Source organism: Enhydra lutris, unplaced genomic scaffold, assembly GCF_002288905.1.
Source record: "Enhydra lutris kenyoni isolate GAN:26980312 unplaced genomic scaffold, ASM228890v2 scaffoldscaffold37, whole genome shotgun sequence".
NCBI classification, from domain to species: domain Eukaryota; kingdom Metazoa; phylum Chordata; class Mammalia; order Carnivora; family Mustelidae; genus Enhydra; species Enhydra lutris.
In genome coordinates, this window is record NW_019154121.1 from 26,854,243 (window position 1) to 26,979,137 (window position 124,895).

The 124,895-nt window shown below is 52.7% G+C and overlaps 4 protein-coding genes across 10 annotated transcripts in view; 2 read left to right on the forward strand and 2 right to left on the reverse strand.

Moving 5' to 3' along the window:
* Positions 1-421, forward strand: part of LOC111154423 (chondroitin polymerizing factor 2) — a 5,850-nt gene extending 5,429 nt beyond the window's left edge. For both annotated transcript variants that reach the window (XM_022514014.1, XM_022514015.1), the window contains exon 5: positions 1-421. This exon is cut by the window's left edge and continues 1,266 nt beyond it. In XM_022514014.1, the coding sequence (XP_022369722.1) occupies positions 1-42 (42 nt within the window). In that variant the 3' untranslated portion in view covers positions 43-421.
* Positions 317-9,565, reverse strand: LOC111154424 (SWI/SNF related, matrix associated, actin dependent regulator of chromatin, subfamily d, member 3). Of its 3 annotated transcripts, XM_022514016.1 has the most exons (13): positions 9,489-9,565; positions 6,384-6,596; positions 4,636-4,678; positions 3,701-3,823; positions 3,456-3,578; positions 3,109-3,204; positions 2,854-2,955; positions 2,470-2,631; positions 1,621-1,718; positions 1,369-1,504; positions 957-1,079; positions 727-828; positions 317-486 (listed from the first exon to the last, which is right to left on the reverse strand). In XM_022514016.1, exons 1-13 carry the CDS (start codon positions 9,563-9,565, stop codon positions 433-435), a joined length of 1,452 nt encoding a protein of 483 aa, XP_022369724.1. In that variant the 3' UTR covers positions 317-432. The 3 variants fall into 3 exon arrangements, with proteins under 3 accessions (XP_022369724.1, XP_022369725.1, XP_022369726.1); XM_022514017.1 differs by lacking the exon at positions 9,489-9,565 and having other exon boundaries at positions 3,109-3,199; positions 3,430-3,578; positions 6,384-6,592; XM_022514018.1 differs by lacking the exons at positions 957-1,079; positions 9,489-9,565 and having other exon boundaries at positions 429-486; positions 3,109-3,199; positions 3,430-3,578; positions 6,384-6,592.
* A 59,246-nt stretch (positions 9,566-68,811) lies between these two features.
* On the forward strand, positions 68,812-96,215 carry LOC111154330 (negative regulator of ubiquitin like proteins 1). 4 transcript variants are annotated; one of them, XM_022513867.1, is made up of 16 exons: positions 68,812-68,882; positions 69,430-69,435; positions 72,204-72,321; positions 74,780-74,947; positions 77,071-77,129; positions 78,145-78,215; positions 80,872-81,054; positions 81,237-81,328; positions 83,311-83,417; positions 88,580-88,766; positions 89,467-89,574; positions 90,514-90,666; positions 92,608-92,754; positions 94,220-94,315; positions 94,971-95,148; positions 95,313-96,215. In XM_022513867.1, the coding sequence occupies exons 1-16, from the start codon at positions 68,812-68,814 to the stop codon at positions 95,489-95,491; spliced, it is 1,923 nt and encodes a 640-aa protein (XP_022369575.1). In that variant the 3' UTR covers positions 95,492-96,215. The 4 variants fall into 4 exon arrangements, with proteins under 4 accessions (XP_022369575.1, XP_022369578.1, XP_022369576.1 ...); XM_022513870.1 differs by having other exon boundaries at positions 92,608-92,712; positions 95,313-95,491; XM_022513868.1 differs by lacking the exon at positions 69,430-69,435 and having other exon boundaries at positions 68,849-68,882.
* Positions 96,216-99,659: 3,444 nt separating this feature from the next.
* LOC111154483 (WD repeat domain 86) lies at positions 99,660-117,807 on the reverse strand. Its single transcript, XM_022514096.1, has 6 exons — positions 117,585-117,807; positions 108,234-108,375; positions 106,116-106,530; positions 103,108-103,243; positions 100,097-100,200; positions 99,660-99,883 (listed from the first exon to the last, which is right to left on the reverse strand). Exons 1-6 carry the CDS (start codon positions 117,805-117,807, stop codon positions 99,713-99,715), a joined length of 1,191 nt encoding a protein of 396 aa, XP_022369804.1. The 3' UTR covers positions 99,660-99,712.
* Between the last annotated feature and the right edge of the window lie 7,088 nt (positions 117,808-124,895).

Genomic DNA, 124,895 nt, shown 5'->3' on the forward strand with positions numbered 1-124,895 from the left:
GCCATGGCGCTGTTCGAGCCGGAGCAGGCCAACAGCACCTAGGGCGGCCCGGGCCTGCCCCTCCGCGCTTCCCCCTCCCGCCTCAGCCCCGGGAAGGGCGAGGCCAAACGGATGGACAGATGGAGAGCTTGTTGCTGTATTGTTTTTAATAAGAAAAAACGTTATTAAAAGTGTCTTCTGCCAAACTGTTTTTAGGTCTAGGAAAAACGGAGGAAAGAGAAGCATCGGAGGGAGGGGGTGGGGGATTTTCCCCGAGGGACCCACCGCCTTCCCCTGGTCCTTCCTCCCCAGTTGTCAATGACACACAAGGCCGCTCTCAGATGCATGACCTTTAATCGTTCCCCGCCTCACCCGGAGGGTGTCATGGGAGTGACAGCAGAGCCCCCCGGGGGCCGGGCCTGAGGCCCACAGTGGCGCTTGTTCACAGGGCTCCTAGGTGTTGCGTACAACCAGCGACTGCTCCAGCTCCTGCCTGCGCTGCTGGATCTTTAGAGAAATGAGAGCAGTAGCAGGGTCACACTGTTGCTGGTGAGTGCCAGGACAGTCCCCACCGCCCAGCCACCCTGGAAGAGCGTCTGGGAGCAGGGCTCCCAGGGAGGGCTCCGTGGTGAGGGGGTTGGTGGAGTGTCAAGGGCCACTGGCCCAGGCTAGGAAGGGAGGCTTCTCTTGGAGGGAGTGGTGGGGGGCGGGGGGCGGGGGTCTGAGGTCCAGGGGCCCCCTCCGCACCTTGCAGTAGAAATAGCGGCTGACGGCTTCCTGGGACCAGGGCTGGTGGTAAAACTCAGCCCGGCGCTCCTCCTCGGGGTTACCTGCCACATCTGTCATCACCTGGGAGGGAGCAGCGGGGTCAGCCTCGAGCCTGGACCACCCACCCCCACCCCCACCCTCATATAACAACATTTACTGTCTTCCCAATATGCTTCTCTTCCATCCAGTGCTCCCTGAGTCCCCTTCACCTTGAGGTCCCGGCTCTGGGAGCGGAGCAGGTCTTGGATGTAGCCTTTGGGGTCTCTGGAGAAGCTTAGCATGAAGTCCCTCTGGATCTTGAGCTGGTTTATGGACTCAATCGTCTCATGGATCTACAGGTAGAAAGACAGACGCTTTCGCCTGGCCATGGTGATGTGGGAGAGGAGGGGCAGGAGGACGGGGGCCCGTGGGGGAGAGGGATTTGCTGCTGTTCCTTTGAAGGGCAGTCCCTTAGGTCCCTGATGTGGCTTCAGTCCCCGGGAAGGGGGAAGGGCAGAGCTCCAAGGAGCGAGGGAAAGGCCACCTGCCCCCTTCTCTCCACAGGCCTGTACTCTCATCTCTTGTCTGCATTTTGCCATTTCTGGGTTAATGTCCCACTCCAGCTCTGGGCTCTGGCCCCACCTTACTGTCCAGAGCGCTGATCTCCTGCTGGTTGGCCGTGGACAGGAGAAAGCTGCTCATCTGTCCCTTCAGTGGCTCCTCCACCTCCACGTCAATGTCGTAGCACGCCGTCTTCTTCTGGTCGGATGGGTCCACGCTGCCAGGGAAGTCCAGCCCTTGGTACCCGTGGCAGTTGCAGGGTTGGGGGGTGGTGGGAAGAGGGAGGGCAGGACTGCCCTGACTCCTGGTCTCGGGAGAAAGCCGGGGCCTCACCTGATGACGTGGTTGATGACAATGGGGTCGGGGGGCAACAGCAGAGCTGTGAGGCGCTGGGGAATCTCTGAAAACTTGAGCCGCGGGCAATCAAAAATCTGAAGTAGGAGAGAAAGAGAGACCAGTCTCATCTGCTTGAGAAGAGTGTAACTACATCCCTGATCCCTCCGTTCTGGGATGGCCACAGGAGGCCAGGAGCAAGTCTAAGTCCTCATTGCTGCTGGAGTAGGGCTGAAGGTGTCTGCAGGTGGTGGAGCGTGGAGAAGGACGTGGGCTGGTGTGGTGCTGCGGTGAAAGCGCCAGCCTGGGGTCTATGGCCACCGAGGTGCAAATCCTGCCTCTTCCATTAACCTGGCAACCTCGAGCCAATCCCCTAAGCTCTCGGGCCTCGGATTCTTCGTGTCCAGAGTGGGGATGGTAATGACCAGGGAGGCTGGGAAAACTAAGTGGATGAGCCCACACTGCCTGCAACAGAGCCCGGCACACGGCAAGCACTCAATAAACATCGACTTATTTTACACCTCAAGCTTATCTGCCGTGTTTATTTAAAAAGCTTTACAAATAATCTCTACTTTGGTAGAGTCTGGATCCAGGACTGGAACCCAGGGATCCCAGCTCCCAAGTGCCAAGAATATTATGTTCCCCAAACTGTTGGCCTTTTAAGGTTCCAGAACTTTCTAAACTGGCTTGGCTAAAAGGAACAGGCTGCGGTGTGGAGCAGTAGAGTAGGGTGTGCGCTAGCACCCAGGAATCTAGAAGTGGGGGTGGGGGAGTTGCCTTCATTGAGGCACTTCCCCTATTGGAACCTCTGCCCGCCCCCCACATCCCTGAGATCACGAGAGAGGGTACCTGCTGGAAGTATTTGTCCCCATTGATGTATTCCTTGTCGTGTGAGTCCTGCAGCCTGTTCGTCTTCACGTACTGCCACAGGGCCTGCACGATGGCCGAGCGGCTCTGCGTGTGCAAGCCCAGCAGCCGAGCCAGGCGGGGGTCCAGTTTGAATTGGGGAGGCTGGGAAAAGACGGCCGCGAAGATAAAAGAGAGGGGAGTGGGAAGAACTAGGGCCAGGCAGCTGGGGACTGGGGGGAACGTGATAATCGGGCTCCTGGGAAACATGCTTCTAGAGAAGGTGAGGTAAGGAAGAGAATGGGGTCTCCTAGGTATGCGCCCTTGAAGCCGAGGTCTACCCTAAGAGAAGGGGTGTGGGACAGCATCTGGGGGAGGGGCACGGACCTGGTAGTCCAGCATGAGGAGCAGTGTGCAGCGGACGCTCAGGTCCCCCGGCCTCTTCACCTGGAACCCATCTGTCTCCTGGGTGGTGGGTGTCCGGTGCCACTGCCCAGGGGAGGAGAGCTGGGTCACCTCACAGGCCCATCATGGCTGCTGGGGCCAGGGGCTCTCAGGTGGTCCCTGATCCAGATCCGTGCGGTTGAGGGAACAGTGGTCTGTGGCAGAGTGGCCGTTGCCCGGGCAGAAGTTGGGTCTTACCTCAACGAGGTGGTTGTCGGGGCCATAAAGGTCTTTGTCCAGCTCAATGACCAAACTCTTGAAGAAGGAAGAGAACTTCCGCTTCTGCTTGCTGGGCTGTGGGAGAGGTACAGGGACCATGGGGGCAGGACAGGGACCGTGGGGGCAGGACGAGCCGGGGGTGGGTGGGGCTGGTCGGGTAGGGCAGCATGGTTAGAAGCAGGCCTCTGCACCCGGACTGTCTCTTCAGGCCGCCCACCCCTCGCCGAGGCTGACTCCCTAACACCTGGTGCAAACATCTCTTTCTGTCCTCAGCTCAGCCCCATACCCACCCCAGGACACCTGGAGAGACCTGGGCCAGGACGTACGTCATCCAGAAGCTTCCCCTCCACCCGCAGCTCCCAGGAGGCAATGCTGCCATCAGAATCTTCAGCATCAGGCTTCGCAGGGTTAAAAGTATTGGAGATATAAAGACGCAGCTTCCGCTTTTGCTGTAGAAATAAAGAGCGTAGTATAGAGCCCATGTGGCATGCTCCCGTTCCACAGGCCGATCCCACTGCTCCGTTCTCGGAACACGACCTAGAGCCCTCTTCCTGCCCCCAAATCAAGACACCTTCATTGGCCTCTTCAGAGCCTCCTGGATGTCCACCCGCTTCCGCATGATGGTTTGATCCAGCTTCCTCTCAAACGCCAGGAGGTCCATATAAGCCTGGGACTCCGGGACCAGCTCCCGGATCTGGAAGGGCAGGAGGAAGGCAGGGAACGAGGGGCTCAGCCGGTCTTGTAGGTGGAACGCGCATGTCAGGTGGTCCCAGGGTACAAAGAGCGTAGAGGGGTGCCGGCCGGGCTCCGGGCACGGAACTTTGAGTGCAAACGGGGACTCCTCCCCAGGACTGCATATCCAGCAGAAAGGACCTCAGCATATAGGGATAAAAAGCTGCTTGTCCCTCGAGAGAGAAGCATTTCATCACTAGGGGAGGCTGCAGCCACGGAGCCCAGCAAGTGGGACTTCACCTCATCTCGTCCTTGCCCTTGTCACATGGCCTCTGGACCTTCCTGGAGTGCCTGAGACAGAGGATGTTGCTGCTTCCCTCTCCACTGGCACCCACCTTGTCGCTCCACTGACATCTCAGCCGTGCTACCCCCCACGCCTCGGTGCGCCTGGGTTCACTGATGTCCAGGCCTTCTGGCAGGCCTCAGTTCCCTTCACTCCCCTGCCAGCCTTTGGTCCCCTAGCTCTTGTGACCTCTTTGTCCCACACCTTTCTTTATGTCTGTGGACTGCGGGAGCTCAGTCCACTGCACCCCGGGCCCAGGACCCTACCTCTTACGGCAGCTCCGCTCCTTCCCTCCGCCCCACCCCCTCCCTCTGGCCAGGGAGCCCCACTTCTTAATTAGCTTTTTAAACAAAAAGTGAAAGTGGCTGTGACGCTGAAGCTCTGCTCCTGAGGGGGGAGGGGAAGCGGCCCAGGGCGGTGGGGTGGGGGGAGAGGAGGCAGAGCAGCACAGGGTGGGGGGAGGGCCGGGGGCTGCTGTGAAAGGCACTCACCCTTTGAGGGAGGATTTTGTCAGCCATCTTCCTCCTCTTGGCACTGTACATTTTTTAAAGAAAAAACCAGGTTACCATGGCGACAGATCTGGGAGTAACGAGGCCACCTGCTAAATTATCCCGACATCTCCACCCGCCTGGCTGGGGTTCCCACAGCCCGCTCGTCTGCCCGCCCAAGGGGCTACGGCAGTGGTGTCTGGCATGGCGCTATGTCCTCTTGTGGGCAGCAGACGTGGCCCCGTCCTTTTCTCTAGCCCGGGTGCCCCTTTCCACCCCACCACATCCTCAGGCCAGAGAAATTTAGACTTAGGAAGGGTTGGGGGAGAAGCTGCAAAAGTGTTTGAGAAAAGCTAGGGAGGGGGAAGACAGAGGAGAGGGAGGAGGGATTCTGAGGAGTCTCCCTTTCTGTTAAGCTGAGGTACACAGTCCAAGGTGGCTTAAGTTCAGAGGCAGAGGAGCAGACGCCCTCTCCCATCCCTGGACCAGGAGGTGATGGGTGAAGCTGGGGAGGTCTTGCAACCCTGGCACCATGGGCTTGGAAGAGGAGGCTGGCAGGCCCTCGGATCACCCTGCCAACAGGGTCCAGAAACACACCCAGAGAGGTCCAGAGAGAGGCTTCTCCTGTGGGGTGTGACCGCAGGCTGGATTTGGGGTGACAGCTGGGACTTGGGACTCTTCTTGACCTGCTAGCTGCTTCTGATTCCCAAAAACACCCCCAGAAAATCCATGGCGAGTTGAGATTAAGACCCAGCCTGGAGGATGGCTCTGTACCATCCATGTGTGGTGACAGCCACTGCCCCCTCCTGCCCAAGACCCTATTCTAAGGCCAGGTGAGCCCCTTTCATTAAAGGTCTGATTTGTTTTGAAGAAATTATCTATGTGAAACTCTCCATCTACACAAGACAGATCAGGAACTTGTTTACTGTATGAAAGGATGATTCACTTTGCAAAAGAATTCATCTTGGGAATCCTATAAATGGTGAATTTTCCTTGATGTGTAAAAAAATATTTAATAATGAGGTAAAATCTATATTACTCTTTTTATAGGACTCCATCTGGTGTGCAAAGAGAAGCATGTGTGTTTGGTTAAATAGTGAAACCCAGAGGGGCATCTCTCTTGCCAGACACCAGCAGGGGCTTTCAAGGTGTCACCAGCTGGCTCAGACAGGGGAATGGGCTGGCCTCTCCTGGCTGGGGGGGCAGACCTGGTCCCAAGGACAGATTATGGCAGCTCCCCATCCTCTGCGTGCCTAGGAATCGCCTGAGAGCGGGACTCTGCGGGAGACCACCCACCCACAGGGCAAATCCCCAGGCTCCACCCCCCTGACCAGAGAGTCAGACTGAGACTGTCTGGAGTGGGGCTTTTAAACAGTCAAGCCAGGGAACTGAGGACGGTGCACTGGACAGCCACACTTGGGGAAACCGTCCCCAAAGCTCAGCCCTCAGTCCTACCGCCAGCCCCACCCCCACCCCCACCCCAAAGACAGAAGCGTCTCCTAGAACCTGGGGACAAGGGCTGGAGAGAAGGAGGGGGCAGGTGACAAGGAGAAGGGCGCGACGGCCGCAGCTTCAGTCTCTACGGTGGGCACACAAAGGAACCAGACCGGTGCCCCCTCGGCCCACCTCCCCAGAGGGCATCCCACCCAGGACCGCTCGTTCCTTCTTCCTCGCTCCTTCCAGTCTCGCTCCTCACCCACCCCGTCCCTGGGGTCCCGTGGCCCGCCCCCTCCGCGCTGGGCCCCACTCACCTGCGGCTCCGCGCGGGGGCGGTGGGCACCGGCTGGCCCTGGCTCTGGGCCTGGCTCTGGCCGGGCGGGGGCGCTGCTCGCTTGCGGGCGGGCTCCATGCCCGCGGGGGCCAGGCCGGGTCGCACGGCGGGGCTGCCCATGTACGGGGAGCCCGGGGGGCCCATGGGCGCCCCCTGGTGGGGCATCCGGGCTCCAGACGGCATCCCGGGGCGGGGGGGGGGGGGGGGGGGGGGGACGAGGGCGGGGGCGGAGGTGAAGCAGAAACAGGCGCCCGCCGGTCAGACCAGGGCCCCGGTTCCAGGCGCGGTGAGCCGCGTCTCTCCCACCCCAAGCCCCCCGGCCGGTGACCCCGATGCCGCCAGCGTGAGCGAGGGGTGGGAGGGGCAGGGGCGCGCGGCTCGGCGGAGGGGGCTCTGCGTCTCGCTGCAGGAAGCTAACTGAAGCCAGGCAGCTGCACCGGGCATCGCCAGCCTCGGGTCTGCGGAAGGTACCGCGAAAATGAATATTAATGGCGCCTTTCAAGCTTTTCAAAGGATGTTCACATCCCCAGGTTCCTCCGCAAGACCGACTGAGGGGGTCCTTCCCACCCCACTTGACAGATGAGGCAACCGTGGCTCAAGGAGAAAAGCGACCTAGCCAAGGTCACGCAGCGCCTCCTGGCAGAGGCAGCACTGAACCGCCGTTTCCTGAGGGGCCCGGACTGTCTGCTCTCTGCAGCTTCACCTGGGTTAGAGGCCCCGCTCTCTGCTAGGACTTCTTCCCCTCTTTCCACTCCTGCCTTCTCAAGTCCACTTCCTGGGCTGGCCTGGCCTGCGCTTGCCCTCCCCACCTTAACCTGCCCTTCTCTCTGGGCCCCTGCTTTTGACCCTTCAGCTCCAACCACACCCCCTCTGGCTGATGCCAAGCCTCCACACCCAGGGGTTTTGACGTCTTAGCCCCCCCCGCCCAATATGCCCTTAAGGTGAAGGCTGGAGGCAGCAGGAGCCAGTGAGGTCACACCCTACCAGGATTCCCTGACACGACGGACCAGAGGCAGCTGGGCTGGAGGTGGGCTGCCCAGAGGCTTGGAGAGCTCAGAGGCAGCAGCATTTCCTCCTCCATCCATCTCTCCCTTCCTGTCTGCCTGCATTACCGGAGATGGTTCCATCCTACAGAACTCCTCCACTTCCCTCCCATCCTGCCCCAGCGAGGTAGGAAGTCAGGGCTCAAAGGGGTGCCATGGAGAGCGAGATGAGGCAGGTGTATTCCCTTGCCACCTCAGATGGGATGTAGATGAGATGCAAATTCATTGAGTGAAATGTTTCACAGACTTTCAAAACCCCACTTGTCCAGATCCCAGAAGTGGGATTGGGGAAGGCCCCCGGAGGGGCTGTAAAGTGGAGGGTGGGTGTGAAGGGGACAAAGAGAGCAGGAAGGAGATTAGGGAGCAAGTGCCCCTTTTACCTTTTACAGGCTACCCACTTTGTCTCCCAGAGTGCAGATGGCCCCAGGCACACAGAGGAGCCCTGAGCGGGCGCTGGGTGAATTCCTTCAAACCTCCAACTCTCCCTCCAGTCCTTCTCGCCCTGCGCTAGGTCCCTAACTCCCAGTGGGCCAGCTGTCTCTGTCCATCTCTCCCACAGCAAAAACCGCCCGTCCATGTGTCAGCCTCCCCCACCCCACCTGACCCTGTCACTCATATCTCCAGTGTGGTGGCCCAGCATGGAACCTAGGCCCCATTACAGTACAGATTGGGTATGGGGAGTGAAGCGGTGGGACTCACAACCACCCAAGAACTGGAGCTCTAAGTTGGCTAAATTATAAACCAACCAACCAACCCACATGGATAGCCCCCTTTCTCCCCTGGATGAGCCTTTTTAAAGGGACTTCACCAAGCAGCATGGCTGGGCAGGCAACTTGGCTGACTGACAAGGGCACCCCTGGGAACTTGCCTCAGAAATCTCTGGGACTGGAGGACAAGCTGCCCCAGAGAAGCCCCTTTACCCAGTCAGCTGCTCTCCCATTTTTCAAGGCCATCGATAGTTGCTGATTTGCTGAAGGGGCCCCAAGAGAGAAGTTTCCAGAGCCCCCAGAAGGCTGGGCCAGCTACCCGGACCACCCCAACGAAGGACCAAGATTCTAGGCACTCTGGCCTCCCTCACTGAGAATGTGCCTTCTTTGGGGTCACAACCAAATTTGGCCGTAGTCAACTTGACTGCCTCCTCTGCACCCAGCTCCGAACCCAGTAGCCATTTCAAGTCCCACAGCCCCTGCCTCTCCCATTCCGCTGCCCTCCACGCCTCTCCCGGCCTGGGTCCTGCTGCCTCAGCCTGAGGTCCCATCCCCTCAGGTCACCCTGGGCTCCGTTAGGCTCCCTGTGGGCCTTCCAAGTCTGCTCCTGGCAGGAAGGGGCCACCCTGCCCCTTTGGCTTCTAGGCCTCACGTCCCTGACTCCAGGCCTTCCTTCACACCTTTGAGGATTTAAGGACATCAGCTTCTGGTGGCTGAGTTGGCCAAGGGGATCTTCAGACCCCTTCACTTGGGGCCAGTCCCTAGAGAGGGTCTCTCTCTGACCCTGATGGCAGAGGCCATCAGCAAAGCCCCAGAGCCCTCCTGCCAGGATGCTGAGGCTGTTTAGTCAAAGAGCCTCCCGCTCGCAGGGTCACCTGCTTCTTGCTCCCGGAGACACAATCAGAGACACTGTCCCGGCGGATGAGCAGCTAACCCAGCCCACCCCGTGCCGTGTCCCCCACCCCCACCCCCAGGGCAGGGGAACACCTGGGCCCACGAGGAAGAGAACAGAAGACAACACGTCTGGTACAGAGGGGACCCCCCTACACACACACACTTGGCGTGGGGACAGTCCCCAAGTCCCACCCCCAGCCCCTGACAAGGACCCCTGCAGACGCCTCCCGCTCCCCGCCCGGGCACCCATCCCCGGCCCGCCGCCTGACGACGTGTTCGGGTGCCAGGGCGCCGGCACCGTCCTGGGGCTGGGCCGCGGGCCGTGGCGCCCCTGCCAGAGGGTGGGAGAGCGGGAGCCCCCTCCCGGCCCCTCCCGATCATCCCTCCATTCAGCCCGCGCCAGCTCGCTCACCCTCCCCCGCTAACTTTCCCCCACTCACCACCCCATGGACCAGAAACTCAAAAAGTTTGCTTTTCGTGGCTTTGCGCGCCCCTCCGGCAACTTCGTCCGCGGCCATCGGGGTGGGCTCAGCGGCTCCTCTCACTCTCTCTCTCTCTTCCTCTTTCTTTCCCTTTTCTGCCTTTTTTTTTTCCTCCAACTCTCCCCTCTGAGTCCTGCTGGGCTCTCTCACACTTCTACTCGAGCGGAGTGGGGAGGGGGCCCCTTCAGGGCTGCCCTGACGGCCCACGGCCCACGCCGCCGCCGCCCGCCCGCCGCCGCCGCCGCCGCCGCCGCCGCCGCCGCGGCTGCCGCATTCCTGCACTGATAAGACAGAAATAGTCCGGCGGCCCGGGGTCTGCCTGTTGACTCGGCGGGGACACAAACGCCTGCCTTTCCAGCCCTCGCTGTCCAAACAGCGCAGATAAGCGGCGAGGCTCGCCGGCAAGCCCGGCTCCGGGGCGCTGGGCAGCGGCGCTGCAGCCCGAGGCCGCCGGAGGGCCGCGGGGAGGCGGCGCGGGGAGGGGACGCGAGGGGAGGCGGCGGGGGGCTCGCCGGCCACCCGGGCTCTCGCCACAAATAGTTTCTCGGTTAGGGAATTCGCCGGCAGGGCCAGGCAGGGAACAGTCAGTTCCAACTGTCCCCCAAGTGGCTCCTGCCGCATTTCTGAGGCCCTTTCCCCAGAGACCGGGCAGGCCAAGTAGGGAAACATTCGCTGGAAGGAATCCGGGGGGAGCCGAGCCCGGAGGAGGCCTTCCTCCTGCACCAGGCCGGCCGCGGTGGGTGTGCCTGGGGAGGCGGTGTCCCCTCGGGTCCGCAGATGTGTGCGCCCTTGTCTCGGCCGCCGTGTGTGTTTGCGCCCTTGTGTGGGCACGGCTCGGTGGCCGTGGGTGTGGGTGTTTGTGTGCGTGCACGGACAAACGCCTTCTCTGTGTGCCTCCCTCCACCGGAGCCCCGGTGCGAGTGCGCGCCGGCGAGTGCGTGTGTGGCAGGACACGGCCTGTGTGTGTCTTCCAGCTCCCTGAGTCTATTTCTGGGTATGGGAGTCTTTGTTTGTCTCTATGTGAGAAAGTGAGGGCAAGAGGGGAAGTATTTCGGAAAAGAGGCGTGGACCCGACTCCTGAGAACAGGAAGAGAAAATGTGAGGGAAGGCGAGGGGCTAGGGTGGGTGCCTGGGCGGATGGGCAGAGGCAGTGAGGCGAGCAGAGCCTCATGGCTTTGGAACGGGGCATGGGAGGGGTGCGGTAGGGGACCCAGAGGTGCTGGGGCTGCTGGGTATGGGAGGGCCAGCCTCCAGACTCCAAAGAAATCAGGGTTAAGTGTGGGTTTGTGAGGGAGCCCCAGAAGAGGCAGTGTGGAGGGAGCTGGCAGTCCCTGGGGTGAAGGAGGGACAGGAAACAGGAGGGGCAAATCCTGAGATCCCCAGGCTGGGAACCATAGCGCCACCCAGTCCCCCACCCCCCAAGGCCACACCCCTCTCCTCTCTCCTTCTGGAGGAAGAGCCCAAGGGCTTTGGAAAGAGGAGAGTGGGTCAAGTTTTACATGCCTCCTGGGGCTTCGCTGTCGGCATGAGGGCCGGGCAATGCCTGGGGGAATTTGTTGGAAAACTTATTTGCAGTTACACCTTAAAGACCCAGAATTGCACTGGGGAACCCCTCCAGCATGTCTTCAGAGGGCAGACAAAGAACCAAGGCAGTGTTCTGCCCGGAGAGTCCTTTTGCCTACAGCCTGACTTCCTTGGGCCCTTGCTGTGCTGTCTCCATGCAGGTGGGTGCCCGCTGTCAGTCCTCCGAAAGGCCAGAGTGGCCCAGGATAACCCTCCTTTTCTGCTGGCTTAGCAAGGAACCCAGAGGTCCCCTTTCTACCAGATCTCTACCCAGCTTCCCCCCACATTCCCCCATGCAGAAACTGGGTCCTGGCAGGGTGGGAACGGGTGGGTGGCTGCCATAGGCCATGAAGGTGGCCACTGGTGACCTGGGGGAGGTTACCTCCAGCCTGTCTGCTAACCTCCAAAACCCCTCACTCATTCCCATGTCTAAGCCTTTGCTCCCACTATTCTTGTGCCTGGAATCCCTCTACTACTGCTCATCTGCCTATCCAGATCACATTCATCCTTTAAAGCCTAGTGTGGGCCCCACCGCCTCCAGGAAGCCCTCCCCAATTCCACTCCTGTGCACCAACTTTTTCTCTTCTTTGAATACGCATTGCCATCTACGCCACGAGTTGGCACTTGCCTGACGAGTGTCTGAGATGTTATGTTTGATTTTCTAAATGTGGCCCCCTGACACCAGGAACTGGTCTTTTAAGCCCCACTGTCCTCCCCACCCCACCCCCCATCCTGGGACATGGGGACTTATGATCAAACACCACCACCCAAAGCTCAGTGGGCCAGCGGAGAGAGCTCATACTCTGCCACTTACCTGAAGGCGTGAGTCGCTATGGGCATCCCCACCCACAGTGGGTGCTTCTAGCATGGACATGTGTGAAACCACGAACCTTACAGGTTCTGGGGGGCTGGGGCAGGGGCAGACACGTTTAGGCTTTGTGTAAAGCTCAGAGTTCTCAACTCTCGAAGAGGCCTTTCGGGTAAAGAAGACAGCAAGTTTGAGGAGGTGCGGGGAAGGGCAGTGGGGATCCCGCGCATTCCTGAGGGGCTGGTCCTGGTGGGGAGAAGATTGCAGGAGGTGGTTGGACCAAAGGCTCTGGTGATACCCAGGGAGCTGGTGAGCATCACTCAAGACCACAGCTCACTCCCTCCTGGGCCACCGGAGCCTGAGCCTCGCTCGGAGCCTTGGAGCCTTGGAGCCTGAGCCTGGGGGGCCTCCCCCCACCTCCCAGCCACTTCTCTGGGAGACATCTTTACGGATCCATAATGCACGAATGGCCCTCAGGCACACACACCAGTGCAAAGGCCGGAGGGACAAGGAGCCACAGGGATTTGCATGCACTGGCCCATTCCCACCAGCCCCACACCCCACCCACAAGGTGCGACTGACAAGGCACCAGCAGGCACATCTCCTTGTTGCTTCTAAAGGGGCAACCCGACATGTGCGGACACGGGGCGGGAGGGGGGCCTTCAGACCAGAAAGCAGAGGCGCAGGAGTGGGCACCCCGAGCCGGGACTCCCACCTCACAAAGACCAGGATCCCCAGTGGCTCAGCCCCAGAAGAGCGCCCGGCAGTGCTGCTGCCACAGGCTCCGGCCCGACCCGGGGTGGGGTGGAGGCCCAGGGAAAGCCCCGCTTCCAGCTGGCGGGGGACCCTCCTCCCAGCCCAGCTGGGCCCTTAGCCCCGGCCGACCTGCTCAGGCCGTGCTCCGGGCAGACCGTGCGCGTGTCCGGGCAGAGGGCGGCCGCCCTGCGGCTCGGAGCCGGAGTCCCCCCTGCCGTCCCCCCATCTCTCCTTCCCTCCGAAGCACCACCAGCACCAAATGGCAAAGCGCCTCTCCCCGCTCAGGGAGAGATGCGCCGCGGCCGGCGGGACGGGCTCGGCGTCCCCCCCCCCCATCCCCACCACCGCGCGGGAGCGGAGGGCGGCCGGGCGCGAGGGGCACGTCCCGGCCCGCGGCCGCCCTCCCTCGCCCTCGCCCGCCCGGGGCCGGGGCAGCGGCTGGAGCCGGACGGCACCCGGCCCGGGCATGCGCACTGCGGCCTCCCTCCCGGTGAAGGTCAGCCCTGGGCCTAGCTGCAGGACTCAGTGGCGGCGGGGGAGGCAGAGGAGGGAGGAGGGATGCAGCGGAGAGACTTAACTCCTTCCCTGCGGGAAGATGGCCATCGAGGCTGAGGCCGGAGCCCGCGGTCCCCACCCACCCCCACCTCCCCGCCTTCAGTGGAGGTCCTGTTGCGGGGACCCAGCTCTGGGGGATGGGGGAGGAGGGGCCGGGGAGGGAGAATGGAAGAAGGAGACTAGAGGAGAGGAGGGAAGCTGGGAAGGGGAGAGGGAGGAAGGCGAGAGAGGAACAAAGGAAACCAGACTGAAGGGAGAGACCTCTTTCCGCTGCCCCCTTTTCCGTATACCCCCAGCAATAAAGCTTTCCTTAGCGAAATGAAATTACCCTCACTGATTGGTGTGTCAGCGTGTGTGTGTGTGTGTGTGTGTGTGTGTGTGAGTGAGAGAGAGAGAGAGAGAGAGAAAGACAGACAGAGAAAGAGAGAGACAGAGACACAGAGAGAATAGGGAGACCAGCTGGAGCTCTCCGGCTGAGGACCCCTGATTTCCGCCTTCTGGTCCATCGCTGAACTCAGCGCCCAACTTCTCTGGTCACTAAACCCCAAGGCATGCGTGGCAGGGGGTGGGGGTCCCAGAAGCAGTTCTGACCCAGCCTACCCACCTGGCCTAAATCCCAGGCCCCCAGGGAACCCCAGCTAGACCTTGGGGCCAGGCCCAGTCCCCAGAGGTAGGTGGAAGGGAATCTGCACCTTCACTCTCCCCAACCTCTGGTGAGGGGCTTCCTCCAGGCAGCAGACAGGACACTGGCAGGCCTGGACATCATGGCACAATCCTCCTCCTCCTCCTGGCTCCCCCCACTACTCTTCCCAGGCCAGAGCAGAGCTGGGTGCCTCCCTTTTTGTGGGAGAATGTTTCTGTACCTGGACACCTTCTGCTACTAGCCGGGGGTGGGGGGGATGTCATCTGTCTTTTTGTGTGACTTCACCTTTCTGTGTCAGTTTTGCAAACACACACAAGAAAGACAAATATGATAGAAAGAAGCAAAACACAAAGATAAACTAGGACATCAAAAATAACTGTGTGACCTTGGGCAAGTCACTATATGTCCCCGCCCCTTGGCTTTCTCAGGAGTAATGGGAGGGGAATAGCCGGATGATTCCTAGGGCCTTCCTGCCCTGAAATCCAAGGATTCCATGAGGCAGAGACAGGAACCAAGGCAGGCGAGATGGGAAGAGAGGGAGACAGAGACATAGAGAGATGGGCCCACACTGTTTAAGGGGTGCTGCCAACCGGAAGTGAAGCCTGGTCCTTGTCACTCGAGCTTCCGGTAAGCCTTCACCACTGTGCAGTCAGCCTCCTGGGAGCAGGGCAAGGCCTTGCCTTGGGGTCCCCAGGGTCCTGCTCAATAAGCAATGTACGATAAAGGCTAGTGGAATGAGTTAATCCTTCCTCTCTTGTTCTGTGGGGGGGCTCTCCAGTCTACGGGGGTGCTCTGTACCCCCTCCCTGCCCCTCACCACCGGCTCACACGCCCACGATACCTGCAAATGTCAGCTCACCGGGGGCCTGAGCACCCACCAGCCCAGAGGGGAGGCGCATTTTGGATTGGCAGCAGCTCTGCATTCTCCCCTCATGACCATCATTAATGATGGTTCCTTCTAGCAATCCAAGCCCAACAGCTTACAACAAGCCACCTGCTCCCCAATCTGGCTGGGATGGGGTTGGTCAGTGGGGAGGTGTTTATACGGGATCCTGAGGGGTGCTCTCACTGTCCCAGCTCCTGTCCTGCAGCCTAGGGGATGGGACACGGGGCACGGCTCGGCCTGGTGCAGGGGCAGGGAACCATCTTTGTCCACAGAACCATCTGTCCATAGAACCATCTTTGCTCCCCACCCATCTACCTCTGGACCAACAGTGGCCTGTCTAGCTAGCTGCAGGGGCAAAAACAAGGGCTCCCTGGTCTCAGCCACCACACACTGTCAAGACCAAGGAAAAGCAAACCTCTCCTTCCCACCACCTACCTCCCTCTACCAGCCTCCTAGCTGTTCCCCCCTGCCACCACCCCCAAGCCAGGGCCCAGGAAACCCACCCATCCCACAATGACCTCGGGTCTGGCTGAAGCCATCTCTCCTGCCCCACCTGCACCCCACAGCTCCCAGGCCCCGCCCCTCCTTTCTCTCAGCAGAAAGAAGCCCCATCCCAGCACCTTGGAGGCCCTTCCTCTCCTGTCTCCCCCACAGCTCAGTGCTCCCTCATGGCCAGTGTTGGGACAGTCTCCTGGTGGCTTAATGTCACCCCTGGGAAGCTTCTGAGGCCTCAGCGAGTGCTCTGACTGGGTGGTCAGAGGGATTTCTGCCGACCACTACATTCTGAGGTCTGGGATGTCACCTGAGTGAAGAAAAATGGGCAGGAAAAAAATTCACGTACATCTCCTTGACGAATGTTTCTGGGAAATCAAACCAAATGTCAGCCGGCAGGGGAATGCATAGATAAAGCCTGCCTGGAAGCCCCCCTGGGACCTGTCCTCCAGGTCCCTGCAACTCCGGGTGAGTCAAGGGCCGCCGGCCCCGCCCACAGGGTCTGAGGGTGCTCTTCCGCTGCCTGGGTGGGGGCCAAGAGTGCCCTGCCCCTCCCCTCCTGGCTCGACCCTCCACCGGTATCTCCCGTGGTCAGCCTTGAGTGCACCTCCCTCCCTGAATGTGTCCGGCCCTACAGAAGCCCCGGACTCCCCTTAGCTGCATCCCCAGCTCTGTAAGCCTCTGTGGGGGTCCCCCTTCTTCTCCCATCTCCCAATGCGAACCCTTCTCCTGTGTGGTCTGTCATAAATAAAATTTCCAATCCGCTTGGCCACTTCTGAGAACGGCCCATTGCCCTCTTGTGAGAGAAGCCCCTCCAGAAACCACTGACCCCCGGACTGTCACTGACCGTGGCACTATTTTCCCCAGAGCACCCCTGCCACTGGCCTCGGCACTGATACCCATCTTCTTCTAGCTGCTTTTCGGGATCTTTGTGGATGGCCCTTGCCACACCTCGGGTCTCTTGTTCCTCAGCCACCTCTCCTCTAGACATCCCCCACTTTCCCTCAGCCATTTGCTCCAGGTTACTTCTTGGGCCTTGTCATTCCAGCAGCTGCAGCCCCACACCCCGATATCAGCCTTAAGCACCCCACTCCGACCACCATCTCTTGTCCTTCCAGTACCCTCTGTCCCGTTCCCTGATCCCCAAAGCCTGTGACTCCCCTGGAACCTTCTGGTCCATTTATCTGACTCATAGCCCTCATCACAACTACACCATTACATAGGATTCTTTTTTTTTTTTAATTAGGATAAAACATAACATCAAATTCACCATTTCACCTTCTTTGCATATACTCTTGAGTCTCTTACTCAAGAGTCAAATCCAGCTTCACCAACTCCTGCCCTGTACTTGGCACCTGAATGTGACTGGAGAGACACACATAAGCCCCCTAACGGGGTCTCCCTGTCCAGGAGCACCCAGTTCTACCGGCCTCACCGGCTTCATGCTGCCCAGCTGTCCGGCTGTCCCTCCTCCAAGCACACCCTTTCCCGCTGTGCTCCCTACGTGAGTTTCCACATCTGCTGCCCCTCCCCTCTCCCAGCTGATGCCATTGCTTCTCTCACTGCGCTGAGTTCCAAAGAGCTTACTTAGCCTGGGGAACTCAGAGGACCTGACTTGGCCTAGGAAGGGTAGAGGTGAGCTGAGCCAAAGGCAGAGGGCCCCATCTGTGTGCAGAGGACCGCAGGTTTCTTGGGGGAAACAGGGCCCAAAGTGTGTGGCATCAAGAGGAGATGATCTTCGAGGCTGGTCTGTGATCAAGGATCTCACAGTCAAAGCCGGGCTCAGCCTCTCCCGTGTCCCCACACAGCATACCCTTTACTCCTGGGCTCAAAGAGCTGTGGCAATGGCCGAGAAGCCTCATGAAGACTCGTCGGGGAGGAGGCAGTAGGGAGCAGATGGAAGACATGGTCTCGGGACCTGCTGGGTGCACAGCCCCTGGTTCCACAATCTTTTGTAATTAATGCCAGCTGGTGCCCCCCGGTAATGAGCCCCTCCCAGTAGCCCTTCAGCTAGCCCTGACCCCCTGCCCTTGCTCCCAGATCTGGGCTTCAGCTTTGGCCATTGCAACCTAGTCTGTCTTAGGACAGGGCTGTGACAATGAGGCTTTAATGCCCTATCCATCACTCCAGTTCTTCTGGGGCCCTGTCCTCCCCCAGGTCCTGAACCCTCTGCCCTGGGTAGGGTCTCTACAGGCACCACAGTGTAGTGTAATGATCTGAGCTTAGACTCCAGAACAGGACTTCTCAGCCTTAGCACCACTGACATCTGGGGCTGGATAATTCTTTATTGCGGGGGCTGTCTCATATATCCTGCGATGTTGGTACCATCCCCAGCCTCTACCTAGGAAATTCGACCAGCACACCCCACCCCCCTCCCCCATCCTCCAGTGTGACAAACAAAAATATCTCCCAGCGCTGTCTTTTGTCCCTGGAGGATGCCATTGCCCTGGGTGGAGGACCACTGATCTAGCGTCTGACGGTCCTGGGTTCACACTCAGCTCCTACCTTTGCACAAGTCCCTTCACCAGTCTGAGCGTCGTCTCCCCTGTTCCTAAGACAGGAAGCCCTACACCTGACTCACAGGTAGATGTGAGGCTTAGCGCGCAGTCGTGCACGTGCAGAACTGGAGACAGGGCCTGCCCCAGAGGAGACACTTAGTCCTCACCACGATTAGTAGCTCCTGGATGCTGAGCCCTTCTGACCCTGTGGGTGTGGCTCTCACTGCCCTGCCTTATCTCTGGGTCTGATCCTACTGCCCAACAGTCCCCACCTAGGAGACAGGTGAAAACAGGGAGCCTTCAGAGGCCCACCACTGCGGGACCATCCCAAATACCACGAGGTACCTCTGAGGGCTCCGCTGGGCAGTTATTCACAATGGCTAATTCTGGTGAGTCTGGGAGCCCATGCAGAGCCTGAGTTCTACCCCAACTCCTGGAAGCTTCCTTGAGCTCAGGAAGTGGCATTGATATGCAGGACGGGTCCTACAGGGGAAGCTCATGTGTCGGGCCCAGAAACGTGGTAAGGACTGCAGGAAAGGTGGGCGGGGGACATTCAGAAGCCACCAAAAGCACCAAGGCCCACAGACTCACACCTAAGGATCCATCAGGGCAACCGCCAGGCCAGGAGAAGCTGAGGTTCAGAAGCTGGGGCTGAGGCATCTGGAGGAGAAGCTGGGCCTCCCCCCCCCCCCGCACCTGTCCCCTTCCTCCTCTGCTGTCCTGCCACACGTTTAGTGAGCACCTATTGTGTGACCACTCAGCGCCAAGTGCTGCTGGCTCTGCGCGGCCCCATGTGGGGAAAGCTACAGCCGGGTGAGCGGCTGCTGTTCCAGAGGCCAAGGGAAAGAGAGGACCTCAGTCTTTCCTGCGGTGCACATGAGCCTGGGTCACCTCCTAGACGTTCTAGTTGCCTAGAGCTTATCTTCTTGCTCCTCCATGAGACAGGGCTCAGATCCCAAAGGCCACCATCATCGTCCCCCTGGCACACGTGGAATTGTGTCTCCCCCCACCCCCCACTGAACTCGTTTGGTGAAGTCCCAAACCCCCTCCCTCAGAACGTGTTCTTACTTGGAGATGGGGTCTTTACAAAGGAAATGCAGTTAAAAGGAGGTCAGTAGGGTGACCCTAATCCAATATGACCAGTGTCCTAGGACAGGAGAAATTTAGGACACAGGGACAGAGGGAAGATGTGTGACTGGGGGAAGACAGCCATCAGCAAGTCAAGGAGCAAGGCCCAGGGCAGATCTGCCCTCACAAGGAACCTCCCAAAGAACCCAGCCCTCTGCCGACACCTTATCCTCCAGCAGCCTCCGGAAAATACATTTCCAGGCTTGAAGCCCCCCAGCTGGCTCCTTTGCTATGGAAGCCCTAGAAGACTCACCCACCTCCCAACACTGCCTTCCCTCCTCCTGTGTTGGTCTTCGTGTAACCAGCCTGCCTGTCCCAGGGCCACCCGCCTGTCCCCTCGCATCCCCCGGTCTGCCTGGGACCACCAAAAGCACGGTGCTGACAACAACGTGCTTATGAGCACAAGGCAGGGCCCGGCTGGGGGCCAGACCTCCTGAGCTTGTATCTTTCTGCCACCACCGACTGACAGGAATACAAAAGGGCCATGTTGTATCAACCTCTCTTCGCCTCAGTCTGTTTATCTGTAAAACGGGTACAGCGCCGCTTCCGCTCTCACCAGCTTAATGTGCACAGCAAAACAGTATGGGGGGGGCATGCAGGAGTTCTCGTTAAGTCCTAAGGGCCCAGATGAAGCCATCGCTTAGTTAGCACGTCGCTCCTGGGCGAACACTCACCCTACTTTGGACTTTGACTGAACTCACCGTCAATTAAAACCTCTATTCCCTCTCTACTCTGACTGTGCCGAGACGTGTCTCCCACCCTCTGCCTATCTGGATTCAAGAACAGGTGACGTATAGTTTTACTCCTGTTGATTTTCATCTTGTAGGGATCAGCCCATTATCCCAGCTTGGGATCCTGGGAGTCTCAGTTCGGCGATCTAATACATTTGCCATCCTTTCCAGCTGTGAGTCATTCATAGATCCATGAGCTCAACCTTCTCCCTTCATCCAGGTTCATGCTGACCGTACCGGAAAAGGACAGACAGACAAAGCCCTCTCTCCAGACAATCTACAACCTTTGGGCTGAGTCTTCAATTGGTAGCAAATTCACTCAATGGTAGTAACAGGCAGTGATGAGCTGGAGTGTCACATTGGGAGTTTAAAATCAGCCATGGTAGGAGTATTTATACCAGGGAAATTGGCAAATAATACAAATCAGATTTCAGCTCCCCCTTCCCACCCTGTCAAGAGCCAGTTGTTAAATATTTACCCGCACATTCACCCACGTTCATGTGTCACGCTCAAGATATTGGGAGAGACTTTGTCAAACACCTCCAAATTCACACATACATCTTCACGGAGCTTTCATAGCCTACCAAACAGTGCAGTATGCATTATTTAATTCAGTTCTTTGAACATCCCAGAAGTTAAAGGGCTGAATATCACTATACCCACTATACCCATTTTAAAGATGAGGAACATGAGGTTAATGATCGTCTCAGAGCCAGACAGGGAACTAGTGTCAAAGGCGGGGCTCAGACCACCGTGTTTGGATCTCAACTGTCACTGCTATTTTCGGCTTGACAGTGAACTGTGCCCCTGCCCACTTCCCCCGCACCCACCGCCCAGTCCCCACTGTTGATTGTCACAAGTGCCCTGAATTCCATCACCAGCCACTGTTCTGGGTTTAATACTCAATCTTTGAGGGGGATTCTGCAACTGGGGGTTCTACCTCCAGCCCTTCCTGTTAGTAGCATATCACTGGGATCCCTGTTTCTACCTGGGGGAGGACCCTCAAATTTTTGACAAGACTCTGCGCTCTGTTTAAAGTTCACCGATGACAAGAGACTGCTTAAAGTGACCCCAACTCAATGCAGTCTTTCTCAGCCTGGGCTCCAGTGATACCAGGGACCCTCGAGCTCTCCAGGCTAGCAACGCTGACTTAGGGCTCTGGGCCCTAGGGCTAGAAGAGGAGACCAGTTGGGGGTGACAGCGTGAGAGGAGCCCAAGGAGGAAGCTGCAAAGCCAACAGGTTTGGCGTAGCCCACACAGTGTCTTTCTCAAACATTTTTTTAAAATCCTAAAGTGAGGGGCGCCTGGATGGCTCAGTGGGTTGGGCCTCTGCCTATGGCTCAGGTCACGATCTCAGGGTCCTGGGATTGAGCCCCGAATTGGTCTCTCTGCTCAGCGGGGAGCCTGCTTCCCCCTCTCTGCCTGCCTCTCTGCCTGCTTGTGATCTCTCTCTCTCTGTCAAATAAATAAATAAAATCTTAAAGAAAAAAATCCTAAAGGGGCACCTGGGTGGCTCAGTTGTTAAGCATCTGCCTTTGGCTCAGGTCATGATCCCTGTGGGATCGAGCCCCATAGGGGGAAGCCTGCTTTTCCTCTCCCATTTCCCCTGCTTGTGTTTCCTCTCTCATTGTGTCTCTGTCTGTCAAACAAATAAATAAAATCCTTAAAAAAAAAAAAACCAAAAACTTTAAAATCTTAAGAATTGAGAGATTTCACCTAAAAAGCCAGATTTCCAGAATCTCTTAAAAAAACTGGAAATCTGGCAACAAAAGCCTACTGATATACTTGGAAACAATCAGATGGAATTGGGGAGGGGCTGTCCCTTTTCAAAGTGGCAGGACTTCTCCAATTTACCACCCCCACCCCCCATTTTGGGGTTGCAAACTCTAAAGCCCTAGGCACCCAGCAATGAATGTAAATGTAAATGAGTGGTGTGAGCTTTAAGCACCAGGACAACTAGCCTTTGACCTTAGGTCTAGGTGCTGGGATACCAGGGCTAGCTGCTTTGTCTCTTTGAGGGCCCATCTGGTCTGGGTCGCCGCACACCTCTGGGAGCTGGATGTGGTACACAGACCCCAAATGGGGTCTTGCATTAACCACTGGGAAGTTACTCAACCTCTCTGTGCTTCAGTTGCTCATCTTGAAAATGATGATGCTAATACTAGCATTTCCCTCATCGTCTCCGGGTGAGGATAAATCAGCTAAACCATGACAGGTTCTTAAAACAGTTCCTAAAACTTGCAATGAGCTCAGTCAACACTGGTTGCCATCCTTCCGCCCAGGGCCTGCTTGGCTTGTCTCCATCCCGTGGGAGCTGCTCTGGAGTCTTGGGGGACGGCTGAGGAAGAGAGAGGGCTGGACAGTGGGGGGCTCTACCTAACCACCCAACTCTGCACCTGAGTTCAAGACGTGGGAGCAGGGAGAGTGGGGTTCTCAGCTGAGGGGAGAAACGGCCCAGGAGCTGCTCGCTGACTCCAGGCCTTATGAGCCCACAGTGTAAGGGCGGTGAGAACGGAAGCTGGGCCTGGAATCAGGGAGGACACGGTTACAGGGTCTGCAGATGAGGCATGGACGCCGAGCACCACATTTTAACCCACAGGCCAACGAGGGGCGCTCTGGCATTCACCACATGCTGGGTGTGGAGCTGAGTGCTCAGTATTTAGCATCCCTGTGGATCTTTCCAGAAGGGGCATCAAGACCCACCTTACACGGGGACAATGAGGCTCAGAGAACTACGTGCCTCTTCCCATGTCTGCCTAGCTGTTAAGGGGCACAGCCCACCTTCCAACGGAGCCCGGGGAGCCCCAAAGCCTGTCTGCCAGCACCAGGCAGCCCCACCCCCCTCTGGCTCTCCCAGGGGGCACCAAGGGCGAGAGCAGCCTGCCCAGGCCTCCAGGTGAGGAACGTCTGAGGAAGCCAGACCCAAATGTTCCCGGGAGCAGACCCAGGGAGTGTGGACAACTGCCTCCCAGTGTCTGGAGGCAGTCAGAGGTCATGGAAGCAGAAAAGGGTTTATTCTCTAGAACTCCAACGGGCAAGAGCAGGGTCACAGGAAGTTAGACTCCCCTCACCATAAGAACAACTACGGATGGGGCACCCGGGCGGCTCAGCTGGTAAAGCCTCCCACTCTTGATTTCAGCTCAGGTCACGATCCCAGGGTCAGCGCAGGGAGTAGGGGGGATCGAGCCCCATGTCAGGCTCTGTGCTCGGCGGGGAGTCTGCCTGAGAGTCTCTCTCTCCTGCTGCCCCTCCCACGTCCCCTCCCCCAGGCATGCTCTCTTTTTCTGCTCTCAAAAATAAATAAATCTTTAAAACAAAGCAAAACAAACAACTAAATTTTGTTTAGGAGCGTCTGTGAACAAGGGGAATAGGTCCTTTTGGAAAGGGATTGCTGCCCAGGCATGGGCCAAGGGCAACTCAGGTGTCAGCAGGCCAAGGTGGGTAGGAAAAAAGGCCCACCCTTGGGTTGTGGGGTGTAGAGAGGGCAGGGTCAACTGTACAGAAGGATCTCAGGGTCCTCTTCTTTTTCTTTTCTTTCTTTCTTTCTTTTTTTTTTTGGCAGAGAGAGAAAGCACGCAAGCAAGAGAGTAGGGTAGGAGCAGAGAGAGAGGGAGAGAGAGAATCCTGAGTGGGCTCCACACCCAGCATAGAACCCAACGTGGGGCTCAATCTCGCAACCCTGAGATCATGACCCAAAGCAAAATCAAGCGTCAGACTCTTAACTGACTGACTGAGCCACCCAGGTGCCCCTCAGGGTCCTCTTAAGCTCAACTGTCAGAGGCACCTCCTGCCCGCCCCACCCCTCCCTCCTTCATACACGAAATATTTTTCTGAATTGTGCTGAACAAGACAGATGCTGCCTGTGCCTTTAAGGAGCACTACAACGAAATCTTTACATTTTGGGTACATGCTACAAGCTCTAAGCAGGTGGGACTTCATATCTCATCAGGGTGGGAGAAAGTGTCCCTGGAAGAAGCAGCATTTGAGGGGCGCCTGGGTGGCTCAGTGGGTTAAAGCCTCTGCCTTCAGCTCAGGTCATGATCTCAGGGTCCTGTGATCGAGCCCCTCATCGGGCTCTCTGCTCAGCAGGGAGCCTGCTTCCTCCTCCCTCTCTGCCTGCCTCTCTGCCTACTTGTGATCTCCGTCTGTCAAATAAATAAATAAAAATATTTAAAAAAGAAAAAAAAGAAGCGGCATTTGAGTCGACACTTGAAGGATGGGCAGATTTGGGCAGGTGAAGGGAGCTGGAAGCGTGTTGCAGGCCAAGGGAACAGCATGCGGGAAAGCCCCAAATGAGGACAGGCACTTGAAGCCTGAGAGGAAACGGAAGACAGAAGAGATCAGGTCTGTGTTGCAGGAAGCCTGCTGGGCGGGGGGCGGGGGGCAGTGAGGACGGGCCCAGACTGAGAGCGGGGCACCACTCAGTGGCCACCTCCGTGGTCCAGGCAGGAGACAACAGCGGCATTACTGAGACTTAAGCGGATAGAACTGAGATGTGTCTAGGAAATCGAGTCAAAGCAAAGGAAGAGGGGATCGTTCCAGTGGAGAGACAAGGATCGGGGAGGGTCAAATGGGCTTGAGCTTCTGTGTGTCTGTCGGCACTGTGGCCAGCCCCGGCCCCACCAGGGAGGGGACCCCATGCTCTTGTCATCATGTGTTCACGGGGAGCCCTCTACTCTGTTCCTCTGGAGAGAAACTCTGGACTAATCCTGCCATCTCGCCCACCCCTTGGGAGGGTCTCTCTGCCTGAGGAAGTGGCGCGGGGGGGGGCGGTGGTCTGACATTAATTGGACAAGTTCCTCTCCTAGTTGGGGGGCAGTGTCTTCATGGCTGCCCCCTGCAGCCCGCCCTTCCCTTTGGGTTGCATCTGTTGGCAGGAGGGAGCCCCTCTCTACCTGATCCCATGCCCCAGACAAGCAAACCCAAGTTAGGGTGTAGGGTCACCTGCTGCATCCCAGCCTCATGCTCAAGCTTCTTTCTCCAGCCCGGTGGGCCCCGCAGTGAAGCTGGGATGTCCCTGACACGAGGGCCCGCTTCTCAGCAGGCTCCCCCACTAAGGTATAAGGCGAGTGGCCGGACCCGCCCTCTACCCAGACTCGCTGCTGGGCATGGTGCTGGGCGAGGTCTCTATGTTCCTACGAGGATATTACCCTTCCCCAGGAATGTGACTCTACTTCGTCCCCGATCTTAAACAGACCTTCCTGCTGCCTGATAGTTCTCAAAACTATCGTAATACTAGCTTGTAGGGCTCTTCCTGAGGCAGGCCGTGTCTTCCTCGAGTCCTTCTAACTTACATCTTGGCATTGACCATGATCAGCAACATTGCCATGGCTGCACACTATTGCGTGGATCTTTCCCTTGGCCTAGGAAACCCACGCTTAGCTCTGCCGCCCAGTGTCCCCCTCACGTCATCACACAGGAGACACGTCTCGGGGTCACAGGGCCCGAAATCACAGTGTCTCTGAGCAAACGGTCTGGCGTCCTGGGCAGTGTGAATGACTCGTGCGCCCCGTTTTTCTCACTGCAGAAGGGGTCTTGGGACCTCAGGCTTGTGTTTTGTGCACTAATGTGATTCTCGGCTCCCACATATATTCCGTCCCCTGTATTCCCAGTGCCCTGACTTCCTCACTACAGGTGTCTCTGCAAGTGCCTCTGACCCTTTCTGGAGAGAGCTGGAGCCCAGGCATGTTTTCCTGCATCTTCTTGTCTCTGCCTCCTCCCCTCCCCACAGTACGCTGCTCCTTGCTCCAGGCCCCAGAATGTTCTTCGGTCTGGAAAGAAGGCTGACATGGGAGATGATCCAAGTTTGTAAATTCCAGGAAAGGCATGAGCGGGACACATGCTCCTAAGACACATGCTCAGATTTCCTGGAAGTTTAGGTAACCAAGAAATTGGTTTCATGGCCTGGGAAGCCGGTCAGGAGGTGGGCCAGGCTGAAGTGAGCAACTAGTCTCCCGCAAGGTCTTTGCAAGTGACCAATGCTCTGCGCAGCCCTCGCCAACCGGGACACCGTGGCCACAGCCCCGGCCTCCCCCAGAGTCGCTCAGCTGCATGCCCACCGGCAGCGGGCGGCCACCTCTGGCGCGGTCACCCGCGAGGGCTCAGAATCCAGCGGAACCTGCGGGCCCTTCACTCTTCCCCTGCGTCTGCAACTCAGCCTTCTCTCGTGACACCTCCTGACACCGCCTCCCGGGACCCCCCTCCTGGTGACACCTTCGGCTCATTACCTCCACCACTTAACGCTCCCTAATAACGAGCTCTCACTCGCAATCACACTGGCAGCGCCCGGGCGAAGACAGCCTCCAGCTGCTGCACGCCTGGGCCCGCGCCCACCGCGCTGTCTAGACGCGAGCACGGGGCCCGTCAGCATCCAAATGACAGCACGTGCCCCGGCCGCCAAGCGCCAGAGCCGGCTCCATTCCCGGGGACTGCACGCACTGAATGAAGCCCAATTTCATGTTAATGCGGCTCCAGAACAAAACGCCAGGAGCTTCCTCCAGCACCTTCCCCCTTACTCCCTCACATGGGGAGGCCCCCAGGGGTGTCAGGACCGACCCTCCATTCACCTTGTGACCAGGTGTCATCAGGATGTACCCAAAGCCTTCAGAGCCTCCAACCCCCACCACCCCGCCAAGGCTCCCCACCCCTGCGGCCCGTCCTTTGGGGTGATCACCTCCTTCAGGCATGGTCGGGATCAAACCTGGCCACCGACCTCCTGCTGCTGGGGAGCCGGCTTAGGGCTCAGCTCAATGCACCCCAAATCAGCGGCAACTCACAAGGACTCGCCATGCGGGGGAACCCCGGCTCTAGGGTACCCCCTGGGGACCCCCACTGCTCCGCAAGTCTCCACACTGAGACCCCGGAGGACTTTTGAGAACTTCCGAGTTGCCCAGAAAGTACACCGGCTTCACCTTTTGTTTAGGACTCTGCGTTAAAAACCGACCCCTGCGAGCTGGGGAGCCTGTCCATGCTTAACCTGAGACAGTGGTCAGGTTGTGGGGAAGAGGCAGGACCTTGTTCGCGGCCTTGACTCTGTTCCCCCAGTGGCCAGCATCAGGTGACAGCCCCGGGCTCCCCCAGCTGCCCAGGCAGAAGAGAGTTCCTCTGCTCTTTCTGAGGAAGCAGAAGCTGGGAGAGCCACCGTCATTTCACCCAGCCCCTGCCCCCTGAAAGCCCACTGCAGGCTGCCCCTTTTGGGGCCTTTCCCCTCCTCAGAGCCCTGGGGCCTGAATGGTCCACTGGGGCGCTCCCCACAGGCTTCAGGTCCTGAGGGCAGGGACTAAGTCCCCCCAGCACCCAGCCTGTCACAGGAGACTCCCACTAGTGATGTAGCCAGGATGACACATGGGGCTGGGCAGGCCTCAGACCCGGCTCCTGCCCTTCCCCACAGCCGAACGGGGCTCTGAGGCAGGCAGCCTTTCCACCCAGGTCCTCGGTGCTTCCTTCTGGACCAGGGGCACCAATGTGGTACTAGCCTGGCCACACTCCTTGTACTTTGCCAAGAGGAGGCCCAGGAACATCCAGCTCGCATGTGATGGGCCTGGAGCGCCTCTGAGTCAGAGGCCTGCCTGGGGGCAGCCCCAGGCTGACCCCACCCGAGGCCACGTGACTGGCCGCGGCCACCTCCCCTTCCCACGGAGAACAAACCCCCGTCTGGGTTCTGGAAGGATTTTAGAAGTTTGCCAAAGCAGGTCTGGGGTTAGGTTTCGGGAGCCCAAGTTGTGCTGGGCATCAGCGGGGTCCAGCCAGCAGCGAGCATGTGTGGACACACGCAGGTGAGGATGGGGGAGGTGTGTGTCTGTGTGTCTGCGAATGGGAGGAAATGAAATAACCCAGAGCCCCAGGCCCTTTTCACCTGACCCAAAAACGTATCTGGCCCACCGGGTTCCTGGCTCAGAACAGCTTTGATAGGCAGGACCCAGGGAGCCAGGAGGAGACGGGCCCTCAGGAGAGGCCGTGCAAGGGTGGAAGATGTCAGCAGGGTCTGGGGGGGGTGGCCCCAGTGGTGGGAGGGGATAGGAAGCAGTGTCATAGGTCTGCCTTGGGCAGGGCAGAAATGCCCAGAGGGGGCCTTTGGGTATGACCAGAGGCCAAGAGCCAGCCCCTCTCAGTGGGGTCCCAGGGCTCCTGCTCCTGGATTTGGGGGGGGGCAGCGCCTACCTGTACCACGGCGGGTGGGTGCTGAAGGCCTGGAGTCATAGGTGGCGGGGTCCTGCAGCGGGGGAGTCATCCAGTGCCCCCTCGGTGCCCGGGCCCAGAGCCCACTGCGCCTGCAGCACCAAGGGCCATTGTGAGGAGAATCTGAAAGGAGAGGGCAGTGGGAGGGGAGGGCCAGACCCTGAGGCGCGAAGGCAGAGTCCAAATGGACTTCTGAGGGCTGGGGAGGAAGCCTGAGAGGGTCGGCCGGGTGGACCAAACTCCGTGACAAGGAGGTCTGAGAAAGAAAACAGGAGATGTGTGGAAAGGGACCAGGATGGAGGGGACAGGCAAGGGCCAGAGAGGGCTCCTGGGGAGGTAGGGGCGGGAGCAGTGTGAGAGCAGGAAGCAGTCAGCACAGACCAGGTCTTGAGGGACTGAGCTGGAAGGACAGAGCAGAGAACCCAGGCAAGACCCAGGCCTGGCAGGGGAGGCAAGGTTTGGGGACTTGGCGATACGCGGAGGAAGGGAGGAGCTGGGCCTCAGACGCACTGGGCATGACCGTCAGGCCCAGACGGGACCTGGATGGCTCATGGAGCCCAGAAGGGACATCCGAGGGCATCCCGAGGTGGCAGCCACCTGGAGTAGGCCTGTTCTCAATCCACCCACCATGCTCAGCCCCCCCACCCCCACCCCTCGCTGCCCCTCCCTGCAGTTTCAGCCCTCCTGCAGCAGCCACAAGGCCACAGGCTGGCCTCAGGACCCAATTGTGAACTCAAGTCCTTGAGCAGGTGGAGTGTGGGGGATGAGGTAAAGGCGTTGCTACAGGTATGGGGTGGGGGGTGGCTGAGAGTGGTTCAGGGTCACACATAGGCGTAGGCGTAGGCGGTGTTGGCCAGGAGGCTACTCAGATAAGTGTGAGGGGGCGGGGCCAGCAATGAGAGGAGGAAGACGCTAATGGAGAGAGGTTACCAGCCCACAGGGTGGGGGGTGGGGTGCCCTGCAGGAAGGCTGAGGACAGAGGGACAACCTGAATGGGAGAGAGGTGTCCAGGCAGGGGAGAGGAGGGAAGGTGCCAGGCAGAGGGAAGGAGGGGAGGTGCTAGGCAGGGCAGAGGAGGGGAGGTGCCAGGCAGAGGGAAGGAGGGGAAGTGCCAGGCAGGGGAGTGGGTAGGAGGGAGAGGATGCCAGGCAGGAGCAGGATGGGAACATGCTAGGCAGGGAGGGGTGGCAGGCGAGGGGGAGGAGTAGGTGGAGGCGATCGGGGAGGAGGGAAGGTGCCAGACAGGAGGGAGGAGAGGAAGGTACCAGGCGGAGGAGTGCCAGGCAGAAGGAAGGAGGGGAAATGCAGGTGGAGGGAGGACGGGAAGGTACCAGGTAGGGGAAGGAAGGAAAGAGGCCAGGCAGAGAGGAGAAGGGGGAGGTATCAGAGAGGAGGTAAGATGGGAGTTTGGCAGTCATGGAAGGGGTGCAAGAAAGGGGGTAGGGGGAAGCGAGAACCAGGCTGAGGGTGGGGGAGGTGCCAGGCAGGGGGAGGAAGAGAGTGAGGAGAGGGGGAGAGATCAGGAGAGGAGGAGGGGATGGAGATGCCAGGCGCCGGTGGGGGGGGGGGGGGCGGGGGGGGGGGGGGGGCGGGCAGAGGGGGGGGAGATGCCAGACAGGGGGGAGGAGGATGCCAGGCAGGGAGGAGAAGGGATGCCAGGCAGGCGGGAGCAGAGGAGATACCAGGCAGGGGGGAGGAGGGATGCCAGGCAGGGGAAGGAGGGATGATGCCAACAGAGGCAGGACGGGTACTGCCAGGCAGGGAAGGCGGGGGCGCCGGCGCAGCGCGGCCGGGCGGCGTCTCCGAAAGGGCCTGGGGGCCGCGCAGCGCGGGTCGCTCACCTGCTCCCCCGGGACCCCGGCCCCGGAGCACGGCCGCCCGCTCCCCGCTCGGCGCTCGGCTCGGCCCGGCGCCTGCGCCGCTGCAGCCCAGAGCGGGGGAGGCGCAGGGAGCGTCTGCAAAGAGCGAGGAGCTTAATAATGAGTTAGGGATCAGAGCAGGCAGCGTCGCCCATCCATCCGAATGTGCGATCACCACGTTGGGAGCATTGCCACCCGCCCTGGCCAAGTCCATTGTGATCCTCGGCCCGTGCACATATGATCCTCAGGTCTGTAGGAGCCCCTAGGCGCCCACCGATCCACACAGACCGTCGGAGCATCCTAAGTGACAGCAGACAGTACCTGCCCTCGAGACCACACGCGCACACATGCACATTTGCACATACACGGGGGCGGGGGAGGGGGTGACGGTTCCACTCCAGGTTCAGAACCAGGCACTAACTGATGACCCCTCCTCCTACCTTTACGCACTAGCCCTTGCCCCACATCCAGTCACAGGAGCCAACCCTGGTCACTCCATGGGGTATCCCAGGAGTCACTGTCAAAGCACCAGTAGCAGCTAGCACAGTGCCTGGCATTTGGTAGGGGGTCAGCTCTTACCTGCTGAAAAAGATGAGCCTCAGAGAGCCTTAGGCAAGGTCCAGAGCTAGTGGGAGCCCCCGCAGGGAGGAGCCAGCAGGTGAGGACTTTGGGACAGAGTCCTGGCAGCCCTGAGGTGGAGCTGTGATAGAGACCTGGGTCAGTGGGGTCCTGCCCCCTCAGATTCCGCCTCTGCCCTGGATGCCTAGCCCAGCCCCATCTGGGCCACTCCCTTGCGCTCTGGGCATTTGGGGTTCCTGGGCTCAGGCGCTGTCTGGGCCTCTACTGCGCCCGACATGAGCTGACTTGGAGGTTTTTCCACCTCCACTGGTTTTTTTTTTTCCTGGTCATTATGTTTTACTTAATTTTTTTTTCTAATTGTGTTAAACTACACAGAACACAAAATTCACCATCTTCGCCACTTTTCAGTATACGGGTCAACGCTGTGAAGTGTATTTACCTTGCTGTGCAAACCATCGCCAGAACTCTCTCACCTTGGAAACCTAAAACTCTGCCCATTAAACAATTCTTCTCTACCCCCAGATCTTGGGCACTGTCATTCTACTTTCTGTTTCTATGAATTTGATTACTCTTGGTACCTCATAGGAATATATTCATATGCATTTGCCCTTTTGTGACTGGTTTATCTCACTGGACAGCATGTCCTCTAGGTTCGTGCACGCCGTCCCCGGTGTCAGCACTGCCTTCCTCTTCAGGCGGAAGGAGCTTCCATCGCGTGGGTGGGTACAACCTATGGATGGGTGTCAACCACATTTCGTTCATCCATTCGTTTCTCCATGGGTAATGTTGCTTACACCCCCTTTAAAACAGGTTGCCATTAAACCGGACAGAAACACACTCCCGCGCAGCCAGGGAAGACATACTCGCCTCCCAGCCCCTTTCAGCACCTGTCATCCTATTTTCAGGACCCTTCCGCAGAGGACAGCAGACCTTTGGCTACTCAGCAGACCCACTGTGGCCTTTCTACCCAAATTTGCTTACGTAATGCGCTAGATCAAATGTATTCGTGTATTCTTTCTAGTGAAGGGACCCCGGGGTCCCTGCTAACAGTTCCATGCTGTCTTTCCTAGGAACATTTATCTCCTAACAAGGGACTCTTGGAGATGCAGGGAAAGGACAGGTGCAATGGATATTTTGAGGCGGGGAAGGATCTGCTCAATGACCTGGGGGGCAGGGAACATGGAAAGTGATGTGGATAATGGGGCCTGAAGGGGCTTGAAAGATCTCCCATGACCCAGACCTTGGTGTTGAGGTTAGTGCTGGAACCTTCACTCCTGTGGACAGAGGAGTCTGTTCAGAGGTGGTACACACCCTCCTGTCTCTCCCCCCCACCCCGCCCCAAAAGCCCTCTCCCCTCCCACCACCAGTTATTAACCTGGTGCAACAAGCCCTTCTATGGGACAAGTAGTTCGTTCTGAAAGTGAGGTAACGTGACCGGGTTCCTACACGAGGGTGTGTGTGTTGGGGGGCTGGTCATCAGAGGAGGCCCCCAGAGGGAGAACAGGCGGGCAGGACACAAGGAGAGGCAGCCTCAAGTGGGCAGGCTGAGTGCTAGCCTAGGCCTGGCCAGACTGGACAGTGCAGGCCGCCAGCTGGGCAGTCCTGCCTCTTCTTACGCTGTGCCCACACCCTGCGCCCCCCCCCTTTTTCCTCCTACTCACGGTCTGTCCATCAGTGACAAAGTTATCAAACGTTAAGCCCCTGGCTGTTCTTTACGACTTCCCAGGTAGGTGGGGCTGCATGTTTCTATCTCAGTATTAATACCTTGTTTGTAGGTCACTGATACCTTGTCCTTCTTTCCTTCCGGACTGGGAGCTCCAGGAGGGTGGGACTGGGGGCTGTCGGGCTAGCACAAGCCCGGTGCAGAGGAAGGCCTAGTAAATGTTTGGAGGCAGCTCTGGCCACAGGAGGGCTGGCAGTGGAGGCCTAGGAAGCCAGGGGTGAGGCTGAGCCAGAGGTGGGGTGGGACAGGGCCGGAAATGAGGGGCAAAATTCGGCCATTCCTGAGACCGGCCGCTGTTCCCTGCAGCACTGCTCATAGAGGAAGAACTTAGAAATACCTAAATGTTTGCCAATCAGTGACAGATTAAATAAATTGTGTGACAGGTGTAAACAGGTGATAAGAGACAGGATAAACAGGTGACAAGATAAATACATCCTTCAGTGAATGCTCTCAAACAATGCGGAAGCTCTCTGGTACTGACAGAGCAGGATCTCGAAGATAAGGAGAGTGGAAAAAAACGAGACCTGCGGAACTGTGTAAAGCAGGCTCGTGTGTGTGTGTGTGTGTGTGTGTGTGTGTGTGTGTGTTGGTGTGTTTGTATGTATATGAACACACAGTCCTCTAGAAGGGTACGAAAGGAGAGGGCCTCTGGTGAGTATCTGGAGTGTGGGATGGGTAGAGTGAGGCTTCGTTTCCACTCTGTGTTCCTTTTTACCTTTTTAGTTTAGAAGTAAAAGTTTACAGAAATCACCCATATCATCATTTATACTTTCAAATTACACTGAGCACCCACTATGTAAGATCAGGCCACAGATCTATGTGTCTTTGATCATGAACCTGTATGGGACTCTTCATCAGTTCATTTTTTTTTTCTTTTAAGATTTTATTCATTCGTTTGAGAGAGAGAGATGGCGCATGTGCACAAGCAGGGGGAGAGGCAGGAGGAGATGGAGAAGCAGACTCCCCGCTGAGCATGGAGCCCACAGGGCTCAATCCCAGGACCCCAAGATCATGGCCGGAGCCAAAGGCAGATGCTTAACCATCTGAGCCTCCCAGGCAAGCCACCCTTCTCTTACTTGTTTTGCATTTCTGCCCCCAGCTTGTCTTATGGTATGTCCAGCACTGGACTAGGCTCTGTGGGCAGGGATGAATGAGACACCTCTTGACTGGATGGGAGATTAATGCATGGAAGCAACTCTACCATGCCAGGGAGAAGGGCTGGAGTACAATCACAGAGGCCAGTCCCAATGCTGGAGGGGACAGAAAGTGGAATGGAGCTGGGGCGTGGGGGGATTAGTGCTTCATGGGGACAGAGTTTCTGTCTGGCAAGAAGAGAGGTCTGGAGACGGGTGGTGGAGACGGTTGCACAACAGTGTGAATGTATTTAATGCCACTGAACCTCACACTTACACATGGCTAAGACGGTACATTTTAGGTGGTGTGTCTTTCACTATAATTAAAGCACATAAAAATAGGGGTTATCCTGTTTAAGACATTGACTACAGTTAATAATACTGTATCTCATATTTGAAAGTTGTTAAGAGAGTTGATCTTAAAGGCTCTCATCTCAAGAAAAAAGAAATTGGTAACAATGGGAAGTGATCATTAACTAGACCTCTCCATACCCTCCTCCCATGAGGACAGGGAAAGTGCAAAGATTCCAGAAACTGCTCTGAGATTTAGTCAGATTTATTTCTGATTTGGTGTTTTTCTTCTCTTCAAGAGTCCTCCTGCCCTGCCCACCTCAAGATATCCTGTTTAAGCTTTGGGCCCCACAAGACCTTGGTCTGGTCCTGGCTGAGCCGGGTCCTGAACGGGGAGTGCTTTTTCTTTCTCGGACAACTTTTGTTTTCCCTAAAGTTTAGGATTAGCCTTTTTAAAATAAATGATTTTTTAGAGCAATATTAGTTTCATAGTAAAACTGAGTGGAGAGTACAGAGAATTCCCATATACCCCTGCCCCTCCCCTCACCCTTCCCCACCCCCCCACTACAGAAATGGCACACCACCAGAATGGGACTTTTGTTCCAATCAGGGAACCCACACTGACACATTGTTATCACCCAAAGTTCACAGTTGACATTGGAGTTCACTTTCCTTGTTCATTCTACAGATTTGGACAAATGTATAATGATGTATCCACTACCATGGTATCATACAGAATAATTTCACTGCCCTAACAAACTTCTATGCTCTGTCTATTCCTCCCTCCCTCCCCACAACCCCTATCTCCACAGTTTTGTCTTTTCTAGACTCCCACATAGTTGGAAGCATACAGTATGTACCCCTTCAGAGTGGCTTCTTTCCAGAAGTAATATGCATGTAAGTTTCCTCCATTCATATTCTTCTTGTGGCTTGATAGCTCGTTTCTTTTTAGAATAATATGGCAATGGGGCACCTGGGTGGCTCAGTCGTTAAGCGTCTGCTCTGCCTTCAGCTCAGGTCATGATCCCAGGGTCCTGGGATCCAGCCCGGCATCAGGCTCCCTGCTCAGTGGGATGCCTGCTTTTCCCTCTCCCTCTGCTGCTCCCCGTACTTGTGATCCTTCTCTCGCTTTGTCTCTGTCAAATAAATAAACAAAATCTTTTAAAAATATATAAAAGAGAATATGGCATTGTAACAGTAACAATTATCTCTTTTTGAAAAATTGTTTCCTTAGTTTTCTACATACTTATAAAATCAACCCCAAGTCTCTGCTGACGGACTATCTAAGTCCCCTCAAGGCATTCAGATTCTATAGGCTCTCCTGGAGCCTTCTGACCTATTTCAGTCTGGACTGGTTGCCCACAGCGGTTATCCTGGAATTTCCTTTCAATATAATCTTGGGAATTCCCCTCCCCTCTCTACTGTTCTGTAATCCCCTCATCAGATAGGTACTGAGCGCTTACTGCCCGCCCTCATTTTAGGTACTGGGATACAGCAAAGAACACCACGAAACAAAGGTTTGGCACTTACCTTCAAATGGGAAGAACAAGCAACAGGTAAGAAAAATACGTGGGATGTTCATCCCAGCCCTCTAAGGTTGGTCCGATATTCGATCAATGTAATCTACCATATCAAGAAGCTCTTACAGAAGAAAAATCACATAATCACATCAACTGATGCAGAAAAAGCCTTCCAGAAAATTCAGCAGCAAAAAGGCAATCTGAGGAGTTCCAGGATGATGCAAATGTGCCACACCTTGGTGGTTCCCAAGGATATGTCTGCATCCTAATGCTCGGAACCTGTAAGTGTTAACTTATTTGGAAAAAACGTCTTTGCGGAGGCAATTAGATTAAGGATCTTGAGATGAGGAGATTATCCCGGATTATCCCTGTGGGCTCTAAATGCCATCCCAAGTGGCCTTGTAAGAGAGACGCCAGACGTTGCACACGCACACACGGAAGGTGATGTGAAGGCGGAGCAGAGAAAGATGGCGCCCACCACACACCGCAAGCTGGAAAAAGCAAGGAACGAATTCTCCCCTAGAGCCTCTGAAGAGAGTAGAGCTCTGCCTATGCCTGGATTTAGAAATTCTGGCCTCCAGAAATGTGGGAGAATAAATTACTATTGTTGTAAGCCACCCAGTTGGTGATGATTGTCATAGTACCTGCAGGTACCTAATACACCCCTACAGCGATGTCCTAGTTGCGATATTGTACTATAGTTTTGCGAAATGTTACCACTGGGGAAACCTGGATGAGGGATACACAGGGCCTCTCTGTATAATGGCTTACCACTTCATGTGAATGTAGAATTATCCCAAAATAAAATGTTTAGGGGTTTCTGACTGGCCTAGTTGGAAGAGCATGAGACTCTTGATCTTGGGGTGGTGAGTTCGTGGCTCATGCCGGGCACAGAGCTTACTTAAAAAAAATTTTTTTTTCATTGAAAGAAGCAACCAACAGCTTGGGGAGCCTGGGTGGCTCAGTCGGTTAAGTGCTGCCTTCGTCTCAGGTCATGATCCTGGAGTCCCAGATTGAGCCCCTCATGGGGCTCCCTGCCCAGCGGGAAGCCTGCTTCTCCCTCTCCCATTTCCCCTGTTTGTATTTCCTCTCTTGTGCTGTCAAATAAATAAAATCTTTAAAAAATAAGAAAATAAAGAAATAAAATCTTAAAAAAAAAAACAGCAGCTGAGAAGCAAGATGAGAAGTTTGCCGTGGGGAGCAGGGGGGCCACCAAGGTGCTTAGTCCCTGGATTTATGGGCCTGGTGAGTTAGAGGAGCTGCACTGTAGCGGGAGGCTCCGAGGTCACAGAGGTGATGGCATCTGTGTATATGGGTGGGGGGTGGGGGGCATAAAGGGCCTTGGAGGCTATTTGGGGGACTTTGTGTCTTACTCTGAATGAGATGGGAAACCACTGGAGGATCTGAGCAAAGACGGACACGATGGACCAATATGACTGCCAAGCTGAGCAACCGCTGTATGGGGAGAGCCAAAAGCAGGGGGACCAGCTAAGAGGCTATCTGAGTCATTCAGGTGATGGGCCATGGCAGGTTTGAACAAAAAGTAGTAATCAAGATGGTGAGGAATGGTTGCATTCTGAGTATATTTTGAAAGCAGAGTCAAGGGCATTTGTTCTCAGAATGATCATGGGTAGGAAGGAAGAAAGGAGTCATGATGGGTACAAGAATCGGGCCTGAGCCTGGCTGGAAGGCTGGGAAAGGCTGGGAGGAGTGTTGGAGGAAAAGATCGGGAACCCCATTTTGTACATGACTGATTACGCATTCAAGAGAGATGTCAAGGTAGCATTTGGATGTAGGATTCTGGAGTTTAGGCTGGAAATAGACATTTAGGAGTCACCATTTAGGAAGCATTAATGCCGTGAGACAAGTGCCCTAAGAGGATGAGGAAATCCAAATCCTGAGCCTTGGGTGGGTTCAGTGTTAAGAGCTTGGGTATAATGAGAAGCCAGGAAAAGATGCTGAGATGTATCCATCTCGAATTAGGAGGAAGACAGGAAGAGTGTGGTATCCTGGAAGCCAAGTCAAGAAAGGATTCTAGGGGAGAGAGGAGTGAGTTGTGTTAAATATTGCTGATGGCCACTAAAGTTGAAGACTGGTCATTGGCCATCGACAATAGCAATGAAGAAGCCATTGGTGGACTTCAGGACAACAGCTTTGGCGGGTCTGTGGGGCAAAATCTGGAAAGCAAATGGGAGAAAAGGAATTACAGACACAGGTACGGACAACCCTTTAGAGAATTTTTGCTGTAACAGAGAGAGAAAAGTGGGGCAGTAGTTGGAGGAAGAAATGGGGTTGAAAAGTTTTCCTTAAATTGGGGAAGTTAACAGCATGTTTGTAGCCAGGAGAGGGGAAAAAAATCAATGATGCTGGGAGGGAAAGGACTTCGGGAACACTCTCCTGGAGTAGGTAAAGGGGGAAAGCACGGGCTACTCATCCACAGTAGCAGCTCTCCATGTTGGATGTTATGTAAACATCATCCAGGAAACATTTCAAGACCCTTATGCCTAGGCTGCAACCAGCAGATTACGTTGGGGTCTCTGGGGTGAGCTGGCAGAGAACCACAGAGAAAAGCATGCAGACAGAGGCTGGTAGATGGGACGGGCAGTTGAAGGAACTTATGGGAGCTCCCTGTTGACTGCTGCTATTTCCTCAGTGAAATGAGGGGCATGCTCATCAGCTAATCTTGAGGATGAAGGAGGAGATCCTTGGGGGGACAAGGAGAAGATATGGTGACTCAGGCATGGGAAGGTAATAAGGTCTAGGGGTGAGACCATGAAAATGGTCTGGGGGTGGGGTGGGGTGGAGGACAGAGTCATTTTAGGAGAGGAGTTGAAGCAACCAAGGTCAGCGTACTTGGAAGTATCCTGTATATGGATATTCAAGTCATCAGGAATTAAGATGGGAGTGGTAGTAGGAGGATTCTCTCTTGACTTCAGTCAGTGTAGGTGCGCAGCTGGAGAGGAAAAATCTCTACCATGACCCTCACCTTGCACGTTATGCTTCAGCAAACCTGAATTACCTAAAGGTCCCTAGTATTGTGTGGCAAGTCCTATTTCTTGCATCTTATGTAATTTTTCCTCCTTAATTTGTTTGGATGGTACATCCTAGTTTTATTATGTATGTACACATTTATTTTTTTTAAATTCTGTATGTATATATTATTTTTATAAAAGCTCTAATTAATTGAGAGGGGAGGGAGGGGCAAAGGGAGAGGGACAAGGAGACTCCCCACTGAGTGTGGAGCCCAACGTAGGGCCCAATCCCATGATCCTAGAGATCATGACCGGAGCCAAAACCAAGAGTTGGAAGCCCAACCAACTGAGCCACCCAGGCCCCTGTGTGTATGTGTTCATTTATATATATATACATATATGTGTGTGTATATATATATATACACACACAGAGACACACACACACATACATTTCTTTATTTTGCTAAGACTATTGCAGTAGTCTCCTTACTGGTATTCCTGCCTCTAGTCTTACTCCATTCGGCTTGGTGACTGACAAAGGCTCTGTCTTCTCCACATTTCCTCCAGAACAGCTTTTTGAATCACCAAATCTGACCTGGTTACTTGCTTGCTTAAAACCTTGCAGTGACTCACTGTCCTTAACTATGTTAATCACTTTCTGTGTCACTGTTTTAAATGTTTTACAGTCATCCAAAAGATGTGTCCTGTCATTATCCTTATTCTATAGGTGATGAAACAGAGGCACAAAGAGGTTCATTTGCTCAGTGCCACATGAAGCTTACATTACCCCAGTATACAATGCTTGTCATAATTGATCACCCTTCCTGTACAACTTCCTTTTTTTTTTAAGATTTTATTTATTTATTTGACAGACAGAGATTACAAGTAGGCAGAGGCAGGCAGAGAGAGAGGAGGAAGCAGGCTCCCTGCTGAGCAGAGAGCCCGATGTGGGGCTCGATCCCAGGACTCTGAGATCATGACCTGAGCCAAAGGCAGAGGCTTTAACCCACTGAGCCACCCAGGCGCCCCTACAACTTCCTTTCTTACCATTTCCTCTCACCATGAACTTTATGTTTCAGTGAAGGTGAATTAACTAAAGGTCCCAGGATCAGTGAGGCCACCAGCAGGAAGTATATAGCACAGAAAGAAGGTTTAATTGAAGAAAGTTAATGAAGGGCCTTTTTTTAAAAAAACATTTTATTTATTTATTTGACAGACAGAAATCACAAGTAGGCAGAGAGGCAGGCAGAGATCTAGAGAGGAGGAAGCAGGCTCCCTGCTGAGCAGAGAGCCCGATGCGGGGCTCAATCCCAGCACCCTGGGATCATGACCTGAGCTGAAGGCAGAGGCTTTAACCCACTGAGCCACCCAGGCTCCCCAGTGAAGGGCCTCTTTATGAGACATGGGGACAGCTAAGGGAAAATAATAAGACACCCAGACACTAGCACCAAAGGGAGACCAAGGCAACAAACAGAGGAATGGTGCTATCATAACCATGTGGAAGAGTCAGCCCAGCAGGAGCAGTAGGGGCAAGCAACCAGTCAGAATCATGATAAACCCCCTCGTCTACATTTCCTCCAAACCTACGATCTCCTGCTCGGGTGCCATTTGGTCAAATCCAACTGGAAGCCAGAAGATGAGAAAGCCGGGATGATGCAGTCTGTAGCGGTCAAAGGTAGGCAAGGGAGGGATTAATCAGAGAGCCTTTGTCCTTTATTTAGACGAAAAAATTGTGTGGCCCCTACCCAGAGTAGATAGCAAGTCTGATCAGGTACTGATTACAGGTTAGACTTTGTGGAAAATCCTCTGGCTCAGATGCGGGCTTCCTTGCCCCCATTTTGTCCTACCCGACCAATACAGTGAACCCCACTCAATGCTTGCTGGGTCAGCAGCATGAGAAGCCCAAAAGTGGCCAGTCATAAACCTGAGCTTCCAGTTTAATGGGTTCAAGATTGTGTCCTCCAGGGAATGTTCCTTCATGTGCACTAGGACCTCCAAACCTACAGAGTCCAACGTTATGGGGGAAACATGTTCTGTAAGAGGCCTGTTTGGTGAAATCGTGAGATTACTTCCCACTCCACCCCGGTCCTTGTACACGTCCACAAACCTAAGTGATCATGTCACATCTTCTCTTCTTCAAATCTCGAACACTTCTGCCCCAGGCTACACTCCAGACCGATTTGTGTCTCTAGGGATACCCTGTCAAAGAAGAGAACCTGTGTAATCTGGCTTCGGGGGAAAAAGCACCATACAGATGTGGTTATCTCCTGAAGAAGATCGCTCCAGTTGGTGCCATAACTGAGCCCTCAGCAGGCCACACCCCGGTCCATTCAAATAGTTGCCCAAGTATCTCAGTAACTATGAACAGACCAGTGAATTCCACGGGCATGAACTCAGCGCCCCAGACCTTCTGCTATATAATGTGCTCCCTGGTTGGAGATGTTGTGTGGGTTACCATGACAATGAATAGGGCTTTCTGAAAACCTTCAAGGGGTGGTGCTGGCAGAAGTACTGCCAAATGGAGAGAGCAAGTCTGTATCTGGAACAGACTGGTGGTTCTCTCTGTGAAGGAGTAATACAAGTTGTGGGCCTGACCCCCAAGTGGAAGGTGCCAATATAGGAGATTTGGTGGTGGTCTTTGCTAGTAGTTAGCCATCTGGGAACTCAATGGAGATGATATCTCTGTCAGCCCTAGTGAAGGGTACTTACTGAGGATGCACTGGGGTGACAGAGGAAATGGGTTGAGTGACATTCACAGTACAGAGTGACCATTTCAATGGCTTGATTATCAAGCACCTCTGCTTGGGGGCTCTGCAGTGGGTGCCCCAGATGAGAACATCCATGATGCCTTGGTATCTTCACATGAGGTTCATCCTGGGGCTTCCATCCATGTACCTCTTTCCCAGACTTTCCTGGTCACAAGCCTTCTGGTCTTGACCATCCAGGTTTTCTGACTAGCCAGTGAATCTATTACCTGTAACTCATTAGGAAGTGTAGACCTCCAAGGCACACAATCAGATTGGCCAAAATGTATCTACTGAGAGGCTTTCCCTTTACCACCGTCTTTCAGGACTATTCCTGAGTCAGACTTACTATAGTAAGTAAGGACCTCTTACAGTAAACATATAAAATATATGAATATATGTTCACATAATACATATATCATGAATATACACACATATCACTATATATTTATTTGTTGTTTTTCTGGAGGACTTGAATACACTCCCCAAAGTTCCCTTGTGTCCCTTGGTAATACATCCCTCTATTCCTACCCCATCCCCAGGCAACCACTATCACTACAGATCACTTTAGATCAGTTTTCATTTTCTAGAATTTTACATAAATCAAATCCTATGCTATGCACTCTCCTCTGATCCAGCTTCTTTCACTCAGCATAGTTATTCCCAGATTCATCTGGGTATAGTTGTTGTTATCAATAGCTAATTCCTTTGTACTGCCCAGCAGTATCCCAGGAGATACACTTGTTGATGGACATTTGAGTTATTCCACTTTGGGGCTATAAGAAAACAAAAACAAAAACAAAAACTGCTATGAACATTCTCATGTAAGTCTTTTTGTGGACATGTTTTCATTTCTCTTGGGTAAATACCTAAATGAGGAGTGGCTGGGCCACACATTTCCCTCTTAAATAAACTACCAGGCTAGGGGCGCCTGGGTGGCTCAGTGGATTAAAGCCTCTGCCTTCAGCTTGGGTCACAATCTCAGGGTCCTGGGATCGATCCCCGCATTGGGCTCTCCACTCGGCATGGAGCCTGCTTCACCCTCTCTCTGCCTACTTGTGATCTCTGTCAAATAAATAAATAAAATCTTAAAAAAAAAATAAATAAACTACCAGGCTGTATTCTGAAGTGGTTATGTTGCCAGCAGTGTGTGAGTTCCGGTGGCTCCGTATCTTTGCCAACACTCAATACTGTCAGTGTTTCTGCTGTAGTCATTTCAGTGGGCATGTAGCAATACTGCATTTTAATTGATATTTATTTTTCTTAGTGACTCCTGAGGGTGAGCACCTTTGCATGTGCTTATTTGCCATCGGTGGATCTTTGGTCAGGTGTTTATTCCGATCTTTTGCTTTCTTTCTTTTTTTTTTTGGAGCCTGTGTCCAGAAATTTTTATTGAGTTTTGGACATTGTATTTGCAAAAGAGGCTGTGGATTTTTTGTTTCAGTTTTCTGCTGGCAGCCAGATAGAATATAGGCATATCCCCCTGGTGCAGCCAAGGATGGGCTTCTGGCTTCGAGCAGGCTGGCCTGTGTTTGGTGTGTCACAACTCCTGCAGCAGAGCCCAGCCCAGGCCTTCTGCACCTTCCACCCTAAGCCTGGGGCGTTCTCCATGCTCTCTGCCCAACAGGCATGGAACCCCCTGCTGTGTATCCCCCACACACTGACTGCTGAAATGAATGAATAGGGCTTTCAAGCTTCCAGACAGACGCTTTCTGTTTAATTTCTCACCCTCTTGTTCCAGAAGCCCAAGGAGACTTGTGGGTGTGGCCACAAGCCAGGGACCCCTGTTAGCTCCAAGTGCATCACAACCTTTCCTCCTGAACCTAGACGCTCTAAAATTTTAGGACACTTCTGGTGTGTGGAAGCAGCTCCCTCTTCTAACCTTCTAAGGCACCTGTGGAGGGGGGGCTGGACCCCACTGGGGTCTCTCTGGCCACAAGAGGTGTGAAATTCAAGTCCTGCCTCTATCAGGGTGTTCCTTGCTCTTCCGACAGAAAGAATCCTCCCAGGAAGGTGCCTGGGAAGGAGAAGCTGGGAAGGAATAGGATGGAATGTGCTGGGGGTGGGGTGGGATAGTGATGAGGGAATTTATTGCCCTCCCTACCTTTCCAGTCTAGAGCAATCCTCTCCCTACCCCAAACCCAGCTGGCTGGGCCTCTGCAGACCTTGCTGGAGGGGGCGGGGCACGCGCCTCCTAGTGGCCCGGGGGGGGGGGGGGGGGGGGCCCGCGGGCGCCAAGACTGTGCCCTCCATTGTGGGGAGGGGCAGGAGCAGGAATGTTTGAAGAAAAGAACTGAACAAGAAACATCTCCTTTAAGCGGCCCTCGAATGCCCCTGATGCTTTTGTTTTTTTTAAAACCTTTACCTTTTTTGTATCAAAAAAAGAAAAAATTAAGCATATACACAAGTAGACTGGCTCCTCTAATGAACCTGTGTAGCCATCACTCAGCTTCAACTCACAGCTCTTACCCACTGCCCCTTCCTTGTATTTTCTTGCAAGTAAACACTCCATCCTACATGAGGCTCGAACTCATGACCCAAGATCCAGAGTTGCACACTCTATCAAATGACCCAGCCAGGGGCCCCCTCTTTGTATTCACTTAAAGACAAACCCCTGACCTTCATATTATTTCACTTGTAGATATTTCAGTGTGTATCTCTATAAGATAAAAGTTTGTTTTTATAAAAAATTTTAAAATTAAATATATGAAGTTTTTATGGTAAACATTAAACATCTATTTTATAAAATATTAAAATTTTAAAAATTAAAATGATAAAAATACAAAATATTTTAAATAGAGTAATATAAAAATACAAAACATGAAATACAGACATGTATATATGTACTTAATGCATAAGAAATATAAATACATGGGCGCCTGGGTGGCTCAGTCGGTTGGGCATCTGCCTTCGGCTCAGGTCATGGTTCCGAGGTCCTGGGATCAAGTCCAACATTGGGCTCCTTGCCCAGTGGGGAATCTGCTTCTTTTTTTAAACTTTTTTTTTTTTTTTTAAGATTCCATTTATTTATTTGAGAGAGAGACAGTGAGAGCGAGCATGAGAGGGAAGGAGGTCAGAGGGAGAAGCAGACTCCCCGTGGAGCTGGGAGCCCAATGTGGGACTCGATCCCAGGACTCCAGGATCATGACCTGAGCCAAAGGCAGTCGCCCAACCAACTGAGCCACCCAGGCACCCAGGGAGTCTGCTTCTTAAAGGAAAAAAAAAAAGAAATATAAATACAAATTTATTATCTAAATATAAATAACATATAAATACAAAAATGTAAGTTTTTAAAATATGAAACCTTAATACCATCACCACACCCAAAAAACTAACAATACTTTCTTAATTTTATCAAACACCCAGTGCTTAAATACCTGTCTTACAAATGTCACTTAAAAAATACCCAGGTTGGGGCGCCTGGGTGGTTCAGTGGGTTAAGCCTCTGCCTTGTAATCTCTGTCTGTTAAATAAATAAATAAAATCTTTAAAAAAAAGATTTTATTTATTTGAGAGAGATCGCAAGCAGGCAGAGAGGCAGGCAGAGAGAGAGGGGGAAGCAGACTCCCTGCTGAGGAGAGAGCCCGACTCGGGGCTCGATCCCAGGACCCTGAGACCATGACCTGAGCCCAAGGCAGAGGTTTAACCCACTGAACCACCCAGGTGCCCTCAAATAAATAAAGTCTTTAAAAAATAAAATACCCTGCTTGTTTGAATCAGGATTCAAATAAAGTTCACGTGTTAAAATTGCTTCATCTGTTAAGTCTTTTCTACCCCACAGGCTGGCTGTGTGTGTGTGCATGCTTGTGAAGGAACTGGGTCACTTGCCCCGTAAGGGTCTCCTAGCCTGGGAGACAACCTGCTGGTTGCACCACGGTGAGGCAGGGCTGTGTTCTTCCATCAGACGACACACACAGTCTGGCTACCTCTTCTGCTGATATTAACAGATGCGGATGATCAATAGATTCACTATTCAGCTTGATCCTACATTGCTCCCCCTTTCTGGTTCTGGCGTTCGAGATACAAGAGAAGAGGAGAGACAGGGTCCTCCATGTCTTCACGCTCCTCTCTGCCAAAATTCCACTGTGGTTTCCCCAGACCTGTCCCCATGAGTCAGTTGGGATGTTTCCTGACCCTGGCCCTCCAGATCTATAATGATACACCCCTACAGCGTGAAGGAATAAGTGAGTGAATGAGCTAATGGCCTCCGCTGCTCTGCAGATCGTCCCCCAGGTGCCCCGGGCTCTCGCAGGATTACTAACTTGGGCTGCAACAGGCCAGGAGACGAAGTGCCTCATGGCAGGGAAGCTTTCTCAGCGTCCCTCAAGGTATGCGACCGGCTGGTGACCAGAGCTGAGGACCAGCACGCCATTTTGATGGTGGCGCCTATATCGAAACTTCCAGAGCACCAGGGAATAAGAATGTGTTAAGAGCATGGGTGTTTTCAGTCTGGCGGCCTAGGGTTTAGATATCAGCTTTACCACCTAATCAGCTGTATGACATTGAGCAAGTTACTTATCTCCCCACGCTGGACTGATAATGGCTCCCAAAGATACCAGGTCCTAATGAGTGTAAACTGTAAATGTTATTTTATTTGAAAAAGGGTCTTTGCTGATGTGATTAAATTGGAGATCTTGACAATCCAGAGTCTATCCTGGATATCTGGCCGGCCCTAAACGTAAGCATGGATGTCCTGTAAGAGAGGGGCAGAGAGGCCTGATGTGCCCCAGGGGAGAAGGTACCATGAAGGCAGAGCTCATAGAGATTTGAAGGTGCCAGCCTTAAAGACTGGAGTGATGTGGCCAACCACCGAGGACGGCCACCAGAAGCTGGGAGAGGCACATGGAACAGCTTCTCCAACGCAGCCTCCAGAGGGAGTATGGCTCTGCCTCCCGCAGGGCAGACTCCAGGGAGAAAACATTTCTGTTGTGCTATGTTTGCCATGATGTGTTACAGCAGCCGCAGGACACGGATCCACCCTCCCTGTGCCTTGGTTTCCACATCTGTGTTTTGTATGGGTCCCCGGGTGGGCTGGGAGGTTGCGAGAAGAGCCGTGCCTGCTGCGCTCACCTTCTCCCTGCATCCTCAGGGCTGGGGGTCCGGCCCTGTGGCCTCTAGTACAACGTACCCCAGCTGGCCACAGCTGACTGGCCGGGGCAGCGGGTGGGAGCTCTGACAGGCTGTCTCCCCAGCTCGCTGGCCTGCAAAGAGCCGCCTCAAGCCCCCAGGACCAGGACCCCATTTTCCACCACCTGAGCTGGAGGAAGAGAGCAGCATGAGACCAGGGGGAGAGCGGGGCAGAGAGGCAGGGAACAAGCAGGGATACCCTGTCCCTGGAGATGGGGCGTGGGGGGTTAGGAGAGATCCCATGGGTGCCCCTGGCTGGCCTTAAACAGGTCTGGGGAGCTGGCCTCGGGGCCACCCGCCAGCCCATCTCACCCGGGAAAGCCGTGCTCCTCCTGAAGGCTGGGACATCTTTCTCTGCCCGCTGGCAACTCACATGGCCCTCACTGGCGCGCGTCTTCTCAAACCCAGCTGGGCAAGCATGGGCATCAGCTCAGTTTTGCTCACTTCGGCTTTCCCAGCACCTAACATGCAGCAGGTGGTCAACACACGTTTGTGCAGAGGGATGAAGGAGTGAGCCGAAAGATGCCCGGAGTGAGTGGCCAGTCAGAGAGGGGGTTCCGGGAGAGGCCAGGCATTGAGTTCAGCATTTAGGACTTCCCCCGAAGCTCGAAAGCTACCCCTGGTGCCACTGTCCCCGCCTTGCACCCAGGAAAGGTGAAGTGGCCTGCTCAAGGTCAGCCAGCTTGTCGGGCAAAGCCAGGCATCAGCCTGAGGTATGAGCCCCGGCGCTGCCTGACAGCTCCATGCAGTGTTCTGGGGGAGACCGGGAAGAAATGCAACGCTTGACAACTGCCTGTGTTTACTGTCACCCCCAGCTGTCTCCTTGGAGTGACTGGCCATACGACGCGGAGATGTAAAAGGACACAAAGGAAGAGCAGAGTGGGCATGGTCCTGGGCTTGAGTCAATCAATGTGTGTGTGTGGGGGGGGGGTCAGCTTCTGGAGCCGGTGGTAGGAGAGATGGGCTGGTCAGTTCTTCAGCCACACTGGACCAGCTGAGTAGAGAAACTTGCCCAGGATTTAAGCTTTAAGAATAGCACTGAACTTTATGTGATGAGACGGAACAGCCCAGAAGGGACTAGTTATCCATCACGTTCCCCTCACTGTCCAGCTGAGCTGAAAACGTTTGGAGGCAGAAGACAGTGGATCCTGGGTGGGGAGATGTGAGCAGAACCACGACTCCCCAGCCGGCTCCTCCAACTGTCCACTGGGCCCATCTCTGCAGGACCCCACTGTGGGCACAGGGAGGGGGGCGCTTCCTCCCCCAAAAGAAACCATCCCCAGTGGTGTCTGGAGCTCCCGGCCCCCTCCCCATTCCTGTCATTCCTGATCCAGGACTTCCGTCTGCTCAACCTTTGTGGTAACGACACAGCGACTGTGATTTGAGTCGTATTTTATGGAGTTACCAACTGAGATGTACAGATGAAATGATGGGCTGAGATCTGCTTTTAGAAACAAACAGGGTGGAGGGGCAGGAGACACGGAACGAGCTTTTCCTAACACTGTCCGGCCTGCTTTTGAATCTTGAAATCTGCCATAGAGAGAAAATTTCCCCTGGAGGAGCCGAGGTGGGGGCCGGAGACACACACCTGGAGAGCCGTCCCTCCCGCGCGGTTCGACCAGGGCGTCCGGGGATTGGGGGTGGGGGGGAGCGGCGGCGGGGAGGCTGCGAGCTGGCGCGGGCTCTGGCGCCCCCTGGCGGCCGTCGCGGGACCGACAGCCTCGGACGCTCCCCGGGGGGTTCCGAGCTCCACGCTCTCTCGGGGCCTCCTGAGGGTGGCGGGTGGGCCGGGTCCCCGCACTCGGCACATCCGGTCATCTCAGGGTCTCGCTTTCCGTAACTTTACCAGAATGTCGCAGTTTAAAGGCACATAGTTACAAGAGCATTTCCCGCCCCCCCCCCCCCCGCCTGTTCTCCACAGGAGGCCCTCAACTTTCAGCCCATTCTTTCACTCTTTACCCCCACATCGCTAAAGAACAGACTTACGGTCTTAGCTTTTCCACTTTAGGTGTTTCCGGCTGAGGACGGACAGAGACAACCCGGCTTTTCTTCACTTTTCACCTCACACCCCTACACTTCCGCTCTCCTTCACCCCTCACCTTCCACCCCTTTGTACATCCGGTCTCCTTCACCGTTCACCCCATACTTCCGGTCTCCTTCACCCCTCACCTTCCACCCCTCTCTACTTCCGGTCTCCTTCACCTTTCACCCCACACTTCCGCTCCCACTCACCGTTTATGCCTTACTTTTTCTGCCGTCCTCTACTCCCAGCTGTAGCTTATTTGTGGTTAGATCAATTTTCAGAGTTTATGGCAACAGAGTACTTAACTACTATTCACAGATGAGCCATAATTATTTTTTCCTTCTTCCATAACTTTTCGTTTACTCTGGATTTAATGATTGTTTTGCATTTTCTTCGCATTACTATCTTATTACCAAAATCTTCCCGGTTTACTCAAATATGTTAGATATCCTATTAATTTGGGCATCTGCCGACTCTTTCCCAGGGCCTTTTGGGCTGCTTCCACGTAAAGGGGCTAAAAGCTGCTGGCGCCCCAGGGGCTGGGGGGGTGGGCATCCTGGAGACCCCTCCACCTCTCTCTGGGGTGGCAGCCCATTTCTTGGATCTCTTTTCTTCTCGTTTCTTGCTTTGTTCGCCCATTTTGACTAAGTATATCGTCCAGCAGCTTCCTGAGCAATGATGCTTGAGAGGTGAACAATGGAGACTTTGAGTGTTTGAACATGTCTGTTTTACCCTAATGCTTAGTGACTTAGCTGGGTATGTAACTGTTGCTTGAGGCTCGCTTTCCATCGGAGTTCTGAAGGCACGCCTACCATCTAGTTACCATCTAGTTACTGATGAGACGTCTGAGGCCATTCTGATCTAGGGTTCATCCCATTAAATGTACCCCCCACCTTTGGAAGCATATAGAGTCTTCTCTTTGTTCTTAGTATGGTGAAAACTCATGATGATGTGCTTTTGAGTGGGTCTAATTTTACACTGTAGAAGGATTTGAAATACCCTTTCGCTATGTGTTTCATGACTTCAAATTCTTGGAATTCAAGAGAGAAAAAACAATTAGAAAATAAATCCAGGATGTCCAAATTGAAGTTTTGGAAATAAGGAACAAAGAATATAATACGAAGGAAGTTAGTTTGCAAAAACATGCACAAATTTCCCAGAACTGTATATGGTAAGTCTATAGATTGACGAGTCCTGGGGGTCCTCAAACTGATGAGTGACTAGAGACGCAGGGCCAGGCACAAGCTGCTGCTATCTCTTGGTGTATATGTTTGAAGCCGCATTTATTTATTTATTTTTAAAGATTTTATTTATTTATTTGTCAGAGAGAGAGGAAGGGAGAGGGAGAGTGAGAGAGAGAGCGCGGGAGTGCACAAGCAGGGGGAGAAGTGGTGGGCTCTGTAGAGGGAGAACAGGCTCTGCACTGAGCAGGGAGCCCAATGCAGGACTTGGTTCCAGGAAGTTGGGATCATGACTTGAGCTGAAGGCAGACCCTTAACCAACTGAGCCACTCAGATGTCCCTGAAGCTGCATATAAATGTCGCATCTGTACCCTGGGTCTGTACACTGGTCAGGAGGCCAGGCTGGCTGCAGTATCTAGGTGAGGCGGGACCCGGTCGTGGAGCCCAGTCCTGACCTGGCTGTAGTGGAGCCCGGGCTCGTTATCTGAAACTTCCCACAGGGAAAACAATGCGTTCGCTGTGTTCACCCTGAGCCCAATCACACCGAAGAGGCCCTGGGCAGCTGAGGCCCGATAAGCAGGTAAAGGTTCCTCTCAGGAACTGAAGTCACCTTGTGAGCATTCCCCACCACCTTTCTGCCCTCCTCGTGGAGTTGGAATCATGACACTGGCAGGGACCTTAGAAGCACCAGGCCACTGAGGACAGGTCAGGTGGGGTTCAGGATCTGCCCAAGGTCAAGCTGCTCTTTGGTGACAGAACTGGGTTTAGAACCCAGATTTCTGGACCCCCCCACCCAGGACTCTTTCCTGCCTGCTTGCCTGTGCTCACAGCAGGAGAGGCAGCCTTTCCTCTGAAGGTTGCCTACACTCAGCTGTTCAGCACCCCTGGGGTGCGGGGAGGGGGCTCATGGGGTGTCTAGCTGGGGGGTGGAGGAGGGGCCGGAGCAGACGGCTTGCTGATTTAGGATCGGCATTTAGGCTCACTTTGCGAACATAAGTGCTGAGAGCAATTCTGTCCGTTCTGCATGTCCATTCAATATTCCACTGCTCTCCATGTTGGTTACCCGCATTTCCCGGGTCAGGGTCCTCAGGACGCCTCCCTGCGGGAGAGCTCCGACACAGCCCCTGGTAGGCAGCTGGATCCCAGAAGAACTGGAGCCAAATAAAATATTAATTCGATGAGAAATGAGTCAGGCACTCAGTTTGCCTAAAGCCCTGGCGGCGCTCACCCCCTGAGGCTAGGGCCGGCTCCTTGAACGCAGCGGCGGCCTCCCTTCCCTGGCTGGCGGCGCCTTTTACACACAGCTTGCCTAGAACCTTTGTGCAGACTTGCCGTCTGTTATGGGTCGAATTGGGTCCCCCAAAGACCTTGAAGTCCTCATCCCCAGTCCTTGCGAATGTGCCCTGATTTGGAAAAGGGGTTTTGCAGATGATTAATTAGCATGAGGTCATTAGGGTGGGCCCCCGTCCAATGACAAGTGACCTTAGAGAAAGGGGGAAAGACAGACACACAGGAAGACCACCACGTGAAAACAGGAGCTTTGCGGCCATGACCCCGGGGACCACCGAATGCCCTGGAACCCGCCCCTCCCTGGCAGCTTTAGAGGAAGGAAGCTCGGCGGACACCTGGAGCTCAGACTTCGGGCCTCCAGAAGTGGAAGACAATATATCTCTGCTGTTTAGGCCACTCAAGTTTAGGGGTCCCATGAACATGGTCCCAGGAAACTGTGGCAAGGCCAAAAGCATCCGCTGGTTTCCGCTTCCCGCCTGCCAGGCTGGCCTGTCTGCCTGCCTGCCTGCCATGGCTGTGTCCCGGCCCAGCCAGCAGAGGGCAGCAGCAGCAAGACTGGGGGCTCGGCCCGCGCACGTGGGACTGAAGCCCTTGTCTCAGCCTCACGGCCCAGCGGGCCCCCCAGGACAAGGGCATCCGGAGAGGTATAGAGGAACTGGATCAGCTGAGTCCCAACACCAACCACTGGCTGGTGAGGCTGCAGCGAGTGGGAGAGGCCTCGGGCCCAAAGTCTGGAAAGCTCGGCGGTCCATCCAGTCGTCAGGGGGCTGCGATGGGAAGAGCTGTCACTGCTCACGCTTCCACCTGGGAAATGCAGTCCTCACGCTTCCCAGCCGCATGTCCTGAGGGCACGCCCCTGTGCAGGGGGTATCTTTGGTTGTTATGAGAACCAGGGAGCACAGAGTGCTAGGCACCCTGTTACGCACAGATGCCACGTGGGGAACAACGGGGCTTGGCCCCCGTCCTTCCTGGTTTGTGACTGCATCTCTGACCACTTTCTTTTTTGAGAAAGGACGAGTCATTCTTGTGCCCCCCAAGTTCCTGCTAATTTAGTGTCATTTGCATTTGCAGCCTTTTAGGTTATTTAACTTGTAAATTTCCCTCAATAATTCCAGCTCCATTACTTTCGGAGTCCTGATTGCAGTACTTAAATTTTTTAGTATTCCACGCGCCTCCTTCTGAGATGTGTGGGTGCAGCCGCCATCAGAGCAGCCAGAAAGCCCCCGAAACTCCTGTCTGGAGGCTGTGGCTTGACAGATCTGCTGTGAGTGCTGTGCCCAGGCTCTGAGAGAAGAGAGGGGACAAAGGGGTTCTCACTGAGCTCTGCACTCTGTGGGCCTTTCCCCAGGATTGCCCACAATGGTGCCGCGCGGCGTGCACCCATAAAGCCTGCTGGGGAGGCACCTGCTCTCCCTGCTCTCGGCCCTCCGTGGGGGATTTCACATGGGTCACGGTCTCAACTCCACAACCCGTGGGGTGGGTTTCTCCCTAGCGTCCCCACCGCACCCCTGGATTCATCCTCTGTCCTTTCTAGTCCTGCTCTGTGACTCAGGGGCTGGCTCTGAAGGCTGTCCCCCCAACAGGAGCTCAAGGGGGACTCGCCTGGGTACTCAGGATCATTGTCCCTTGGAAGTCCCCTCCTCCACCTCTAGCTCACCGGGCTCCCTCACAAGATTTTCCTCTCAGGGCTCTTGGCTGGCTCAGTCAGTAGAGAATGAGACTCTCCGTTTCAAGGTCGTGAGTTCAAGACCCACGTTGGGCATGGAGCCTACCTTGATAGACAGCTAGCTAGATGGATAGATAGACAGATTCTCCTGGGTTCTGGGGGGCTGGGAACTCAGACAAGGCAAAGACCAGCAAGTAGTCTTTGCTTCTCAGCCAGGAAGATTGGAAGGCTGGGGGACTTGGCAGCCAGGGCTGGAATCATCTGGAGGCTTCCTCGATCACATAAGGTCTAACAGCTGAGACTGGCTGTCAGCCAGAACTCCTACACATGGCCTCTTCATCTGGTCGCTCTGCTCAGGCTGGCTTGGGCTGGCGTCCCAGGAGAGCACAGAAGTCCACGAAACTTGTATGATCTTGCCTTGCATGTCACATAATGTTCCCTCCACCATATTCTGTCATTCGGGGCAGGCAGAACCACTCCTACAGCTGCTTCTGGAAAGGGGAGGTGGCTGAATGTCAGGGGCACACAGCCCTTACCGCCTTCAGCCACGTGCTTCCCACGGAGGCCCAGGAGGGTGTGGCTAACCCAAGGAAGATTCTTCTCTGAGCCTGCCTTGTGGCTGCCACAGTGAGTGTCTGGCATTTTCTGTTTCTAGAGTAGGAGGGATTTTTGCCCGATAAAAGGATTTCCCTAGATCTGTGAAGAGAGACATATTAAGACAGATGAAGAACTTTTGATGTGGGGGGGATTACTGTGTCCACGAGAGCTTTGGTCCCACAGCCCAGAGAGAACTTTAAGTTCTGACTTGTCTGTAGCAAACGATGTTAGCATGTGTCCTCCCTACGCTCCTGGAACAGAGTATATACAATGACATGCAATGAACATGTCTCCCCTTTCTTGCTGGGAATGGTATCTTTGGTGACATTGGAACATGGCCTTTTTTTTTTTTTTAAAGATTTTATTTATTTGACAGAGAGAGATCACAAGTAGGCAGAGAGGGAGAGAGAGAGAGAGGGAGGAGGAAGCAGGCTCCCTGCCTAGCAGAGAGCCCAATGCGGGACTCGATCCCAGGACCCTGAGATCATGACCTGAGCTAAAGGCAGAGGCTTAACCCACTGAGCCACCCAGGCAGCCCTGGAACATGGCCTTTTAACTGCAATTTCAAAATATTGTTGTGGAACATTTTAATACAATGAGGGAGAACTTACAGACTCTAGATTTTGTATGTATATAAAGGATACCTTCTGTTATCATCTTTAAGCTCAGCTTAAAATTAGTGAGACCTGAAACCAAAGCGATAAAAAGGAGATAAAATCAATATAAATGATTCTGACACTGAGAAGCAAATTGTGACAAAAAACTTTCAGATTGCATAAAAAGCACTAATTAACTCAGGGGGAGGGATAAAGTTTGAATAGAAGCTATGAATAGGTCGGGGGATTGTTTGATAATCCAGTTAATGAATTATATGAACACACTGGGAGAGGATGTAACTTCCTTGCTAATTTTGACAAGAAACGGAGACATTGACAAAGAAAGATAAAACTCCTACCGCACTTCTTCAAGGAGGCTGTCCGTAACACCTTGATTAGTGAGTCATTAACTTAAAGGGCTTCAAGATTAGCCCAGAGCAAAAAAATAACTTGAACTGCACTGCAACCTTCAAACTCATACATGAAACCTGATAGAGACTTCCTCAAATGTGAAAAAAAAAAAAATCCTTAACATTTATGATAATAATCACCAGCAATGCATTGTAAAGACGTCTTTCTCCGGGTCCAATCAGGAGATGGAAACCACCTAGCCATTTGAACAAGGAATGTTTCACATAAAGAATTAATTTGAACAAGGCATAGGAGTAATAAGGGATGGGCTAGAAAGAAGTAAAGAGGATCTTCAAGAACACGGGCTCAGAAGACCCAGCCAGCGGCCATCGCGGTGTGGGAGGCAGAGCATCCATGAAGAGGTCCCTCTACAGGGCTGAGATCCAGACTTGATCGGAGAGAGAGCGTGGCTCAGTGCATGGCAGAGAAGTCCCCGAGGTGCCAGGTCGGCCGCACTTGCTGGAAACCTGCGCCCTGGGGTGCCAGAGGACCATCCATAGGGAGGCGTCATGCCTCAGAACTTGCCCCAACACTCGTCTCGCTGGACCAGGTGCTGGAGGATCCTGCCAGGAGCAACGCGCCCCCAAACCGGGACACGCAAGCCTCCTCCTCCGGCAGCCCTCCAGCGCCCTCTGCTGACAACGCTGCGCACAGCGGCCGGTCGGCAGTAAATATTTCCAGGTCCGCACGACCCAGAACGCGGGCAGCCAGGGGGAAATGAGGGGAGACGCACTCCCTTGGTAAGTGGCGCCAAAGCTGCCGGAAACTGTTCTAAATTAATAAATCGCTAAATTTGTATCGACTGTGCTAGAGGAAAGACTATCTTCCCAATTTCTCTGATCAGATTTTGTCAGGGAAGAGCTAGTCAAACGACTTACAGCCAAAAACTGTAAGAAAAAATCTCAAAGAGGTAGCAGAGACTTAATGAGGATATTTGATTTTTCGGAATTTTGTTTTGCGGTATCTTTCAACTCTGAAAAGTCGGTAACATTATTTTTCTCGTTCTAAGCCGATATTTACTTTCAGCCCTAATATTGTATTTGTAATCATTGTATTCTTTTTCATAAAAGGACTTCCCAGAATCTATTAGTTTCAGGGCCCCCCAAAATGGATCTGCCCTTGCCCATGGGAGAGCTTCCTTTCAAGCTTCTTCTTCTTCTTTTTTTAAATTTTACTTATTTATTTTGACAGAGAGAGACCACAAGTAGGCAGAGAGGCAGGCAGAGAGAGAAGGGGAAGCAGGCTCCCCGCTGAGCAGAGAGCCCGATGTGGGGCCGGATCCCAGGACCCTGAGACCATGACCTGAGCTGAAAGCAGAGGCTTTAACCCACTGAGCCACCCAGGCGCCCTCCCTTCAAGCTTCTTATAAACGCTGGCCCTCCAGAAGCCCTCAGGTCTCAGCTTCTGTGTGAAACTTCTTTGAATACTTCAGGCCACGCAGATACGTGGCCCCTTCGTATGCTGGCTGTGGGCCAAAGGGGGGGGGACTACTCCACACGCGGCCCTTCTGAAGTCAGGTGTGTGGGTTTTCCTCACCAAGCAATTCTCCAGTTCTCTGGAGAATTCTCTCTCCTACAATTCAATCCAGTCCTGGACGGAGCATCAGGATCCACCGGTGAAGGGCTGGGTCCTGCACCACGGCTCCCATCACGTTGCAGACGCCGATCACGAGTGCATGCTGTCATCTGTGCTCCTGACCCACTCGCTTTCCATCAGAGGCACCCATCATCCCTTCCTCAGGTTGGAGAACTTGGGGAAAGATAATATTTGCTAGATTACCAGTTTATGGGATGCCAGAGTGGCTTGGTCACTTGGGCACCTGTCTTTGGCTCATATCATGGTCCCAGAGTCCTAGGATCGAGCCTCACATCGGGCTACCCACCCCCTCGCTCTCTCTCTCAAATAAATAAATAAAATCTTAAAAAAAATTAACAGTTGGCTCAAAAGGGATATAAGTCAGAACAGCCAGATTGACAAGATGGGTGGGGCCAGCCTCGGGGAAAGGGTGCTGAGCTTCCACGCCCTCCCCACCCCCACCCACCTCCACCCACCCCCACCCTGAGATCCTCACAGGGTCAGCAACCCAGAGGCTCTCTGAACCCCTTCAATTAGGGCTTGCTGATTTTTTTTTAAGATTTTATTTATTTATTAGAGAGATAGAGAGCACAAGTAGGCAGAGCAGCAGGCAGAGGGAGAGGGAGAATCCACTCCCTGCTGAGCGAGGAGCCCGACGTGGGACTTGATCCCAGGACCTTGAGATCATGACCTGAGCCGACACTTAATGGACTGAGCCACCCAGGCGCCCTGCTGACTTTTTTTTTTTTTAATGGAGGCATGTCCTAGGCTCAATGGATGAAATTATTGGCCACTAATGATTAATCCAACTTCCAACCTTTCTCCCCTCCATCTTGGAGGGTGGCATTGGGAAGTTGGTTCCCCTGACAACCAGCCTCCATAGGGAGGTTTATCCTGGAGCCCCCAGCCATCTCCTTCACATCTACAAAGACACTTGTCACTGCAGAGATTCCAAGGTTTTGGAAGTCGCATACCAGGAAGTGGGACAGAGACCAAATATATATTGCTCATTATGTCAAAGGCATTTTTTTTTTTTATCTCTGTGTTCATTGGGCACCTAGCCCACGCCACGGTCTATTTTTGTTTAACTAAAATTTCTTCCTAGCTTCACACAAATGTGTCTTCTTTTCCTGGAATTTGCAGAGAATTCTCTACCTCCTTCACAGCAATGGTCACCTCCTACTTTGGACCATTGTTTGGATTGTAAACTTCTAGAGGAAAGAGGTTGTGTTACTTATATATTTGAACTTGAACACCTAGCAGCATTCAATAAATGTCAATTGCATGAATTAAGATAGATCTCCTGTTTCCTCTACTAGATTATAAGCTCCTTGAGGGCAGAGCTAGGGTTAAAGTTGAGGGAGCTCATGGAAGTCATCTAATCTGACCCTTGGGAACAGAGGGGCTATGAGGCCTGTAATGGGGCATGTCCTCAACAGCCTAAGGGGCCACATGGGTGTCACCTTCAAGTTCATTGCTCTTTCTCCCTTTCATGTGTCTGTGTGTGTGATGGGGTAGGAGGACAGAAATGGAGTGAGAAATAGAGCCTGTCCCCCTGGGCCCTGGTGGCTAAGACAGGCATCTGACCTTCTCCCCATTCTTGGCACAGGTAAGCATGGTGGGAACAGAACCCCAAGAGCCTGTTCTTTAAAAATGGGAGTGGGGGACTCTGGCAGGCTCAGTTGATGGTGCATAGGACCCTTAATCTCAGGGTTGGGAGTTTGAGCCTCATGTTGGGTATAGATATTACTTTAAAAAAATAGAATCTTTTCAAAAATGAAAATGAAAAATAAAGATGAGAGTGTTGGGGACATGGGATCAAAGTCTTCCACAATTCCTGACAATCTCAGCAGCAGGCTGGGGCCTAGGTCCTAATGATAGTCTAAAAGGGGGAATTAATGGGTCAAGAAGTATAAACTTAAAAAAAACTTCATAGTCTTCATTTTCCCTCAAACTGTTGTACCAACGTATAGTCTCATTAACAAAGTAGAACGATGTGTATTTCTCTGATGCCCCTACATTGTCAACCTTGGATATTTTCTTTCTTTCTTTTTTTTTTTTTTAAAGATTTTATTTATTGGGGTGCCCGGGTAGCTCAGTGGGTTAAAGCCTCTGACTTTGGCTCAGGTCATGATCCCAGGGTCCTGAGATCAAGCCCCACATCAGGCTCTCTGCTCAGCAGGGAGTCTGCTTCCTCCTCTCTCTGCCTGCCTCTCTGCCTACTTGTGATCCCTGTCTGTCAAATAAATAAATAAAGTCTTAAAAAAAAAAAAAAACCCTACAATGAGATACCACCTCATACCAGTCAGAATAGCTAAAATTAACAAGTCAGGAAATGACAGATGTTGGCGAGGATGTGGAGAAAGGGGAACCCTCCTACACTGTTGGTGGGAATGCAAGCTGGTGTAGCCACTCTGGAAAACAGTGTGGAGGTTCCTGAAAAAGTTGAAAATAGAGCTACCCTACGACCCAGCAATTGTACTACTGGGTATCTACCCTAAAGATAGAGCTGTAGTGATCTGAAGGGGCACGTGCACCCAAATGTTTATAGCAGCAATGTCCACAATAGCCAAACTATGGAAGGAACCTAGATGTCCATTGGCAGATGAATGGATAAAGAAGATATGGTATGTGTGTGTGATGGAATAGTACGCAGCCGTCAAAATGAATGAAATCTTGCCATTTGCAATGACGTGGGTGGAACTAGAAGGTATTACGCTAAGTGAACTAAGTCAGAGAAAGCCAACGATCATGATTTCACTCATATGTGGAATTTAAGAAACAAAACAGAGGATTATGGGGAAGGAGGGAAAAATAGAATAAGACGAACTCAGAGAGAGAAACAAACAGTAAAAGACTCTTAACTAGAGTGCCCCAGTGCCTCAGTCGGTTAAGCGTCTGCCTTCAGCCCAGGTCATGATCCCAGGGTCCTGGGTTCGAATCCCATATCAGGCTGCCTGCTCAGCAGGGAGCCTGCTTCCCCCTCTCTCTCTGCCTGCCTCTCTGCCTACTTGTGCTCTTTCTCTGTCAAATATGTAAATAAATAAATAAATCTTAAAAATAAAAAAGACTGATGAACTTTACCTCTGAAACTAATAATATGCTAATTAATCAAATTTAAATAAAATTGAATTAAATTTAAAAAATAAATGTGGGTTATTTTAATTTGGGGGGTAAAATCCTATGGTTGTTTGTTATTTCTGATGTTTTTGTTTGTTTGTTTTTGTTTTTTTTTTTTGAAGATTTTATTTATTTATTTGACTGAGAGAGACACACAGAGAAAGAGGGAACACAAGCAGGGGGAGTGGGGGAGGGAGAAGCTCCCCGCTGAGCAGGGAGCCCGATGCGGGGCTGGATCCCAGGACCCTGAGACCATGACCTGAGCCAAAGGCAGCCGCTTAACGGACTGAGCCACCCAGGTGTCCCTGGATTCTTTTTTTGTTTAAGAGGTTTAAGAGTTTCTTCTCAAAAAAAAAAAAAAAAAAAAAAAAAAAGGAATTTCTTCTCTTTTTAAAGATTTCTTTATTTTTATTTTAGAGGGTGGGGGGAGGCGCAAAAGGAGAGGGAGAAAGGGTCTTAAGCTGACTCCGCACTGAGGGCAGAGCCCATCTCAGGGCTCCATCTCACGACTCTGAGATCATGACCTGAGCCGAAGTCAAGAGTCGGCTGCCGGACAGACTGAGCCACCCAGGCGCCCCTCTTTAAACTTTTCCAAAGAGAGAAGTAGAGGACAGAATTTACTAGTGGATGGCAGCCTACCACTAGATCATGGAGTATCATGCTTGCACATAGTAGGTACTCAATAAACATGTGTCAGATTAATGAACGATCATCAAGGATCCTGCCTGGTGAGGAGTGCAGGGACAATTCTGTCCTGCTCTTTCCCTCCCTGCTTTTGTGGGGAAGGGAGCCAAGGGGGAAATAGGACACTATGGGTCAATATGAACAGGGGTCCTAATCCTATTCAGCTCAAGTTTTGTAGAGATAGTTCTAGAGAATACACCAGAAGGGGGTTGCTTGTAGAACCCGGCTCTCTTAGATCCTTCTAGATAACTTGTCTTGAGGAAAGAAAAAAGGAGATACTTCTCTTGAGCTGCAAGCCAGTACAAATTCTGAATCTCCTCACGAGAGGGAGCCCTAAGCTAAAAATGATTCTGAAGTTCAGTCACATGACATCTTCACCATTTCCCCTCACAAATTTATAATTTTCCACCTAAAATTTTTCCTTGCAGGTTTAAATGGCTACAAGAGATGCAACTCCCCATCTAGTGTTGTTATATTTTTTAAAACAAAACGATTATGTGACTCTCGGCTCTACGTTCAGTCATATCTAAATACCATAAATTCGATACCCACCATTTAAAGATACATGAAGTTTTCTTTTAACGTCCTTTTTCCTCATAAACTTATCTTTCCATTCACTTCCTTCATCTAATTTTATCCTAGTAGAATATATATTATTTTTGGAAGTCTTTTAGGGATTGTCCCTATCACACTTCTCAGCAACAAAAATATAAATTAAAATTTGAGGAGATGTTGTATCCTCTGATCATGAGTCTCCAAGTACTGAAAAGTTTCTTCTGGTTAGGGTTATCATTGCCATTATTAGTAAACGTATATCTCATTAAATCAACAGAAATATGTTGCAAATTTTGGTAACTGTTAAACATAAAAAGGCTATTTTCATTGAAAATGCCTCCCTTAATGAGGTGAATGAGGTTTTTTATTTATTTTTCCAATCTGCTGGAGTAAGACACATTTCTGACCCAATACACTCCTGTGTCCACTGCTCAGAATGGATTTTGGGCTCTACAGCTAAGAACACTTGCATGAGAGTGGTCAACGTAGAGATGCTGATTAAAGCCCAGGGACTTTGGTGGCTCAGTGGGTTAAAGCCTCTGCCTTCAGCTCCGGTCATGATCCCAGGGTCCTGGGATGGAGCCCCGCATTGGCCTCTTTGCTCAGCAGGGAGCCTGCTGCCCCCCCCCCGCCTGCCTCTCTGCCTGCCTCTCTGCCTGCTTGTGATCTGTCAAATAAATAAATAAAATCTTAAAAAAAGAAAAGAAAAAGCCCAGATAAAAGCCTCTGAGCTATGTCCCCTGAAGGCATGAATTTGCTTATTGTCTATGCCTGAAAGCACAGGACACCAAAATTTCCAGGTAGGTGAAACTGGCCCTGCTCCTTCATCCTGCATCTAGGTAGTCATCAGCCACTGTAAATTACTTTCCCTTAAAAGCATTTGCATCCATTTCTTTCTCTTCATTAACTACCTTTTTTTTTTTTTTTTTTTTTTGAAGAGAGAGCACGCATGCACAAGCCGGGGATGGGGGGTAGGAGGTTAGGGAGGAGGGGCAGAGAGAGAATCTTCAAGCAGACTCCCTGTTGAGCGGGGAGCGCCATGCCGGGCTCCGTCTCTCAACCCTGAGATCATGACCTGAGCTGAAAAATCAAGAGCGAGCCAAGTAACCGACTGAGCCATCCAGAGGCCCCTCCATTAACCACCTTCAGCCGGGTCTGTATCTCTTTCTACCTGAACCATCGCGGTGACGTCCAGACCCCGCGGCAGTCCTTCCTGCAGGTGGTTATCAGGTTATCTACCCTGCTATTCTTTTGCAAACAAAGCAAACTTTCTAATCTCCTAGAATCTGAAGTCTAGTCTTCTGTGGCCGCTACTTAGTGTTCCCTGGGATGTCTCTCCTTGTCCTCTTGAACAGCGCTGGACCTATTCTCACCCAGCATCCTCTCGCAGTCCGGTGGGCCTCTCCCGCCTTGCTTAACTCCCGTGTTGCAGTTTCTTTGAACCAATGGGCTGTCCCTTTTGGTGAGGTCCTCTCCAGGAGAGACAGTCCCTTCTGGTCTGCCACTGTCTTCATATCATGGGAAGGGCACATGCGGTTGCTAGCAGAGACAGTACATACTTCTGCTCTCACGTAATGTGCCAGAAATAGATTCATCTTGAAGTTTATGGAGCAATCAGAGGATAGGAATATCAAGTAAGTGTTCCTAGGGAATTGTTATGTATTAATATTGTTAACTAAGCATCTGCTGTGTTCATCACTGAGCGAGGCACTGGTGGAAGAAATAGATATTTAAGACACTATCTTCCCTCAAGGAGCTTGGGGAGACAAGAATTCTACACATTAAGATAGCAAATAAAATTGTATAGAATCAAGGGACGCCTGGGTGGCTCAGTTGGTTGATCATCCGACTCTTTTTTTTTTTTTTTAAGATTTTATTTATTTATTTGACAGAGAGAGATCACAAGTAGGCAGAGAAGCAGGCAGAGAGAGAGGAGGGGAAGCAGGCTCCCTGCTGAGCAGAGAGCCTGATTCGGGGCTGGATCCCAGGACCCTGGGATCATGACCTGAGCTGAAGGCAGAGGCTTAACCCACTGAGCCACCAAGGCACCCCAAGCATCCAACTCTTGATTTCGTTTCTGGTGGTTATCTCAGGACTGTGGGATTGAGTGGGGCTCTGTGCTCAGCAGGGAGTCTGCTTGAGATTCTCTCTCCCTCTCCATTTGTCCCTCCCCATCTCTCATGCTCCATCTCTCTCTCTCAAATAAATAAAATCTTTAAAATGATCATATAGAATCAAATGCAAAATGAACTTGTTATCATGTTATAAATTATTTTGCTATGTTTTCCCTTTTTAATTTTTAAAACTAGAAGTAATACATACTTGTCAAAATGAAAAGTTTTGGATTATACAGAGTAAAAATGAAAGTCCCTATTCTCCCCCTTCTCAATCCTTCTTGGTGAACACCCTTCCAGATTCAATGGTCTTAGAGATAAACATACGTGTGTTTGTAAGCGCACATACACGCTTACACAGTATTTTTAATAGAGCTATCATAGACACACCATTCTACAACTTGCTTCTTATGATTTTGTACCTTCCCCTGTCCCAAGAGCATGAAAATCTACTCTGTCCTTTCCGATGGCTGCTATCATGTTCCAAAGTAAGAACATCGTCTCATTTATTGCACCTTGCCCTCTACTGATGAACTTTAGATTTAGTTTTAATTTTTCCTTATTAGAGTTACACTCTACCCAAAATGGTGCAAACTCATCCGTGTATTCTGCAAACAATAAAAACAAACATAGGAACAGTGAAGCAATAAAAACAATGAGTAAGCATTAGTCATTAAGAATGTAAGGTCTTGGGGCGCCTGGGTGGCTCAGTGGGTTAAAGCCTCAGCCTTTGGCTCAGGTCATGATCCCAGGGTCCTGGGATCGAGCCCCGCATCATGCTCCCTGCTCAGCAGTAAGCCTGCTTCTCCCTCTCCCCACTCCTCCCCCTGCTTGTGTTCCCTTTCTCCCTGTGTCTCTTTCTGTCAAATAAATAAATAAAATCTTTTTAAAAACTAGTATTCCTAATTATTCAGCAAATCTTCTCTCGGGATTGGTTGCCTCTTTGTGTGGGTGATGTAGGCACCAACCAGCAGAGTAGGGATGAAGGGGAAGTGCTCCCGTCTCCTGGCCTGGCTCCCCCCACAGGCTCCCTTGCAAGACTATCCTGGATTACAGCAATTCCATTACCAACCTGCATTTCTTTATTAAGTTCTGTGGTTGCTACTTAATCCCCATTTGGGGTAACACACTAAGTAGCGCTAGGTAGGATGAATCCCTCAGTAGGCTGGCACAGCTAGGTAATTAGTACTCGTGAGAAGTGGGCGTGGGTGGGGGTGTGGGGGCTGGAGGGTGAAGAAAAACAGAGTTGGGAACGAGAAGGAGGTATCATCGACCCGAAGCTTTGCCTAAACAACTTCTTGTGGATCCAGCTGCTGCTGACGGCCACTCAACGTGTGCTCCCCTCTTCTTCCTTCCTAAAAGATTACCAATTCTTTTTTAAGGGGTAAGCAATGATTCTCCAAGATGACACACAAATAGTACTGGCTGTTTTTTTTCTCAGTCTATTGACTTTCTAGTGACATTTTTTTCTACTCAGGTTAGAAGTTTAAGGGGTGGGGCTTCTGGATAAGCTCTTGTTTTCTTTTTCTTTTCTTTTTTTTAAAGATTTTATTTACTTATTTGAGAGAGAGAATGAGAGAGAGAGAGAGAGAGCATGAGAAGGGGGAGGGTCAGAGGGAGAAGCAGACTCCCCACTGAGCAGGGAGCCCAATGTGGGACTCAATCCCAGGACTCCAGGATCATAACCTGAGCTGAAGGCAGTGGCTTAACCAACTGAGCCTCCCAGGTGCCCTAACAAACAGACTTAGCTGACCCATGCTTTTCATTCTTTGCCCTACCCTCTTCTTCAAAGTCTCAGAACAAAAGTAAAATCATGACTCCCATTCAGATATAAAAATGGACACGTGTAGGGGCACCTGTGTGGCTCAGCCGGCTCAGGTCATGATCCCAGGGTCCTGGGTTCTAGCCCTGAGTCAGGCTTTCTGCTCAGTGGGGAGCCTGCTTCTCCCACTTCCCCTGCTTGTGTTCCCTCTCTCTCTGTCAAATAAATAAATAAAATCTAAAAAAAGAAAAAGAAGGTGGGTTAAAGATTTTATTCAAACTAATGAGGGAACAAAGCATCTGTGATAACCAGCTGAAAAGAGGACACAAGGGGCGCCTGGGTGGCTCAGTCAGTTAAGCGACCAACTCTTGATTTTGGCCTAGGTCATGATCTCAGGGTCATGGGATTGAGCCGGGATCCATGCCTGGCTCGGGGCTCAGTGGAGAGTCTGCTTCAGGATTCTTTCTCTTCCCCTGCCCTCCCCACCTCTGTGTGCTTGCTCTCTCTCCAAATAAATAAATAAGTCTTTTTTTTTTTTTTAAGAAAATACAACTGTTGAATTAGACATTCTGTGAAGTTTTAGGCAATAGGTTTTTTGTTTTGTTTTGTTTTGTTTTTAGAAAGCAGGGATGATGGAAATTTCGGATTTTCCCAGGTTTTTTGTTTTTTTAAGATTTATTTCAGAGGGACGCCTGGGTGGCTCAGTTGGTTAAGTGGCTGCCTTCGGCTCAGGTCATGATCCCAGCATCCTGGGATCGAGTCCCACATCGGGCTCCTTGCTCAGCGGGGAGCCTGCTTCTCCCTCTGCCTCTGCCTACTACTCTGTCTGCCTGTGCTCATGCTCTCTCTCTCTCTCTAACAAATAAATAAAATCTTTAAAAAAAAAAGATTTATTTTAGAGAGGGTGAGAGCGCATAAGCAGGGGGAGGGGCAGAGGGAAAGAGAGAATCTCAAAAAGACTCTCCAATGAGTGCGGAGCCCAACGTAGGGCTCCATCTCCCCACTCTGAGATCATAACCTGAGCTGACGATTTTATGCTTTTAACTGTCATGCATACTATGTGACTTGTCATTGTTTTCTGGAATCAAGTAAAGAAACAAAGTAAAGTAAGTAGTTTAGCATTCCACAGAAGGTTCTGGAACCATAAGCCTATGGCAATGCCTAGCTACTTTCTTGCCACGGTATCCACCTTAGTTTTCATTCACCCTTGGACTTAAAATCACAAAACTAATATTGTACATCAAATTCTTTTTTAAAAAGATTTTATTTATTTATATGACAGAGAGAGACATAGTGAGAGAGGGAGCACTAGCAGGGGGAGTGGGAGAGGGAGAAGCAGGCTCCCCACAGAGCAGGGAGCCTGATGCAGGACTCAATCCCAGGACCCTGGGTTCATGACCTGAGCTAAAGGCAGACGTTTAACAACTGAGCCAGCCAGGCATCCCCAAATTCGTTTTAACATTAAAAATAGGTGAAATGGGGGTGCCTGGGTGGCTCAGTGGGTTAAAGCCTCTGCCTTCAGCTCAGGTCATGATCCCAGGGCCCTGGGATCCATCCCTGCATCAGGATCTCTGCTCAGCAGGGAGCCTGCTTCCTCCTCTCTCTCTGCCTGCCTCTGCCTACTTGTGATCTCTGTCAAATAAATAAATAAAATCTTTAAAAAAATAGGTCAAATGATAAAACACAGATTTTTCTGAACTTAGTTTCATAGTATGAATACCATGGTTTGATTTACTTTACTACCTCTGCCCTTATTTCTTTTCTTTTTAGTGTAGGAACATCACCAACCCACCTCTTGGGAGACAGATGAACAGAGGTACTTGGGTTAAACATCTGGGAGCAGAACATGCTGGAGATTCGAAACCAGGACGCAAAACTTGAGGACCGCGTGCTTTCACAGGGATTCTACCTGAGTCAGGCGAGCAGCTGAGCCCAAGGGGCAGAAGGACAGAGAAAATCATGAAGCTTATTCCCGACTGAGTGCAAAGCCCAGCTTGATTGTAGGGCTCAACCCCACGACCCATCTCCCAGCCCACATTTCCTGGGAATCAGAGAAACTCTCATATCTGATATTTTCAAAATTTCTTTCAACTTTCATCTTCCAGGGGGAATGAAATTAAGTATTCCCAGTCGGGGGGAACAAATCTTCCTCATCACCTGCTTGGTTACTCTGTCTTTCCATGTTTTTCTCAACCAGCTAAAATGCTAAATAAAGTGACCATTTCTCCAAAAAAGGTTATCAGTGATTGAAAACCTACCAGACTGAAAGTGTGAGTCATGATTCAAATTCCCTGAAAACTCCAGTTTATAACCACTTCCCCCAAATTTCCATTTATAAATAGAAAAATCAAGAATGAACTGGTTTTCTTTTTAAATCCACTTCCTCGTCTCTAAAAAATTAGCTTACTGCACAACTTCACCCAACACATGTTTATTGTTCTGATCGAAGCAATTCTAAATAAAGCTGAATTGCTGAAACTTCCTGTTACTTTTCCAGCAAGAGCTGATAACATTCAGCATGAAATTTCACTTTCACGTAAAGGATGTTTAAGGATTTTCTAATTCGACTCCAGCAGAAGTTGCTTGATTCCTTGTTACTACGAAACCCATAGCAACAAAAACAAAAAGACAAATCAGGAAGAACTCTTCATCTTAAGAAATTGCAGTCAAACCACTAAATGTCAGTTTTGGAATAACAGAAAGGAGGCAGGTTAATAAAATACAGCAAGAATGATAAAAGTTGAGTTATTGGGGCAAGGACAATATGCATTTTGATTTTGATAGTTACTTCCATATTGCCCTTGTAGGAGACGTGCCAATTTCACCTTCCTGGGGTAACTAAGGAGGGCATCTATTTCCATACAGCCTTGCCTTCACTGGCTGTCACACTTTTTTCCAATCTGATAGGCACAAGGTGGTATCTCTTTGCAGTTTGTTTTTGTTTTTAGGCAGGGAGAGAGTGAGAGAGAGAGAGAGAGACAGATGGACAGGGTGAAAGATTCTTAAGCAGGCTCCATGCCCAGCACGGAACCTGATGGGGGGCCCGATCTCACAACCCTGAGATCATGACTTGAGCCAAAATTGAGTCAGATGCTTAACTGTCTGAGCCACCCAGGGGCCCCATCTATAGTTTTAATTTATATGTATCTGATTTGGAGCGAGGTTAAGTAATCTGTCATATGTTTATAAACCATTTGTATTTCCTCTTCAGGGAACCATTATTTTCAGAGCCTTTGCCCAGTTTTCTATTTTGGTCCTTTTTCTATTAAATTGTAAGAACTCTTTATATACCGAAGAGATTTGTCTTTGTTGTGATTTGCCAGTATTTCCCACCCCCCCATGTTGCCATTTGTCTTTTGACTAAGCAGTTGTTTTGGCTCAATGTAAAGAACTTTATTTCTTTATTTATTTTTATAATTTGATTTAAAAAATTTTTTTAAATATTTTATTTATCTATTTGACAGAGATCACAAGTAGACAGAGAGGCAGGCAGAGAGAGAGGAAGGGAAGCAGGCTCCCTGCCGAGCAGGAGCCGAAGGCAGAGGCTTTAACCCACTGAGCCACCCAGGTGCCCCTAAAAATTTTTTTAAAAAGATTTTATTTATTTATTTGACAGAGAGAGAGATCACAAGTAGACAGAGAAGCAGGTGGAGGTGGGGGCGGAAGCAGGCTCCCTGCTGAGCAGAGAGCCCCATGCAGGGCTTGATCCCAGGACCCTGAGATGGTGACCTGAGCCGAAGGCAGAGGCCTAACCCACTGAGCCACTCAGGAACCCCTCAACGTAAAGAACTTTAATCCCAAAGATTTTCTAAGTATTTGTGTGCCCCAAGGAGGCTATTGAGATAGAAGACTCCTATTTGGACAGACACAGAAATCCGCCAGTTTGGTGTGCACTGGTGGGCCCATGGTCAATGATTCCCACCGAGAGATGAGAAAAAGGGGACTGAAACTGCTCTGTGTGTGTGGTATCCTCTCCATGACGGGCAGGAACCCTTGGGAACGCATTTCTCCTCCTCAAGATGGATTTAGGCGCACATTCCACCTAAGGCTTCCCATCAGAGAATGGAAGGGCACTAGGAGGAGGGGTCCTGCCTCCCCTCCCTGATAGGGAGTGTCCAAGAGTGTGCAGAGCCCCCTTCACATGGTCTGTGCCAGGGCACCCTGGTGTTATTCTAGCTCCAATACATCATTTTTGGAAATGCACAGCTGGGGCTAACCGAGTCCTGGCAGTTGGGTCAAGAAAGAATTCTTGAGATGTCTTAGGTGCATTATGTCCACGGGACAAGAGCCAAGGACAGAAAGATCTGCTGCCCCAGGATTACGAGCAAGTGATTTTATACCTTGGGGTTGGGAGAAGTAAAGATAAGGGAAGATTTTAAAGGGCTTTCGTATGTTAAAGAAGACTGTCAGGATCCTGGAGGAATGTCGCGGTCTGCCTATCTCAAGTATTTGTCGATGGGCTGCAGGTTATATGGAGAGTAATTTTATCCACATTCCCTCTGCCTTTGTTTCCCACATCCTGGCGAGAGGGGCAGATAGATCCTCGCACAAGATTTATTTTAGCCACGGTGGCTGGGTCGACAGTGTTGTCATTATCTTGCGCTGATAGAGAGCTTAGTAGCTTGCCCAGGCACCCCCGGGCGCTTGTTGGAGGGGGCTGTGTGCCAGCGGGACCTAAGGAAGCTTGGAAGCCCCGCCCATCCCAGTGCTAGAGCAGGTCCCAGGAGCAACGTTTCGGGAAGGAAGGGCCAACAGCCTCATCCGAGCAGACTTGCTGAGGTCTGAGATGGACGTCTTCCATCTTCCATCTCCCCGTCCGCCTCATCTATCATCTCTCAGAGCTCTCTGGGCTCTGCCCAGGCTCCCAGAGCGTTGCACAAGTCGCCCGGAATTTTTGCGCGCACGCGTGTCACTTTCTCACGCAGACACACGGACAGAGCCCGGGCACGACAGCACTGGCACGCACACAGCCCGGGCGGAGCGCTCGGGAGCAGGCGGCTCTGCACAGACCGTGCGGTCGGCGGGGCGATGGCCCCCCCGCTAGCGGGGCCCGGGCGGGGAGCCGGGCAGTTCAGGGGAAGGAACCTAATTTCACCGTGAGGGGGGGCCCGATGGAGAGCGGGAGGAAAACCCGGGCATTCAGGGGACGACCCTCCCTCCGGGGGAAAGGGTTCTTCCTAGAAGGTCCGCGGGCTTTTCTCAATGCTTTCGGAGAAATGAAGCCGGGGGCAATTTCCTAGGAAGTCGAGCAAACTGGGCCGGGCCTGAGGTCCCGCCCGGTCCCGCCCCGTCCCGCCCCACAGGGGCGGCCGGGGATCTCCCCCGCCCGGGCCGAATCCCGGGCAGGAGGCCTCCCGTAGGCCCTGCCCCCTCGCCCTCCACCCGGCTCCACCCCGCCCCGCCCCGCCTTAGCCCAGCCCACAACATGTTCCTCCGACCCGCCCTCTAACCCCGCCCACTAACTGGCCGCGCGAGGGGGGTGTGGCGGCCGCAGCGGCGGGGGCGGGGCCAGCCTCACCCGGAATGAAAATAAACGGCGGCCGCTGCCGCATCCGGGCACTCGGCGGGTCGCGGCGGGCGCGGTGGTGGCGCAGGTGAGGAGGCGGCGGCGGAGCGTCCGGTTCCCGGCGCGGGCCTCACCGGCGCTGTCTGGTGCCCCGGTTCCCCGCACGACCCCGACGCATCCCCTTCCCGGGACGGGGCGCGGCCACAGCGGCGGGCGGTGGGCGGCGAGCGCAGAGGCTGCCTGGGGCTTGGGGACGCGCCGACGGTTCGCGCGGCCCTAGGTCTGCGCTGGGCTGGGCCCGGGTGGTGGGGGTTTCTGTGGAGTTGTTCTGGGGGAGGCCGAGGAAGAGACGTACTCGCTAAGTAGACCTCATTAGCGGGACAAAAAGCTTGAATGCTAACACTGCTATTCCAGATATGTCATTTGGGATTCACATTTGCAGTCAAATGTTTGGTTTTCTTTGCTATTTAATGAGAAAATGTGGTTGATTCTGCATTTCTCTGATGATCTGGTTCCGCATTTGTCATCTCCTTCCCTTACTCTTATTTTTTAATACGAGAATCTTTTACTACTTCGCTTAAGAGAAAAGACAGTGTATTTTGAATATGCGCGTGTATATACGTATATTTGTAAAGCTCTGGGTAAAGGTCCCCATAGATCGATTCATTACAGAAGTGAAAGCGAAAATTTTAAAGGCGTAGTTGATAACGTTTCACTTTCAGTTTGGAGCGGTAATATTAATGAATTTCTGGGCTTCCTCCCGCCTCCCGTTCCCCACCCCACCCCCGTTTTATTGAGAAATAATTGACATACATGACTCCTTTTTTGGCTGTAATATGAAACATTGTGTGGCATGCATAATGAAACTTTCAGTTCTCCAGTTAAAACTGGAAACTGGTTTATTAAACTTTCTGCTTTTGATTTGATTTCAAGTATGTATCCTCTTTTTATTCTGCTTATAACCGACATTTTTGTAAATTTCAAAACAGCAGATTAATCTTTTTATTTTTTTTAAAGATTCTTTTTTTAATTTATTTGACAGAGATCACAAGTAGGCAGAGAGGCAGGCAGAGAGAGAGAGAGAGAGAGAGAGAGAGGAGGAGGAAGCAGGCTCCCCGCTGAGCAGAGAGCCCAATGTGGGGCTCCATCGCAGGACCCTGAGATCATGACCTGAGCCAAAGGCAGAGGCTTTAACCCACTGAGCCACCCAGGTGCTCCAGATTAATCTTTTTTAAACATTAAGTCTCATGCCTATGGACCTGCATCTGTTCAGTTGATTTGGTCAGTGGGTAGAGTGTGGGGTGCACACTGCATTTGTGAAACCCTTTGGGTCTTTAGACCTTACAAAGAGCTTGAGTTCATGCATAAGAAGCCCATAAAATGATCATCCCTCCCCGTTGGTATTTTATCCAGAATTCATGAAGATTTGTGAGTAGGGAACTGTGTATAGTGGTTGTGTGAGTTATTTGTGTTTCGTGCTTTTCTACGTGAGCAGCAGTTTGTTAGTGGTTGAAGATCTCTAGGGTGTTTTCTCGTGGGTCACCTGGGTGCACAGCAGCCTCCTCTTGATGTGTTTGTTCCTTACACCCTTTCCTCCTCCCTGCCCTAATGACCCTTTTTCTCTCCCCAGACTGATATGAAATAGATTTGAACTTTCTTTTAAAATAGTCATTTATGGGGGCGCTGGGGTGGCTCAGTGGGTTAAGCTTCTGCCTTCGGCTCGGGTCATGATCTCAGGGTCCTGGGATCGAGCCCCACATCGGGTTCTCTGCTCACAGCAGGGAGCCTGCTTCCCTCTCTCTCTCTCTCTCTCTCTCTGCCTGCCTCTCTGCCTACTTGTGATCTCTGTCTGTCAAATAAATAAAATCGCTTAAATAGGGACGCCTGGGTGGCTCAGTTGGTTAAGCGGCTGCCTTCGGCTCAGGTCATGATCCCAGCGTCCTGGGATCGAGTCCCACATTGAGCTCCTTGCTTGGCAGGGAGCCTGCTTCTCCTTCTGCCTCTGCTGCCACTCTGCCTGCCTGTGCTCGCTCTCTCTCTCTCTATCTCTCTCTCTGACAAATAAATAAAATATATTTTTTAAAATCGCTTAAATAAAATAAAATACTCACTTATGGAATACACTGAAGTTAACAAACTTGATTTTAAAATTAGGCGAACTGGGTTTTGGGGGTGTGGAATACTGCAGGCTCTATATAGAAAAAGAGAAAGTTACTTATCAAGGTTATGTTAACCCTTAGATCTATTTTTCACTCTTGTAGAACTTGTCTTCATCATTTAGAAGCTAATTGCCCTTTTACTTTTCTAACTCCTCTGATGGCAGTTTGACATCTCCAGCAGCCTTCCCTACCTCTTTGAACTGCAATGCTGGTGAGGGATGAGTAGACCAACTCCTTTGCTGCCAGGGGCTTCTTTGGGAGAGACTAGTTACATAGACAGGCCAGACAGGCAGCAAAGGATTGTGGGACAAAACGCAAAGTCCTGTGTTGTAGGCGGAAATCCCCCGTGCTAGGTATGGCACTGCCTAACTTTGTGACTTTGGCTGAGTCATTTTACAGCCCTGGGGCCTGGGTGTTTTCAGCTGTAAAGTGATGATCCAACTAGTGTTAGATTTGAATAGTACATAGATCTACTGTTGTGTGCTTATTGCAAACTATATAAAACTTTTCTAGCAAAACCTTTTAATTTTAAAAATTCAGATATAGAGAATATTGCTAATTCATGGTTCCAGCCAGCTTTTATGTTTACCCTACCAAGGTGGTTGATCTTTGTGCTAAACTCACCAAAATACAAATATAAGAGAGTTTATGTATGTATGTTGAATTGTTTATGAAAGTTAACAGCTTTAAGGACTCATCTTTCTCTCATTTGATCTTTTCTCTTAAGTCAGAGAATAATAGTTTAAGAAACAGAAAAGTATAATAAACCTTGCTACATTTAAGCAACTTTGAAATACATATTTTATGTAACATGTAATGTGTAACTATATATAGTGTATTTTAGCATATGTATAGAATGTGTATATTTTAGACACATTAAGAGCTAGTTAAAACCCTAATCTAAAAGTAATTTAGAGGGGCGTCTGGGTAGCTCAGTCAGTTAAGCGTCTCCCTTCAACTCAGGTCATGATTCCATGGTCTTGGGGTCAAGCCCCACGTTGAGCTCCCTGCTCAGTGGGGAGACTGCTTCTCCCTCTCCCTCTGCCTGCTGCTCCCCCTGCTTGTGCACTCTCTCTCTGTCAAATAAATAAAATCTTTAAAAAAAAAAAAAGTGATTTAGATTAAACAGGAGAGGGAGGTGTGGGGGGGAGCTCTTCTTACCACATTGACCGCATCAGCATGTTTGGTAAGTTATGAAATGCTTTGAAATGTAGTGTGGAGTTTTGTTTATGTACTGTTTTGCTTTCAAGAATGGCGCAAAAGAAATATCTCCAAGCAAAATTGACCCAGTTCTTAAGGGAAGACAGAATTCAACTTTGGAAACCTCCATATACAGATGAAAATAAAGAAGGCGGTTTGGCATTGAAGGTATTTTCTTTCAAGATATAAATAAATAGCAGCGTTGTAAGTCTCCTTGGTAAATAAGATTCTGAAGTCCCTGGAAATTTCCAGGTTTAACTGTGTAAATTTTTGGCGTAACCAAAAGTATTAGTGATAAGCAGGTGCCCACTTTAGAATTGACAGATTTATTTTTGTTTAGTAAGATTTTATTCATATGAGGATAGTCTCTAATTTCCTGGGCACATACTATTTTTAATACCTTCACAGTGTTTGTTACATGAAATTAGTAACTTGGGAACTGATTTTACCCTACTGGTGCGCAGTACTAATGGCACTAAGGGCGTGTATTATGTGTTCATGGGGAACAGCTGGTTGGTTCTCTGTTCTCCTTGCTATTGTGGTTTGCTATAAAACAATGGCTCCCATCCCCCAGCTTTTTTTATACTATGGCTATCTGTTCATTTGTCCAAAACACTTTTCTAATACTTCCATCTCAATTTTTTATGGCAACATCAGAAATGGCATTATTTTACATGGAGTGAGGGTTCTAGAAATTGAAGTTTGCCTGCTTTTTCAGATAAAAACGTTAATCATTTTTGACAGAAATCTTTTATATTGGAGTATAGCATGTACTTCTTTGCTTTCTCTGTCCAAGTATCCTGAGATAAATGATGGATTGTTTATCAGGAACTAAAGATTGTCACAAGGGCATCACATTATCCAGTGCAGTGACACAGTGATGTGCTTGGGAGGGAAGAGGTTTCTTTCCTGTCTTTCCCATTCCTGACAGGCCTCACTTTTTATTTTTTGCAACCCATCTTGTGACCTTTTTTCTGAATTTACTTGTTATAGTCCCTTGGCTTCGAAGCTACGTATGGCATAATAAGAGAACTATTTGGTCTTCGTCCCCAGTACCTGACACGGAGCTCCTAAAACACTTGGAATATTCCCAGTGGTAAGGGGGATAGGAGCATCTTTTGTTCTAATGAGGCAACTCTTGGTAATACCTTCAGGATGGGGCTGGTGGCCAAAAAGACCAAACTTCAATTAGAAGATGAGACTTTTAGGGGCCTGGGTGGCTCAGTTGGTTAAGCGTCTGCCTTCAGCTCAGGTCATGACCTTAGGGTCCTAGGATGGAGCCCTGCCTTGAGCTCCCTGCTCAGTGCAGAGTCTGCCTCTCCCTCTGCCCATCCCCCCATTCATGCTCTGCTCACTCTCTCTCAAATAAGTAAATAGAATCTTGAAAAAAAAGGAAAAAAAGGATTAGATTCTCAGCCTACTTTTCAACCTTGGGGAGAGGAGAGGGCTAGCATTGAGTTAATCACCGGAGACCATTGATGTAATCAGTCATGCCCACTGTAATGGAGCTCTTAAAAGCCCTTAAATTATGGGTTTCAGGGAGCTTCCAGACTGGCAGACAAACCCATGTGCTGAGAGGGTGGCACGCCCTGACCCTCAGGGATAGAAGCTCCTGCACTCAGGACCCTCCCAGACCCACCTGTGTGCCTCTTCACCTAGATTTTCATCTGTGTCCTTCATCACAAACTATGATTATAAGTATAGCATTCTTCTGAGTTCTGTTGAGTTGTTCTAGCGAATGATTTTACAACCAGTACCAGCGATTGAGAATTTTTTGTTAAGAAAGTTATTTAAAGGGCGCCTGGATGGCTCAGTCGTTAGGCATCTGCCTTCGGCTCAGGTCATGATCCCAGGGTCCTGCTCAGCAGGAAGCCTGCTTCTCCCTCTCCCACTCCCCCTGCTTATGTTCACTCTCTTGCTGTGTCTTTCCCTGTCAAAGAAAGTTATTTAAGTCTAATTTGACTTGTTCTCACAAGTTAGAAAAATGAGAATGTCTTCTTTGTGTTTTTTTTTTTTTCTTTTGGTCTCCTCCCATGGAGTTGATCACTCCATTGTTCCTTAAAGTAATTTATAATGCATTACAGTGACATAAGTCATGGCCCACTTTTCCTTTACACCTAGAACAATCCCAGTTATTTTCACATCTTCTGTTTGGTCTGTTTTCCTATTCTTTGTTTTTATTTTTCCCTGGATCCTTTCTAGCCTCTATATCTCTCTAGATGCCAAGCCCATCTGGATTTCCCTCCGATGGGCTGACCACCAGTCAGCAGTTTCTTTTCTTTCTTTCTTTTTTTTTTTTTGAAGATTTTATTTATTTATTTAACAGAGAGAGAGAGATCACAAGTAGGCAGAGAGGCAGACAGAGAGGGGGAAGCAGGCGCTGGTGTCTGGCTTCCTTCATAACGTTCCTTCATAACTTCCATCATAACTCCCCGCTGAGCAGGGAGCCCTATGTGGGGCTTGATCCCAGGACCCTGAGATCATGACCTGAGCCAAAGGCAGAGGCTTTAACCCACTGAGCCACCCAGGTTCCTCATTGCCTTAGAGTCTTTCATAAGCCGTTCTGTACCGTGCCCCTTTTTTGAGTTGGCACTACATTGATCTCTTTTCTGATTTTGCTTCACAGGACCTTGCTAAGAAGTACTCTGACAGGCTAGAATGTTGTGAAAATGAAGTAGAGAAGATAATCGAAGAAATACGTTGCAAAGCAATCGAGCGTGGCACAGGAAATGAAAATTATAAAACAACAGGAATTGCTACAATTGAGGTCTTTTTGCCTCCACGGCTAAGAAAAGTGAGTGATTTTCCCAAAAGAGTACGTGTAGCAATGCTTTGTTGACTTAGTGATAAATTACAATTTTTTTTTTAAAGTTACAGTCCAAAGTGAAAAGTAACTAAGTAACTTCGCATGCTGAATGTTTATCAATTTCAGAGTTAATTTTGGGATTTTTAAACTGGAACATTTACAGTGTAAGTTTGTTCCTCTTAGGCCTCCCAAACTTCACAAAGCCACACATCACATGCTTACCTTTTCTAGAGTTTGAATGAGCGTTTAGAATAATGGGGACTTAGAAGAGTACTTCCGGTTTTCCCAGACCGTGCACAGTAGGACACATCAGGAAGGATGTCTCCCTTTTTTCTGTGCTGCTGGAGGCTACAGGGTAGTCAGCTGAGTGCTCAAGCAGGGCCACCTCCTGGCAGGGCCACGTCCTCAGTAGTTCAGGTCCAGAAATGGCATTGGGGCAGGGTACCCAAAGGTTGCTGGCCTCTGAGCACTGATCAGTGTTAATCATTTTCAGAAGATATGAAAATATATAAATATGTGTGTCAGAGCTCCCACAGGACCCAGCAGTTTCACTCTAAGAGAAATGAAAACCGTGTCTGTGCAGAAGCTTTGCTCATGAATTCTTATAGCAGCTCTGTTCACAAAAGAGCTCTGTCTAGCTCTTCCTAGCCAGAAGGTGGACACAGCCCAAGTGTCCATCAGTGGTTGAGCAGATAAATGCACTGTGGCCACACGCTGGAACATCCTTCAGCCATGAAGAGGAGTGGAGTGCTGACGCATCGTCAATGTGGCGGAACCGCAGAAACGTTATGAAGGAAGCCAGACACCAGCGCCACGTGCTGTATAGTTCCATTCGTACGAAACGTCTAGAATGAGTAAATCCATAGAGACCGAGATGAGATTAATGGTTGCCTGGGGCTTGGGGGATAAAGGGAGAGAAAAGGGGGCACAAAATATGGTATTTCTTGGAGAGGATGATGAAAAAGTTCTGAAATTTGATCATGGTTGTGTAACTTTATAATAATGGAAACCACTGACTCATATTTTAAACAGGTGAGCTTTATGAAATGTAAATTTTATCTCATTAAAACTTGAAACAATGTCTAAGAAAAATATAGAACTGTATGAGAAAGAGGAAATTATGTATGTGTCTACCTCAGGATGCCCATTCATGAAGTCAAAGGGTAATATATGAATAAAGGCCTCTTTGCTAGTATGTAGCACCTGGGAAGCCAGACCACCAGTCAGAAAGCTGGCTGGCGAGTGTGGAATCTGAGCAGGTTTGCATGGTCTCCTAGGCTTTCGTAGTGATGCCGCTTTTTCCTCCCGAGCCCAGCCAGGGGGGAATGAAGAGGTTCCAAGATGGCGTCTCTGTCCACTCCCTGCTCAGTGGGCACGGTTCCCTGAGGGTGGCTGTGGTGCCGAGGTGGTGGGCTGGGCCCTTGTGTCCTGTAGGCCAGCTTCCGTGAGTGAAGACACATCACAAACCCCTCTGAACGTCTTGCTTTCCCCCAGAGGCTGACGCCCTTCCTGGGGTACACACTTCTACCCCCTTGAGGGCTGCTAGGTCACAGGGTCAGCACGTGCCAGGTCGTGTGCGGTAGCTTCTCCGCCTGGCGTGCCTCATTTCAGTCCCTAACATTGATACCAACCTTCCTGATTTTCTAGACGGAGTAATAGCACCACAAAGTGTCACGCCGAAGTACATTTTCTTTCTTTTTAAAAAATTTTTAATTTAAATTCAGTTTAGTTAACATATAGTGTATTATTAGTTTCAGGGGTAGAATTTCATGATTCATCAGTTGCATATAACACCCCGTGCTCATCACATCACGTGCCCTCCTTCGTGCCCATCCCCCAGTAGTTACCCCATCCCCCCCCCCCCCCCCCCTCCAGCAACCCTGTTTTTTCCCTGGAGTTAAGAGTCTCTTAGGGTTTGCCCCCCTCTCTGTTTTTATCATGTTGTATTTTCCCCCTTCCCCTAAGATCTTCTGTTCTGTTTCTTAAATTCCACATACGAGCGAAATCATACTGTATTTGTCTTTCCCTGACTGACGTAGTTTGCACAGCAGACAGTTACTTCCATAGAGTTCCTTCTGTACAGTTTCTTTTATTTGCCTTTTTAAAAATAGGATAGGAAAAACCTGTTGGAGACGCGGCTGCACATCACTGGCAGAGAACTGAGGTCGAAGTAAGTATCTGGCTGTCCGGAGCCGCAGCTGCTCTCGGCCCTCCCGCACTGGCTCGTGGGGTCCTTTGACAGTCCTGTTAGACAGCTGGGCAGGGACCATTCTCCTCACTTAGTGGAAAGGAACATTGAGGCGTGGCCACTGCAGAACGCGATCAGGCTCACACTGGCAGTTAAGGGCAGAGCAAGAACTCAAGACTGGCACCATTTGCCTTCATTTCCTGGTATAACTTGAGACCGGCGGGAGCTCTGTGCCTCCCAGCTAACAGGTACGTGATAACGTGCTTGAATAGTGAGTGAATGACATAAATAGAGATAATCATCAGATCATTAGTTTTGAATTTCATTTCTTAGTGCGTTCATCACTTGCTGTGACATTCAGCAAAGTGTTTTAGCCACATTCAGGCTGTTGGCCCATCTGTGAAAAGAAAACATACCTGTCACGTACTGGTGACAGTCTTACTCTTGAGACCCGTTTGGTTATGTCATCCACGTCTGTATTTTTAAACGGTAAGTGTTTTGAGTACCTCCAGCGCTAGCCGGCTCTGGTTCTGAAGCTCTGGTTCTGAAGCTGATTTTCTCATTTTCTTTGGTCTACTTGAGGGCTGTTAGGGACGGATTCAGGAAGCATCATTCATTCAGCGCACAGGAGTAGATTGTCCGGAGCAAGCCTCTGTTACGGGCTTCTCCTAGGAGACTGCAGGAGCCTAGAGAATGGATTTTCTCCGGACACGCGGAGAGGGCCATCCTCTTGCGATGCACGTTCCCCACGCGTGGTCTCCACTTGATGAGGAAACAAGTAGTAAAGCAGAGAGTTGACGAAAGAACATTGTGTCTTACACAGTTTCGAGTAACGGTGTAGAAAGCTGGCTCTATCGTGGAGCAGCGTTGGGGAGGCGGGACATCGAAATACTGGGCGTTCCTAAGGGAAGTGTATAAAATAGTGGTCATGATTAAACTCCATTTATCGGATAATAATAAATTGATTACCTGCAGCCCGTATCGGTTTATTTTACAGAATTGCTGAAACCTTTGGATTTCAAGAAAATTACATCAAAATTGTCATAAACAAGAAACAGCTTCAACTCGGTAGGTCATGGCAAAGTGCAGATTTTCTGTCGTCTTAGTGCAACGACTGCGTCTTTTTTCTCACTGTTTATCTATTCACAAATTTCTGGTGGCTTTACTGCGTATATACTCTAGAACAGGTTACTGTAGAGCTGATTAAAATAGAAACATAAAGCAGGAAACAACCCTTCTAATCGGTATTTACTGTGGTTCTGTGCTGGTGGGGAGAAAAGACGCTTGTTGCGTTCCTGAGGAAATGTTACAGAACGGGAGTAGAGGTGTGCTCAGAGTGAAATGGGGGTTCCAGTAAGTTCTCTCCAAGGCAGAAGGGCTGAAGCTGAGTGAAGGCAGTGGGGCGTGTTCTGATTGAGAGAGCCTCCTATCTGGGGCCCCCTGATGTGATTTGAGCAGTTGAAAAAGGTTTGGTAAGGTTGAGTGTAGAAAGTTGGGGGGAGGGCAGTGCTCTTTAAGGATGGAGGGCCACACAGAGGCCACAGTGAAAAAGTTATGGCAGTGGTTCTCAACCGGGGGCAGTTTTGCCACCGGGGACCTTTGGCAAGACGTGGAGACATTTTTGGTTATCGTGACTTGGTTGTGGGGTGGGGATGGAGGCTTATGCTCCTGTCACTCAGGGAGTCAAGACCAGGGATGCTGTGGAACCATCACACAGCACAGGACAGCTCCCACGACAGAGACTTACTTGGCCCAGGATGGCCGTAGTGCTGTCGTGTAGAAGACCTGGGCTCTGTGAACTCATGCAGTATTAGAAGGTTCCTCTCAAGAGAGGCTGGAAGCCACAGATGCTGGGGGGTGACCTGATACATTTTGGTTTTAAACATTCCTGTGGGTGCAGGAGGGGAATGGACTTGAAGGAGGCATGAACGGCCTTTGGAGACCAGCTAGCTGTTGTAGCCGCTGAGGTAGGCACTACAGCCGGCTTGCAGGAGGCTCTTAGGGCTTACAGAGTCAGGTTCACATCCTAGCTTGGTGGAACGCAGCCTGCACACGGCCCTAGCCTGCCTTCTCTGCCAGCCATTCCCCATCGTCTGTTTCCAGTGTCATGGGTAGCTTTTCACTGTCCTCTCATCTCTGTGACACTTCTGTTCCTGGTATTTCTTCACTGGGCGGAAACCCTTGATTTCATTGTTATCAGAGCCGTCAATTTCCACCTTATATCCTTTGTGTTTAAATAAGGTCTTTCCCCAAGCCCAGGGCCTCACGGTCTTCTGCGTTTTTGTGTATTAATTAGCCTAACCTGCCTGAGGTCTGCAGTCTGTCCACAGCCCCCTTTACATATGAGTAAAGGCGAAGGATCCAGCTTCTCTAATATCCCCTGCTAGACTTGCCTTTGCCACACTGACCCATGGTGCCTCCTTTATTAGAAGTCTTTTTCTGCACTTCCCATCCTTTCCATTTACCTGTAGGTTTATTCCTAGACCAGAACCCTAAAGGTTTTTTTTTATTGGGATATCATGGACAGAGAACATTAGTTTCAGGTACACAACATAATGATTCAGTGTTTGTATATATTGTGGAGGGCACACGATAATGTCAGCTCACATAGTGAAACTTTTTTTTTTTCTTGTGATGAGAACTTTTAAGATTTTACTTCCTAGCTATGTTAAAATATACAATATAGTATTATTAACTGCAGTCACGTGCTGTGTGTTACATTCCAGGACAGACTTATTTTGTAACTGGAAGTTTCTGCCTTTTGACTACCTTCACCTATAGAGTTTTTTTTTATGATTGTGGTTTTGTTGTAGTTTTAAAATCTAGTAAGATAAGTCCTGTTCTTGGCCCTTCTTTATCGAGGTGACTTGGCCATTGGTGTATCTTTATTTTTCTTCATAAATGTTAGAATGTTTGTCAAGTTTCTCAAGGAAAAAAAATTTAATGGCGTTTTCCAGAAAAATATTCCAATTTATATACTTATAGTTTATAGTATCTCATTTTTTAAAAAGATTTTATTTATTTATTTGACAGACAGAGACCACAAGTAGGCAGAGAGAGAGGGAGAAGTAGGCTCCCTGCTGAGCAGAGAGCCCGATGGGGGGCCGATCCCAGGACCCTGAGGCCATGACCTGAGCCGAAGGCAGAGGCTTAACCCACTGAGCCCCCCAGGCACCTCTGTTTCATTATTTTAAAATCTATATGCATCTGTGTTTATTTTTCATTTTAGTGGTTTATTTGCATCTTTGACTTAATTTTTGTTGGGTTTATGTATTCTATTAATTTTTCACAGAACCAACTTTTGATTTGGTGAATATACTTTCATTCTGTTTCATCACTGTCTGACACAGTCTTTTTTCCCATTTTATGTGTAAGGCCCTGGGTGTTACGTGCTTTACCCAGGACCACAACGTTCAGAAGAACCCAAGAGGTTTGCTTTTAGCTGCCACAGTGCGCTCCCCTCACAGTTCCCCGCTGCACTGTGGCTTCTCACCTGTTGCTGGGAGCTGGGGGTGTTACTTCTCCAGTTGGAGGGCGTGGATATTACCCTCTCACCAGTGACAGAATTATGCCGCCAGACATCGGCGTGTGCTCACCGAGCCTGGGGCGTGGTGGCTCGCGAGTACTCGCGCGGCTTTAAGAGTTCCGTTGAACAGAATGGACCGTCACCAGTACACAGCGTGTTTTTGGCTCTTTTCGTGAGAGGCATTTCTGAATTTTACAGGGAAAACCCTTGAGGAACAAGGCGTGACGCACAACGTGAAAGCCATGGTGCTTGAACTCAAACAGTCCGAAGAGGATGTGAGGAAACACTTCCAGGTTGAGGAGGAAGAGCAAAATGAAGCTGAGCTCAAGGAAAAAAGGATCCAGAGGACCAAGAGAGGCCTGGAGATACTGGCGGAGAGAGGTGCGCAGAGCTCTGGGCGCGCGCTCTTTCCCTCTAGGCTGGAAGGGATGCGGGGCGGGGAGGCCGGGGGCGCCGTGGTCACAGTTCGCAGCGACTTTTCTTCCCCGCAGTCTCATACTCCTAACGTCCCGTTACTGTGTTCTGGTGTGGGATTAACGGACTTCCTTTCGGTTCTATTGCAGCTGAGATGGTGGTGGATCCAGAAACCACACCGTATTTAGACATAGCCAACCAGACGGGCAGATCAATCAGAATTCCTCCGTCAGAAAGAAAGGTAAGTACTATAGAGTTTACGGCTGAAGCCTTGATTTGTTGTCAGAACAGAAGTGGTTTTCTAGCTGTTTTGTCTTGGACTGTCACAAAGGACTAGAAACCGTTTTCCACGGGAACTTCTAAACAGGATGGAAGCCTGTGACACGCTCCTGCGTCCCCCAACTCAGCCTGTGACGTTCAGTGCCGTAGAACAGAATGGCTCGGTGGCATGTCCCTCAGCAGGGGTGAACGTTCCCAGGTGACGTGATCCACTGCCTTCCGCACAGGCAGCTCCCCGTGGCAGTGCTGGTTTGGGTGTTTTTTTGTTTTTTGTTTTTGTTTTTTACCAGAGGGCATGTCCTCTAAAGGATAGACCAGAATAGGGAGCTGGGGGGCAGGAGGAGGGGCGTGTAATTTGGGAAAAAGCCGGACAGGTGATTCTGCCATCTCTCCCCTGCCTTTCCAGTAATTTGGATTAGGCAGGAGGTGGTTTTATCTTTGAATACATCGCAGGGGTCTTTGCAGGAGCATTCGACAGCTGGGACCCAGAGGTCAGTATCTGAGCTGGTCCAGTAGCTTCCGATAATGAAGAGCTATAATGACTGTGGGTCAAGTCCATTTTAATTGTTCTGTCTTTAAAGGACAAGTTAGAGTAGGCTTCACTCCATGACTTACATGGTTGAAAATGAAGGATTAAAGTTAAGTTTTAATAAGAACTTGGTAGCTATCAGTGGATTGATGCTTGTTTATTTTTAAAATGTTGGTAATTATTTGCCCACAACTCTCTTACATTAAATGATGATATCCAGGGGCATCTGGCTGCCTCAGTCAGTGGAGTGTGTGACTCGATCTCGCAGTTGTTAAGTTTGAGCCCCATGTTGGGTGTGATTTAATTTTTAAAAATCTTTAAAAAAATAAATGATATCCAGACTTTTTGGGAAACCTTTACAAAGCTGAATTGTATGAAAATTCAAATTTAAATATTAATGAACTTAAAAACATTTTTGGATTGCCCTTTCTTTTTTTCAAGTAAGCTCTGTGCCCAATGTGGGGCTTGAACTCAGAGCCACAAAATCAAGAACAGCACCCTCTACTGACTGAGCCAGCCAGGCACCCGTGGATTGCCTTTTAAAAATTGTTTTAGGAATACTGGAGTTGACAGATACTTCAGAAAAAAACTTGATTAAAATTAGAAAGTGAGGGGCGGCTGGGTGCCTCAGTCCGTTAAACATCTCCCTTTGGTTCAGGTCATGATCCCAGGGTCCTAGGATGGAGCCATGTTTGTGTGTGTGTGTGTGTGTGTGTGTGTGTGTTCGTGTCCCCCCCTTCCCCCCCACTCCCTGCTCAGTGGGGAGCCTCCTTCTCCCTCTCCCTCTGACCTTCCCCTGCTGGTGCACGTGCACGTGCTCTCTTTCTCTCTCTCAAATCTTTATTTAAAACCCGAAAACTAGAAAGTGAAATGAATGCTTTTTTTTTTTTTTTTTAAAGAGCGCATGAGCAGGGGAAAGGGCAGAGCGAGAGAGAGAGAGAGAATCCCAAGCAGGCTCCATTGTGGAGTTCATCGCTCGGTTTTATGATCCTGAGATCAAGACCTTAGCTGAAACCAAGAGTCAGGTGCTTAACTGACTGAGCCCCCAGCTGCCTCATGAATGCTTTTTTTCGAAGAGATACAAGCATCACTGGCTGCTTGTTTATTTGTTCAGTCTTACTGAATACTAGAAATAGATCTAAATCAGCAGATACTGGAATAAACTGATGGAGACAGACAGACAGGTGTGGGTTATGACCCTGTCAGCCATGTTAAATTGAGTGCTTGATCTCAGGATTGAAATGAAATGAAGCTTTGATTATGTTTTTCTTAATTTTGGTTTTTGGATTGAGTTGTGATCTTGGGTTTTTAAAAAATCTTTATTTGACTTCTCTAGACTTGATATGCTTTTCATATAATTTGTTTTATTACAGTTTAAAGCAATGTTTTTTTTTAAATTCCGTATTTTTTTCTAGGCCCTTATGTTAGCTATGGGATATCATGAGAAGGGCAGAGCTTTCCTGAAAAGAAAAGAATATGGAATAGCCTTGCCATGTCTGTTGGATGCTGACAAATATTTCTGGTAGGCACTTTTGTACTTGGTGGTACCCGCCTTAAGGAAGATAGTCCAGGTTCTACCCAGCGCCGTCTCTCTGCCCGCACGCGTCAGGCTTCAGCTTTCTGCCCAAGACAGTCGTGAATGTGAAGAGAGTAGTTGCGGTGTAGACCAGTTTGTGAATTATTTTATCCCTTCAGATTGCTCATCTCTTCCCTATAAGGAACTTCATCAACACGCACTTGTTCTATTTGGATGGCCCGCCCGTAGCAGCTGTGTCTGTGCCTGCGCGGTCCGTCCCGCGGTCTCCATCAGCTGGTCCCGGCGGCTTCAGTGCGGGTGTTGGTGCTCATTCCCAAGTCCGTTGCTTCATTAGGGGCTGCACACAGTGACACCCTCTCTTTCCTTCTGCATTTATTGCTGGGATTCTTCCGAAAAGAAGTATTTTTCCTCACTGGCTCTTTGGTTACAATGAGGTACAGTTTGTAAAGGAAGAATAAAATGCTTGGTTCTTTCTTCTTACTTTCCCGTTTCAGAATAAATGAGGTGCTTCCCTTGAATTCCCCGAAGAGGATATCACCAGTGAGGTTTTTCTTTCCTCCTTTTTTTTTTCTTTTCTTTTTTTTAAGTATCAATATGAACTCAGATTTTAACACATTTGACGTTTTTCAGACCTCAGTGCTTAAATTGACCATTTGTGCCCAACACGTGGGTCCTGTGCTGCATCTTTTGGACCTGATCCCAGTGCTGGCTGGTGTCCAAAGGTGTTCCAGACTCATCCCAGACCAGGAGTCAGCAGTTCCCAGGGGCTCCTGATTCCTCTTGAGGGAAATGGTGCCGAGAGACTATAATCCTGGCAGAGGAGCTTGAAGAGTAGCCTTGGTATTTAAAAAGTTAACAACTTTAGGATTATTTTCTTTTCCATTTTGATGAAACCCCAAGATCTGCTGTACACTTGAAGCGGATAAATACAAATGTTTATAGTTTGCCAAGCATATTAGCAGCAAGCACCCTTGGGTTTTAAGTGAACAAACCCCAATTTAAACTAACTTAAGCGAAAAAAAAAAAAAGGATATTTGGCAAGGAGGTGGCCAGTCTGAAATTAGAACAAGGGCTCGGTTCCTCTCGGGTTTTCTTACTCCACCTCTTTGTCCCTGCCTCTGTGCTGCCTTCATTCTCTTCGGCTGTACACGGCGCAGGCTCAAAGTTAGGTCTGTCAAATGCAAACGCATTTTTCATTTCCTTCCATAATTGTAATTTTTTATTATGGAAAATTTCAAACATATATAAAAATAAAGATAGGTATAGTGAATTCCTATGTATTTTTTTTAAGATTATCTTTATTTGACACAGAGAGTGAGCACACAAGTAGGGGTGCGGCAGAGAGCAGGGAGCCCGATGCTGGGCTTGATCCTGGGACCCTGAGATCATGCCCTGAGCACTTTACCTGACTGAGCCGCTGAGGTGTCCCTCCCTCAGCAGTTACTGAGACATGGTTGGTTTTGATTTGTCTCTGTGAGCCTTTTTCAACCTTATCCCAGACAAATCCTCGAAATAATTTTCAGGTCTCCAGGAAGCCCTGAATAAAAATGACTATGTCTTCCGTTCACAGTACGTTACCATGTTCAGTAAGTCGTAGATACAGGAACCCAGTCACGGTTGTCAGTGCCTCCTTAGAGAATGACACTTTTCCCCTGAAGCTCTCGTTAGTCAGGCTGACTTAATAGCATCATTTTAGTGAGAGCGCTTCCTCTCGGTGGAGGTGATCGGCGCGGGCGCAGGTCAGGGACAAGGGTGGAAGAGACTTCAGTTCTGTTTCCTTTCCCACCTCCAGGTAAGCTGGCAGGTCTCACAGGACTTCGTTCTGCATCTTGGAGAATGGTGTGTAGTATATGACCAAGCGTTCTTTCTTTCCCTGTTTACAATGTAAAGTGGGAGTTCTGCTTTGGCCAAGAGGGATCAAGAGGGACCACATATCCTCTCACCTCAGACAACTGAAAATTTGGGCAAAGTGTGCGAACACCTCAGTTTTCTGGCAGTATAGGACAGCGATCCCTAAGGCGGGGGAACAAGTGAGGGGAGCCCTGGGACTGTTTCCTGGGGCTGCCTCAGGAGCCGGTCGACTGCAGTGCAGGGACGAGAAAGCCAGACGGGGCCTCCTGCTCTCCCCGGAGTTGCAGAAATGGAGCTGGGAATCCAGGGAGGCCGCAGCAGGCAAGGGGAGAGCAGCCTGGGGGAGCAGGTCCCAGAGCTTCAAAAGGTCTCCTTGGAGTATTCTGTTGAGTAACGACCCACACTTGCATGTGAGGAAGCCACCCCAGGCAGGGGAGGTCAGCACCCAAGAGGTGCAGAGAGCAATCTTTAGCACTCAGAAGGCCAAGAGTAATGGCGACGATCAGAGCCAGAACCACAGCGACAGACTTTCTGATTGAGCGTGGGCGTCCCAGGGAGATTTCAGAAGGTGTTGGCTCCTCAGGAGGGCAAGATCATCTCTGAAGGCTGCTGTGGTCCCACCTGACAAAGCTTAAAAACAAGCCTTAAAAGGATCACCTGCATCCCAGACAAAGTAGTATTTATCACAAGACGGCAACAGCCACCGGTGAAAAGTGAATGGTCATGCAAAGAAGCAGGGAAATACAACCCGTGGTAAAGAATGGAAACAGACCCGCAGGTGGCACGGAAGATGGAAGATAGAATCCGTCGGCTGGGCTGGGGCATTGACACGGTTGCTGTAACCGAATTCTGTATGTTCCGGAAGGTAGAGGAAGGACGGGGCATGTTGGATAGACGTGGGACGCCCACCAGAGAGCCGCACCGGCACCGCGGAGACGCCAAGCGCAGCCCCCTGGGTGGGCTTCGGTGCGGACTGGACGGCACCGAAGAAAAGATGGGTCCGTGCGAAGACGGGGCAGTAGAAATGCTCCAACAGGAAACTGAGCAAAGATAGACGGACACAACGTCCCGAGGTGGTAAGGCGGTTTCAGGTGACCCGATACGTGGATCATTGTAGTCCCTGAAAAAGGAGGCAGCCGGGCTCCCCTGCGGAATCTTAAGAAATAATAGCCAGAATTTTCCCCAGTTGGTTAAAAACTGTAAACCCCCAGATAAAAGAACCGCAGTGAGCCCCCAGGACAAGAAATAGGAAAAGCACCACCGAGGTGGACTGTGATCCAACTCCTTCAAGCCAGTGATTGAAAATGACTTTAGTCAACCTTTCCTGAAAAAAGAATGGAGATACATAAGCTTAGTTCGCCTTTCCTGAAACTGATCCCTTTATTTTACGTAAAAATTTTAAAATCATAAGGCAAATAGAATACATTTCTGTTAATTCACTGACTTCAGCTCAAGTGGGGTTTAATTTTTCTAAAGCTAGACTGAGTAGGCTTTACTTAAATGAATGTTGCTTATTTATTTTAATTAATGTTTTTAACATGAAAACTTACTGATCCTTGAGTGTGAAAGCTACTAAAACCATAGGCCAAGGTAGTAGTAATAAAATTATTCTCTAAGGTACAGTTTTATACAGGGCTTTAACATTTTTTTTTTCTGAGTGACATGATCAGGTTCAAATATAGGCCTAATAGTTTCAAAATTATTAACTCTGAAGTGTTGATTTCGTGATCCCTTTTATATAGGCCTCTACCTGAAAAGAAAGTGTTTTTGAAACGAAAAGAATGACACGTCCTTCGCTAGCCTGAGACCCGTGCTTGTTGCTCAGGCTGCCCAGTAGTCCCTTCTGAGCTGAGCTTGCACACGTGGTTCTATTTTTACCTGAAATGAGGCAGTTTCTGCCTTGCTCTATATGCGTATTAAACGTGAATGACCCCACATGCACAGGTAGGGGCTTGAAAACTGTGACAAAATGTCCCCTGCTTTCTTAGGGACAGCAGGATCGTCTTCTCTCCTAGAAAAGGAGTCTAGAATGTGAGATCAGACCACAGTCCACAGAGTTTTCAAGCTGAGCAGGCAGTTCAGAGACAGTGTCCCCTGCCCAGGCAGGGGCCTGTGCGCGCACGTGTATAAAATACAGTGGGCCCCTTATCCAACCTTACACAGTGGGCCCCTTACACGACCTCTCTGTAGAGCAGACACTGTGACCGAAAGATGGGACAGATGACCGAAAAGCCCTCTCTGGTGTATTTCTCCTGCACTCAGGAGACTCCCACTTCACAGTGTAAACGACACCATCACATTTCTTTGGTTTTTCCTTATTTCTTCCTTGTGGATTTTGATAGGCAAGGGGGGAAGCTTGAGGGCACGTAGATTCTGCAGTTTGTACAAGAGCCGTCTTTCCTTTAATAGAATACCCACGAAAACAAACGGGAGACCTTTCAAGTTTGTCCTGAAGGTTTTCCTTTTTTGTCGACAAAGTTCTGACTTGAGGTCTAGGGGTGCATTATGAATTTCTAAAAAGCACATTTTAAAAGCAGAATAAGTAAGTTTGATGTCCATCTTTGCCAACATTCCCTTATCTTGTCGTCCCCCTGCTCTGGGGCTGGGGACGGCTGTGGAGTAGCATCCAGCCTGCACCCGGTCCCCAGCTCAGCTAAGCATTTAGAGCCTGGCATTTTCTCGTTTTTACTCCCCGCTTGACTGTGGTTGCACATGAATGTCTTGTTTTCATCAGGGGAGACATTCACAGCAAGTGGAGATTTTGGGGGGGGGTCTTTAAAGCACTGGTTCTCCACTTTGGCTGTACCTTAGAGTCACCTGGAGAGATTTCCAGAACACAACATCCAGGCTCTGTCTCCAGGCTTCTGTTACGGTTTGATGTAAATGGGGTCCCAGCACCAGTGTGGACTAAAGAAAGAAGAAAATTCCTCACTCACAGCTCATTCTGATTTGCAGTCAGGGCTGGAAACCTTTGCTTTAAGCCGTGGCCGCCTCATGTTTGCTGACCTCATGTTTGCTGACGCAGTGACGTCAATTTTCCACTCCCTGCTGAACCTCGCTCCCAGCGTAGCAAGGGTGTGTGTGTGTGTTAGACCGTTATTCCTGAGCCCTAACTGCCTTTTTCCCATTGGGAGAATTCCGATGATGAATACAGCTCCCTTCGTAGACACTGGGGTCTGTGCTGTGGAGCATTCGGTCTTTGGGAATACAGCAAAACCTGGGAAAGACTTGCAGCGATCCACGAATAGGTTTTTAACGCTCCTCTCCTGTGACGTCCTTTCCTCTCACTCCCGCAGCGAGTGTTGCAGGGAGCTGCTGGACACCGTGGACAACTACGCCGTGCTGCAGCTGGACATCGTGTGGTGCTACTTCCGCCTGGAACAGCTGGAATGCCTTGACGATGCGGAAAAGAAATTAAACTTGGCTCAGAAATGCTTTAAGAATTGTTACGGAGAAAACCACCAGAGACTGGTTCACATAAAAGTATGTTACTCTGATTTGTTTTGTGTATTACTGAGCCTGTTTCTACCATTTGAGTTTATTCCTGATAACAAACGCCGACTGCCGCGAAGAGGTGATTCGGTAGTGTGCACAGCGCTCGTCCAGCGGTCCTCTCACGGCGTTGTGGAACATGTTGCAGGTTGGGCTATAACTTCGGTCTGGGCGGGATGGAGCTGGAGGACCAAGTTGTCCAGCCCTAGAACCCCGTCGATGATCACCCCGGCCGAGAGAGCTGGTGACTGTGTTCACTAGAGTTTCATGGAAGATTTAAATGCAGAAAAAATAGACATTTTGAATGGTAGCCTTTGACACGAGTGAGTCAGAGCTCAAGAGCTGTGATTCGAATAAGGATTTTTCTAAGGGGATTTCCACAAGTCATCAGAATTCGGCTTAGAAATCTCAGGGCAGCATAAAGCATCCCTGGTTTGGGCTTTGGTCTACTTCCTTATTGACCGGAAGGACCAGGCACCCAGGAGTCCTGGCACCATTTCTTCCTGGTGGGACGGGGGATGTCCTTGTCCTCTGGGATCTTTACTTTTGCCCTTAGTGGTACGTGAAGATAGAAACGTTTTGGGAGTGCACTTTTGCCCCTGTAAAGATGAAGGGAATTACAAGTGTGAATGTTACAGATCTGTAATTAGAAATAAGACCGTTTTATCCTTTTTCCCCCCAATAATTTTAGGGGAACTGTGGGAAAGAGAAGGTATTGTTTTTAAGACTTTACTTGCTTCAAGGTATCCGAAATTATCACAGTGGAAATGGCGAAGAGGCTCGTGACTGTCTCAACAAGGTAAGAAAATGAACATTCCAGAGTTGTGGCCATTGTCACCTGCCTTATTTTCCTTCCCCAAACATTCAGTATTTCATCAACTCAGTAGTCTGTGACTAGTGAGAACACACATCTGGCCCCCGTGCCCTCTGCCTCACACACGCCGGCACCATACTTGCATCTGTTAGGGTGCGGGTGAGATGCTGTCATGAGGAAACCTCAGAAAGACGGGGGCTTTAACTGGCTGCCGGTTTCCGTGCCTCACCTGGCCATGAGGAGGGGAGCTGGGGAGCAGCTCCCCGCCTGTGTGCAGCCGCCCCCGCCCCTCCTGTCAGTCCTCTTCCAGCCAGCAGAGGGGGCAAGAGAGCGAGTGCAGCGCCCCCTCCGGAAGGACCGGAAGTTGGGGCTGTCACTCCTGCTACAGGCCACTGGCCTAGACTTAACCACCTAGCTACACCCAGTTGCAGGAGACAGCGAGAAATGCCTCGTGCACAGCTCCGATTCAGGGGATTTTGTTACAAAAACAGAAAAGATCGCGGCTACTTATCCTGTTTCCTTCTGTTACATTACCATATGCCACACGGGCAGAGTGATGTCTGTAATCGTTTTTTAGCTAGTTGATAATAAGCAGAGTTCAGAGTGTTCACCTAAAATCTGACACACCGGGGACGCCTGGGTGGCTGTCATTGAGCATCTGCCTTGGGTTCAGGTCATGATCCTGGGGTCCCCGCTCAATGGGGCTCCCTGGGATCGGGCTCCCTGCTCAGTGGGGAGCCTGCTTCTCCCTTTCTCCCTACTTGTGTTCCTTGCCCTCCCTCTCTCTGTGTCAAATTAAAAAATAAAATCTGACATACCGTAATTCATATCGGGTACAAGCTTATTCTTTCCGATTGTTAGCTTTGGGTTAAGCTCTAATGTTGTTAAAGTTACAGGATTCTTATATTTTTCTCTCGTCTGTAGGCACGCCAGCTCTTTAAAGAGCTCTATATCGATCCGTCGAAAGTTCACAATCTGTTGCAGTTGGGGTTTACTGCCCAGGAAGCCCGGCTTGGCCTCAGGGCCTGTGACGGGAACGTGGACCACGCGGCAGCCCACATCACCAACCGCAGAGAGGTAACTTAGCGTGGTCTCGGCGACACTGGGTCTCGGCCTTGGAGTAGGTGTGAAACTTGAGGCGATAGTAAGCCTATTTGCAAAATGCTATAGCTCTTGGGTATGAAGGAAGAGAAAGATTGTTCTGTGGTAGTTCTAATCACAGGGGGCGCTTTATACTTCTCTATTCAGGCTGGGAAGAAAGGAGAAACTTGTCCTTTTTAATTGCATTAATTTCCAGGCAGTGCAGTTTCCTTAGTTTTATTCCCTGTGGTGGTGGCCGTAGCTCCCATGCACATTATCCAGGTGGCCTGTCTGGGCATGTCCCCTCTCTCCCTCTCCCCTCACCATGGTAGATTTCTGGAGGCCATATTCGAGGGGGCTTTGTTTTCCCGTGGAGCCACAGTTACAGTTTGGGATGGCATCCTTAGCTAGAAACGTGAGTCAGGTCACAGGAACGATTAACAGTACGAAAGCAAATGTACAAAACTACAATCCTACGAAACAGTTACAGATGAACAGATTAAAAAAACTTGAGATTGTGGAGTCAGAGGGCATGTTACCGTATCTAATATTGCTAATTTTACAGTAAAAGAGCTGAGTTCCAGACAGAGCTAATGATGGGGTACGGCGAAGTGGGGCCACTGTTGTTCTCTGAGGAGTCGGGATGGATTTTCCCCATCCCTTCTAGCTGTAAACGCCAGTCGTAGAGGTGTCTGCCGCCGCCTTCGCTGCATAGCCCAGTGTGGCACCCCCGTCCTCTGCCCCGTCTGGTTTTTTCGCCCAGTTTCTAGTGTAAAGGGAAACATCACAAAAACGTTCCTCCCATGTCTCTACGTGATTAAAAGGAGGGCGAGCTAGGCATCTGTACTTGAAGGCACAGGGCTCTGAGGCTCCGACTTCGTGTCAGATCTGGGTGAGATGAAGCCCGAGTCCCGTGGCTGCTGGCCGACAGCACTTTCTGTGTGTGTGAATGTTCTGCACGATTCTTCCGGACTCTAAATGGAAGAACTGAAATTGGAAGCAGAGGGTGGGGCAGGGGAAAGGCAGCTTACACGGCGGCGGGTGTGACTCCCAAGTCAAAATGCAGGTGCTGTGGAGTCACCTCGCTGGCCTGTGCGGCTGTGGAGCGGGCACGGCAATGGCAGGGTGGGGACGTGGGGGCTGGGGCATTGGGACCCTGAGGCCATGACCTGAGCTGAAATCAAGAGTCGGACACTTAAGTGACTGAGCCACCAGGAACCCCCAAAATCTGCTTTTTTAAATGAGATTTGTTCTTAAATTCTGAACTGTCCTGATTGGGGTTGGGATGGGAGAGAAGCCGCTAGAACTCTCTGTGGCCCTCCTCAGGCTCTTGCAGCAGCACAAGGCACTTCTGAGCTCAGGGTCAGGAACTGTGGACTTCGATGACCTTTGTCTCCTGACACTGAGCATTCCGGAGGTTTAAAGCCTGGGAAGTACCTGGAGTGGGGCGGGTAGATCTCCAGGTTCGGTATCACCCAGGACACTGCCCCCCATCCCCCAACCCCCATCCCGACTCCACGTGTTAACAAGATCCCTGGGAATTAACCAGGGGCCAAGAAGTCCTCCCAGCCATGCAGGCAGCTCTTCTGCACCCTCCGCCGCCGGAAGAGGGCCCGTCCGCTTCTCTGGCCCGGCAGTGATGAGCTCCCCGTTCTCAGTGGCCTGCTGTGGTGCTGGGTGGTGGCAACCGGGAGGCACTGCCCTCCAGCCCGGATGGTGGTCTCCGGCTCCCACCGGCCTGCCCCAAGAGCAGTGCCGGGCCCCCTGCCCTCGCAGCCCTCTTGCTGGTGATTCAGGGAGCCGTGCGGAGGGAAGTTCAGCCCCTTCTTTTGTTTTCCACTTTGCCTGGCAACCCCCAGAATCCTACTGACTGTGGATCGAGCAGGCTTCTTACAGAGTCTTCGTTTCCAGTTCCGTGACTTTGCTGTTTTCCTAAAGGAATTGGCCCAAATAAGGAAAGAGGAAAAAGAAAAGAAAAGACGCCGGCTGGAGAGCATCAACTCTTTGAAAGGAATGGGCTACTCCACTCACGCGGCCAAGCAGGCCCTGCATCAGGCCGGCGGGAACCTGGATGAAGCCCTGAAGGTAGCCCCCCACCCCCGGCCTGCCCCTGAGCGCCCCTGCTTGCGGGCCAGGGGGCCCCTCCTCCGCTTACACTCCTCTCCAGTGTCCTTCCGTGGTGCGTGCAGTCCCGCTTCCTGGGCCTTTCTGCTCTGTCCCAGTTTGGATCTAAGGGTCAGGCTCCCTTTCTCAAACCCAGTGACAGAGCCAGAGTGGTGGAGGCCAGGGGGCAGAACCATGTGTAAGGTTTCCGTTTGCAACACCGGGAGTTTAGCGTGATGTGAATGGTGAGGAAAGTTGTGGGGTGGTTTTCTTTTAATTAAAATGTTCTGTTTGAGTATCCTTTTATTTATTGGTTCAGTCTGCGCATGCTGGCCTCAGGGAGCACACAGAGTACTGGGGAGACAGAATGCAGAGGAGGACAGACCACCGTGGGAGCACGGCACGTGGGCGGCAGGGGGGACGCCGAGCTGTAGAGGATCACACGTGTGGGCCAGGCAAACGGGGTGCCTCTCCGGGCAGACACAGGGCAGTGGCGGGGGGGTGGCGCAAGGAAGCTGGGAGCTGGGGGGAGCCGCCGGGGCTGTGCCTGCTGGGGCTGGGGCCAGGTGGGCAGGGGTGCCCTTGTCTGCCCTGCTGAGGAGTTTGCTCTGGACCCTACCTGCAGCAAGGAGCCTGCCCTGCCTTGGCCTTTTATTCTCAAGGCTGCCGGTCCATTCCTCAGAACTTTCCACAAGTAAATGTTTATGTTTATGTATTTGTGTGTATATAAGTGCACACACGCACATATAAATGTATAATTTATAAATGGATTTGAGTATCTAGTGTGGCCTCCTGTGTTGGAACAATATAAAGGCAGGAAGTTCTGACTGGGGGTGGGGGTGATGTGGCTGTGCCGTAGGCTTGACTACACGAGTCGCACTGTGACATATGCCACCGGTCTAGAAGTATTTAAAGGGACATTCTCCAGAGGGTTTGTAAGGTTAAGAGTAGGTGTTGTGTGGTATGAAAATCAGCGGTCAAAAAGCTCTGCTTTCCTTGACATTTTAAATCTAGCTCATGACACTTTCCAAAGAGAAATGACATGGGTCAGCCCTGCAGGGTCTGAGAAACCTTTATCGCCCTACATGACCTGTCGGCCCAGAGGCTGAGCTCTGACACAAAGGCTGTTTTCTTGGTGGCCTTCCCTCACCGCCCCCCACTGGCTCTGGTCCCTTCCTGCTTCCTCAGAAGGGACCTTTATCCTGGTTGTCTTGTTCCTCCCCAGGCCTCAACTCAGATGTTCTCTTTGCAGGAAGCCTTCTTTGAACGCCAACATCCCCCTGCCACCTGGGCTCAGGGGTCCCTTTTCTCTGCTTCCGTTGCGCCCTTTGCCCGGTGCCCCCACAGTGTCCTGCCCTTGACTTGCTGGTGTGTCTGTGGCCGTGTCTGCCCAGCACGGAGTCGGTGAGCAGATGGGAGCGATGAGTAAATTCCTGTGTGTTTCTAGATTCTTCTCAGTAATCCTCAGATGTGGTGGTTAAATGATTCAGATCCTGAAACCAGCAGCCATCAAGAAAGTCCTTCCCAGGAAAACATCGAGCAGGTAAGCAAGGATGTACCTGCGGCCCTCCACCACAGCTTGCGGGGCGGGGGGGGGGTTGGCGCCTAGGGTGACAAGGCTGGCGGCAGGACAGGGCTCCAGGAGCAACTCAGGCCCTCCTAGGAGGCCAGCCAGGCCCACGGCCGTGGCGATGGATGGGAGGGGAGCGGGTGGGCTCTCCTTTGAGAGCAGGAGATAGAACAGCTGGAAGTTCTCTCTGTAGACTTTCCTCCTCTCGTGTGCCCCAGTACGTGACACGACTGCCGCTGCTTTCAGCGCGCGTCCCTGCCAGTGACCTCAAAGGGTGTCACCGTGGCGCTCTGTCCCCACTTCCCTCCCTGACCGGCGCACCAAGTGTGTTGGACCACCTCTCTGAAGGCCCCAGTCCCCGGGAGGAGCACGTCCCGTCAGCCCACAGGCCCGCGGCCTTTCTGCGAGGACCGGGCTCGGGCGTGTTGGGCACAAGCTTCCTCGATGCCTCCCCGGGCGGCGCCGGCACACGCTGTGCTGCAGGGCGGTGGGGCAGGAGGCCGGTGCCGTGCGCACGCCGGGGGTTAGATGCATATTCCCTGGGAGGCTGTTCTCCGTGGCCAGGGGACAGGTGGGAGTGCTGGACGGGGGTCGGCGCAGTGTAGCCCAGCCCCGTGTTCTCCCCTAGCTGGTGTACATGGGCTTCGACGCGGTGGCGGCTGACGCCGCCCTGAGAGTGTTCAGGGGGAACGTGCAGCTGGCGGCCCAGACCCTGGCCCACAATGGGGGGAGTCTTCCTCCGGACCTGCAGCTCGCGGCCGAAGACGCTTCCTCCACGCCATCCACATCCCCTTCCGACTCTGCAGGTAGGTCTGGCTCTCAGAGCTGGGAGACTGGTGGGCCGCGTGCTAAGCAGGGGGCGGCCACGGGTGTGGCCAGGGCCCTGGGGACGGGGGTCAGCTCCGTCATTCTGTGGCGTGTCCTCCCTCTGTTCTCCCCCGTCAGTTGTGACCGCACTACTCCGTTGCAGGTACCTCTAGTGCCTCAACAGATGAAGATATGGAGACAGAAGCCGTCAATGAAATATTGGAAGATATTCCGGAACATGAAGAAGATTACCTTGACTCAACTCTGGAAGACGAAGAGATAATTATTGCAGAATACTTATCCTATGTAGAAAACATAAAGTCGGCAACAAGGAAAAACTGAATAATGAGCAGAAATACGTACTGAGTTTCTGCTTATAAATTCTATCATTATGAAAAGCCGAATGCAGGTCTTTTTTTCCTTCTTTGTATCTGATTTTGCTGCAGGAATGCTTCCTCCCTGGGTGTAGGAGGGGCAGCGGGGAGCAGGGGCTGCTCTGAGGGTGAGGCGGGCTGGGGAGGGACAGGTGCGGGTTCCTAACTGAGCCTGGGGAAGGCGCTGCCTCTGGCCTGGTCCTACTCCTCCTGGCAGCCTTCCGGCCTTCAGATGCTGCACCCCTAACCCGGTCTTCTCCTCTGCTTGGTTTCTTTTTACTGAGAAATGGGAAGGGCAGTTACTTCTGGAGCGTAGGTGGCCCCTGGGGAGGGTCTCCAGGAGGAGCTAATGGGGGGGGAAGCATCCATCCATCTCTTCACTTTGCCAGCTCTCCTGCCCCGCCGAGCTCACTGCTGGCTTCCCTGCCTCCTGTGCTGCAGCTCTGCCTGCCTGCTTTGGCCTCGCTGGCCCCTCCCTGACATGTCCTTTAAATCTTCAACCATTCCAAGCTCTCTGGGGGCTGAGGAGGAGGGATCAGCTACAGTAGCTGTACCAGACTGTGGCAGGCTGGACGTCTGTGTTCTACACGCTTAGTTTAGTAAAACGTGTATTTGAAATTCAAGGTTGAAGTGGAGAATTTATATCTCTTCAAAATTCTTTACAAAAATAAAATCTTTCATTAAATGGGGAAGTCTTAAATGCTAACCAAAGCAATTAATTTTTAATCAGCATTTCCAGCACTCTACTGTCATATGAAACTCTCTGCTCACTGAGATATCTATCCGAGATTAAGATCTATTTTCTCCAGGTTTGTGGGGGCTTTGGGGTATACCTGTGTCGCACTACTAATTTCTGAAGACGTAGTTAGCCTCTTAATGGCCCAAGTAAGCACTCCGACTGCGCCGAACATTGCTCGGGAGATGGGAGTGACATGAGAGCCGGGTCCAGCCCCAGGACACAGCCGGCAGCCCCAGTGTGCCAGATATGTCCCTGATCCTCCTCCTGTCCTCCAGAGGTCACTGGAAGCTTCTGTGATGGAGGGCAGGTGGCCCCGTTGCCAGCGCCAAGGGCCGGCTGAAATGCTGTGACTTTTTCCCTAATCCTTTTCATAAAGCCTGAACAGCAGCCCAGTTTGAATGGGTGGGAATCTTTTCTGTTGACTTTACAATGAAGGATACAAATGGGAAAAAAAGGTGGAAAACATACTCAAAAATCATCAGCCGGACTTCGCAGTAAGTTGCTCAAACTCCTCAAGTGTTCTAAGTAGGGAGCGCGCCTGGGCCGTCTCGATTCTTATTGAGATCCAGGGTGTTTGCTGCACGGAGTTCTGAGAAGAAATCACAGCTGGCTCTCATGAAGGATGAAACGTGGAAAGCAGATGGTGGGGAAGGAGCCCGCGCAGGAGGGGACAGGGTTTTGCGCCCTTGGTGTTGAAGTGGCTGACGATCGAGGTGATGAGGGGGTCTCTCTGGGACTGTGTCATCCTCGGATTTCGGGCCTGAATCGCAGCTTCTGGCTAACCAGTTACTGTCCTGGCCTTGGGCCAGGCATGGCTTCGAGCTCCCAGATGCGTTCTTAATGATCCTGGAAAGGCTAGAATGCAGAAGCTCACCAGCAGGGCTCTGACCTCGCTTCATGGGCTCCCGAAGAAACACCGAGAGGCCAGCTCTCACGTAAGGAAGGCTGCCTGTCCCGTGTTGGGAGGCAGGCTCTGGTCCTGGCTTTGCCTCCAGCTGCTGTGTGAAAGTAGGCAGTGACTGAGTGCCATTCCCGGCTCCGGAGGGCAGGAGAAGCAGCAAAGGGCATCCGTGATGAAAATGTCCCCAAGTAAACGGGACTGTGCTGAGGCTGGAGGAGTCCCAGAGGACATGGGCCTTGGAGGGGCTCTCCTTGGAGAGTCCGAGAAGAAAGGAGAACATCCCAGACCTGAGACCAATGAGGATGTAATAGTTGATATAGGACAGGCCAAGTGTGCCGTATCCATAAGGTCACGGCTGTTCTAGGTCCACCAGAGGGCGGGGTGGGGCAGAGGATGAGGCGGGAAGGACTGCCAGTCCAACTGCAGAGCCCTGAAAGGCAGGCAGGGGGTCAGGGCTGCAGCGGCCGGATACCCAGGCCCTCACAGGACCCGGAGCAGGAGTGAGACACCGGCGTCTGCACTCTTCACATCTGAAGTCGATCCCTCTCATGAAATTCCGTGAGCTCTTGGCTTTGGTGACCCTCTCCTGCCTGTTCCCTGCCCGTATGTGCCCCGCCTCCACCTCAATCCGGCCCTATTTATCAAGGGCAAAGAATACCTGGTCATCTGCTCTTAACATCGTCAACATCTAACAGAGCCTTGTGTGCTGGAGAAATAAAAATTACCCGAATGCACTCTGCTATATAAATACCAAAACAAAACAAAACAAAAAAAAACCACCAACCCCAACCCCCAGGGGCGCCTGGGTGGCTCAGTGGGTTAAAGTTTCTGCCTTCGGCTCAGGTCATGATCTCAGGGTCCTGGGATCGAGTCCCCCATCGGGCTCTCTGCTCAGCTGGGAGCCTGCTTCCCTCTCTCTCTGCCTGACTTTCTGCCTACTTGTGATCTCTGTCAAATAAATAAATAAAATCTTTAAAAACAAAAACAAAAAAACCCACCAGGTTTCCATTTCCTACTCTGTCCAGGGGAGGCAGGCGGGAGAACAGATCTCTAGCAGCTCCTGTGTCCGGATCCGCCCCGGGGCTCTTTCCCGGGTGTGTCCTAGCCCCTGTGTCTGTCTCTGTGGCGCTTGGAGGAGACGGATCAGAGGTGGCGGAGGGGCTACAGGAGAGGCAGGAACGTGCAGCGGCTGCGCGCGTCCGGGAGCGGCTGGTAAGTCCAGCCGCCCCTCTGCGGGCTCAGCGCAAATCCGGGCACCAGTACTGGAGGTGGTCCCGGTGCCGGCGCTCCCTGGGCTGCACTAGGCTCCCGGGCAGCAGCAGCTGTGGGCGCCGCAGGCCGGCCAGGCAGCCCCCGGCCCGCGCGAGGCCCAGCCCCAGGACGCTGCCGCGCCTGCTTCTCCCCCGCCAGCCTCCCTTCCTGGGGAGGCCCCCGCGTTCCCGGGGTGTGGCCTAGCGCGCAGTCACGAAGGTAGGCATCCCTTCCCACGGCCCCAGGTGCCCATCCCGTACCTATTCATGGCCCTGAGGAGGAGGGCCCCACCCGTCAGGCCTGGACCTGCACCCCCTCCCGGCGCGTGACGCAGACGCACTGGCTCTCGGTGAGCGCAGTGCACGACCCGCTCCTCCGCACCAGAGGCTCCGGGCCTCGGCCACATGCCGAGCCCTCGACCGCCGACGCCGCCCAGCGGCTTCTCCTCTCGCCCCCAGCCGAGGGCTGGCAGCGCGCCCCCTTCAGGTGACGAGGGGGCAGCTGGGGGCGGCTCCCCTCGGGGCCTCTCCGGAGCCCGGGCCCCACCTCCCCCAGGAAGCCCCTCCAGCAGCTCCGCTGAGGGATGGCCCACCCCTTCCCCGCGTACCGCACGGGCGCCCGCGCTGTGCACGTGGCCGGCAGGCGACTGCCCGAGCCTTTGGACCCCAGACCCAGACGGGGCGGCGGGGAGCCCTCCTCGGTTCAGGCCGACTTGGGGGCTTCAGAGCAGGGGTGACGGCTCCCCGATGTCACTCTCAGAGGCCGAAGGGCCTCTCCCGTGGCCACTCCCCATACGAGTGACAGTAGGGGTCATCGGGCCGCAGCCCCTCATTGCCCCCTCGAGGAGGGGCAGGCCCGGGCCGGGTGTGCGAAGCCCCTGTTCCGGGAACCCCTCCTCCCTCCGACGGGCCGCTGAGTTTGCAGAACAAAAGACATATTCCAGAGCGCGTGGAAGGACGTGTATTTCGGTTCTTCACCAGCGTCCTCAAGATAATCTGCCAAACTTAATGACAGCTGCTGCTGGGCGGCTTTTTGAAGAAATCCCATTTCCCCCCAGGACGGGCTTGGCTTCTGGGGACCTCAGGCCCTGGGGGCTGTGGGGCCGCAGACCCCGGGTCGGGAGGGTCCCGCTGGCCCAGGTGCAGACCCGAGTGCGGGGCCGCTCTTCGGGGGGTGGGGCCCGGCCTGGGGGCGGCAGGGACGGAGACGTGGTCCCCGAGGGCGAGCACGGTCGCCATCCACGGGACGGGAGGGGCTTCAGAATCCACGGACACCGAGGCCGGGCAGAGTCGGGGCGCTCAGGCGGGCTGCAGGGGCGCGGCGGCGCAGCCCACCTTGTTGCTGAAGAGGCGGGAACGGCTGCGCGCGGGGGCGGCGGGACGCGGCGGCGGCGCGCACGGGAGGCCGCGCACGTCCCAGAGGCGCAGCGCGCCGTCGTGCGACGCCGTGTACAGCACCTGTTCGTGCACCTGCGGGCGCGGGGCGGCGCGTGGGGCGGCGCTGCGGGGGCGCCCGGGCCGCCCTCCCCTCCGCAGGGCCCGCAGCTTCGCTCGTGGGCGCGAACGGCACCTACCTAAGCCGAGGGCCGGCGACCTCTCCGCCGGGGGAGCCCGGCCTCGGGGTGCGGCGGGCGGCCTTCCCTCCCCGCCGAGGCAGAGCCTGGGGGCGGCGCGAGCGCCTACCTGGATGCAGTTGATGACGAAGGCGTGGCCGCGGAACACCCTCTGCAGTGCTCCGGACTGGGCGTCGAAGGCGCGCGCGCGGGCGTCCCCGCTGCCCGTGAACACTGTGAACACAGGGCGCCGCTGGGCCTGGGCAGGGGTGCGGCGGGGCGGGCCCGGGCCTCTCCGCCCGCCGCACCGGGAGGTCATAAGGTTCAAATGGGAACTAGCGGGAGCTAGGAAGCTCCTTGCAAGGAAGGAGGCGGCACCTTCATTCTCCTGCTACGGGCCTGGGAACTCAGGGTACCACCCCCCTCCCCGTGCACTGCAGGACCGCGGCTGCCCTCTCCGGGGCTCCTGTCCCTCCTGAGTACCACCTCGGCCCAGGTGCCCTCGCTCAGACCGTTTGGTGGAAGCCTTTGGTGAGGCCTGCTTCCCTGCTCTAAAGCCACTGCCTTGGGATTGGGGGGAGGAAGTCATCTACCCCCCCCCCAACATCTGAGCTGCCTACTGGGACAAGGACCAACTAGAAATTCACTCCTTCCCCTCCTCAGTAATGAACTTGGCCCTCCAAACAGAGCCTAGACCCTCTGGCGTTCGCTAGAGCGCCCCTGCCCAACCTCTCCCCGTGAAGGGCCAGGATTCAGCCTTCCTTGTGCCTTTTCCTACGTCAGACTTAGTTCAAGAGTTCTCAGACTCTGGCGAGCACCTGAGTCACCTGGACTGGGGTTAAGGCAGATTGCTGAGCCCATCTGAGTTTCTGTCTTAGGAGGTCTGGGGCGGGGCCTGCGAGCCCGCTTGCCTAACCAGTTCCAGCCGCCGATGGTTCTGCCGGCCAGGGACCACACTGAGTACTGACCACAAGAACTCCGTTGTCTACTTATGGTCCCAGCCTGCATTCTCCCAGAAATGACCCTGACGCTAGGATTGGAGTTCAAGGACTTCATCTGGCCTAGCATTCCACGAAGTGGGTAGAGAAACAGGAAGGAAGGATGTCCATACAGGGGAGTTAGCAGGTGACTACAGGGGGGGCCCTCGGAGAAGGTGCAGACCACGTCTCAGAGCCGGACCCCTGGGGGGCAGGTCATTGGTTGAGGGCCTCTCTTGGGGGTGTCAGCTCCCAGCCCTCCTCCAACCTGCTCCTCACAGGAAAGCACTCTAGAGCAGAGAACCTGAGGGGTGGCAGAGAGAAGCGCCCCAGGTGTGGTCCCCACAGCATCTGCTGCACCCACCCAGCAGCCTGAGCAAGCCATGGGGGTCCCCAGCCTCAAGGATGTCTTCTCTACCCAGATTACTGCTTCACCTGCCTATTCCCAGCCTTGCTGCTGAAGCTACTGGTGAATGTGTCTCTAGAGGGTGAGTTTCCTTCCTGGGTCACTTCTGTTCCTTTCCTGCTTCCTCTACCCCAACCCACTGTGGCTGCTGGGTGTACAGTGGAGGGGAGGAGGGTCAGGAATTCAGTCCATCACCCCCTGCAGCCTGTTGGCAATGGCCACGGACCAGTTTCCTTAACAGTGGGCCGCAGGTGGGGTCCATCCCAGCTGCTGCCAAGGGGTGGCGCTCTGGGCGACTTTAATCTTTTTAAACCAGAGGTCCTGACTCCGGAGCAGAGCCAGAATCACACTTAACAGGCTTGGACCCAGGAAGAAGGAAAAAATAATTTTCCCGTGTCAGACACCTAAATCCCGAGGGTATCTCAAGCTCTATTTTCAGAGATCCACATTCTGTCTTCATCTAACACCCGTGCTGTGAAGTCAACTTGAATTTTGTGCTGCGTCTCTCCCCCACCCATCTGCTCCTTCAGTGTGAGTGTATGTGTGTGTGTGAGAGAGAGAGAGAGAGAGAGAGAGAGAGAGCGAGAACAGAGCAGGGACGGGGGGCCAATAGCAAAACGTAATGCTGGGCATTGTTTTGGGAAAGAGATGTTCAGGAACCTGGAAGCCCCACTCTCATGTAGGTATGGTGAGGTGTGTGTGGGGGGGGCGGGGGGTTGCTTCCTGGAGCAGTGTCTGTCTTCTGGATGTGTCTGGGGTGTGCACATGAGCCAGGCCTCAGGATAGAGCCAGCAAAGCTCAGGTGTGTCAGTTTGAGACCTGTGGGACAAAGAGCTTCTTGCCTATCCAATAAGCCATTCTGCCCTCTTTCTTTCAAAAATAACCTGATTAAAGTTGGCAGCAATATCCCCAGATAAGAGATTTTATTATTCAGTCTCTCTTTCAGGCAGCAAAGAGATGTATGCCAAGTCTTTGGGTAGGGCTTCCAAGAAAGATCTTTAAAGAGACCCACTCAGCTAAGAGACACATCGTTTTACCTTTCCTTCTTCTTCCTGTCTGCCTAAAACGTGATATGATGGCTGGAGCTTCAGCAGCTACCTTAAACTATGAGGCTCCCTAAAAGATAGAAGACGTGTGCTAAGAGCTATAAAGCAAAGTGATCAAAGGAAACTGGGTGCCCGGGAACTTTGTGGAACCATCCATTCCTGCCTGTACCGCCAGCATCAGAAATTCTACCTGAGAAAAATAAACCACTGTTTCATTCAAGGCACTGTTATCTGGGCTTTCTGTTATCTGTAGCCAAATGTAATGCCAGGTGAAGCCAAACCCACGTGGCCCTTCAGTCTGGCGGGAGTTAAGTGGTATCAGGGTCTCATTTGAATAATGAGAATGTGTCGGTGAGATGCTCTTAACCCTGGGGCTCCTAAGCATTTGGGCCGTAATTTGTAAATAACCCTGGGGCGGGGGCGCCTGGATGACTCAGTTGGTTAAGCGGCTGCACTCGGCTCAGGTCAGGATCCCAGGGTCCTCTCTGCTCAGGGGCGCCTGCTTCTCCCTCTCCCCCTGCTGCTCCCCCTGCTTGTGCTCTCTCGCTGCTGACCACCCCAAAGGGCCACTGAGGCTCAGGAGGAAAGAAGAAAGAAGTAGGGCGCAGAGGCCCCGAGCGCGGGAGGATCTGGTGGGGGCGAGGCATGAAGGGCGGAGGCAGCGCAGGCAGGTGGGGGCAGCGTGGGGCCAGCCTGGCCGGGAGTCACTTACAGGTGCCCGCGTGGTATCTGAGGGCGCTCACGCTGTGCCGGTGCGCCGCGAACGTGCGCACGCACTCGCCGGTGTCTGCCAGCCAGCACTTGACCGTCCTGTCGGCGCTGCCCGAGTACACGTGCCGGTTCACGAGCTGGGGGGAGGAGGAGGGAGGGCGGCGCTGGACCCGGGCTGCTACCGCAGCAGGTGACTCGGATCCCGCCCAGACCGCTCCGTGTGGTGGGGGAGGGGCGCGGGCCGGCTCACTGGGACATGCGGACGAGCGGGGAAGACCCTGCCGTGGGGACCCACCCAACGGCCCGTTCCAGCACCCGAGAATCCTGCCGCTTTGCCCTCGGCCACGGCCCCAACGGCCCCCCTGCACCGAGAGAGAAGCATCGTGTCAGAGCCTTCCCATGGCGGGCGGGAAGAAGGCCTGGGGGCGCTCGGCACTCTAGGAGCAAGGGCCACAGAATGTTCGTCCGTGTCGTTACTGTGGTCAGCGTCTCTTGTCCGCAGTTGCTGCTGAAGAACCCTCCGTGCCTGAAAGTTTCCTGGGAATCCGCCTGTAGCTAAGGCCCGGCCGCACTAGCGGTTCCCTTAATCGTCCCAGCGGAGAAAAGGGCTCCCGGGGCTGCCCTGGTGGGGAGGGAGGAGCCCCGGAGACAGGCTCCCCATGTCCCGCCTGCCCCAGCTGACCAGAGTGGCTTTCACACCCCTGCTCAGTGTCACAGGAGAGAAGGCAAAGGCCTGGGAGAGAAGGGATGGGGCGTGGGAGGCCCCTTGCAGGAGCTCCCCTGGCCCCGATAGACAGTGTCCGAGCCCAAGGGAAGGGCAACGACTACTAAAATAATTCTGCAGGTTCATCTAGACCAAATCCCGGCAGCCAAGAGAGTCCCCACCCAGCCCCTCTGGTTAGCAGCGAAGCAGAGGAGAACCGGAAGCCGGGCAAGGAGGGTGGCTGGGAGCCCTGGAGAGAGCCATTTGTGCCAGTGCTGGGGCCCAGGGACCCCTGAAGGCTTAGGAAAGAGGAGGCCCTTCAGCTGGGGCACCAGGCGGCAGGCCTGGAGCGAGCACAGACTGGCCCCCGGCATCCTTACCATGGCCCACGCCTTCCTACCTCGAGCACACACCCGCCCAGCGACAGCCACACTCTGGGCCCCTTTCCACTCCAGTGCCCGCGGCTGCCCCAGGTTCCCCCTATAAGTTCCTGGAGGACAGGGCTCTGACCAGTCCAGATTATATTCCCACCCCAGCCACAGCCCAGGTCAGACTTGACTTTAGGCCATTCACTACGGCAGAGGCGGTGGGATCTCGGGTAACACGTATGGCCTCCTGCCCCTGTGTGTCCTGACCATCCCCAACAGCCGTCACTTCAGAGGCAGCCCCAAAGCCTCCAGGGACCACGCTTCCCCAACTGCCCACTGAGACCCACGGACCTGAAATTAAGGGAGCTGGTGAGTGTGGCCTGTGGGCTGGAGGTCCTCGTGGGCCCCTAGGCCTCTCTGTGCCACTGAGTCCCCGCAAGGGGGGCCCTAAGCTTCCATGGCGGCTGTGGCAAAGGGATGATGCCTCCTGCTCACCACACAGTATGTCCCAAGAATGTGGGGCCTGTCGCACTGTGTTTACAAGTGACCAAGAAGCTCCATTTCAAAAGTACAAATCACGAGTCCAGAGCCCCAGGAAACGCTCCAAGCGTGTTGTCCTTGGCTGCCTAAGACCTCACTGTTCACTTTGGCTGCCTTCCTGCGAGGACGTCCACGGGGAACAGCCGGGCAGCTTGGGGAAGCCAGAGGAGGCCCGAGGCACATGGGGAAGCACACAGACCCTGATGGGGGCATGTCACAGAGGACAGGACCTGCAAGACTTCCCTCAGCCAAGACAGCTTTGGGGGGACGGGGCTCAGGGGCCATCTCCCTGCTGTGCGATCCGTCCAAGCAGGCCTGGGCCTCTGCTGTGGAGGCCCCTGGGGCTCGGGCCTCTCTCTGCTCAGCTTCCGGCCGTGGATGCTCTCGGGGCAGGGGAATGAAGCTGCTGGGCCAGGCTGCAGAGCACAGATGGGCTCCGGACATCCCGCCTCGGGGGAGAGACTGCCGGAGGGGTTCCCCCAGCCCAGCAGGGTGCAGGCCCCATCACACCTTTCTATGCTGCCCCTCACCAGCTGTGAGGCCTTGGACAAGTTGCTCACCCCCTCTGAGCCTCTCACGTGTACAATGAGCACATACAAGCACAGGCAGCATCTGCTGGATGGCCAACCACAGCGCAAGCTACCAGGCACCCGAGGGGCTCACATCTGGGTCACACCCACTGCTGGTCCGTGGAGCCCTCACAACCACCAGGGGTGGGCCCGATTTCACGCTCAGAATCCCTGATCCAAAACCTTGGAGGCAGATGTATTTCAGGAGTTTTGGGATTTGAGCAACACACTCGTGTTCCTACAGCAAAGGAATGCCTAGTCCCAGGAAATGGGGTCAAGTGAGCTCCAGCGAGCTTCCTATCTGTGCGGGCCAGGCTTCGCCGCCAAGGACGTTTTTGTGCCAAGCCTTAAAAAAAACCCAACTTCATGTTGTAGAACTTTTGGATTGAGGAATGAGGGACCAGTGTTTCTGGGTAGACATAACCTTCCCTTAACACGTAAAGAAACCAGAATTCCTATGTTGACAACAGCGGTGACCCTCGTATTTGTGAGGGCGGTGTATTCGGAGACAGGGTCTCTAAGGACGTAGTTAAGTTAAAATGAGGTCACAGGGGTGGGACCTAATCCATAGGACTGGAGTCCCTATAGGAAGAGGACACCTGGATGCAGAGGGACGACGCCGTGAGAAGACGTCCAGCTACACGCCGACCCCTGGATCTCAGACTTGCAGCCCCAGAGCGGTGAGACATCTGTCCCGGTCATGGACACTGTCCCTGACTGAGTACTCTGTTCCTCGGCCCAAGCTAACTAGGACTCGGGGGCGGGTGGTGGCTCAGAAGGCGACCCGGGGGCCTCCCTGGCAGACAGGCAAGGGCCAGGCGGATCTCACCTCCAGACAGATGACAGAGCCCTGGTGCTCCCTGAACACCCGCAGCTGCTCCCCGCTCAGGATGTCCCAGGCGCGGATTGTGGCGTCAGTGCTGCCGGTGAAGGCGGTGTGACTGGGCGTGTCCAGCACAAGGCAGAGCACAGCTCCCGTGTGGCCCCGCAGCGTCTGGTGGCAGCAGCCGCTAGCCACCTGCCACACCTTGGCCGTGCCATCTGTGCTGCCCGTCACCAGGAGCCCCCCAACCTCCTCGGTGCAGGGAGCCCCGGGCAGGTCCCAGGGCGCGGAGTAGGCTAGGGTCAGCACGCAGTTGCGGTGGCCTCGGAACTCCTGGGCCACCTGTCCCTTGTCCACGCTCCAGGCTCGAGCTGTGCGGTCGTAGGAGCTGCTGAAGAGCTGGTTGTTGGCGACCAGGATCCTGGTGGGAACAGGGAGAGGGCAGAGGTCAGAGCATGCAGGGCTAAGGGCAGGGTCAGAGCACAGGGGTAAGAGGCAGGGGTCAGAGCACGCAGGGGTAAGGGGCAGGGGTCAAACTTCGCAGGGGTAGGGGCAGGGGTCAGACCACACAGGGGTGCCTAACAGGCCGTCAGGAGGGCCCTTTGTCTGGTGTCCTCTGTGTTCAGTGAGCCGGGAGAACCTCGTGTGGGCGGAGCGGAGCTCTGTTTGCACCCATGGGGAGAGGAGAGGCCTCCCGGGCAGCAAATACTCATGACTTTAGTCTCACTTCGATGAATACTAAGAACTTCTTCCCAGGAAATACACGTTTGTCTTCACTATAGAACTTTGCTTAACATCAAAGTCTGTTCACACACCCCTGTTAAGAAGCCCTGAGTCCCCCGCCCTCTGGCCCCCCAGGAGCCCACAAAGAGGTGGGGCAGCTGCACCGGGCATGTGTCATAAGTGTGGGGACAGAGCAGTCAATTCCCTGGGCACAGGTTACTCAGTAATGCAATCCAGCAGCTAAGCAAGACTTAGCGTCTACCCAGATCGGTCCATTTGGGACCCCGACCCCTCAGATGTGGGGCGCGTGGACGTGTGTGTATGGGGCGTGTGTGCCCAGGAGAGTTGCAACCCCGCAGAGCATAATTTCTGGCCTCAATTACCCAGGTTTGTTTTTGAGGAGCAGCTGAGAGTTTCCGGTTACAAGCTGGGCACACGCCTATCCCCTGAGATGCGGCCTCTCCCCGCCGCCCCGTCTCATGGCACGAGACTCCCACATACCCACACCTTCCCCCAGTCACACGCTTTCTCAAGGAAGGGTGTCGGGAAGCGACCAGCAGGAGGTGGGACGTCCTGCACCCCCTCGTGGGCTCGCCCCTGGAGGCGGGTGGGACCCGGCGGGCTCCAGCTAAAGAGGCCGGGGGAAAAGCTTGGCTGTGGGAAGGTGACCTTGTCCCCTCACAGGCGTTCCGAGCCAGCACAACACTTGCGTCTCTGTGGAGGGTCGGTACCTTGCTCCTGCCCTATGGGTGCACAGCTCTGACTGCAGGTGGGCAGGTGCCCAGACCCCTGGTCATACCGGACACTCCCTCGGGAGTCTAAGACGGCCACCGCAAGTTACATAAATAGCGTCAAATTGATCTGATTAGCAAAGGAATTTTCATGGCTCAGCTCAGACCCAAATTTAATAAGGAAAGGAAAAATTCAAACGTTTTTGAGAAGGATGGGGTGGGAAATTTCAACGACAACACGGAAAGGGGACGTTTAAAAATACCCTGCACTCCGTCTTCACAACAACCCCGTCTGGTTGACCATCAGGTACTAATTAGGCCACTTCCTCTGGAATCTGCTCCCATCAGTAGGAGCTGTGGCCTCCATCGCTTTTCCCTGGGCCTAGCAGTGGGCAGTGCGCTGCCCGGGTCCCCAAGGGGGGCATCCAGGCACAATCAACGTGTTGGTGGGGCCTCCCTTCCCCAGCCGCTGCCTGCGGAACCCCCACATGCAGCCCATGTCGTGCCTGAAGCACATGCGTCCAGGGACGCCCATCCTCTGTGCTCCTGACGACCTCGGATGCGTCTGCACATAGTCTTCCCCAGAGAAGCTAAGTTCCTCCAGCAGCAGGGGCCACACGGCCTCCCTCTCTGTCCCCTGGACACCTCCCCCCCCCCCCGCCACACTGACCTGTTCACGATGGACGTGTGTCCTCGGAAGACCTGCAGACACTGCCCGGTGCGCACGTCCCACTTTCTGATGGTGTGGTCAGCGCTGCACGTGAAGGCAGCCTCGTCCTCCAGCTGGCAGAAGGTCACGTAGCTCTCGTGCCCTGCGGACGAGGGGACACGTGAGCGCGGGGCATGGCAGCTTTAGTCTCCCTTCCGCGAAGAAAGCAGGGCTGGGGCGTGTTTGAGACGAGCTCAGGATCACCAGCCCTTCGAAGGGGCAACTTCAGTCTGGGAGGCTCAGGAGATGTGGGCTGCCGGGAGAAATTCAGGGGGCCCCTCTCTCTGACCCCCCAGGTCCTCTTGTTCTCTCTTTTCCCATTCTTTCTCCCTCCTCTTCCTCCTTCCCCCTTTTCCGTCAGTCTGTCTCCAGACTCTTCCGCTGTTTGTATTCACTCAGTGGTTGAACAAAGCCACTGTCCCTGTCACCGAGGCAGGAAGTACCGAAGCCCAGGGCCTTGGCCTTCGGGGCCAGACGCCCGGCCTAGCTCTGGGTGCTGCCACTGAGTCACCTCTGCACGTCCCCGTCTCGTGGGGCAGGCGCGCAGACTGGGTGAATGCCGGATGGTGGCCGTTTGCGGCCAGGGTGATGCAGGGTCCACGCGGGGCCTGTGTCGGGAGGGGAGGGGAGAAGAGCCGGGGGGAAGACGGCCCACGCCAAAGCAGGAGGGAACCCCTCTGGCCGGAATTTAGGTGTTTGGCAGAAATGGTGGATAAGGCTCAGGCATAGTGAGGGTGGAGGTCTGGGGACAAACGGAGGGCCTCACGGAGCTGCGGCTCAGCCAAAGGCATCTGCTCGTCCACCTTGTCGGGGCGATGATCGGTGTTCTGACTTCCAGCCTGGCTTATAAAGCAGCCCCGGAAGGACTCCGCTCCCAGTCAGAGCAGGGCCTGTCCTCATACACCCGGCTCTGTCTCAGGGCCGGCCGGCTGGCCCGCTCAGCGGAGCCTGTGACTTTGATCTTGGGGTCGTGAGCTGGAGCCCCATGTTGGTTATAGAGTTTACTTAAAAAACAACAACAAAATCCTTTAAAGTCCTGCATGATAAAATCTAAATCTGTTTAGAATCTAAGATCAGCATTTTTGGGTCAGACAGGCCCATATATGCAAAGATTCTCTATGCCTGAACTAGTTCTACACCTGCACGGACTCCTATGCATGTTAAAAAAAATGTTTCCACCTCAGATAACTTTTTTTTTTAAGATTTTTTTTTTTTTAATTTGTCAGAGAGAGAGGGAGAGAGAGCAAGCACAGGCAGACAGAATGGCAGGCAGAGACAGAGGGAGAAGCAGGCTCCCCGCCAAGCAAGGAGCCTGATGTGGGACTCGATCCCAGGACGCTGGGATCATGACCTGAGCCGAAGGCAGCTGCTTAACCAACTGAGCCACCCAGGCGTCCCTCAGATAACTTTTTAAAAAAATTTTATTTATTCATTTGACAGAGAGAGATAGAGAGAGCACACAAGCAGAGCGGCAGGCAGAGAGACGGGGGGAAGTAGGCTTCCACTGAGCAGGGAGCCTGAGGCAGGACTCGATCCAGGGACCTTAGGATAATGACCTGAGCCGAAGGCAGACAGTTAACTGACTGAGCCACCCAGACACCCCAATAACAACCTTTTATTCCCCTGATAACGAGACCTGATAGCAAACTGAAGCTGAGTATATTTGAAAAGAATCCAGAAACCAGGGGTGCCTGGGAGGCTCAGTAGGTTAAGCGACTGCCTTCGGCTCTGGTCATGGTGCTGCAGTCCCAGGATCCAGTCCCACATCGGGCTCCCAGCCCCACAGCGCGTCTGCTTCTCCCTCTGGCCTTCTCTCCTCTCATGCTTTCTCTCTCAAATAAATAAATAAAATCTTAAAAAAAAAAAAAAAAAAGGATCCAGCAACCAGAAAATCAATAGAATCAAAGGAATGTTATACCTAAGATCCATTTCACAGATGAGGAAATTGATTAATTCAAATATCTACATGTGTGGGATATATGAATTACGTTAAAGATCACAACTGAATTTTAAAATTCTGTCTAGATATCTGGTATCAGACAAGGATTTTTTTTTTGAAAGCTTTTATTTATTTATTTAACAGAGAGAGCGAGAGAGAGAGAGAGAGAGAGTACATAAGCAGAGTGGGCAGCAGAGGGAGAGGGGGAAGCAGGGTCCCCACCGAGCAGGGAGCCCGATGTGGGGCTCGATCCAAGGACCCTAGGATCATGAAGAGCTGAAAGCGGACGCTTAACTGGCTGAGCCACCCAGGCACCCCCAGACAGGGATTTAGAATCTTCTGGGCAGTTTCCAGCTGATGGGCAATTTTTGGCCCTGGGGTTTTAGCTCAGTTTACTTTTGGAAGAACCCAACTCCCTGCGTTCTAAGAAAGAGAATTTTTTAAAAAAAGGAAGGAAGACATGTTTTCCAGTCTTCTTGGAGAGCATGTACCAGGCCTCTAAGAAAACAACGTTTGTGCGAAGCAAGTAAACACTGGGAGATGACGCAGATTAGGTTTCCTTAAAATACACGTCAGTTTAAAAGTCAAGGGCAAAATGTTTGGCAAAACACAGCCCAGCTTTTTGCCAATCCCAAAATGTTTATGAAATATTTTAAGATTGTCAACAAACTACCCTGAAACCAGAGCTGCCATGGGGGTGCTCAGCGGCGTCTGAGGAGGCCCCTGGCTTCCAGGGCTGGAAGGTGGCCCGGCGCCCCGAGGGCAGTGGGGTGCAGCGGAGCCGGCCCTGCACACAGCCCCCCGTAGTCCTCCTCCGGGGGCGGGGCTGCACTGTCGGGGGACAGCCAAGCCAGGAGAGGCGTCCGCAGGGGCATGGGCCGCCTCCTGGCTGCTTCTGTCCCTACTCGACAGAGTCTGACAGCAGGAAGGCGACCTGCCATGTGTGTATATAAGGCCAAGAAAAGCACTGGAAAGCCGAGTGGCCAGTAAGCCGTGGCACCCGTCCTCAGCGAAGCCACAGCCACTAGCCCAGGGATGTGGACCAACTGCATGACCCACGCAAGGAGGAGGAACGATGTATACGATACAAATATAAATACCTGTAGGGGACCTGGGGGGCGCAGCGGGTTAAGGGGTGACTCGGTTTCAGCTCACGTTGTGATCTCAGGGTCGAGGGACGGAGCCTCACGTCGGGCTCGGTGCTGAGCATGGAGTCTGCTTGGGATTCTCTCTCCCCCTTCCCCTCCCCCCACCCCTCTCTAAAATAAATAAAACTTTAAATATATATACATACACAGAGACATGTATAAAAATACCTATAAACAAAGACTTGAAGAGTCAATAATGAAAAGAATTTTTGCAATGTAAAAAAAAAAAAATCCCATCTCTGAAGCTGGGCCAGGCTGATCCTCTGCCCCTCGGGGGCCAGCCCAGGGCTGGTTGACATTCCGTGCAGCAGTCAAGGGCCTCCCAGGGACAAGCCCCTTCCTCTGCATGCCGGGCACCGACTCCGTGTCTGAAAACCCACGCTGAACGAGCCCCGGCTCAGAGCCCAGCCGGCAGAGGCTGCAGAGCGTGTCCCTGACCGCAGTCTGCAGACCGTGCAACGGGGTCCACTGCACACAGCCAACAGGGTCCCCCGGGGAGGGACGGATGAGGGAGGCTGGGGACAAGGGGGGGCGGCCCATCCCGTCTCCAGGGACCACAGCACCACCACCGTGAGCTGTTGGAATTGGGTAGAATAAGCAAAAAAAGCCCAACTAAAAATAAACATTTTTGAAGGGAGAAAGAATGCAGATAAGATGCAGTTACTATGTTCAAAAGGACATGCTGAGGCTCAAGGTTTTCTGCCAAGTCGGCCCTCCCCGCCTCCCCGGCCGCACACCCTGGGACTCGCTAGAAGCTGGGGGTCGAAGCGCCCCTCCACATGCTGGAGGAGCCACTGGGCCACGGGCCTCCTGTGGTCTGCAGCCGCAGAGGTGGGCTGCCATGGGCACCGGCCAAGCTGGAACACTCGTTCGACTAACTTGGCATGAAGAGCGTGGCCTCTTTTCCCTCTGCTGTCCCTCTCCTCTTCTCCAGCCTGTTCCCTGTGGCACCCCCACTCCCTGGGGGCTCCCTGACAACCCCACCCCCCCACTGCCTGCTGGGTTCAGACAGCTGGGAGCCCCGCAGGAGACCTGGGTCAGGATCTGCCGGCCCACAGCCATTAAAACCTCAAACCTTGGTCACACTTCCCTGGAGGGAGGCCTCTCCACAGCCATTTCCGGGCTGCCGGGAAGGCTCCGGGCCCGGCTCCTCCAGGTCTGGGAGCCCTGAGAGCCCCGTGGGTACCAGCCATGGATCTGGGGGATCCCCTACACCGTGCCCACCTTTGGCAAGGGTCTTTTTTTATCAACCTGGCCTTGAGCTACTGTGTTGAGGTGCCGTTTTTGTTTCCTGCCTGGTGGAACTGTATCTGGGTGTGTGACATCAGCAAGCCACAGCAGCGAAGGCCACATGTCCCGCGCGTGGAAGGTGTGGCTGAGATTGTGTCTGACAAAGCCACGGGAGACTCAGCCTCCTGCCCCAAGCTCCCAGCCAGGACAGGAGGAAGCTCCTGTGGCTGGTGCCACCGCAGGGCCTGTCCTTCCAATCCCGCTCCTCTCAGCCCACACCCTCCACCAGGCAGCTCTCCGGCCTCCTTCTGTGACCTCCTCAGTGGACACCCACGGGGAGCTCACTACCTGCAGATGCTGGCCGCTGGAGAGCTGAAGAATGAATGACCCGCCTGTGCTTCCGTCAGCCACATCCATGCTTAAAACAAACTGCATTTTGGAGTGCCCGGGGGGCTCAGTCGGTTAAGCGATTGCCTTTGGCTCAGGTCATGATTCCAGGGTCCTGGGATCGAGCCCCATGTCAGGCTCCCTGTTAATCAGGAAATCCGCTTGCCCCTTTCTTTCCCTCCGTCTCTTCCCGGCTTATGTGTGTTCTCCCTCTCTCTCAAATAAATAAATAAAATCTTTGAAAAAAAAAATACGTAGATGACTCAGCAAGCCCACTTCTGGGTCTCTACAAAAGAAACAGAAGACGGGGCCTGGAAGAGGTATTTGCACACCCAAGCTCATGGCGGCATTTCTCACATCATGTGGAAGAAACCCAAGTGTCTGCGGACAGATGAATGGGCAAAAAGAGGCAGACAGCAGACCAGTACGCAGCCTTCCAAAGGAAGGTCCCCAGAGCACTCAGATTCAGAGGCAGAACGCAGGATGGTGGGCGCCAAGGCCTGGGGTGGGAGAAAGGGGTTATTGTTTGAAGTGGACACCATCTCAGTTTTCCAGGATAGATAAGTTCTAGAGATGGGCCTTGGTAATGGCAGAAGTTTATCAATGTTTACTATCTTCAAACGGTACACTTAAAACCGGTTAAGATGGCCAATTTGATGCTACATGTTTTCTATTAGAGTTAATACTGTCCTGGAGCAAGAGGGAGGAGGGCAGGCTCCCTCCAGAGCCTCTCTGCCCACGTAAACACGGGAGGACTAGTTAGCCCTTCCCAGCCTTGAATGGCAGAATCAGGCCTCAGGAGCAAAGGACGAAGAGTTTGGGGCTGGCCGGGCACCGCGTCAAGGAGATGCTCTGGCTCAGGCTGGGCTTATTGATGTGAGCCTGGAAGACAAGGTCACTAACAGGAGCCAGGAGCTCTTTACTGACCAGTTTTCCCATCCCCCCCATAACCTCATAAGACTGGGTGACTATTTTATCATCCCAATTCACAGATAAAGAAACTAAGGCATGAAAAGATAAGTAATGAGATTTGAGCCCAAGCCACCCAGCTCCAGAGCCCGGGCTCACGACTAGTAATGTCCTGTCCTGCCTCCCTGCCCCCTCCCCATGGCGGGTAGGGGTCAGGGGTCATCAAGATGGGCAGGCACCAGCAGGCTTCCTGCAAACAGGAGGGTGCCGTTTGTTCCCGTGGAATTAAAAACAAACAGCCCCCATCATGCTAGGAGATGCTGCTAGAAGACAAGGACGCTTGTGGCACAGCCGCGGAGGGCTGGAACCTTCAGGCCGGGTCCCTTACGACATGAGAACAGCTCAGGATGGGGACGGTCATCTTGGGACATGCTGCTTATCTCACTGAGCCAACGGAGTGCCCTGAATGACTGGTACCCGACGGATAAGGAAAAAAGGGGGAGAGGATAACTCCATAAAATGTGACTCTTCCCTTTACAGAATAATTGGGCCATAAGCCTATAGGTGAAAGCCAGTCCCAATGACTGAAAAGAGAGAGCCCCCGAGAGAGGGAAGCTGGGGGGCCCTCATGACTCAGCCTGCTCCCCAGGACCAAGGGTGACAACTTGCCCACCGAGACCCCACACACAAGGGACTGTCCTATTCTTCCTTTCCAGCACATCCCTTGGCGTAAACTTTCAAAATGCTGCAAGATTCACAGAAAAGCCTTGGGTCCCCCAACTGCCGCTGGCCCCCTGGGGGAGCTGAGCAGAGCAAGAAGCTCGAGGGCAGAAGGAGAATGCCCGGTAGGAGCTGCCCACACCAGCCACGCTGCCCCAGAAATCCAGGCTTGGTCCCCCGCCAACAGGCTCTTCTCCAGAACCTTCTTAGGGGCCCAGAGCTGCAGCAGGCGCTGGCACTCACCCCAATCTGGAAGTTTCCACAACAGGAGTAGAAAGAGCCTGGAGTGGGGGGTCAGGAGAGCCCCCGGATCTGTAGGTTGTCCTGATGCAAGCCGGAGCCGCACAGAGGGGGGACCTGTCCACGCGGTCCCGCAGTGTGCCCTCAGGCCAAGTCCCATGACGGCTTCGTCCCAGGGCAGGCAGACAACAGAACCTACCTCACAGGCTAGGTTATCTAGAAAACACTTCAAACGCTCCGTGTGCCGGTAAACAGATCTGTGCCTGCCCAGTCCCATCTATAGACCTGTGTCGGTTCTACCCACATCACGGTTTTGAGCATTAATTATAAAGGATAAAGAAGTAAGTGTATTGAGGAATATTAATAAAATATAGGATATTAAACAAATGCTAAGACATTGGTTATTATTTCACTAATACAAACCAATCCTATTGGGGTCACAGAGCTGGCAAGACCTTGCTTTCCTTGGGGGCCACGCAAGGAGTATCTCGTGCCCCAAAAGACTCTTTTTCAAGTTGAGTGTAATAGTGCGATTTCCAGATAAGGAAACCCTTACAGCCCCAGAAGCAATTCTGATAGACACGAGCAGCAGTGATTCATCTGATAGTTTTCCTTGGAGTGGGATGGCTCTCAAGCAGGCCACCAGAGGGGCAGGCACCGCCTCACCAGGACGTGGGGGTTGGTGTCCTGAGGGGACAAGACACTGTGAGGGCTACCGAAGTGGGTGGAGGGGGAGTTGCCAGGCATGAGCTGGGAGGTGATGGCAGAGCAGGGCTGGACAGGAGGGTGGGCTCTGGAGATGCCCTGGGTGCAGAGTCCCATGCCCTGGGCAGAACCACCCTGGAAGAGCGGGGAGCTCGACTTGGGAGGTCACCCACCTTCGAACTAGGCTCCCACACTGGACACCAGGCCCGGGAGCTCCCCGGGGTCAGGGTGCATCAGATCCAGCCAAAAGCTTGTTAGAAACGCAAATTCTAGAGTTCACACCCTACCCCGCACGCGCGCGCTCAGCCGCTCGCACACAGGGCCCTCACTGGAACTGGGATCTGGGAATTTATGTTTCTGAAAGCCCTCCAGATGAGTCTTATGTTTGGAAAAGCACTACAACTGGATTATAAATTTTGGACAGATCTTAGATCTCCTAGCCTCAGTTCAGTGCCTGTCAATCTGTGTGACATTGGGAGTGACTTTGGGGGTGGCCAGAGGAATATGTGTTAGTTTGTAACTGACTCTCCCTTATCACCCCCGACCGCAAGTAACAGCCAATCCAAATTCATCTCCGGGCTGTGAAATATCCACCATAACTGCTTTTATTTAAAAGCAATAGGGTCAGGGTGCCTGGTGGCTCCAGTGTCTGCCTTGGCTCAGGTCATAATCCCAGACTCCCAGCTCAGTGGGGAACCTACTTCTCTTTCTCCTCCCCTTGCTTGTGCTCTCTCTCTGTCAAATAAGTAAATAAAATATTTTAAAAAAATAAAAAATAAAACCAATCGAGTCAGTTTCAGCCAATAGTGAAGCTGATTTGTACTCCCTGTGCCTACAGGACTTGGAAGGCCTGGGGAGGCCACCCAGGATTTGCTGATTGTGGTGGAAAAAAACCAGGCGGTGATAAATAACCACGTGCAGAACCTTGTGCTCCAAGGGGCTGTACCCACTGCTCAGGGGACACCAGGGGCCGAGCTGGAGCGGGGACTCACAGCCCTGGCCTGCAGACATGTGACAGGGACCCAGGGTATGAAAGCCGTCCACCTCCAGTGACTATACACAAATATAAACCCGTATGTAGGCACTTGTGAAATTTTCATAAAACAGTATGTATGTCGGGTCACCTGGGTGGCTCAGCCTGCCTTTGGCTCAGGTCATGATCCCAGAGTCCTGGGATGGAGCCCCACATCCGGCTCCCTGCTCTGCTGGGAAGCCTGCTTCTCCCTCTCCCACTCCCCCTGCTTATGTTCCCTCTCTGGCTGTCTATCAAATAAATAAATAAAATCTAAAAAAAAAAAAACAAAAAAAACCCAGCCAGTATGTACTCCTACTATGCGTGCCTCCTGCCATGCATCGTTTCCAGATATGCTAAATCGGTTTAACAACTCCCTTTTGAAAAACTTTGATCCATCCCTCCCCCACACCCTTTCATTTTCCAGCAGAAGAAACAGGCAGGCACGAAAGAGCAGAGCAGAAAGAAAGGCTAGATGGGGAAGGGGGCGTTCAGATTTCAACTCAACCCCCCACAGGCTGTGTGACCCGGGACAACTTACTTCCTGCCTCAGTTTCCCTGTCTGCACGAGTGGGCTAACAGCAGTGTGAGGACCGGGCACGGCCGTGCTCGGTGCCGCCCGCACCTCGCAAGCGCCAGTGGTGACCACAACGGCTCCTGGAGGAAATGTCCGGCCAAAGGCCACTCGGACAGCGAGGGACGGGGGAAGGCGCTGCCTAGCGCGGGGAGTACGCAGAGGTGCGGTTCCGGGGGAGTCTTAAGGCCGTTGTCACTGCAGCGATTTCCTGCACCCGGCGGACAGGTGAAGGGAGCCCCCCGCAGTGGGTGCACCCCCGCCCCGCGGGCTCCGCACCCCACCCCGCGCGCGCTCGGCGGCTCGCACGCTGGGCCCCCACGAGCGCTGCCCCACGAGGGCCCCGCCGTGGGCGGGGCGGGGCGGGGCTTTAGGGCAGGGGTCGGCGGGCCGCAGGGCTGAGGTGTGCTGCGGCGGAGCCGACGGCGGGGACGGCAGGAGGGTGTACCTTGCAGGAGCGCGCAGCACTGGCCGTCCGCGGTGCTCCACAGCCGGGCCGTGCCGTCCTCGCTGCCCGTCAGCAGGCGCTGCCCATCCGGGCTCAGGCTGAGCCAGTTGATGCCCCCGCGGTGGTCGGCGCAGACCCTCAGGGCCGACCCTCCGCCCCCCATGCGGCCGGCCGGGCGGGAGACGAGGAGGCTGCGCCCCGCTACGGAGGGGCGCCCCGGCATCCACGCGGCGGCTCTCGGCGGTGGCGTCCCGCGGCCATGACCCTGCGGGGCACGGGGTGCGGCGGAGGTGAGGCGGGGACCCTCGCTCCCGCGCCGCCCGCACAGCCTCCGGACCCGCGGACCGAGTGGGGGTGTGGGGGGCGGCGCTGCGGGGGACGGCCCGCGGGGACCTCCCGCTCCCGCTCCCGCCGTGGAGGAGACCCGCCCCCCCGGCGCCGGCTGCCTCCCTTCCCCACGCCCCACCTGAGCGGGCCGGTCCTCGGAGCCGGGACCCCCAGGCAGAGACGTCTCCCGCGCGCTGGAAGGCTCGGGCCTCGTCGCGGGGTCCGGCGGCGGGGGAACCCCGGCAAGCAGAGCGCCCTGCGGCCGGGCGCCGCGCGCTGGGGGCGGCGAGTGTGGAACAATACAGGCCAGCCTGGCTCCTCCTCAGAGACCACCCCCCAACCTGTCCCCTCCCACTTCCCCGGCCGGCGCCCCAGCCCCCACCCCGCTGCCGCACCCCGGCACCCGGCGCTCCGGACCCTCCTCGGCGCGCGGGCACAGCGCCCTCCCCGGGGACGCCGGGGACCCGCGCACGTGCGACTGTCCCCGCTGCCCCGTGCGGCGACCGAAGGCCGGGACGAGGCGGGGGAGGTGGACGCAGGGTCCGGTGGGGTGAGACGCGCACGCCCCGGAGCTGACTCGGGCTGGCGGCTGCGCGCCACTACCGGGCGAGTCTGTCCCGCTCCAGGCTCCCAGCCCTAAGGACGCTGCCAGAGAGGTTCTCGGGGGACTTTGGGGGTGGCCCCCTTGTTGCAGAGCGTTTCTAGTCCGCTCTCGCTGGGAAACTACACATGCGCCCCGATTCGCAAGTGGGGTGGCGGCGGGCGAGCGAGGGAAGAGCGGCGCAATGGGGCTTCCGGGAGAGGTCAGGTTCACCCTTGTGAGCGGCCGCGGGGTCCTAGGCGACCCGCTCCCGCAGTCCTCGTGCTGGGGGTTTGGGGCCCCCACCCACTGATCCATCTTTCGGGAACCTCTCCCCCCCCTTCGCATCCCAGCGCCTCTCACGGTCCACTGAGGTCTCAACGGGAATCCCACACCCTGGGTTGTGAGCCCTCCCGGAATGTCTGCTGGTTCCCATTAGAGCTGTTCCGGTGCCTGCTTCGCGGGGGGCGGGGAGGGGGTAACACCCCCCACACTTGGTTCCTCCAGGTCCTAAAGGGAGCAGGGTTTCCCGAGGGGCGGGGTGGAGGGGCGGCGAGGGGACAAGGTAGCTTTGGAAAGTCAGCCCTCATCGCCACAACCAGACCCTCTCCCAGTGGCTATGTCCAGACTCCCAAAGAAAACCCCATAATGGGGTCCCAAAGTTACATGGGACAATTTATTCTCCCAGGGTCTAAACCAGAGAAATGCACTCTTTCCCTAATCCTGGGAATCAGCTTGCAGTTAAGTTTAAGAAGCCGGCACCAGTGAAGGGTGTAAGGATGGGGCCCCGGATGCAGTGGGATTTGGAGTTGTGGAGGTGGCCTGAAAGGAGGCAGGAGGCGGGTGTGATCGTGCAGGAGAGAGGAAGTCGGAAACCGGTGAACTATTCTAGAGGTGGACTCTTCGGAAACTGGGAGCGTGCTGGCAGGAATGGACTCTGGGAGTCTGCACTATGCTAAGACAGAGTAGAGGGAGGCTGGTGACGTGTCCAGAGATGCACCTCCAGGCTGATCCTGAGTTCTTTTTAGGACCTGCGAACTTGAAAGTGCCATGGAAACATCTAGGTATGAGACCCATGGGCAGTTGGGCCATACAGGTGCTCAGAAGAAAATCCAAAGGAGACAGAAGACCCTTGCTCCAGGGGTGTCTGGTGGCTCCTTCCCTCAGGGTCCTGGTCTGATCCCTTTTACCCTCTCTGCCCCCAGGACAGGGTCCATTCAGACCTGACACAGGAAGTCCACACAATTTGTGAAGGGGAATTTCTGAGCTACCATTTGCTGTTGAAAAAAAGAAAGGGAAACATGTTTTCCCCTCCATTCCAGATTTCAGCCTTTACAAGGCAGACGGAGGACTATTTGGGACCAAGAGACCTTCCCAAGCCTCCCGACCTTTCACCGTACAGGCAACAACCCTGTCTGGCTTGTGGTTTCGGGCTAGCTCTGCTAACAGCTCCCGGCAAAGCTCTCCCTGAAACTAACCCACCCATTCCCACTGCTCCCCAGCTTTTTGCCTGCATCCTATAACGAAGAGGTAAAACCTGGTCTCTGTTTTTGCCAGCCCTGTCCTAACAGAAAGCAACGACTTACAGGGCTGGCAGAAATCTTTCCTACATATTTTCTCCTCCCCAAATACTAAACAAGAAATCCTACGCTGTCGGAGCTTTTATGTTATTTCACTATAATCCAGGGACAGTGATAAGGCAGGCACAATTACACATTGTGTAATAACATTTAACTTCCACGGCAATTTCTCGTATTAAATACTCTCTTTTTGATCTTGCTGAGGAGGACAATGAGGCCTAAGGAGGGTGAGTAGACAGTCGCTCAGTGTGGGGGACATTCAGGTCTAAATGATCCGTCTGCACAAATGCAAGAAAATTAGTGGCTTGAGAGGAGCAGGGGCATCCCTCTGCGCCTAAGACACAAAAGGCTTGTGGCAATTTCTTTCCCTCCAATCCCACTAATTTTCCTGGGAAGAAATCTCAGGCAAAGGTCTGGCAAGAGGGCTTTTCCCTGAATATCCTGATGATGATCTGTGGGCACCTTGCTAAGTGCATTTCTCTGTGGATGGAGATGAGCGAGCCGGCACCCCGTCTCTTGCTCCCTACAGAGATCTCAGACATGCTGGCTTGTGGGCACCCTCTCGCCAGTGACTTTTATTCTATTCTCATCGGACCCAACAAGGCATCCTGGTTGGAGTGTGTCCATGAGTGTGTGTGTGTGTGTGTGTGTGTGTATGTGTATGTGTGCGTGAGAGAGAGACTAGGAGGGACAACCAGGGAGGCTGGTTTAGCAGCATCTGCTTTCACTCATTCCAGAAGATTTCTAGCTGCCCACAAAATGATGCATTTGCTTGTCCTCTACAAGGATTCTGAAGCCAAGTTTAATTCGCACTGGAGTTGTTAATCCTACTATGGGTATTGTACACGAACTTTGTGTGTTTCAGAGTGAAAGCCAGGGCCGGCTGCGCCACTGACTGTCTGCGTGCCTTTCTTTTGCTGGGAGCGGAAACGAGGAGCAAGCCGGTGTCAGTCGGGATTCTTCGTGGCGTAAGAAACTGAAGTCAGCAAACTGGCAGGAGAAGGGGATTTATCAGAAGGGTATCAAGCGAAGGAAGAGAGGAGTATCCAGATTAGAGGAAAGAAACAGGGACAGGCGGGGCTCTCAGCAGCCGGAACTCATGGAATGGGTCCGTGGGATGCTGCTACGAGTTGACCTTGGCTCCAGCTTTGTTCCCGGTGTGATCTGGCACCAGATTTCACTTTCAAGGAGAGAAAAGTTAACAGCCTACACTGAGCTTAATTCCACTGTGAGCAGCGCCCCTTGACCTCCGCCTCATCCGCACCAGCCATGGTTCCCCAAGTCACCGCAGTCTTCCTTTTGGCTGCCCAGCGCTCACACACAAACACCCTTCTTTCCGCAGTCACAGTCCCCAACGCCCTGCTTCACACTGACTGCCCCATGTGAACCACGCACGCACGGCCCCGTCCCCAACACGGGACAATGCACCCGGCTCTGAAGTGACATGATAGGGTGGCCGGTCTCTGAGTCCAAGAACTCTGAGTACATTCATGTCTCAACCACATACTGTCTTAATATCCTCCAACCTGTGGATGAAATAAAATCAAACACCAAAAGCCTATATCACCTACAAACAGAAGAACGTTTTTAAAGATGTATGTGACCCAGCAAGCAAAAAGAAAAGACAGAGGCTGCCATTCTTGTTTCTAGAACTGACATATGTGCCAGCTGTCCCCATGACCCATTGCTGGTCCCCTAGTTTCTGGGTCCTATCTCTGCCAGGTGACATTGTGGATACCCTAAACTTTATTCCCCATAAGTAGTGTGTACTGAGCACTTAGAATATGCTGGAACGTGTTACAAGTGCTTTATAGGTCTTATTTCATTATCCTCAGAATAACTTTTTTTTTTTTTTTAAAGTAGGGTTTGAACTCACAACTCTGAGCTCAAGATTTGCAGGCTCTCCCAACAAGCCAGTCAGGTGCCCCTTCCTAATAACCTCTTGAAGAGGTCCTATTTACATCCCATCTTATCACAGACAAATGGAGACACAGAGACATTAGGTAACTCTCCCAGGCTTCCCCAGCTAGCAGAGCAGAGGCTGGACTGGAGCCCAGGCCTCTGTTGGTTAAGTGTCTTCTTTGCGCTCAGGTCCCCTGCTCAGCAGGGAGTCTGCTTCTCCCTCTGCCCCTCCCCCAGCTCCTGCTGTCTGTCTCTCTCAAATAAATAAAATCTTTTTTTTAAAAGAAGTTTAAGTATTGGGGCACCTGGGTGACTCAGTGGGTTAAGCCTCTGCCTTCGACTCAGGTCATGATCTCAGGGTCCTGGGATCGAGCCCCGCATCGGGCTCCCTGCTCAGCGGGGAGCCTGCTTCTCCCTCTCTTTCTCTGCCTGCCTCTCTGCCTACTTGTGATCTCTGCCTGTCAAATAAATAAATAAAATCTTTAAAAAAAAAAAAGAAGTTTAAGTATTTATTTACCTTCCCCCTGCATCTTTTATCTAAGGAAATGACCCAAGGTCCAACTTTTAAAAAACTAGCAAGAAGTTGTGGCAGGCGTCTTCCTCCAGGTGAGTGGTCCTCCCACTCCACGAAGTACCAGATTCTGGGAATTGTGCGATTCTCTCACATGTTGGCCCAAAACAGTCCTCTCTTCACCTTCCTGACCCTGCAGATCAAGGGCGACTTCAGAGGATTGCTTACGGATGTAACGCCAGGAGATCCCTGTTAATAACCCCGAGCCTGAGATCTTGGAAGGTGACAGGGCTCCCAGGAAACCAAGCTCCTCCGCACCTGCCTTACACTCTGAGAAACGAGCTACCCACCGTAGCTCCCAGCAGATGCTCCTCCAACCCCCCAGAAACCAGACTTTTCTGTCACAGCATCTCCTGTTAGCATACCCCGGCAGCCCGTAGAGACAGCCTTTTCTTTTTTCTTTTTTTTTTTTTTTAAATATTTAGTTATTTGACAGATATCACAAGTAGGCAGAGAGGCAGACAGAGAGAGAGAGAGAGAGAGAGGGAAGCAGGCTCTTGGCTGAGCAGAGAGCCCGATGTGGAACTCGATTCCAGGACCCCGAGATCATGACCTGAGCCGAAGGCAGCGGCCTAACCCACTGAGCCACCCAGGCGCCCCCGAGACAGCCTTTTCAATTCTGGAATGTCCGTCACCAGTTTATTCCTTGTGGCATGGGGTGGGGGTTGGAGTCAAATGGGTGCCCTCAGGGTGCCTGTGAGGGGTAGGTTGGGGGTTACACGTGAGTGGGTCCAACTCAGCATTCCCGTCTCCCACAGTCTTAGAAGCCAGTTCTCTGTGTTAATACAAGGGCTGCTAGCCTTTCTGGGTCATTTCTTTGCCATCAGTTGGCATCAGCCAGTCCACTAAGCTGTTAGAGCAGAGATACAGTCCCCAAGTCAGTGTGTGAAACACGGGATCGTCTTCTCTGTACCCTCAATTGGATCTAGAATTGTGTTCCTCCTTCTTGGTCAAGCACCCTCAAAATCCATTGCCACCTTCTCCAGACTGATGATGATGGAAATTTGTGAAATCCTGCAATTTCTCTGGTGTGTCTCTCCTTGCTTTGTTTCTGCATCTCTGCCTCTAGTCCGAGGCATATAAGCTGAAACCCCCTCACTGGGCAAGCAGCCATGAGGGGTTCGGCAAGAACATTGTTCACTTCTCCTTCAAGGGAAAAGCACCTTTTTTTTTTTTTTAATTAAGATTTTCTTTATTTCAGAGACAGAGAGAGAAAGAGCATGAAGGGGCATGAGGGAGGGGCAGAGGGAGAAGCAGACTCCTTGCTGAGCAGGGAGCCTGATGTGAGGCTTGATTCCAGAACGCTGGGATCATGACCTGAGCTGAAGGCAGACGCTTAACTGACTGAGCCACCTAGGCGCTCCAAGGACAAAGCATCTTTCTCAGGTGAGTAGGGAGGGTTTCTAAAGATTTGATGGATTTGGGGGTATTCCAAGTCCTCCAAATCCCCCAACCTTATGCATCCCAAGAGTTGGGGGGTCTCATGCTCTCATTCTTTTCTCATTAGTACTTGAAATATGCTTGAAATTTCACATGAAAGACCTGGAATGTTTGTGGATTCAACTGATGTTTTCATGTAGCAATCGACAAAATCAGTCTCTAAACTTTGTTTCCAGTGAGATCTTTAGTCTGTTCACAGAAAGTCCTGGGTTCCACCAAGCACTTTGAGATTTAATCTTGGTGTATATCCAAATGCCCAATGCTCTAGAAACAACTCTCTCCAGTGGCATTTGCATTCTGCATCACTTTAAAATTGTTTATGACAGAGACGGTACAGTCCTTCAAGACTCCACCTCAGTGGACTCCTCATTCCCGTTGGCCACGACTGGAACTTGACCGTTTTCCCACTCTCTCCACGGGCAGCTTTTTCCGCCTGGATCTGTTGCCTGTGGCTGCCATCAGGAAGTACCGCAAACTCAGTGGCTTAGACGACAGGAAGGTTAGCAGATTGGAGAGCAACCAACAAGGCGAGGAGGCCACAGATACATATTAAGTCACGTATTTTCCCTCCTCTGAATACAGATATCACACTATTAGCCCACTGGCTGCAGAGCAGAGAAGATATTCTCAAGAGTTATAGAACCCTGGGGCGCCTGGATGGCTCAGTCGGTTAAGCATCTACCTATGGCTCAGGTCAGGATCCCAGGGTCCTAGGATGGAGTCCTGTGTCGGGCTCCCTGCTCAGCAGGGAGATTCTCTCTCTCCCTCTCCCTTTGCCCCTCCCTCTGCTTGCGCTTTCTCTAAATAAATAAATAGATAAATAACATCTTTTTTTTTTAAGATTTTTAATTTTATTTATTTGACAGAGAGAGAGATATCACAAGTAAGCGGAGAGGCAGACAGAGAGAGAG

Excerpts from the sequence above, each read along its gene's own strand:
- LOC111154330 (XM_022513867.1), top strand. The coding sequence starts at position 68,812 with ATGAAAATAAACGGCGGCCGCTGCCGCATCCGGGCACTCGGCGGGTCG. Across the intron at positions 78,216-80,871 it reads CAAGAAACAGCTTCAACTCG|GGAAAACCCTTGAGGAACAA; the intron begins GTAGGTCATGGC and ends TGAATTTTACAG. Across the intron at positions 90,667-92,607 it reads ACATCACCAACCGCAGAGAG|GAATTGGCCCAAATAAGGAA; the intron begins GTAACTTAGCGT and ends GTTTTCCTAAAG.
- LOC111154483 (XM_022514096.1), bottom strand. The coding sequence starts at position 117,807 with ATGCCGGGGCGCCCCTCCGTAGCGGGGCGCAGCCTCCTCGTCTCCCGC. Across the intron at positions 106,531-108,233 it reads CACACGTCCATCGTGAACAG|GATCCTGGTCGCCAACAACC; the intron begins GTCAGTGTGGCG and ends TGTTCCCACCAG. Across the intron at positions 103,244-106,115 it reads GCTCTGTCATCTGTCTGGAG|CTCGTGAACCGGCACGTGTA; the intron begins GTGAGATCCGCC and ends TCCTCCCCCCAG.
- LOC111154424 (XM_022514016.1), bottom strand. The coding sequence starts at position 9,565 with ATGGCCGCGGACGAAGTTGCCGGAGGGGCGCGCAAAGCCACGAAAAGC. Across the intron at positions 1,719-2,469 it reads GGGACAAATACTTCCAGCAG|ATTTTTGATTGCCCGCGGCT; the intron begins GTACCCTCTCTC and ends CTCCTACTTCAG. Across the intron at positions 1,080-1,368 it reads TCAGCGCTCTGGACAGTAAG|ATCCATGAGACGATTGAGTC; the intron begins GTGGGGCCAGAG and ends TTCTACCTGTAG.